The sequence below is a fragment of the Xenopus laevis genome, chromosome 2S (assembly GCF_017654675.1).
Source record: "Xenopus laevis strain J_2021 chromosome 2S, Xenopus_laevis_v10.1, whole genome shotgun sequence".
Taxonomy (NCBI): Eukaryota; Metazoa; Chordata; class Amphibia; order Anura; family Pipidae; genus Xenopus; species Xenopus laevis.
Window position 1 is genome coordinate 28,977,501 of NC_054374.1, and position 115,662 is coordinate 29,093,162.

Below are 115,662 nucleotides of genomic sequence, written 5' to 3' on the forward strand. Positions count from 1 at the left end.
CCAAGTCTGTGGGGGTAATGCATTTGGAAAGTGATGGGAAGGGTGTTGGTTCCTCTGACTGTAGCAAGGTCCTCGCCTTCTACGCATCATATAAGGGGACAAGCTGAGGCACATTTTCTGAATTCCTTCTGAAGGAGCCAAACCAGGGTCCCTGTTCACACTGTGACTTGCACATCTCTGTCTTTTGGGAGACTGGTGGCCACAGGTTGACACTGTCTCAAGTTCTTTGAGAATCTCTTGCAGTTTCTCACTGCTCACATAATTCACTTTCCTGGATAATTGCTCTAAAACTTCATGTGTCCTCTCTGACTGTTCCCCTTGGTGCTGGTAATGGGCTTTAGATACACTGTCAGCAAAACTCACATTTCTGAAGTCTGATGTTGACATGTCCTCTTGTTTTGAGACTGAGTATTCAGTAGGCTTGCTGGTACATTGTGGCCCTTCTTGAGGCTTGTCTTTTAACTCCTGTATATTATGGTTCTTGGGTGACTCGAAAACATCACTCTGTGTGCCATGGTTAGTATCACCCTCCTGAGTGTCCTTAATGACAGCTTCATGATCCACGTTCTCTACAGTATCAAGAGGTGCAGGTTCCTCAATGATCTTCATATGTTCAGGGGCCACATGGTGCTGAATGGCCAACGTTGAAGCAGATAATACAGACAGGCTGGTCACTTCAATGGTTTCAAAGCTGCACTCAGATTTTAATAGCTTCACCAGCTTGTCCTTAGCGTTGCTCACTTGCTCTTGGAGGCTTTCTATGATGGCATTTTGCTGTTAGATATAAATAGATAGGTAATGATAAAATGTTTCTGATCATCATTAAGTACCTTATGTGTCCTTATATAAGAGCCTTGTTTCATGTGATGAGCTTGATTCTTAAATATATATATATAGCTCCAGAAGGTGCCTTGTAGCACGTGGTAGGACAAAATGTTGGGCCATAGTGTAAAAATGGGATTTTAGAGAATAGTATATCCAGTCCCATGTGTAGACATTACAATAGTAGGATATAGACCAGACAGGGTTCTGGTTACTGCTCACCTCTGAAAGGAGCTTTCTCATGGACGTGTTTTCCCCCAGCAGGTGGTAGATCTGCTCCTCACTGTACATGGACCGGAAGCTCTTGCTGGGGCTACTGAAATACTTGGTCATTTGTGTGCTCTGGACCTGCTCCTCCTCAAACTGCCTCGATTGTAGCAACTATGGATATAAATTAAAGTGAGCGGAACTACTTATTGCCCTAGAAATAATCTCACATAAGTTTATAACCAGCCTTCTGCCCACCCCCAATTTATAGGTCCTTCCATAGACACAACACAACCCCTGTAAAATGGAATAGGCCCTGTCATGTACAGATAGGTATCCTAGAAGAAAAATAGGCCCAAGGTTCAATTGTGTCCACAAATCCCAGCCGGCTCCTACTTGTATCCCTTCAAGTCCGCAAATTGTCACTAAAATAAAAAGCCAGCGCCAAAGACACAGGAGACAGACAAACTAAACAAAATATAAGGTAATATTGTTTTACAATGTTGCCACCTCTTGTGTGAAAAGCAAAACAAATGGTTTCACCTTATAAGTGTTACCCTCATTTAGTATTAACCTCCACCAAAGGGTTAAAGAACTTTCCTTATGCACTTGTTTAGGTGGGTACTCACAAACAGGGAATATCAACTTGCACGTAAAGAATTATGAAGTACTTCTCCTGGTATGAACTGTAAATCGACATGCAGCAGCAAATAGTGTAAAAATACCTCTTTAATATTTTAAAAGCAAAGATTAAAATGCACTCACATGGCAAAGATTTATAAAAAGCATATCTATGCACCGTCCACAAGGAAGGTCCCAAAAGAATCAAAGTGGCTTGGGAAGATGAAAAAGCGTTTTCATCTTCCCAAGCCACTTTGATTCTTTTGGGACCTTCCTTGTGCAGACGGTTTTATACAGGGGGAGCTTCCAGGAGGACGGTGCATAGATATGCTTTTTATAAATCTTTGCCATGTGAGTGCATTTTAATCTTTGCTTTTAAAATATTAAAGAGGTATTTTTACACTATTTGCTGCTGCATGTCGATTTACAGTTCATACCAGGAGAAGTACTTCATAATTCTTTAAGTGCAAGTTGATTTATTTGTGAGTACCCACCTAAACAAGTGCATAAGGAAAGTTATTTAACCCTTTGGTGGAGGTTAATACTAAATGAGGGTAACACTTATAAGGTGAAACCATTTGTTTTGCTTTTCACACAAGAGGTGGCAACATTGTAACCCATAACCCACAGCAACCAAGTAGCCAGCTGTACCTGTGGGATGAAGATAAGGCAGTTGATGGAGGTTGTACAGATCAAGATGCTTCCTGATGTTGTTGCATAGACCAGGTTCGGCCAATCAGGGAAGAAACGAGTAACCAAGAAGACCACCCCAGTGGCAGCCATCGCCAGGCCGTTGCCAACCATGATAGCCAGAGACTGGTTGACTGGTGGAGAGCTGATGTTATTGGTCAGTCCAGCCAAGTAACATCCATAAATAAGCAGGGCAGCCTGGGAAAGACAGAAAGGACAAACATAATCAAATGGAAAGCAAGTCCCACTGGTGCAGTACCCAGACGCAATCTTGGTGCTAATGGGTTCCTCAAAGGTTAAATAGGGGAATTCCTACCTTAAAGCCAACAAGGAGGCTGGTCCAGAGGTCGCTATATTTGGAAGCACAGAAATACCGGGTGGTGACTGAGTACAGTGTCTCCCGAGCAGCCGCCTGGGTGGGGAAAGATCAGACACCATAATCATTATTCATAGATAATGGAACCAGCACCACCCTGTTATGTCCTGTTAACCCCCAGTGAGTGCAATGATTCCTCAGTTTAGGGATTATTTTACTAGCAGGGTGAATACTTGTCATGGATATGTAACTGTGTCAGTATTTTATGTTAAGGGTAATAATACCATTGTTACTGGGGAAAGCAGATACCCACCTGAATACTGGCGCTGGCACTCCTAGCACAGACCACCGGGTCGGACAGTACCCACATAAGGAGTAAGAGGGTATCAGTGAACAGAAGTCCAGCCACAAGACTCAGCAGGGTTACATCTTTAATAATCTGTGGGGGCAGAAAGTGATCAGTGGTGCCCCCAGTCTCACCCCAACCCATTCACAACTGCTGTAAGGATTACCTGGACCCCCCACTTACAATGTTTAGCCATGCAGCATATTTCATTAAGCATTATCCAGACTCTTTAACTGCCCACACTCATACTGGGGACGGGAATCAAAGCATTTTATTTACTAGCCCAGTGGGCCCCTCTCAAGGTGGATTCTGTTCAAATGACCCTTCTGCCCATTTGTTATAGAATACAGTACAGGAGATGGCATTTCATAGAAGGATGTGACAATGTGTGTCACTTGCACATGTATTAGCTTTTCCTAGCAATCCTATAGTACAGGAGGTGTCAGTATTACCTTTATCCCCAGCATTCATACAGTACTGGAAAAGGTACTCGCAGTATTATCTGTAACTACAGAATCCATACAGCACAGGTACAGTGACGACTGTTGGGTCCTTTAACTTTGAGGCAAATACATTTTCAGTTTGGAGATTGTTATACAGGCTATATAAGTCGGACTATAAGAAGAAACCTTATTTGCCTTTAACAAGAAATAAAGATATTCCTTGTTCATTGTTCTCTCCAATGTTCATTTCCTGGAAAAAGAAAGGTATCCGTCTACTGACATTATATCACCTTCAACAGGGAAAATCTTCGATTCGGATGAATTTAGACTCAAATTCCATATTTCAGGAAAAGAGAAATTGTTCTATCTCCAATTGGTTCATTGGTTTAACAAACTAGACATGAAGGACATTTTGATGTCTTATAATTCTTTATTATCTTCCTTTTTCAACAAATACATATATTCGAATTTGGATATTAACATCAGATCCATTCAATCAACTTTATGGAACAACATGGATTTTAAGCCTCATCTGATGGAATCAACTGCAAAAAAGTGGTCCATCTATTTACAATAGGAAGTTAAAGCTGTTGCTTTACCTAGTTTTATTAATAGTTTTGATAAGCTAATTCTATCTGAAGTTTAGAGTGAACAAAATTTTATATTAATTCATCTTACATACAAAGGGTTTAATTTTAAATCTAAAAATACTGGTTTCCTCAATATGCCCTTTTTTGGGTTGACTAACGCTACAGATCTGGGATCATTAGTTCGACAATACAAAGACTTCAGTTCTGCCCATATCTCAAAATTTATAAAGTTGGTATTGGCTTAAGCTTGTAGAGTTATATTTAAAAAATGGATTGAAAAAACTTTGCCTTTTTTAAATGAGGTTTTAATGGAGTTAAAAACTCTTTATACTAATGAGGCAATTAGTTATAGAGTGGAGAATATACAGAATTACTTTAGATTTATATCCAAATGGAAAATTTTCTTCCAAACATTAGATTCTGTAGAAAGAGTTAAACGCAACAATATTCTTGACCGTTCCATGGAAACTTAATAATTTGTTATAATACTCTAGCCGATCGGTTATGACTATCTGAATGATTCATCTCAGTGCTATTGATTCATGTTTATGGTATTTCTATTATTATGATTTATAGTTAATTTGATTATTTTATGTTTAAATTTCATCTTATAAAATGCTTGTTTTTCTATAATGAAATATGAATAAAATATATTTGAAAAAAAAAAAACTTTGAGGCAAGACATATGTCTACCCCCAATCACTGTATACATAGTACAGGAGATTATAATGCACATATTGTCTCTAATACCCCCGCACCTACAGTACAGGAGATGGTACTGTAATATCTTTAAACTCCAGCCAGTGTATGAGAATGTTGCTTTGCCAATTATCTGTCCCCTCCATATTCAGGAGGTGATAATATTAGCATTGGGTGTAACTCTGGGCCAAGCAGCCAGGACAGGGGTACACACTCTAATATATGTGCTCTATACGTGTGTGTGTGATTGACTGATGCTCTTGGGTGGGAGGCACCCAGGTATATTGCATCAGGGACTGTTAAGGTGACACTGATTGACAGAGTAGACTTATATATGGGAGTGAGTGTTGCTCACCACACGTTTGTCAGGAACTCTGTGAGTGAACACTCGATGCAGCCTCCAGCTCTTCCCCAGCAGGGGCCCAAACACCAGCGTGACCCCCAGATACAGCAGACTGATCCGCACCTGGGCAAACAGGGAACAAGGAGCAGTATGAATGGGGTTTTTATACAAGAGGGGCCACTGGATAGAAAAGCAGCTCCATCACTAACCTGAAAGATGGTTTCCATGGAGATATTGGGCTCCTGGACCAGGAATAATAAAGCACTGGTATAAGTGAGGGCACTGCCAACCAGGGTCACCAGGTTCAGGTTGGGGCTGGACATCTTCACTATCCTGGGAGAAAGAAGAAGAGATACTAAGTGTCTGTCCTACAGACCCCCCAATATTCTACTTTGTCTGTGAGTGAATTTGGGGGTTATGGTTAGGTTCAGAAGGTTCCGTGCATAGGGTTTGAAGTAAGAATATAATTGATATAGTACTAACTGTGTTACACAGGCTTTATTGGGTCTATTTGTTATATTAAGAGGGAAAGTTGGGACAATGCTCAACTACAGCTCCCCAAATCCATTTGCAGCTTAATATTCCCAAATATTTAATACTCTGGGCTCCACCACAATAAAGCCAAACCTGACACCAGTGGCACTTTTGTAAGGGAAAAACCAGTGACTCACCTGTTGCTGCGAAATCGAAGGGTGAAGATGAAGAAGAAGAGAGTGAGTAACAGCCCCAATGACAGGAGGGCCCCTGAGATTCCCATGAGAGCAGTAGAGATCTGTTTCCTCTGTGGAGCCTGCGAGAGAGACACAATAACCCAATATGTTCCCCACTGCCCCCTGTGATGTGCGCACTCTAGCAGTCAGCGGGGAGTTAATGGGGCCACAAGGAGGCAACACAAATATTCAACTGCATTTAATTTACACATTTATAGCCAAATTCATTAAGGATACAGCGGCTGTCATTTGAAAGGAAAGGGGTTCTTTACTATAAGGGCAGTCAGGGTATGGGATTGACTAGCAAGAGAGGGGGGATGAATGATTCATTGGTGGGGAGGAAAGGAGATCTCAGCATCAGCATAGGAAGGGGTTCTTTACTGTAATGGCAGTCAGGTTATGGGATTCCCTACCAAGAGAGGGGGAATGAGTGATTCATTGGTGGGAGGAAAGGAGATCTCACCATCAGCATAGTATGGGGTTCTTCACTGTAAGGGCAGTCAGGTTATGGGATTCCCTACCAAGAGAGGGTAGGTGAGTGATTCATTGGTGGAGAGGAAAGGAGATCTCACCATCAGCATAGGAAGGGGTTCTTTACTGTAAGGACAGTCAGGTTATGGGATTCCCTACCAAGAGAGGGGGAATGAGTGATTCATAGGTGGAGAGGAAAGGAGATCTCACCATCAGCATAGGAAGGGGTTCTTTACTGTAAGGACAGTCAGGTTATGGGATTCCCTACCAAGAGAGGGGAATGAGCAATTAATTGGTGTGGGGAGGGGGTAAGGAGATTTCACCATCAGCATAGGAAGGGGTTCTTTACTGTAAGGGCAATCAGGTTATGGGATTCCCTACCAAGAGAGGAGGAATAAGTGATTAATTGGTGGGGAGGAAAGGAGATTTCACCATCAGCATAGGAAGGGGTTCTTTACTGTATCGCTACTGATCTGATCTCAGATCTTCCTAGGAGCCCCAGGGACCTGTCAGTGTTGGTATATTAGGAATTGATGACTATGCCATTGTGCTTGTGGTGCACAAGGCAGAATGATTGTTAGTGAATGTGCTGAGTCATGGGTACAGAATGGGCACAAGGTTAATACAAAGATCATTTCTAGGGTTCAGCTCTTTAGGGGATAAGACGCAAGTCCCCTTACCCAGGAGACATTGCACAGCTCCTGCAGAACCTTTACAGCCTCTTCCTTCTCCAGACTGGTATCAATGTGGCTGTTCAACAGTGCAGAGCAGTTCAGGGACGGCTCCATGATCTGAGCCCCTTGTGGGATCCCCCACAGAACAAGGTGCCCCTAATCAGGGGGGGATTGGCACAGAGCACCCACTATTCATAGCTCCAGCCTACAGACACCTGTTGGGGGAACAGAGATAAGAGACAGATACATCACTGGTCCTCTGCTTGGATCCACATGTCATGGGCTGGGGGGGGCCCTAATGCCTTGTGTATTCACTAATTGTGCATTTAGCTGGGCATTGAAGCTCCTGGAAATACCCATGTGCCATCCATCAACCACCTCTTCTGCCTGTAGCATTGGCAATCGCATGGCAATGTGCTCCCAGAAATGTGCAACATGCACATTGCACTTCCCCCAAGAGCAATACTGTCTCTTCCCATAGATGCCTGCTGCCACTGCAGTACCTCTAATATACCACATGGTGGCAGACTTGGAGGTCAGAAAGATTTCTGCAAGCAGTTCATTTGGTAACCGGTAAACATAAAGGGCATGTTTACCTTAAAAAGCTTTTTCCAGTTCAGTTGGTTTCAGATTGTTCCCCAGAAATAACGACTTTTTCCAATTACTTTCTATTTTACATTTTTTTGAGTTTTTCTAATATTGAAGTGTAACATTTCATTTTTCACCTTCTAAATCTAATGCAGCTCTGAGGGGGGTGGGGCGACTCTTTTACTGTTCTAAATTTATACATTTAATTGATACATTTCCTATCTTTGTCCCTGCTGAGCAGAATCCCTGAGTTTTATTAAATGATAACTAAACCCTAAAAATGAATAGGGCTAAAAATACCATGTTTTATATAATGGACTTATTATACCAGCCTAAATTTTTAGCTTCTCAATAGCAGCGATGTTCCAGGACTTCAAACTTGCCACAGGGGGGTCACCATCTTGGAAAAGTGTCTCACTCACATGCTCAGTGCAGCTGTTGAGAAGCTAAGCTTAGGGGTTGTTGCAAATTATCCAGCAGAAAATGAAGGTTGTATAAGATGATGCTACAGGGCCGATTATTAAATTCTTATACTAATTGCACTGGTTTCTGTGCTGCCATGTAGAAATCTGTATTAATTACTAATCAGCCTTATACTGTGACATTTATATTCTATTTTTACTGTATATTTTGAGTCGATCCCTAAGCTCAGTAAGTGACAGCAACACAGAGCATGTGCAGTTAGGGTTGCCACCTGGCCGGTAAAAATTATGGCAGATCCCATTGTTATTAATAGGGAAAAAAGTTAAATATATAGGAAGGCTGGTATTTTTTTCCAGAAAAGGTGGCAACCCTGTGTGCAGTGAATCAACAGAAAAGAAGATGGGGAGCTACTGGGGCATCTTTGGAGACACAGATCTTTACTGCTAAAGGTTTGTGGTTGCCTTGGGCTGGTACAGAAGCCCAAAACATAATGTACAACATTTCTAGCCTACTTCTTTAGTTTAACTTTCCTTGTCCTTTAAAGGCAGCTGTTAGAATTGATACAACAGTTGCCAATATTCCACAGATACTGAAATGTATCAACTAATTGTATCAACTAAATGTAGCAAATTGTTACAGTTCAGATGCTCTCCTGGAGCTGCCACACTGAGACACCAGAGCGAGAGACATTCCACTTTAAACTTAAATTGTGGGACAAAAAGTAAAAAATAAAAGATGGAAAGTATTGAAAAAAGTTTTTGTTTATGGGGAACAATCTGAAAACAACAAAAGTGTTTGGAAGGTGAAATTCCTCTTTAACTGTCATGTTAATGGAATGAGTAATAAACAGCATTGCCCCCCACCCCGGGTCAGTGGCAATATACAGAGAGTGGTGAGAATAAGTACCTGGATACTTGCTTTGGGTGCCTAGTTTGATTCCAGCCAGGGCACTAACTGCAAGGAGTATGTTCTCCACTCTCTCTCTCCCAGTGCAAGGAAGAATAGAATCAATTCTTTAGAATAAGCTCCTACTTCCTTTTTGTCCTGTGATGTGCCCCAAAGGAATAGGTTGGCACCACATCATTTCTTCTGCTCTCTCAGTGAGTGAGTTTGGGGCCCAGAGTTTGGGGCCACTAGGGTGCCCACTACTCTGGCCACTAGTGTGCCCACTTTTACCTTCTGCCCATGCCAGTCTGAGATTGGCTGGGGGTAAAACCCACCTCTTCTGTCCCAGGATGGATCAGAGTATTAGTATTGGAAACCTGTTTAATTAGAGCTGTAGCTGGATGTGTGGTAGGGGGGGCAGGCTGACAATGCAAGAAGTTTGGTGTCTCCATTTGAGCTGCACTTTAAGGGGGGGGGGGGTCACAGGCTGGTCCCTAATATGATGCACATAGAAAATATCTGTTACCCAAGATAACTTGCACTTTGTGCCCCCAACAGCCCTGCACTTAACCAGCCTTGTGTCTAAGGGGTGACCCCAAAAAAAAACCTATAAGGGGTGTAAAAATGAGCAATAAAATAGCAATAATAGTGGCCTATCCTGTGCCCCTGCCTGCCCCTAAAATCGGCTGCTTATGTGAATATTAACCCTTTCCATTCCCCTAAACCCGTCTCTTTTTTCAGAAAAGTTCCCTTAATGAGCCCTGATTAGCCTAAAAATAACTAGTAATGATGATTAAATGAATGAATGAATATGTTTGAGACAGAAGAGTGCGACCCAACTAACTGCACTCACCAGGATCATTGGGTTAAGTTGCCTTTTAAACACTCAGTACATCAGGAAGAGAAACAGAGAAGGGGTCCGGCCATGAGAAAGGTGCAGTGTCCCTTTAACATTGCACCCCTGGCACACATAGCACTCTATAGTGATTGCACAAGCACTGCACCCCTTATTCACCACATCTAGCCCCTCTTGATTGTAAGCTCTTGGTAAAAGGATCCTGTGCTATTGAGTGCCAGACATATTGTACTGCTCTATGGAATATATTAGTGCCACACTTACCTTGCTGGTGCCCATTGCCCAGTACCACTGATGGTCCTGCCTGTGCCCCATTTGTTGGGATCTCGGAGTCGGAGGAGTAAGTGGAGGGTCCGGGCAGTAAGATGTGGGGCAGTGAGTGTGAGGGATAAATGTGCAGAAGGGGGGTCTGTGATTGGCAGGTACCACTGAGCTCATATAACTCTCAGTGTGGCGCCATCACACAGCGTCCCCAGCAGTGCCCGGTCATACAGCTTATACCTACTTATATAACTAAACTACTCCTAGTACAGATATGGGACCTGTTATCCAGAATGCTAGGGACCAGATAATGGATCTTTCTGTAATTTGGATCTTTATGCCTTAGGTCTACTAGAAAATCATGTGAACATTCAATAAACCCAATAGGCTGGTTTTGCTTCCAATAAGAATTAATTTGTATCTTAGTTTGGAACAAGTACAAGCTACTGTTTTATTATTACATAGAAAAAGGAAATCATTTTTAAAAATTTGGATAAAATGCAATCTATGGGAGACGGCCTTTCTATAATTCAGAGCTTTTTGGATAATAGGTTTCTGGATAAAGGATCCCAAACCTGTATATACCTCCCTATGCACCTCATATGCATGCACATATCTATACCCATATACACCAAATATACACTCTCATATGTACCCCCATATACACCCCATATGCAACTTCCATATTCCCCCGATATACACCCCCATATATACTCCCATATACACCCCCATATGCACCTCCCAAATACACCTCTATATGCACCCCACATGCACCTTCCATATTCCCCCATACATACAATATACACTTCATGTACCACCCATATGCCCCCATATGTCCCCTCATATACTCGCCATATACATCCCATAGACCCCCATATCCACTGTGCACACACACACACACACATAACTGCGCATGTAAGTTAAACCCCAAAAAAGCTCATAAAGTCATGTGACACATATTGCTTTCTTTAAAGTAACCATAGCAACCGGGCAGTGGCTGCCATTCTTTTGCAACTGTAGCTGACAGTTTAGTGCTGAATGCTGATTGGTGGCTGTGGGTTATTGGAATGGATCTGCACTGCTCATTAAATAAGCCTGTTACCCAATTCCCTGGGGACCTGGTGCAGAAGTGGGGGGTGGGTGTTGGGCAGGGGCTGTGAGTGGAAGCGAGTCTGAGGCAAGTGTCCCTGGCAACCGCCGGCCAAATTCCTTAGTCCCAAACAATGGCTTTGTGTTCATTGTAACATTGTATCTTATTACTGGCTGTCAGTCACCCAGCCCGCAGCTGCACTCATACCACTGCCTGGGGCCATAGGCTCCTGACTTCTTATAGTGGGGCCCCACAGCAACAAATCACGTTTATTCTTCTTACTTGGGGCTCAAAGTCAGCAACATACAGTAGGATACATTCATTATGTTATTTGTCATCCCAACAGCAGTGCCTCTCCCTCTCTTTCTGCACTGCTGGTTCTGACTTTAGAAACAATGTAGCAGAAACCAGTGCTCCACCACCATAGACTTGAATACACTGCTCTACACAGGTCTGTAGGTCAGGAATCTGCTGCTACATAATAGAGGGGGTTGTAATGCACATTTTGCCTAGAATGGCTGGGAGCTGCTCCCCCCAGCGCTCCAGGAGTGTGACCCTGGCCTTACCTGCTCCTTCCCATCAATAATTAAATCAGATTGTCATAGGGGAGATCAAAGGGCAACAGGACTATCAAAGTCTCCAGCAACCAAAGACTCGTGGAGATTTCTGTTCATTAGGCCCAGGGCAGAATTTAGTGCAATTCCCCTTTAAAATAAACCCTATTCATAGGCCGCATTTCCCAAAAGCCTCTGTGCTTTGCAGGAATATTGGGGGATGTGCTGGGAAGATGGGACTGAGTAGTGATACACCAACCCCAGTGCCCCCTGCATTATTCATTAGCGCCATATGTTGCTGGCTGCAGTAGTAATTTAAGATGGTTGCGCTACCATATGTGGGGAGATGCACAGATACTGACCCATAGCAACAAGGCAAATAGGTAGCTTTAGCCATTGGGTCTTGTGCACCAGCATTTGCACTATAACTGGCCCAAGAGCTTACAATCTAAAGCATCCATAACTGATGCCAGTTAACCTCTTCAGTGCCGGCAATGTCTGAGGCTGTTCAATAAAATAGCAGCTGCCTGGTGCTGTATAAGAATTGCAGGAAGTAACAGTTCAGCTGCTGAGGGCATGACTCCTGTTATACACTCCTGTTATACCCCCAAATGGCCTGTATTGTGCACAGTTACACGTCATCATTTGATCTGAAACCTCCTTATTAATTACTATTTTTATTAATTAACTGACACCGAGGCCCCAATACTCACACTAGGATTATAACTTACATTGTCTGCAGCCTGGGGAGTCTGACCTGCTCCTGCTAGGTGATCCTCCTGCACCCCCTGTAGTAAGTCGGGACTTCTATACCAGTCTCAGTGCCCTGGCTGGATGGATGGTGTCCTAGTGCAAGTGTCCATGTTTCCTATGTGTGCCTACTTCTTATTTGTATGGGCACAGCAGATGGGTTGGACCTCACAAGCACTGAATTAGGTGGCAGTTGGGCACTGGTGTTAGTTTAAAGGGATCATTTCTATCCCTGTGCCCTGTTGGCTGAGCCTATTTCTTTGCAGTCATAGTGTCCTTATAGTTGGGATAGTATTCCAGTGCCACAGCTGGATGAGTGGACGCTTCTCCTGTGCCAAACCCAGTACCACTGTATGTTGTCTCTTAGTGGGGGCCCCTATAGGATGGCTAGATAGATGTTTTCTGATTCACTCAATACCACTGCAGAAGAGTGTTGCTCCTATGTCAGTTATATACCAGTCTCAGTATCCCCATAGGAGGGGTGGGTGTTGCTCCTATGCCAGTCTCAGTGCTCCTGTAACCGATATAGGTGTTACTTCTGTGCCAATCTCAGTGCACCTGAAGGAGAGATGGGTTATGCTCCTGTGTCAGTCTCAGTGCCCCTGTAGGAGAGATGCGTGATGCTCCTGTGCCAGTCTCAATGCCCCTGTAGGAATGGCAGATGGGTGATACGCCTGTGCCAGCCTCAGTGCCCCTGTAGGAGAGATGGATGTTGCTCCGGTTCCTGTCTCAGTGCCCCTGTAAGAATGACAGATGGGTGATGTTCCAGCGCCCTTGTACTCTAGCCCAGAGCCCCTGTGCCATGTGGCTGCTCCTGGTCTGTGTGTAACGTTACCCTCCCAGCAAACAGTCAGCTCCCGGTAACCTGAACCTCTCGGTAAAGCAGGAGACACCTGAGCCGCCCGGCCCACCCACTGTCCTCTTACTGTGCCAGGGCCAAGCCATCCTTTTTGGGACACACCCCACTGAAGCCCAGGTTGTTGATGTTTCCATGGAAACCCATTTTGTTACCCACCTGAAGGAGTTTGGAGTGACCAGAGAAGTCACCTCTAGTTCCAGTTGGACCAGTCCTGTGACTCCTGAGCTTGGGTCACTTACTGTTCCCGGTTGTGCATTGTGCCCCTAAGGAAAGGAGCCCCACATCTGCCCCCCTCTGGGCACAATCAACTGCCCCACCTGTACTTGGCTGTAATATTATACAAGTGAGCTGCTCTAACTGCCCCACTGTAGGGTAACAGAGGAACCCCCAATGCATCCAGACAGAGGAGAGGCACAGAGCAGTTAATACCCCTGGATGAAACAATTATTTGTTACAGAATATAAACTGTGCCAGGCTGTAACCCAATGGCACCCACACAACTACAAGTCCCAGCATGCTTTGTGGACCCTGGAAGAGGTGTTCAGATACAGGTATGTTATTATTCCAGTAAGCACCAGCCCCCTGAGGCCAGCCTGGCCGGATACCTACACATATATACAGGATTGCTTTCCCTGGGGCAGCCATGCTACTTCCCTCAGTAGATGCATCTCTCCATTAACACTCAGCAGCACCATCATGTGGCCATGAAGCAGAAAGAGACCAATACAAGCCACTCCCAAACTTTCAGGGGCTACAATAAACTGGGCAAATATGCACCTGGGCAGTACCCCATGGCAACATTCTTGTACCTGCAGCCTGGGCTTTCAGGGGGAACCTCAGAGCTGCTCTGGACAGACCTACAACTTACCTGGAGAGTATCAGGTTGGGGATTATTATCCTTGTGCAGCAAAGTGAAGCCGGTGCCAGGGTTGGTTCCTCTATATGATTGCCCCTCTGTAGGTGCCCTAAGCAGGAGCTGCTATATGCCTTATCTCTGGTGCCAGACATTGTATCCGGCAGGGCCAAGCATTCAAAGGAGCCACCATTGCACACCCCTCCTGCAGCCTCTGATTGGTGCAACCCAAAATGTACACAACAAAGGGGCCTGGATAGGGAAGTTTAAAGGGCAAGTAATCAGAATTCAGAAGATTTGCAATCTGATTTATTGATTTTATTAAAAGTCGAAGAATTGAAGGCACATAAACGCGGGCACAAGGGCACCTGTAGTGTATGTGGCTGGGGTCAGACTTGCACCAGGACAACTGGATCAGCACCATCAGTAATGCCAAGATAATTAAATGAAACAATTGGTGCCAATACTAAGCAGGAAGCTGGAGGACATTAGGGAGATGTTAGTGTCAGTCTGGGCAAAGTGCTTTGGCTTACTAGAGAGAAAAGTCACAAAGTTCCCCTAATAAAATCACCAAAACGCTGGTGCCAGTGTAACTGCCCACTGCTGTAGGGCTTTGGGTACTGTGGGACACCCTCTGGTTCTGTGGTCCTGCAAAGTGGCACCATAACGTCTCTGTGTAAATCAGGGGTGGATAACCCACAACCCTCTAGATATTGCAGGCATGCAACTCCCAGCAACTCTAGAGTTACAGTCCCAGCACATCTAGGGGGGTGCAGACCCCTTGGCAGTGTATATACACTATGTACAGTGATATAAGGCACACGGGAGAGTGGCCCCCTCTCTGCCTCTGAGGGGAAGGGATCGTATGATTTTGGTGCGTCTGACTTTAACAACAGAACCATAATGGGAGGGGCCATATTGGGCACCAATGGCATCAGTTCAGTTATCTGCCCAATCCCTTCACACAGGGCCCCAGGTGGCCGGAATGGCCAGAAAAAAAAGTCAAATGAAGGATCAGAGTCTCTGTAGAACCTGCAGAACAAACAACATTCCGAATGCAGAGTCTGAATGAATCTCATTGGGTCACACAATCAGGGAAACAAGAAATGAGCCAATTGGAGACTCACAAGAGTCAATCCCACATGTGTCCTCCCAGCACTGACCCAAAAAGAGAAAAGTAACAGAACTGTCCCATCTCTGGCCGCAGGAACTTATCCCAGAAGCACCTTCTGCATTCTGCGGGCAGCCACATTAACCTCATCCTCGGAGTCGGACTCGCTGTGGGAGGTGGAGCCACAGGGGGAGGAGCACTCTGGAGAGCACAGGTAGTGCATGAGAGGCAGGCGGTACTTCCCACAGAAATCCACAAACTTGATCTGCCGCACACAGCAATCAAAATATACACCTGCAGGTGGGAGGGGAGAGACAGTCAGTCGTTGTGTCATCTAATCCATCTCATTGTACACCAGCACCGCAAACATCACAAGATTAGATACGCTTACTCAAGAAGTGGTTCCTGTCTGACCTTGGGAAAGAGAACAGCTCAGAAGGGGAACCTCACTTACCCAGGGGGAGGTTCCTTTCTGACCATAGGAAAGAGAACAGCCCAGGAGTAGAAAGTGCAGAGAATCAGAGCTCTGTATCTGGGTAAGTACTGGGGGAGATTGAATTCGCTTACCCCAGGGAAGGTTCCTGTTTGACTATAGGAAAGAGAACAGCACAGGAGTAGGAAGTACAGAGAATCCAAGCTCTGTACCTTGGTAAGAACTGGGGGAGATTGGATTCACTTACCATGGGGGATATCCCTGTTTCACGAAGGGAAAGAGAGTAGCCCAGGAACATAGTAAGTAGCTAAGTAAGTTAGGTTAAAAAAACCTTTTAACTATATTTTAAGCTGCCTAACAGCTAGTTGATCCAGAGAAAGGCAAACAAACCCATTTGAAGCCTCTCCAATTTGCCTCAGAGGGGGAAAAAAGGATTACAGAGAGTCAGAGTTCTGTACCTGGGTAAGTACTGGGGAAAGACTGGGTTCAGTTACCTACGGGGACTTACTCTTTTATTCCATAACAATCTTACAACAGTGTTATAAATATTGCGGGGTGACTTACCACTACACTTGGGGTTGGGGCACTTGCTGGCCAGGTCCAGGTACCTCAGCAGGTTTTCCGGCAGCTCCCAGGGGCAGTAAGGAATGCCATGACTCTTGATGGTGCGTCCGGCTAGTTCCAATAATGTGGGAGGGGTGTAGGTAAGGTCTCGCACAAAGCGCACCACCAGGGGGTTCCCACGCAAGCTCAGTTCGTGCAGGTGCACCAGGCTGAGAATCTCACGGGGCAGGTAAGTCAGGAGGTTGTTGTGCAAACTGAGGGAGCGCAGGGAGTGAACCCTGAAATACACATACAGGGGAAGAGGGTTAGCACAGAGCTGACTGTATATGAGAGATACACAGGAGGTGGGTACAATAAATACTCACTGGGCCAACTGAGGGGGGATGCTCTGGATCCGGTTGTCACACAGAACCAAGTAGCTGAGATACGGCAGGTTGGCCAGTTCTGAGGGGATGGAGCTGATGAAGTTTCCGCCCAGGTACAGGAATTCCAGGCTGCAAAGCAAAACAGGACAGTTATCAATGAACGAGCCAATCGAAATAAGGTAGAGTTCTGCAAGAGCCCCCTAAATCAATTAAAACTAAGCACAACATTAGTCATAGGCAAGAGCCAATCAATATTCAGATCTACGTTTCAATTTGCATATTATATTGGTCCCATTTATAAACAGCATTCTGTGCCCCCAGCTGCCCCATGTGCAATGCCAGTGATTGGTTGGTGTGCTGACTGCCCTGTATCCAATAGAAAAGGAGCTCGGAGGCTTCAGGCCCAGAGTCTTGCTCATATTAACTTCATTATGTCCCACCTGTACATCTGTCTGGCGCTGCCATGGTGGTGGCGCAGTGGCTGACATGTAAGAAATATATGGATTTTCCTTGAATGAGTAGATCTTTACCTCCCTCGTTAGTGCTTGTCACTGCATGTAACCTAATTACTGGCTCCTAATTAGGCAACTGGCAAACCCCATGGCACATGGACCAGACTGTGACAGGTTAAATAAGCACTACAGGGGGTGAGGGGGCTGCACCATTTCCCACAAGTCTTGTTTTAGGCTCCCCCCCCCCGATTTTGACTGATGTATTGCACTAGCGTGTGTTTTTGTAAGTCCATGTGTGTGTGATATCCGGCTGTGTGTGTCACATCCCTGCGAGTGCACTTATCAGTGTTTGCTGAGTACATACCTGGGGGGTAGAATGGATTCCAGGCATTTGTTTTGCTTCATGGCTGGGGATCGGCCAACGGGGGCAAAGTTCTGTGCGAATAACAAACGGGCCAACAGCTGACTGCACAGTTTTAGCACAACACCCCCCCCCATCTATAAAACCCACCTGCTCACTGTGTGCAAATCATTTCAGCTGTGCCACATACAGAGGGCAGTGTGACCTCACTAACTGGCAGTAGTGCTACCAGAGAGGAGCAGTAGGGGGCACTAGCAGCCAATCCCCAGCGAGGAGAAGTAGGGGGCACAGGTAACCAATCCCAAGAGACAAGCAATAGGGGGCACACAGAGAGGAGCAGTAAGGGGCTCAGGTAACCAATCCCCAGAGAGGAGCACTAAAGGAAAAGACTATCCAATCCTTGGGCAAGGAACGTTCCCCCCCCCATACTGCCGCTATCTGTAGGAATCCCTATGGACAGAGTGTGGGACAGAAGCAGCTGAAGGGGAGCATGTGGGCCCCGGATGGTTTAGGACGGCCTCTATTGGCAACTTTCCCATGAACTTTGTACAGACTTTTACATTGTGGGATCAGCACAGCACCAGGGACTCAGCCCAAACATATAAACATGGAACCCACACGCCCCCCCCCCAGTTAACACCTCTCACTCCAACTGGAATCCCCACACCCCTGTGCAGATTTCTACCCCAAAAGAGAGCCAGGTGGCAATAAAATATGGGAAATAAACGGAAGCGCCATGAAGGAAAATGCTGGCCAAGGAAGAGTTTAGTCATGACCCCTCCTCGTAATAAGGGTCTGTAGCTCACGGGGGGGGGGGGGGGGGGGGCTCGATGGGCCGGAGCTGAGCCAACTGCACTCACACACTGGCCTCACTGTGCTAACCCCCCCCCCTTACCCTGCAGAACAGAGGGGCAATGCCTGGGGCCCCACCATAAATTCTTTACCACTGCAAATAGGTCGGCATAAAAACACAGGACCCTCTTGTCACCGGAAAGTGAGTGATGGCAGAAACATAACTGTGTGGCCCCTTGATTAGCACTGCAGGGGCCAAAGGCTGCAAAGCACTCACTGACAGGCCTTTTCCCTTCTAAGTCCAAGTCAATGGATTCCACATGATTCATAGTGGGTGGGGGCAAAGCCAGTGTGAGTTGCCCCATAGAGACCCTACAGATCCGCTATTGGCTCAGTGCTGCCCCCTGGAAAACAAAGCTGTGGAACCCTATACTCTCAGGCCCTAAGGCTCCACAGGGGCTTCTATAGTCAGAGAATCTGCAAAGCAGTCTGGGAGACAGGAGATATTCCGGCATCTCGATGGTGCCCTATGGCAAAGTGCCCTCCATACAGACCTTGTACCCAGGCACAGGGGCACGTTGGTCGCAGGAGCTGGCAAAGCGCACACAATAAAATGATTCAAAGGGCAGAAGACTCAAGGCCAAGCTAAACCCAATGCTTCTCTGCCAAGATCAGTAGCAGGAGGAGAGACGGGCCCAGGAGCCCATGTGATCACATGACTGCCCTGATAACCGTTTTATCTGGTTCCTCTATCAGATCCTGAACCAACAGAACCCCACACTGGCGACCTCTGTCACCCAAGCTGCCATAAACCCCATCACTCCGAGCACCAACCCAGTGACCCTGGGATCGACCGAGCGGATATCATGGATATTGCTAACTAAGCATCACTACGCATGTGGCATCTCTATGACTAAGCACAGTCACGTTTCCCTAATAAGTAACACAGCGGGGGGTAATGGCATGGAGAGTGATCACCTACCGAGGGACTTCACTATTATAGAACTGGGTTGCTATGGCCTCTAACCACAGCAACCAGACAGCATTTTAATGCCTGAATGTGATGCATTAACTAACATGTGCCAATCCGACCCCCATTTACCCCATGGGACAGAAGAAATAAAATCAGATGAGAAAGAATTTTATATCCAGTCTGGCCCTTGTGGCCCCTGTTATAGGTTATACTGCAAAGTTACTTGGATTTTGGCCCCATGATTGCTGTGGCAGGAGCCTTGCAGTCCCAGTACATGTGTGGCCAACCATCACATACCTGATCAGGTTCTCGATCTCGGCCGGGATGCTCTTCAGGCGGTTCCCCCCCAGTGACAGGCTCTTTAAGGTGGGGATCTGAAGAAACTGGTCCGGTATCTCCTCAAAGCGGTTTCCACTCAGGTTGAGCACCTCCAGTCTCATGCCCCCCATCTCTTTGGGGAAGGAGAACTCATCCAGGCGGTTGTTTTTGGCCAGCAGGGTCTTCAGCTTAGTCAGCCCCAGGATCTCCTCTCCAATGTAGACCATGTTGTTGTTGCTAATGTCCAGGAGGTGCAGGTGGATGAAGGAGGCCACCAGGGGGGGTAAGACCACCAGGCGGTTGTGGGGCAGAAGTATCTGTTGGACATCCTTCCTCTTGTTCTCACTCACCAGCTCCAAGTTAAGGTTCTCAAGACCCAAGTGGGTCAGATTCAGAACATTGTCCCCATCGGTTACCTCGGGGCCCTCCATGGCTGATCAGCACCACTACCCAACGCTAGAAGACAGGAGAGGGCAGAACCCAAGTTTAATATGCCCCGGTACCAAGGAAGGTTAGAACCCAACTCTAATATGCCCCAGTACCAGGGGAGGGCAGAAACCAACGCTAATATGCCCTGGTATCCAGGGAAGGTCAGAACCCAACTCCAATATGCCCCAGTTCCCAGGGAAGGGCAAAACCCAATGCTAATAAATCAGGTACCCAGGGAAGGGCAGAACCCAGTGTAAATATGCCCAGGGACCCATGGAGTGAACTTACCCTGCCAGGTACAGAGCCAGTGACAGAACTTGGCCGGCGGTACAAAGACACGTTATGTCCCAAACAGAACCAAGTCAGAAGTCCCGAATGCCCTGGTGCCAGAGCCAATAACAGGGCAAAGCAGGTGCCAGGGTGTGGGGGGAGAAGTCCCCCTAAAGTCCCAGTTAAAGTGTCTCCCCACCCTTATAAAGGAAGGCCCAGCTGTACCCCCGGCACCCGTGCGTGCGGCCCCAGCGCTTCAGCTATAGCAATAACCCCGCTGTCTTATGCAACACCCACACTGAAACCTGAACGCTGCCCCGGAGCCTGTATTCGTAAGCACAGCCCCGCCCACTCTAACAGCGTCCTGCCCGTGCCCTGGAACCAGCATATGCACAGCTGGGAGGAGATTGGGCGGAGCTAGTGACATCACGGGAGCGGGCCGGCCCACTGATGCTTCATAACAGGTGGGCGGGGCTTGCAGTGTGTGGGCGGAACCGAAGCTTAACGTGACTGAATTCGGATTCAATGTGACGAAAGTTAGGGCCGTACCATTCGGGGCTGGGGAGGCGAGGGGTAAAAAATAAATGCCTGCTGCGTGCCAGAAAAGCCTTCACTTGAAACACACGAGGAGTTGAAGTCGTTGGTCGAGGTCCTCTTTATATTTATATCTGTCCTAGCGGCTCGGTTAGCGGAGATTTTAAAGGCAGATCCCCCCCTCCAGTATCGCAGTATGGGACTTTCTCACTATGTGAATAAGTTCCAACGTGTGTTAGAGGCGCTGCACACAGAACCTTTCCCTGGGGAATCTCAGGCCCGGACTGGCTATAAGGTCCCATAGAAAGTCAGTATTTAGTGGGCTGGTGGGGGCTGTTTGGGCCTCTATGTACCTGAAATGTCAGGGCCAGTTTTTTAATTCTCAGACCTGCTGGGTTGAATGTAAAACTTGGGGGCCCCCAAAATGCACTGGTGCTGCCAACATTATTATTATACTCCGCTCCTGTCCCATAATTACACGAAAATGTCAATTGTGAGATTGTTATCCCCAGACATGCCAGTAACATCACTGCAGAAATGGACAATTAGCTGATTAACCCCAGACATGCCAGTAACATCACTGCAGATATGGACACTAAGTGGATTAACTACAGACATGCCAGTAACATCACTGCAGATATGGACAATAAATGGATTAACCCCAGACATGTCAGTAACATCACTGCAGATATGGACAATTATCAGATTAACCCCAGACATGCGAGTAAAATCACTGCAGAAAAATGCAGAACGGTCAACCCCCCTACTTTGTTGGATTTACCAGATTTTGGGCTTCTCCCCCCCCCATGTCTCCATTCACTATTAAGCTTTCCCCCGATTTTTGGTGATTTTTCACAATGTCAGGCAATTCTCGTAGAAAATCTACTGTGCGCAGAACAATTCAGTGACAATAGAGTGATGTGACATGCACAACACAAAATCTTTAGCTACATGAAAGGTTTGCGCATGTGCATGACGCCACTTCCTGTTAAGAACATTTTTAAGTGGCACGCTGGCATGCCTAGAAACACGCGCCTCAGGTTGCTTAAATTATGAGCACACTTAACACAGACTTGCCAACAAGATCACTGCAGAATGGATAATGAGCATATGAACCCCAGATATACCAATAAGAGGCCAGAAGGAAATGAATTATGAGCAGATTATCCCCATACATGTCAGTAAGACCACTGCAGAAAATAAACACATTAAATCCAGGCATGCTAGTAAGCTTACTGCAGATGGAAAGCATTACCTTTAAGACTTTTTTAACCCCTTCCAGATGTGAGAAACAGTTTAGGTCAGGACAGTCGGGCCACACAGGGTATTGGATAGGCTGGCTGGCTGCTGGGGCCCACCATGGTGGCACAAAGGGCCCAGCATTGTGATGGGAAACAGAATAAAGGTTATTTCCCCTTGAACCAGCCCCCAGGCCACTTTATGGGTGCAGTGGAGGTGTTTCTTGCCTGAAATTGCCCCTTTGTGAAGCTATATTAACAGCTGCTTTCAAGGGGTTCCCTGTGGTTAAACAATCAAGTTCTGTCCAATCAGGCGAGACTGTTGGTCACACGCTTTGCCCCCAGTATTGGCACATTGTCGGGTCCTTCCAACACCCAAGACATAACAATGAGACTGAGTGTGACACTCACACGAGTCTTTTAATTTATTTATTTGGTCGTTATAGAATAAAAAAAAATATACAAATATAAAAACAAATATGGCTGTGAAATATACGCAGGAAAGGAAGCTCTGAATACTGAGAGGGGGGAAATCAGCGGGTCTGATAGGATACAATGTGCACAAGCCCCTCCCTCTGAGAAGGAGGAGCCTGGTGCCACTGTGGCACAGCATCGAATCAATGGATCATACGTGTACTTGTATCACACAGGTGGCCCACTGGGGGGTTCAGTTGCACTGGGAGGGAGGGGCTACATTTTCCTTACACAGGGGGTCACTAATTACTGTCCGAGAGGATATTTCATAATTACAGCTTATCAGCACTCCGCCACACACAGCAATTGGATCTGTATCAGCTACTGGACGCCCCCCCCCCCCGCAACACACCCTGAAATATCTGGCAACATTTATTTCAAGTAATTTCACTGCCTAACCACTAATCTGTACCCCCTGTGGGCACAAACACAGCACCAATCATAAAATTCCCCGTAGGCAGTCCTGCCAAAATGGAAAATGCAAGTTCCTCATGGGCGGAACCTTTAAACTCCTCCCTCTTGGACAGATTTATGTCCCTGTGGGCAGATACTTCTCTTTTAAAGAGGGACAAGTATTCAATGTGTGTGGGAACCATCCCCTGTACATAGTTAGATGGGTCACTGACACCCATGCTATATGGTCCTACAAATAGCCATACCACCCCCCCCCATGTGCAGTAGCCCTTTAAGGACAAGTGGCCTTGGAGTTTAGGAAATAATATAAAAACTACACCTACAATTACACACGTAAATACTACTAGAGACAAAGTATAAAGGGAAAGATACAATATGGGCTTGACTGTGTTCTGGAAAATATAACACCATAACATGTTCCTTGGGGGTGGGGCTTACAAAGTGGGTAACTATGGTCCATTCTGCTCCAAAACAAGTGACCCCCTAAAAGACCTATGCTTCTGGCAGCAACCAGTTCATGGTTCAGCTACAAGCAGATGGTCTGTTAGCAGCCCAGAATTCCCGAAATCCAATGGGGGGCCCTGGGGCATTGGCCAGTGTCCCACAACAAATGCAAGGGAAGGTGCCCAGCAAGTCAACCCTAGGCTAATTGTGTCCCTTATCCCATTTTAGGGGGGGGGGGGTTTAAATGTGAAACTATTTGGGATGGGGACACTATTTGCACTCATCAGTAGAAAGGAGGTGCAATAAGGCACTCAAAATGTGCAGGGTTGGGCCACAAGATAGGGCAGTCCTAGGAAGGCCTTGTATATTTTAATGGTAGAGGTCCCTGAATGGAGAGACCCCCAGTAACACAAGAGATGAGTGCCTTATTGCACAGGAACCGCACACAGGGGGCACCCACAATCCACACAAGGAAGTGACATCGTAATTTTTGGTTCGGGAGCGAAACTCCCCTCAAGTCCCTCCTCCCCTCTTGTTGCACCTATGCCCTAAAATCTGAATAATTTGTCTTTGATGCATATTAATATAAAATCTGCTCTTGACGTGGCCCCTGGGCGGCCCCTGGCAGCAAATGGAATCCGCATCTTGGCTTTAGGCGTCTTTGTCGCTGCTGCTCTTGGAATTTTCAATAGTCTCCTGTGGGGGGGGGGCACAAATCAGTTCAATGTCACAATACAATAGAATTGTATCAGAACACCTACACATGTGACCAGAGAGACTGCGTCTGCTCAGTAGTTCCACTAGCTGGGACTTATTTCACTGAGCCTAGTCTGGGGCCTCTCACCAGGAAGACATGTGCAGCTGCTAAGTGCCACTATGAGCAGGTAACTCACCTGCTGCTTTCTGATCTCCTCCACGTATCTGCCCATGTCTTCTCCATGGTCCCCGTCCTTCCCTGCAAAGCACAGAGCAGCAGTCATTATTGTACAGCCGCAATAGTCAGGTGCTACACAAGGGTATTTTGGGTGGGGGGTAAGTTTAGATGCAATACATCTCCCAGCCCTTCTGGGCACCTGCCTGCATTAATGTCTGAAACCAGGACATGATATAAGTACCAATCTATATCAGCCCATATGGCTACTGTACTGTTTGCATTAGAAAGAGTACTATGTGGTTATAGAATTGTGCGAAAAGAACATTTATTTGGGGGTGACGGTACCTTCACATGCCATGGCGGTGCACACCCAGTTCCCACAGGCGCACACACAGCGATTGCACTGCACTTGGGTCTCAGCTCCATCCTCATATGTCTCATCCTCCAGTGCACACTCTGCCAACGAAAAAAAATTAGAGTACGTGAGTGGAAAGAGGAGAGGGGGATAGAGGTGCAAATAAGGGGATAGAGGGAATTGGGGAGCTAAATGTGCAATTAAATTACTGTAAAGATGGGGGGGTACAGAGTTAAGGGGCACAAAGAGAAACAGCAGAGATAGAGGAGCAGAGAATGGGGAGAGGGAATAAGCTGAAGGTGCAGGTAAGTGTCTGAAAGCAAAGAGAAGGGATGGGGGGCTTTAGAGAAGAGGTGCAGGTCAGCACTGAACAAGAGGGATAGAAGTGCAGGAGGGGAGATAGAGAGAATTAGGGGAGATAGAGGGGAGTAAGGGACTGGAAGGTTGAAGAAAAGACACTAGAGGGGTTATGTAATTAAAGGCACTAAGTTTGCCCAGGGGCAGTAACCTATAGCAACCAATCAGCAGGTAGAATTTCCTGGTCACATGTTTAAAAGCAAACATCTTATTGGCTGCTACTGGTTACTGCTCCTGGGCAAACTTAGTGCCTTTTATTACATGTTGGGGAAAAGGTGCAGATAAAGGGACAGGGGTATTAAATAAGACAATGGTGCAGGCAATGGACAGGTAGGTAGTAAATTGGTACCTACTTTTCTCAGATGGTTGGAAGTCGGGATTCAAGCATTTGAGAAACTCATTTTTGTTCAGTTTCCAGTCTGCATTTTCATCAGACAGTTCAATGAGAGCCTCGACACACAGACTCCTGCCAGACAGAACACAGGACACTGGTTACTACCCCAGGGGGCATATTTACTGTTAGAGACTAGTGGGAGCGGGGTCCCTGTTCCCCATTACAGTAGCCACACACCCAAGTTCGTCACTGCCAGCCAATCACCAGGAAGAGAATTGTAAGCATTTCCTGCTGCCAAGTAAATAATAGATGAATGGGAATATTTTAATGCTGCTATTCAATAAATAAAGGGAAATACATTTAATGCCAGAAAGTGACCGTGGCCTGTATTCTGGAGGCACCAGGGCCGACAGTAAAACCCAGTAGCCTGAGGTACCTGATGTTACTGGCCCTTTAAACAATGGCATTGGGTGGCTGGAGAATTGGTGAGTGCCACCTGCTGTCCGTTCGTGGGAAATGCCTCCCTGCAGCCCCCCTGCCCCTCACTCACTTGAGCATCCGGTTGGTCTCCTCGTCCTTGTAAGTGGTGATGTTGGTGCTCTGGCTCTGCTCCAGGAAGCTCTGCAGCTCAGCGGAATCCAGGTGGGAGTCGCCATCATCAAATTTCTGAGTGTGGGGGAGAGAAACATGAGTATTGGGGGGGGTCACATTTCTCTAAGCTCTGCACATGGAATAACCCAAGCAACTCTGCCATTGTTCTTTTATTCATTTCTCCTCATGCGTCTATTCAGGTAAATGTGGGCATGTAATTGACTCAGTACAGAATGTGAGACTCCCATGAGTCATTGCAACTGTCTCACATCCTGACAATCCACAGGGGCCCGTGGGACACTCCATTAGCAGCAGTTACATTCAGGTGGCAGAACCATCCGTGCATTCTTGTCACCATGGGAACAGCTGCCCTGTAAAACTGAACTGGACTTCCAGCTCATTTATCTTCCTGATGGCGGCTCCTTGTCCCCATATTGTCCCCTCCCCGGGCGACACAAATCAGCCATTAACCCCATCAGGGAAGGGACCTGCCGAGACAGATGCGCCAGTCAAGGGGGAACAAGACAGATGGCACTGAGCCCTCATTTTCACCGACTGCCAGTGCTGCTTTATATCAATGGCAGAGGCAGCAGCGTCTCCGTGAGATCTGGGCCCCCGGGAGGGGAAACACCTGAAACTCATGTGGCCCCTGAATAAATAAACTTGTCATTTCTGAGGGCACAAAACTATCTCTGTATTGCTTAGGTGCTGCTGGTATGGGAGCCACAGTTGGACACAAGGGCCACACTGTACCTGCAATTCAAAGAAGTTGCGCAGCTGCCTCTGTTTTCTGTCGAATAGATTCAACCAAACAGCCTGCTCACACTCACAGCCAATACCCATACACAAGCCCCTTCTGGACCTTGTATGGGCAGAACAGTTGCTTTGTGCCAGATGCATCACCTAAAACACAAGTGCTGCCTCCCTGCATCACACCCCTCCTGCAGCAGCGCTGCCCCTGTTTCTCACAAGTGGAGCACAAGGAACTCCTCCTGATCCGTAACACAGACACCACTGCCCAAATGTGTGTAGTAGCTGCTCTGCCCCTGGAACATCCATCCTACCTCCTTCTCCTTTAAATCATCTCCCCCACCTGCCCCAACACAGGCACCAATTTACACATCCGCCCCCTCCTGTTCATCCGCCTCCCCTCTGAAGCTTCCCCAGTACAATAATTGAATGCCACTTTACCTTGAAGTACCTGTCGAGGATCTCGCTGTAGTCGCTGCCCTTGGAGAACCAGCCGTCGGGAATGATCTCAGTCTGGAGCCAGTGGATCACTCGCCGGCGCATCTCGTCGCGGTCAGATTGGTAACAGGCAACTGCGTGGGGAGGGGGCACATGGAAAGAATCATTATATATATATATATATATATATATATATATATATATATATATATATATATATAAATATATATATATATTATATGTACAGCACAGAGACCCAACCCCAACACAGCACTCAAACTGCCCCAAACCCATCATGCCCAGTTATCCTGGTGCCAGTACTAAGAGGGGACTCTGTGTGTCTCTTCACTGTACCCCATGGGTACTGACACCAGGATAACTGGGCAGGATGTGGCCACTTTTGTTACTGGGAAAAGGAATCTCATGGAATGAATGGAATATTCTCCTACCTGGAACAGCCGCAGGGGTGTCCGATGTCTTCTCTGCACAAGAACAGAACAGAAAGTCTGATTAATCAAACATAATGGACCTTCTGTGGCCCACACTCATCTAACAGGTTCTTGTGGGCAGTGACGCCTTTAGTTCTACCAAGGCCCAATGACAAACAGATTATGTGGGCCAAACTCTCAGTGTCCAACCTCTGGCACTCGGGTTGGCCCCTCAAGCTGGGCCTGAATGGCCAACACAACAGTTTAGCACTGACATAAAGTGTTACTGCTCCCCATCTTACCCTTCTGCCACCATCTTCCTCTACTGTCTCCATCTTGTCCTACTGTCTCCATCTCACCCTACTGTTTCCATCTTGTCCTACTGTCTCTATTTTGTCCTACTGTCTCCATCATGTCCTACTGTCTCCATCTCACCCTACTTTCTCCATCTAGTCCTACTGTCTCCATCTCACCCTACAGTCTCCATCTCACCCTACAGTCTCCATCTTGCCCTACTGTCTCCATCTTGTCCTACGGTCTCCATCTTGCCCTACGGTCTCCATCTTGCCCTACTGTCTCCATCTTGTCCTACTGTCTCCATCTTGTCCTACTGTCCCGATCTTGTCCTACTGACTCCATCTTGCCCTACTGTCTCCATCTTGTCCTACTGTCTCCATCTTGTCCTACTGTCTCCATATTGTCCTACTGTCTCCATCTTGTCCTACTGTTTCTATTTTGCCCTACAGTTTCCATCTTGCCCTACTGTCTCCATCTTGTCCTATTGTCTCCATCTTGCCCTACGGTCTCTATCTTGCCCCACTCTCTCCATCTTGTCCTACTAGCTCTAACTTTACCTACTGTTTCTATCTTGCCTTACTCCCCCCCCCTCACCCTTCACTACCTCCAGTTTCCCCACCCAGGGGCCTTACTTACCCTTTCAGTGTCCATCGTAGTCAACCTTGTCCTACTGTCTTCATCTTACCTTACTGTCTCCATCTTGTCCTACTGTCTCCATCTCTTCCTACTTGCTCTATCTTGCCCTATCTCCATCTTGCCCCGCTGTCTCCATCTTGTCCTTCTCTCTCTAACTTACCCTACTGTTTCTATCTTGCTTTACTTTCCCCATCACCCTTCACTACCTCCAGTTTCCCCACCCAGGGTCAGAAGGCCTTACTTACCCTTGCAGTGTCCATCGTAGTCAACCTGAATCTTAGAGCCAGTTAGACAGGCATCACGGTGCAGCTCACAGTGGTTCAGGTAGGTTTTGCCGTTACTTCCACAAACTGGTCTTTTGTGTGATTTACATTTCTGGGGGGGGGGGGACACATCAGTTAAAACTGCCATGCACCCTGCCCTCACCCCCTGACAGTGGGAGTGTTACCCTTCCATGAGCCCAATATCTTACCTCAATACACAGGCAGGTAGGGTCTCCTTTCTCAGTCACGGCGCACTCCCTTCCTGCACCACAGAACACATTGGCGCACACCTTAGACTTGCTCTTGGGCTCCTCCTGGTACAACAGAGACAGAAACCGGGTCAATAGAAAGGCAGGTCCATTCCATGTTCTCTAAGAATCACTAGGCCTGCTCACTTCTGCTCCACCAAGGGAAGAAAGAAAGCTCTGCAAGCTCAGAATAAAGGGGAATTGACCCAAATAACTCAGTGCTACACGTGTGGCTGAACTGTAATCTGAACTACTGAGGTGGCCTGTGACAGTACCACAAATGACCAGGAGGTGACAGTGTGTGTGGCCTGAGTGACAGTGTGTGTGGCCAGAGTGCTGTGCAAAAGGCCTGTTACAGTACCAGGAATAGCCAGGAGGTGGCAGTGTGTGACAAGACTAAATACCTACCATGGCCTCACATTCTGCCTAATCTGTTCCATATGGGTCAGGAATCCAATGCATGGCCCAGTAATGGACTCGCTATGCCTGCCCCACAGAGCTAGCAATCTGTTATTACTGGATCTCTCTGTACAGGCTATGTACAAACTTAGGGGATTGTTCCTGCTGAATTTTGCTTAGTACAGGGGAATACCTATGCTACCATAGTTTTATGGGCTCTCTCTGTACAGGCTATGAGCAAACTTAGGGGACTGTTCCTGCTGAATTGTGCTTAGTACAGGGGAATACCTATGCTGCCATAGTTTATTCATGAATGCTGTTGTCATAGTAACGACTGGAAAGTAACACCAGAAAAGACAGAAAACAGGTAAAAAAGAAATTATTGTCACTAGTGAAGGTTTCCCTGAGAAATCAGTGGTGAAAGCTTGTGAGTGAGGGGTTAAGGGAGGGGCAATTCCATTTCCTAGACTTGTAATGTATTCCAGATGCAAACTCTCAGCTGGTTACATGGGACGTGGGCCAATCAATGTGCTCAGCCCAGTCTGGAATCGGCCAATCACAAGCTGCCAAGTTACTTCAGCCCCCCCAGACCTTAAAGGGGCAGAAGCAGGGGGGGAGGGTTTCGTTAAGTATCAGGTGACACAATACAAGGAATATCACAATCCCTCGCAGCCCACCCTAATCTTTCTGGTCTTACTCCTGGCTCTCAGCTCTGCCTAAACTTCAACTCCCAGCATCCACAGAGCAACAGATTCCTGCTGTGCCAATAAGTCCAGGCCTTTGGCTTATTTCCCATATTTGACTTAAGCCCTTCTGCCTACACTGAACACTGTGCCCACATATTCCCCACACTCTGTCCCCCCAGTGCTTACAATTCTGAGTGGACCCCGAGATCCCTTCCTCCTTCACATGGACCCCCCCAGGCAGTGTAGGGGTGTATAACTCCGAGCAGGCTTGGCCAGATCTCAATGTTCTTCTACCCTGGGGTCTGCAAAGCTCCCCCCTATTCACTATCACCCTTGTACTGATGTTTGGCTGCAGTGTAGCACCATAAACCCCAAATACCGGCACTATAACCCCCCAGTATCTCCTACAACCCCCAAATACCCCCAGTTACAGTCCTAGGACCCCCAGTATCTCCCACAACCCTACACATAACCCCCAGTCACAGTACTGCAACCCGCAGTATTTCCCATAACCTAAATAAAAGCCAAAGTCACAGTGTAACCCCCAGTAATACAGACAGAGGGGTATTTACTTATTACCCCCAGCCCTGCCAAGAGGGAACAATTAGGCAAAATAAGAAAAAAATTCTTGGCTTTTTCGGGTCCCAGGAGAAACAGGAGGTGTGTCGGGCCCTATTGTTATGGGAGCAGGGGCCCAGCTCTGTCTCTGGATCATGTTGGTACAACTGCTGCCTAATGCCCCCCCCCAAGCCTCAACTCAGAAACCAGCAGCTTGTGCAGGAAAGTGTAACATAAACCATGTGTCACCAAACCCTCTTGCCCTTCTCACAATGCCCCAATATATTCTCCAGTCTGTATGGTAACCAGCTGTCCCCCATATGTTCCCTCCATGTCTTCCCGGGGGCAAGCCAAGAAAAAGGTGGCAACTTTCTATCACTTTCCATATGACCCAGAACCTGTAAGGTGCCAGTTATTGATGTATCACAGGCCCGGCTGATAAGGTCCTGAGTCTTTGCTCATATATCCCACAATCCCTTGCTTATCTGCTCAGGGCCCCGGGGCCTGGGAATTGCACTAATAATGTGGTGTCCCCTGAGCCTGGCTCCTCCAGACACAGAACTGACCCCAGCCTAGACGCCCATTCACTGGGGGCTGATAACAAAGGGGCCCCTGCAAAAGATGGGGGGGAGTAACCTAGGTGCCGGCAGATGATTTTCCACTGAAATGCTGGGAATTACTGAACAGGATGCTGGGAGTTGTAGTTCAGCCTCAGGTTGCAGAAGAAGGTCAGTGCCACTATAGGTTCCAACTAACAGGAAACGAATGAGACTGGGGAGGGGAGAAGTAATAGGGAAGGAAATAAAATTCTTTCTAATTCCAACAGTCCCCGGGGTGGGTAATGAACTCACACTCACAGCCACACTCACTCTCAAAGCCACACTCAAAGTTACTCTTGTACACGCGCTGATGTGCCCAGAACATAGCGGATGTACCCACCAGACAAGAACAGAAGGGACTGTGCATTACGTTTACAGATAATGGGGAGCTTATTATTTGCACCTGGGAAGGGATCTGATTAAACAACCTCCCCCCCAAGTAGCACTGAGGGACTGGTCAGTGGGAACAAGTATCAAATGAAAATGTTCTGTAATTGCACAAATCACTCCAACAATAATAAGATTTTTGGCCCATTCTGCTGTATACGACTGCCCATGAGACTGTGATGGAATCCAGGGGAAAGGGCCTAGATATAAAGGGCAAGTAGGAGAGACAGAGTGATACAGCAGTGGAACTGGGAACCCCAGGGGACACATCGCCTGACCCACCCCCAGCAGGACAGTGATCATTGGTGAGTTGGCACACAGTGGGTTACAGAGGATCCCCCTCCTCAAACTGCAGCCATGGGGGTGTGAGAATGCCAATAATCACAGGCCTGTCCCTACTTGCCTCCCCCCTCCTGTACCTGGAGAAAGATTTAATTAAAGGCAAAGCCAAAACCACTCCCTGACATCTGTTTCCCACGGACCCAACAATAACCTGCTGTGATGAACCCTTGACCCCAACACCTGCACCTCAACTTTCCCTTTAATCTTGTTACTTCCCCAGTCATCCCCTTGCAGCTTCGACTAACCTATCACAGTCGCTGATACTGTTGCCCCAATAATATGATTAACTTGTATTATTGAGCCAGACTTAAGAAGATAAAAATGATGGAAAGACCCCTTATCTGGATAACCCCAGGTTCCATAACTGTACATCCAATTCAGTAGTAAAGGTTACTGATACACGTGAGTTTCTACTTCCTTTCCAGCAGCAGCATCACAGCAGAAATGTCTTACTTTATGGCACAGGCCAGGGCCCATTATATACAGTATGTACAGCACTGCTGGCTGGAGAGGACTATGTCTGACATAGGAGGAGATGAGAAGGAGGAGATATAGATCCAGTAAGAAAATGGGGCCATTTCCTCTAAGTTGTGAGTATATGTGTGTGCCCCGGAATCTTTGGCATTGGGATAACAATCTAGGTCCCCTGTATCTGTACAGAGTATTAGGTTGATGTATGTGGGGTATTGGGGTAACACTGCATGTGACCCTGAATTTGTTCTGGGCACTGGGGGTTCCCAGAGATGTTTGGGAGACTTTTTTGTTCAGCCTATGCTGTTAGTCCAACATGTTACAGTGTAACAATGTTACTGTTACTCCAAATGTTACACACTAAGTGCTGTAGTACTACTATGTTACACACTATGTCCTTTGATACTATGTTACACACTATGTGCTGTGATACTATGTTACACACTATGTCCTGTGATACTACCATGTAACACATTGAGTACCTGCCCTTTGGCCACAGTCACTCCTGTTTTGTTCAGAGATAAATCCCATTCATTTCCCTGCTAATTAGGGAGCTAATGATCAGCACAAACCAGAATTCCACTGGAGCAGATAGATGAGGCAGAGGGACAGATAGACACACAGGCAGGGGCAGTTAATGGAAGGGGCATTACAGGGCAGAACTCATTTAACTCCAGTCCAACCCTGGGCAGAGTTATTGCCCCCAGGACCACTCTGAAGCAATAATTAGGAACAGATCTAATGGAGGGTTCTTAGTTATTTGTCCATGTCTCACACTAATCCCAAATGTGTGCAAAGGTGAGATCTTGTGACCCCCCCCTCCCCACTCATATGGAGGGGAGTGAGGAGCCACATGTGGTCACATGGTACACAGCCCCTGTACAAACAGAGGGGGGGCAGAGCAGCTGTGTTTGCCGGACAGAAGCCCCCAACAAGCCCATCTGGTCACTCTTTACTTGTTACACAAATACAGGCAATAAAACCCCAAACTTTCCCTTGTTGTCTCCTGCCCCACCCCTTCTCAATCCCCCAAATGCCATGTTTACTCCACAAACAGCAGCTGTCCTAGGAAAGTGCCGCATGACAGAACTCACACAGACTTGGGTTCCTGGGGGTTGTATGAAGCCCACTGACTCTCTAAGGAGGCCGGCAGTTGTAACATGACAGTTGCCTCTGCTTCTGAGAACTGAATATTTTTCCTCAGGGTCTATGTGGGTGTAAACCCCCCCCCCCTCCCATAAGCAAACATTCTGGAGCATTCCTGTACAAACAGATTGCTTATATCTTGGCCAGTAGGTGCCAAACTGTGTGCAGAATTTACATCATCTCATTGCTGAAAGACGCTGAGACAGTAGGACAAGATGGAGACAGTAGGACAAGATGGAGACAGTAGGACAAGATGGAGACAGTAGGGCAATACGGAGTCAGTAGGACAAGATGAAGACAGTAGGACAAGATCGAGACAGTAGGAGAAGTCGGAGACAGTAGGACAAGACAGAAATTGTAGGATGAGACTGAGACTGTAGGGCAAGATGGAGACAGTAAAACAAGTTGAAAACATTAGGGAAAGATGAAGTCAGTAGGGCTAGATGGAGAGAGTATGACAAGATGGATACTGTAGGGCAAGAAGGAGACAGTAGGACAAGACGGATACAGTTGGAAGGACAAGATTGAGAAAGTAGGGCAAGACGGAGACAGTAGGACAGGATGGAGACTGTAGGGAAAGATGGAGTCAGTAGGACAAGATGGAGACAGTAGGACAAGATAGAGACTGTAGGGCAAGATGGAGACTGTAGGGCAAGATGGAGACTGTAGGGCAAGATGGAGACTGTAGGGCAAGATGGAGTCAGTAGGACAAGATGGAGACAGTAGGATAAGATGGAGACAGTAAGGCAAGATGGAGACAGTAGGGCAAGATGGAGACAGTAGGACAAGATGGAGACAGTAGGACAAGATGGAGACAGTAGGACAAGTTGAAAACAGTAGGGCAAGATGAAGTCAGTAGGGCAAGATGAAGTCAGTTGGACAAGATAGAGACAGTAGCACAAGATGGAGAGAGTATGACAAGATTGATACTGTAGGGCAAGAAGGAGACAGTAGGACAAGATGGATACAGTAGGAAGGACAAGATGGAGAGAGTAGGGCAAGACGGAGACAGTAGGACAAGATGGAGAGAGTAGGGCAAGATGGAGACTGTAGGGCAAGATGGAGTCAGTAGGACAAGATGGAGTCAGTAGGACAAGATGGAGACTGTAGGGCAAGATGGAGAGAGTAGGGCAAGATGGAGACTGTAGGGCAAGATGGAGTCAGTAGGACAAGATGGAGTCAGTAGGACAAGATGGAGACTGTAGGGCAAGATGGAGACTGTAGGGCAAAATGGAGACTGTAGGGCAAGATGGAGACAGTAGGGCAAGATGGAGACAGTAGGAAAATGTGGAGACAGTAGGACAAGATGGAGACTGTAGGGAAAGATGGAGTCAGTAGGACAAGATGGAGACAGTAGGACAAGATGGAGATAGTAGGGCAAGATGGAGACAGTATGACAAGATGGAGACAGTAGGACAAGATGGAGACACTAGGACAATACAGAGACAGTAGGGAAAGATGGAGTCAGTAGGACAACGGAGACAGTAGGGCAAGATGGAGACTGTAGGGCAAGATGGAGACAGCAGGACAAGATAGAGACTATAGGGCAAGATGGAGACTGTCGGTAACTGAATAGTACTGACCCTCTTAATAAACAAATACAAATTTACTTTTTGGGTGCTACCAGTACGCAGAAGGGGCTCCCAGAATGACATACACAGGGTGCACACCCAGACCTCACCCCTGTAACTGTACCGACTGGGCCAGAGGGTGACTCACTAGGAGGATCCATGTGCTGACGCCCAGAAATATCTGAACACTCCGTTGCTCTGGGAGAAAATATCTTTGTGCAGCCAAAGACCCACAAACACCCTTTCAGCACAAAAACTTCATTACAGTAATGATGAGTCCATGTTGCAGAGCTTGCAGTCTAACAACTATAATTATTGAGCACCTGGTGTAAGTAATATCCTGCTATTCCATTATCTGTAATACCCTTGCTGGGGTCTTCTATCCATGGGATGCCCAAGGGTGGGTACAAAGTCACCAGGGTGAGGTCACTAACCTTAACTGACTCCGACTAACACTATGAATAACTTTATATACCCCTATGGGGTCACTATCTGTTCACTCACCAGAGCACAAAAAATATATTATTATAGGTCAAAGGTCAGGGAACCGAAGTTATACAGGGAACTTTATCACTCATGTATTATAAGGGATAATGCACCCCCTACTGTAAATGATAAGGATATTAGAAGTCACTGAGGGTTCTGTGACCATATAAAGACACAAGGCTGCAGGCTGAGTTATACAGGGAACTCTGAGTATCACTCATGTATTATAAGGGATATTGTACCCCCTACTGTAAATGATAAGGATATTAGAAGTCACTGAGGGGTTCTGTGACCATATAAAGGCACAAGGCTGCAGGCTGAGTTATACAGGGAACTCCGAGTATCACTCATGTATTATAAGGGATAATGTACCCCCCTACTGTAAATGATAAGGATATTAGAAGTCACTGAAGGGTTCTGTGACCATATAAAGGCATAAAGCTGCAGGCTGAGTTATACAGGGAACTCTGAGTATCACTCATTTATTATAAGGGATAATGTACCCCCTACTGTAAATGATAAGGATATTAGAAGTCAATGAAGGGTTCTGTGACCATATAAAGGCATAAGGCTGCAGGCTGAGTTATACAGGGAACTCTGAGTATCGCTCATGTATTATAAGGGATAATGTACCTCCTACTGTAAATGATAAGGATATTAGAAGTCACTGCAGGGTTCTGTGACCATATAAAAACACAAGGCTACAGGCTGAGTTATACAGGGAACTGTTACTGGGGACAACATGATCATTTGTTGTCAGGTAAGGCCCATAGACACACCTGGACCAGAGACACCTATAAAAGATTACAATCAAATTAACTATTTGGGTGACAAAGCTTAACTCAGCCCCACACTAAAAGTAAAATAACAAAAATTGGGGGGGGGGACATCCCAAAATCCTTATGAATCCTGTAAGGAACTAGAGCAATAAACCAAGACTTGACTTCATGGATTAAGTGCTCTGGCTCAACTCATTCCAGGAAAGGGGAGTGGGTCTGTATTGTACGTTTTCTTACTCCCAGACACTTTCCAAACCGTAACCCCCCCATTCTGAGTCTGTGTAATGATCTCACTCTCCTTAACACGGACCTGGGGGGTCTCAGATTTAAGGCCGTACTTTCAAGGGGGTGTTCTTACACTCTGCCTTTATTCTGTCCAAGCAATAGTGCCTCAATCCTTATCAAGGGAACCACTCAACCTCAGGTAGAATCTCCAATTCGATAATTAAGGAGAGCACTTCAAAGCAATGCTGCTGTGATTACATTTATATTGTGTAGACTACCATTCACACGACATGTTTCGGGCCTTGCGTGCCCTTTCTCAACCGAAACATGTTGTGTGAATGGTAGTCTACACAATAAAAATGTAATCACAGCAGTATTTCTTTGAAGTGCTTTCCTTAATTATCGAATTTAAGGCCACACTTCCAAGAAAGGGTCCTGGAGCCTCATCCTGCAGATGAAGGGTTAAAGCAGTATTATTAACATGTATTTTTACCGACATATTGTGCAGCGCTGTATTTAGTTGCCCACATCTCCACCAAAAGGCACCAGAATCTCATTTTTACCCCCAGGCTCAGATTGTAATGTCAGGCAGTGGGACAACACCCAAGGGTGGGCTCGGAGCATCTCATTAAATACAATGTGCTGTATCCCTCCCATACAGTTAATTCCCCTATAAAGATGGAAGGGGCAACCCAGCCCCCCCTGGACAGCAGCAAGCCCCTATATTGGCCACCCCAGCCTGCTATAATGAATAGGGGCCCAAATCTGAACACAGATGATGTTTAGCCAATTGGGGGGCTACAGACTAGTAATTCCTCATGTAAATATGTAAACTAAAATAAAATAAATACTTTGCTCCTTTTTGACATGTCTTTCTTGTAAGGGGCCCCAGCCACATTGTGTTGGCTGAATAACATAACGAGGCCTGGTGCCATCTGGATGGGGGTACAAACCTTGCAAAATCCTTCTCTGCTTCCAAACACCCCCCACCCACTGTCTCCTACTTCAGAGACATAAGGGGTGCCCAGACCTGGGGCAGTTGTGGGGCCACTGAATGGGGGGCAGATGAAGAGTTTCCAGTGCAAAGTGACCATAAAATGTCTGTTCAGAGAAATGAGCTGCTGCCCCCATTCAGCTCTGCCCAGAGGGGGTTATGGCTACAGACGTGGCACAGTGTGGGCATGGGGCAAGAGCCACGATTAAAGTCTCCAGGGACCACAAATCCACTGGCAGATTCAGCTCCTAACAGATTTAGAGGGTCATGGGTGGGGGGAACAGCCTGATAACACATTGATTCTATGAGGACTGGAGGGGAGGTGGTTAATACAGAACTGACGCAGATTCTACATGTACACTCAGTACTGGACAAGGGGTTAAACAAGGAACGGGCAGATCCTGCATGTACAGGAGAGGGGGTTAGATGCCAATATAACACGAAGTAGAGTCGCAGGACAGCAAGGGGTTAAGTGTAAGGAATTCAGAGCCCAGGGAAGGCATCAGAGATTCCCAGTATATCCCAGCAGCAGCCCAGTAACACCCCAGTCCCCCCAGTCCGACCTCCCCAGGCCAATGGCAGAACTCACCAGAGCGGAGCAGAGGACCAGCAGGGCCAGGAGCGGGACACAGCGCAGGTACTGGAGGAGAAGAACAGAACGTTAGTGTCGGGGGCAGGAGGAGAAGGGTCGCACTGGGGGTAGAAGAGACGACGGAGAGCGGGGACTCACCATGTTGTCAGTGCGAGTCGAACAGATCTCTTCTCTTTCCCTTCTGATTCTTCTCCAGATCTGGTGCTGAAACTGGATCCTAAATTCCACTGTCCCTCCCCCTCATCTCCCCCCGTTCCCTCCCTCATCCCCCGCCTCCCTCCACTCTGTCCCTGCCCCCTGCAGCCCCCTCCCACCAGTAATTATCTGCCCTTTCCCTACTGCTACAGCTAATCACCCCCTCTTTCTATTACCCCAAATTAACTGCTGCTCTCCTGCGATTACCAGCCCTTCTCTCTGCGACCTCCTACCACTCCTTTATTCTTCCGCCGCAACTATCTGCCCCTTCACTCTATTCACCAACCCCCAAACTCTCTGCCCCTCTCTTCTATTAACCCTAAATGATCTGCCCCTCTATTCTACAACTATCTGCCCTCTCCATCTTCTCCATCTGCTTATAACCCACCCCACTGCACCCCTCCATCAACCCTCCCCCGCCATTAACTTATGGCCCCTGTCATAAGGCCCTGCGCCCACCTCCCTGAGTCAGACCCCAGTTGCCCCTCTGTTTATCCCAAACTGCCCTTTCCTTGCAAAGTGACATATGCCAGTTAGGTGACCAACCTCTCCTCCCCCAGTTTTACTCCCACACAATATGCACTGTGGATCATGTAACAAATGTGGGTGCACTTTCTTACCAACATGTTACAGGACAACTCTTTTGAAATAAAAAATAACAAAAGTGGTATAAAGGTGATACCTTTATTGGCTAACTAATATAATCACAGCAAGCTTTCTGAACATTTTAGTTCCTTTTGAAGCTGTTTACAATAAAGCTGATGTGTTCTCTGGTATATATACAACATTCAGCTCATAGGTCAAGTGACCAACAAAAAGGAATATCAATCTATGTGTAAGGTGTCAAAAGTCATCTACGAGGGGATTTGCAAGAGACAAGCAGATAAGGGACACAGTGTCCCGTCTGGTAACCCTCCTTTCTCCCGCTCCTCTCCGTGTGCGCACTTGCGCATGCATGTCAGTACATGTACTGTTTAGATGCGGCAAAAAACGATGTGCGCTATTGTGCATGCGCACTTTCGCACACGAACGGCGGCGAGGTTGTGGAAGGGAGGCCCTGAGGCAGTAGCCATCAGGGTTTTGAGGTGGGGGCTCTGAATCCTGAAGAAATCCAGGTTGCGGATCTGGGCTGGCGGGGCCCACTAGAGCCGGGGGCCCACTGGTTTTTTTCCCGGTGTCCCGCAGCCCAGTCTGACCCTGAAGGCACAATATAATGTGGGTCAAAGAGGCTGAATATAAATAGGGCTGAATTATTGGAGTGTAGAATCAAAGGAATTCCATATGCTCTCCATATCCATATCCAGACATGTTTGCATTTCTGACCTGGTGCAGTCCTTTCTTAGTCCAGATAATTAGTCATAAATCCAAGGCCCAGGTTTAGTCCCTTCTCCAGAGAATCGAAAGTTTCCATTAATTTGTATTCCCACACTTTTCTATCATTATCTGTTTGAAAATTGCCCTTAAGAACCAAAATTCTTAAATCCTTTATGGAGTGATGACGGGCCATTGAAATGATTTCCTATAGGTGCAGTGTCGGACTGGCCCACCGGGATACCAGGAAAACTCCCGGTGGGCCCAGGTGTCAGTGGGCCTCTTGCTTCTAATCATTTGGCCTATTTCATGGTCATTCCCTATTTTTTAGGCTTAATAATGGAAGAATAGAGTATAGTAAGTAGATATAAAGACTAGGTGTCAGGGTGCCTATCTGCTCCCAGCGGGAGTAGTCAGGACCAAGGAGGAAGCTTTAGGGGTTCATGTCCAAGTTTGCGGTACATATAGGATCAGGTGTAACCGTAATCAAAGTCCAGGCAAAAGTCCAAAAGGCAGGCGGAATAATATCAAGGTCGAGGTTCAGGCAGGGTCGAAAGTCCAGGAAACAATTTAACAGGAATGTTCCAAACAAAACCTACAATCGAGCATCGCACTGGCATCCTTGGCATTCTTTTATTTTGTGGTTCATGGGTGCCGCCATCTTGGATGCGGCACTGATGGAGACAGGAGCACCATCGGGCCGAGCAAACCAAGCATAGTGATTTTTTAAATTCAAGGTGTGTTTCTGTAGAACATAAGTGTAAAGTAATTAAACACAGTGCTACAATGTAAATGTCTGATTGTACATAATGACAATCCCCTAGATATTTGCTACTCAGCCAGTGCCCCTGTTTTTGTCCAAATACCCTTTAATAAAAGAAGTGACTGGGAAAGGCAAGAGAACCTGGGGGCTCCTATATGTGCCCCCTCATTTCATCCCATGTATTCTTTAGGTTATGACCCCCTTCCCCAGAGAATCTACATATTCTGCATTTTTAGTGTGGGGTAACGTTCTTCTGCTGGTAAGCATGTCTGTCTCTACTTCCTTTAAGACAACACCACAGCAGTCCTGTCTTGCTTTATGGCTTAGCTCACAAATCATAAAGCACATGACAGTAGTGCTAACCCCCCAGTGATTTGGGCCCTATTAGAGTTGCTGAGCCCCTCAGCTTTGCTTTTACATTTATCCAGGGAGAGAATAGCTCAAAGCCAATCAGTTTGGGGCAGAAAGAATGAATTTTATTGAGGCTTTTTCACCAATTCCTCATAAACACATCCTGCTGCCAGTTGCACATCTGTCTGGGGGGGGGGTGCTCTGATGTAACAGCAGAAAAGAAAAAGAATGCGGAGTAGCCCATAGAGGCCCCTCACTCAAGCACAGCACTGGGGCTGCATTTAAAGGGGAACTAGTACATATGTTTGTGAGCTGCAGGATTTCAATGTAGTAACGATCCCCAGCCCCCAGCAGTGCCAGTGTGGGTACAATGGTGTGAGTGTGTATGTGTGTATTTAATTGGCAAAGCAATGACCTCACTCAGCCCCCCACCCAGACCGCCCATTGTGCTGGAGTCGCTGGCTTCCCCTCTGTGTTTATTTCATATTCACAATGCTGTTACTATTAAAGCTGCATCACCTTGATACAGCCAAGGGCACTGCCACATAGCACCCAACTCAGAAATACTTAGTCCTTAAATGTGGCATTTCCCAGCATCCTCAGCCAACCATCCCTGTGCATGCAGTGCTGCTGTTCATGATGCCCCTGATGCTACTACCTGCTCCGTCCCAAGACTGATAGAGTTGCCAATTCTACATGAAACCTATGCCCAGGATGCCCTATTCCCCACTGTTGCCTCTTGGTGATTTTATATGCTGATTTTATATCATGGGATCACATCGTCAGCAAGTCAGCAAGTCAGCCATCTTCATCTGCCAAACCTGCCCCAACTGCCCTGGTCCCCCCCCCCCATAGCCAGTAAATCTCTTCCTGTGTGGCCAGGCAGTAGTACTCATCGTGCCCTGACTCTGAAGTTGGCTTGGCAAAGAACTCATCTGGGTAGCATTGATCAAAATGGCCCCAAATCTACTGACAGCAGAGTCACATTTGGGTGAAATTACCCACATTCAGTCAACTTTGCCCCCAAGGGCATCACATAAATTACAATGTCTCCCAAAAGTGTATACTCTCCCAACAAACACACAGTTACATAGTAATATACAGTAGTTATAATGCAGATCTATAGCACCGCCCGGCAGGTATATTATCAATGTGCCCAATACTGAGGGAAGATCTGTTTCCCTTCAGTAAAGACAGCTCTGGCCACATATCTAGGGGGCTCCTGTCCTCATTTCTCTACATACCCCTCTTCCCTGCCAGTAGAGTTGTTATCACCCCCCTTATCCTTGTTCTCATTGCCCCCTACATGCAGGGGATAGAGGCATGGCAGAGACAGCCCAAAAATTTTCCAGTGTCTAGATTGTCTGGGATTAAAGTAGAAATATTCCTTTCCCAGTGTCCCGGCTGTGCCCCTGATACAGACATGAAAGGGTTAGTGGTGCCCCCCGCCCCTCTTGTCTGCTGAGCCTGGGAGAGGAAAGCGTCTGTGTAATTGTTGGCAAGACCCCAAATTACAATCAGGGCCGATCCAGGTCTGACTCATAGAGGAACAGGCCGCTGGGGAGGGGGGCAGTTAAAGACATGAAATGAATAAAGGCCTCAGTTTGGGGTCCACACCCCTCTGTGCAGTTTAGAGGCAAGTGACGCAGGGTTTGGATAGTCTGGCAGGACAATGGGCCCTGTTGTGTTTTCATTATGGGGCCAAATGGGTATCTCACAGTCCTGGGCAGGTAATGAGTACAGTCAGTACAGTCGCTACAGTCAGTACAATAACTACAGTAAGTACAGTCAGTGCAATAAGTTCAGTAATTACAGTCAGTACACTAAGCTCGTTACAAAAACTGCAGTAAGTACAGTCAGTACAATAAGTACAGTCATAGTAAGTACAGTCAGTACAATAAGTACAGTCATAGTAAGTACAGTCTGTACAATAAGTACAGTAGACATTTCCTTTGAAAGTAGAACCCCCACCGGCACAGCTGGGAATTGGTGTCTCTGCAGGAGGGAAGGTTAGTGGGGCCCCTATCATACTGATCACATGACTGCATTCTGTAATGGTACAATCAGCAGGAAGTGAGGTGTGCATGCAAAATATATTCCCCAGCATATGTTGCTGCTTTGTGCTCTGCAAGTGCATCTCAAGTTCAAGACCCTGGTGCTGCCTTATGCTGCACTATATACGAAGATGGATCAGCACTCCAATTTAATCAAACAATAGTGTTTTTATTCAAACATTACTGTGCAGGCCGAAACGTTGGATGCACAGTGATGTTTGAATAAAAACACTATTGTTTGATTAAATTGGAGTGCTGCTCCATCTTCGACTGTTGTATAATACCCTTTTGACCAAGCACCTGCAAAGATAACGGAGTGGTTAGAGTGCAGGTACTTTTGGACATATTATATATAGTATATATTATATTATATATAATATATCTTGTATAATCTTGTATTTGTCTATATGTTTTTTGTGGTCACACCCTCATTGCACCCCCGCCTAATGATTTTAAAAAATAGTGGTGAGCACAACTTTCCCCTGTTTGTTATAGTTATACAGGAGCAGTGACCAGCTCCATGTTGTAGCTCCCACCCCTCCCAGCTATAGTCAGGTGATCCCACTGGTGTCTAATAAAAGGGCAGCCAAGTTTGGGAGTTTTACTTTGAAAGCAGCTAGTAAGTTGCAGGTAAAACCTAGTCCCTTTGTAAAATGTATAATTAAGCAATTGAATTCTTAATGAATCAGATGAAAATTAAGCGTAGGACTGGCCAGATATGGGATGACTTTGACGTAGTTGGCCAGCTTAAATATATTGCAATATATGGACAAACAATCCCTGTGTTGTTTAAAGGGTAAGGCATTTTTCAGTAGCAGTATGCACAAAATGTCTCTGTCTTAAATATATTGATAATGGGTTGAGTGCAGAGGACCTCTTGTATTTGACTATATGTATTTTGTGGTCACACCCTCATTGCACCCCCGCCTAATGGTTTTAAAAAATAGTGGTGAGCACAACTTTCCCTTGTTTGTTATATATATACCAACAAAATGGAGTGGAGATTAACCCTGGTCTGTGACCTAGTCCAAAGGACAAATTATATATCAATCAAAAAAGTCCAGACAATTTTCTTGTTCATCAAGAAAAAACTTTTATCAAGCAAGTAATAAGTACAACGTTTCGAAGCTCCCGCTTCTTTATCAAGCAATAAAGTTTTAAATGACATCACATCCTTTTAAAGCCATAAGTACAAGCCACACCCATAGGTGGGATGTGGTTTACCATGCAATATGTATAGACCAATAACCATATACTTAAACAATATAACACTTCAGTGTCAATTAGACCATAGTAATAATATCGTACAATTATTAAAGAAACATATTGGTCAAAATTAACAATATGATAAGTAGAACAAAAGTTATAAGGAATGTGTATATATATATCCAACTGCTTTCACCATACATCACAGGGTTTGTGTGTGTGCTCAGTCCATATACGCAGATGTTTAATGGAAATTTGTGCTTTTTAGTTTCAGTATCTGCAAAACCACAAAATGTATTTTGAAAGGTGCAGTACCCATTGTTACCAGCAGGGCTATTCATAACTCTGAGCTCTAGATCTTTTGTATCCTTCACACTGTTCTGCCACCTGCTGGCCATTGTCTGTCCTACACATTTACATTCACAGTGGCTGCACCGGGGGATCAAGGCAAATACCAGTTATAAATGTTACAGTTTTTGCTGTTTTGTACAAAGCAAAGTTTTATACGCAGACTTTTCTGTGAACACAACTTTTTATACAGTAGCAATTATAGCACACTTCCTACTCATACTACTCATATAGGTAATTAAAGGGGTGGTTCACCCTTAAACAACTAGTTGTTTTCAGATAGATCACCAGAAATAATGGCTTTTACCAATGACTTTCTATTTTCTATGTGTGACTGTTTTTCTAATATTGAAGTGTCAAGTGTATTTTTTTCACCTTCTGAAACAGCCCTGGGAAGGGGGGGGGTCACCGACCCTGTAAACTGTTCAAAATTAATACATTTAGTTGATACATTTCTTATCTTTGTCCCTGCTGAGCAGAATCTCTGGGTTTCATTACAGGCAGCTGTTAGAATTGATACAATAGTTGCTAATACTCCAGAGATGCTGCTGAGAAATGGATCAACTAAATGTTGCAAAATTGTTTAGAGTCAGCGCCTGAATTACTGAGCTGACAGACTCAAACACCAGAGACACGAACATTCAACTTTAAACTTAGATTTTGGAAAAACAGTAAAAAATAAATAATGGGAAGTAATTGAAAAAAGTCTTTATTTCTGGGGAACAATCTAAAAACAACTGAATTGAAAAAGTGTTTGGAAGGTGAACAAACCCTTTAATTCCATGACATTGTTATATTTCAATGAACAGCATCAATATCCCAAGCCATTTTCTCTATGGCTTGGATCCAGTTTTGGACTGGCCACCTCCATTGGGCCCAGGTGCCAGAGGGCCCCTCTGCACATAAGCATTTGGCCTATTTCAGGGTCAGACCCCAGTTCTGTCTGGGAAGACAGAGTTGAAATAGATGGAGGGATATATGTTAGTAAAAAAAATAAAAGAGACACAGAGAATAAAGAGGTTGAGTGAGTGAATGGAGTAGGCCGATGGGCTATGGTTTTCGGGTCGGCCCCTGGCATCCCAGTCTGGCACTACTGGCATCTACTGGTTGGCCCTGTCCAACCCTGTGCTCATTCACAGAGTGCAATGGAATGCATACTGAGGCATGGTGGTCTGTGGATAGGGGAGAGGGGATGCTGGCGGCAGCCCAAGGTTTTGGAACTGGGGGGGCATCTACGGAGCACAAACATCTCCTGACATGTCTGGAAGCTTCAATGCTGCTGGTTTTGCCGTTAAAGTTGGATTGGCAGAAACCTTAACTGGCCCCATGCCATGAGGGAGATAATGATCCAGCCCTGTTTTTTTTGTAGGACTGGATTCCACTTAAAATCTTAACGGTACAGATATAAGGTCTCACAAAAGCCAGGACTGGATCATCTTCTCTCCCATGACATGGGGCTGTTTGAGGTCTCTGGATTGGTTGGAGAGAAAACGTTAAAGTGGCCTCCTACCAACAGCTCATCCAGTTCCTTCACAGCTGCACCAGGACTTCAACTTTGAAGGCAAAACCAACAATGTTCATAAATTCATGAGATCAAAGGGTTACAGAGAATGGGGATGAAATTGTGGGTCATTCATAGGCAGAAACAGGGCCACCGGGGGAGTAGGGAAGCCAGTAACAGGCCACATGGCAAAGGGGTCCCTGAGAAGTGCAGAAGAACCAACTCATGGGTTGCAAAGAGGCGGGGCTGATAGAGAATGAGTGTGGTTTGATGGCATGAAATTTTGGTGGAGGTTTTTTTAATTGGGGGGGAGTATGGGGCCCCATGATTAATAACAATGGTCCTGGGCAGAAGTGAGAGTAATGTGATAGGAAAAGAATATCTGGGATGTGAGAGATTGTGTCAGGCCTCTGACTCCTGATACAACTTCCCAATATCCATTCATTCCTCATTCTCACTGGGTTTATAGTTCTTTGTAACTGTTTTGTGTCTGTCCCTTTCTCTGCACTGCTGCCTCCAGGGCCGGGCCAAGGTTGTTTGGCACCTTAGGCAAGGGCTTCAATCAGTGCCCCCCCCCCATCCTGTATTACCATTTCCCACCTTACCATTACATTTTTTTTAATAAACAAACCTTACAACATATTAATAAAAATTGCCTCCAAATCTGTACCTGTGCCAGCAGTCAGTCATAAACATTGCCCCCAAATCTGTACCTTTATTAATACAGTGTACTGCAGGCCCTAAGCCCTCCCCCATCTGTACCACTACCTGTGCCAGCAGCCAACAATGAGCCCAGGCCCAGCCATATTTATTAATACTGTCACTGTGTACTGCAGCAGGCCCCAAGCCACCCCTCACCTGTACCTGTGTGCCCAACACAAGCCACCATGATCTATTCTAGACTGTACCTGTGCCAGCAACAGCAAGCGACAAACTTCAATGTAAGGATAAGGAGGATTAAGAAAGTATTAAAAGGCAGCTGCCCAAAGCACCAAGGGCCCCAGCCAGCAGGAGTCAGGACAGACAGTTATCTCTTCACCCCAAGCCTGGCTCCATTTATTAAAGCCAGACCAGGGTGCATCGGTTTTGGGAGTAGATCTGTTGGCCGGTAGCTATGCAGAGAATTTCACTCAGAAGAGAGGGAAAGATACTGGCCCAGCTGACCTGGGGAAGATTATTACAGAGACTTTCAGTGTCACTGCTGCGAATAATGTTACTAAATATTGTATGTTGGTTACACCAGGAGCCATTATACACCCAGAAGCCATTAATTGTATATTAAAGCAGTTTAACTGTAGCAACGGAGCAGCCGGAGTGGTTCCTGTGACTATGGACAGTAAAACATTAGATTAAGTTCTGGTAGGGATCATGTTTGTAGTGTGATGGGATCGGCTGTGATACAGTCTTTGATGATCCAGTTACAAACAGAATGATACGCATTTATCGGCCTCGACCCTCAGGTCATGTTGGTTATGGAGAAAACAGAGGAGATTCTGTTTGGAACCTCTAATAGTTTATAGATTATTCAGTTTGCTTCATTGGGTTGGAGGCAGGAGAAGCCTTCTAATGAAGAAGTTTGGGTCGCGCTGAGTCTTCACATCAGACGTTTTTTGAAGAATTGTCCTTGTTGAGATGATACTGACCTTCCAGTTGGGGTTTGATCTGATCTAAGAAACCTTATTACAGAACTAGGTTCTGAATTCCTGTAATAAATACCCAGAGTCTTGTGGAACTTCCAGCAACACAAACCAATCACTGCTGTGTGTTAGAAAAATAACTCCAAAGACTCCTCGTTTGTTGCAACTTGAGTAGGCAACTCAATGATTACTGTGAAGGTCCAAGCTTGGAGAAGTCCTATAGGTCAACATTGAACCTCCCAGAGTCTCCCAAGTAGTCACTTTGTACAACCTCTGTTTTACTTGCTAATCAGCAGGAGGGTTAAATACAGTATATGTATATATAACATGTCTGTGTACTCACTGGTTACACCTGTGCAAATAGGAAATGGTTCCATGTGGGGTTTAGTCAGTACCATCATGGCAGCTCCTTGTGCTTTTGTAAGTGGCCTGTTGAACTTATAACATATATTTTCAATGATATATATATATATCTAAAATGTATAGTATATTTATATTCATTTGTTTCCCTCACCTTTTCTCTTTAGAGGGAACACAGGGGGGATTTCAGGGTGTCCCTTTTTACAGAATGTTTACCTAGAGGAGGAAGAAGCTAAATGTGGTGAAGGCAAACAGTCCTTTAAATGTCTTCTGGTGAGGCTGCAGTAGGAAATCGTTACTCAATGAGAAAGGATCCAGAGTATAAAGAGTGATCCCAATGACCGCAGGGAAAGTTCTGTCTGTAGACAAGGGCACCAGGGCACCAGTCTGAAATGAAAAAAGAAGTATAACAATAACCAATGTTTTACAGAAATTAACCCGAGTTAGTTGTTGGCCTATTTGGATGTTTTCACTGAACTGCTGGAGGCTGCCATTGGTGGGCTGAGGGGGTGCAAGTTTTTGTGCATCATTCACTTGTTATTTTAAAAGGGGTGAGACCACATCTGTTTATTGGGTGATCTCATGGTATGAACAGGTCATATGGCAGACGGTCAAAACAACTACTATTTGTAGTAACAATATGCCTGCAAAGTTTGGTCTTTAGGAGACTATTAGTTTGTTCAACAAAACCATTAGATGCTGGACAGTAAGCAAAGATGTGTTGCCATTTTACACATCAGCCTTGTCAGCAAAAGTTTAATGTAACTTAAAGTGGATATTATTGTCTGAAATGATTGAATGGAAAATGCCATATCGTGGAATATTAGAAGAAATATCAGTAAAGTCAATATGCCTTTCCCTAAATGGAGCAGTAGGCCTCAGCATTGAGCTATTTTAGAAAAACATATGTTGCTATTGACAATGGCCTTACAATCATCTGGGCACCAATAAGAACGTCTTATGGTCACAATTACTGCAGTTGCTATATGGGCTCCATAGTGGAATTGGTGTCATAATGTGCCAAGCACTGATTGATAAAGAGGCCAAAAAACTTGCCTCCAGATGGATGAAGAGTCATCATTAGGGTGGCGCCTGTCCAGATGACAGTTATGAAGGACCCATCTGTTTAGTTCTGTACTTGTAACCCTTTATTAGGATTAGAGAACTTTCCACAGTGTATGAGTCTACACTCGTAATTTGTTTTGCCAGTTCATCAGTCAAACCCCATCATGTCCGTAACAGCATGTTGATGAGTTTTCATCAGTTCACCAGATGAGTTTAAACCTTTATTGTTTTCCTCCATGGTGATGGAGATGTTTTAGGGGAACATGTCTACCAGTGATAAAACTCCTGTTGGTTGGCCCTTAGCACAATTGGTATATGACTAGTGGAGGTGACATTTGCAGAATGAGAGTGTAATACCTCATCATGATGACTCGTAAACCTTCCAGCAGCCAGTTCAGCTAATTGTGCAGTGAAGTTGGGGGGTTGATATACATTGGCATTTCTGAATGATCTCACCAGAGTTAGAGTCTATTTGGCAAAGGGCAAAACCAGAATGTGTCTCTATTTGGGAATCATAAGAAAATATGTAAATCAGTGTCATATAGGGGTGTTATCTCTACAGTATCAATTGTTAAGCAATAGTGGTTCTACAATAAGTCTTTTATGTTACCAATGAGTTAGTGAGGTGGTAAACCTTTGAAAGAAATGTGGCTTCGTGGGACCTACAATACACCCTTTTTGTTGGGTTCCAATTGCCGTCCAATAATTGTCATTAGTAAAGACATCAAAACCAATGGGTTCCCAAATGTTAGGAAGGTGGAGCTGTGTAGCAAGCAAGATGTTGCACATAAGGGTAAAGAGTAAATGTCTATATCAGATTCAGATAGCGTGGGAGGACTGGAGTCAAATTGTGAGAATACAAGAGCTAAGCAGGTGTCCAGGGGTGGCAATGAGTAAAGAGGCCTAAAATATTACACAGTTGTATAACAGTAGTAGGTAAATGTAGACGCTAAACATCTGCAAACACCAGGGGTCCCATTAGATTCGCCCTTTTACTTATGGTTATACCAAGAGAAGTGCAGAATGTTGACATAATGGATTACTCTATAGACACAAGAATGTAAGTGTAGGAGGAGAGCATGAGTGGAAGCCGCAAACAGATCAGCAGTGTCAACAAATAGCAGAAGATCATCAACAAATATTAGGAGGAAATATAGGGCACCGAGGCACCTTGGGGTTATTACACCCAGGCCGGAGGTCAATCATGAATTTCTGTACAAATTTAATTTTAGGGAGAATGTGGTGTTGTGCTCACACAGTCTGATACACCTTCAAACTGTAGCAACTTTGGATGCATCTGAGAAAAATCTTGATGTATCTGTAGCTAATATATTGGCAGCTTTGGTTGAAAGGTCTCGTCCAAGCAGATAAACAGGACAATTAAGAGCAGAGGTGAAAGAATGAAAAAAGTAGCACTGCTGACCCTGAACCTTCATGGCTGAGAGCATGAGCCTCCAGTACCGATCCAATCAGTAGCTATTGTGCTACATCAGCTTTCTGTTAGCCTAGGAATGTGCCACCTGGAGCTAAGGTCTCACTCCATTGATTCCTATGTTAGTCTGATTTAGACCCCATTGGCCCAGGGTATCCCAGTCTGGTGCTGCTAATGATTTTGTGAGCCTGTATCTGGCCACCATGAGTTCCAGGCGGAAGATCCATTTGCAGGGAACTCAGTATTTTGTTGGGGCTCATGGGATTGGGCTGTAGTGGGGCCACAGAGAGATTACTGAACAGAGTAACATTTATTGGGAGGATGTGATTTGGTTTTTGCTGCTCTGGTCAAGTTCTTGGGTTGGCTTATTACATTATACTGGGAGTGAGGTGATTCAAACAGGTGCAGGGGAGGTTGTCTCTCTGTTTTGCTACCTCACCCACGACAACAAGGTCAGTGTGAGCACCGAGCTGAGTGAGGGCCATGGCAATATAGGGTACAGCTGTGAGAAAAGGACTGGCCTGGCTGTGGCTACAGCAAGCACCATATTCATAGGTGAGTGATCCCAAGATCCCAAGTCTGCAAATATCTCCCTAAAAACAGAGCAACGCGGTAATAGCTAGGGTGCTCCACTGGGGCAGCAAAAGCATTAAATACACCATTGCCCCCATTGTTTTCAGCCCCCCTGGTGGCCAGTCTGACAGTGTAGGAACCTCTTCCCAATGCCTTAAATCAGTGATCCCCAACCAGTAGCTCGCGAGCAACATGTTGCTCCCCAACCCCTTGGATGTTGCTCTCAGTGGCCTCAAAGCAGGTGCTTATTTTTTAATTCCTGGCTTGGAAGCAAGTTTTGGTTGCATGAAAACCAGATGTACAGCCAACCAGAACCTCATGTAGGCTGCCAGTCCACATAGGGGCTACCAATAGCCAATCACAGCCCTTATTTGGCAGCACCCAGGAACATTTTTCATGCTTGTGTTGCTCCCCAACACTTTTTACATCTGAATGTTGCTCACGGGTGAAAAAGGTTGGGGACCCCTGCCTTAAATGAACAATAGTGTATGTCAGATTCTGCAGTGGGCCCAGAGCCCACTGAGCATGTGCAGTGCCACTGACTGACAAAAGATCCAAGATGGGGATGGATCATTCCTGTTATAGGGGAATGGCACCTCTGTCTGGTAGAGTAAATACAGTATAAAAAATACAGAAGTTTTTTTTAGGACAAAATTCTCTATATTTGTACTCACTGTACAGGATTGTTTTTCTGTTTTTAGATGGTTTGAATATTATGCTGAGACACTGCCTGTTCTGCCCCCACATTGTTTGGATCCTTCAGTTAATACGATAACAGGTTGAGGATTCCAAGTCTTGACCCTACAAGCTTGGGTGGTCCGTGTTCAATGGCTCTGGTTTGGCTGTGCCCTCCTCCTGTGTTTGTCCCTGGTGTCTCTCAGTCATAAAGTGAACAACCTGTGGCCATGTAAGTGTATGAATGAACTTGTATTTTATTCAATTAAAATCATCGTGGATACACTGAGGGACCTTACAAATACATTGGGGTGTAGGCACAGATATTCTGGGGTCCAGCATGTTCAGCACCCATTCCTACATACAGCACAGAGGTAAAACTTGAAAGTAGCACCCATCCAGGCTCCAAATTGCTTATTCGAATTTCCTCACAAAATACAAGTTTCATCAGGAGAATCTCACACTCTGATTGGTCAGCAAAACTGAAAGTGTCATCTCTAATAGGCAAATAGTGTCTCATAAAGAGAAGACCAGAGTGATACAGAGTGGCATATGGCGGTAAATTTAACCATTGGTGTAAGTAAACAAAGTGCAAATTCTCGGTATGGCACATGGGATAAAGTAGTAATGAGCAGGGAATGAAAGGTAAATTGTGGCCCAGGCGCAACAGTTCCAATATGGATGATCTCATCAGGCTCTGCTGGGGTTTAATCCTGGGACCTCATAGTTACTGTATGCTTGCCCTAACCACCGTGCCAGGAGAGCAAACAGCAAGCCCTTCTCTGATCTTCTGCTGGGTCTCCTATAGCCATTTTACTCCAGTCTCCATATTGGTGGGTTGGAGTCAGCCAATAGGGGCTGACCCTGTTCTATAGAAGGCCAGCCCTCCTGACTATCCATGCCTGGGCATTTGCCTACTTTGAGCACCGAGGCACTGTCCCTAGTTCATGTTTTTCTGCTTTGGCCTTGCCTTGTCCTATCTTACCTTGTCTAATTCGTGTTCTGTTCCCAGTTCCTGGTTCTAGCCCTTTCTGTCCTGCTTTGCCTCCTGCTCTGATTCCACTCTTTCCCTGTTCTTGCCTTGTTTTTGTTCAGCTCTATCTGCTTTTGTTCAGTCCTGTTCCACTCCTGTCCTGCTCTGCCTAGTCCTTTCCTCTTCTCTGTCCTGTCCTGTCTTGCTCTGCCTAGTCCTGGTCTTTGTCTGCTCTGTCCTGTCCTGCTCTACCTAGTCCTGGTCTTTTGCCTGTCCCAGTCCTGTCCTGCTCTGCCTAGTCCTTTCCTCTGTCCTGTCCCGCTCTGCCTAGTCCTGGTCTTTTGCCTGTTCCAGTCCTGTCCTGCTCTGCCTGGTCCTGGTCTTCGCCCGATCTGTTTTGTCCTTCACTGTCTAGTCCTGGTCTCCATCCCACTCCAGTCCTCGATCTGCTAGTTCATCGTCCACTCCATCCTTTCTTGGCTACTTATTCCTGACACACATTCTTCCAGTAGTCCATAAAATTGTCCAATGTTCTCTTGAAAAAGACAGATTTCCAGAAACATTAAAGGAAGACATAATCAGCCCTTTACAGAAAAATTCCTCTCTGGACCCAAAAAACCCTACAGACCGGCCTCAAAACTTTCCATCAGGAACAGGGGAGAACAGGATGACCTGGAGGGTGGGAGGTAAGTGACATGAATGGGTTCTGGTTTCTATATAATGTTACCCAGTGGGGAACTGTGGGTGAATCAGTAGACTAGGGATATCCCTGTTCATCCCATAGCACCCAAAAGCCTCAGGTTTGGTGCCAATAGGGAATCTATATTAGACATGTTCTTATAGTATAGAGGTAAGTACTGAGTTGTATTTCCTGATGTGGAACATCTCATTTCCTGCACTAGATTTCAGCACCGTCACTGTGACCCAAGTCTCCAAACAACTCCCTGAATTGTGACTCCCCGAGCTGGTACCCATATGTGCTGGGTCAATACCTCTGGATCCAACCTCATTAACTCACCTGGACCAGCTTCCAGCCTGAACTGCACTGAGGGGGGTCCAGTTAGATGTCCAGTACATGTGTACAGTACATGTGTGTGATAAAGGCCGAGATGGTCCAACCCATAGGGGACTCAAAGTGGGACAGACTGAGTTGGTACAGGGTAAGTTAAGTGATACCCCATATGCAAGTACAAAGAGAGTGAAGTAGTGCAAAGGGAACCACATTGTTGTGCAGGTTGGATTTAGCAGGTTTGACAGTGGGGGTGCAGTAGTCAGACAGAGGAGGGCAGTAGTCAGATAGAGGGGGAGCCAAAGCGTTTGATACAATTCCCCACAATGACCAGGTCCGGATTTGTGGTAAAGGCCCCAATGGCCGATGCCTAGGGCAGCAAGACTGTAGGGTCGGTATGCTGTCCAGCCGCATTCAAAATGAGCGCACCTGTGGAGGCCAAGGGGTTGCACGCAAAGTTGACAGCTGCTAGGACCATGTGGTGCTGAGTGGTTGGCAGGTCCGGACTGAGAATTAAAATAGGCCCTGGCATTTCAGGTACACAGAGGCCCAATCAGCCCACTCAGAGGCCCAAACAGCCCCTACCAGCCCACTAAATGCTGACTTTCTATGGAACCTTATAGCAGCCCCTCTGGCATTTGCCAGAACCCACAGATTGCCAGTCCGGGCCTGGTGGTTGGGAGCTAGGACCCTTACAAGACTGAAATCAGGGCCAGCAAATGACTGTTTTCTAAACTGAGGTCTGTTGGGCTTAATGAAGTCATTTGCACATGGATAGGGAACTGGCTACAGGATCTTGTCCAGAGGATGGTTGTTAATGGTACATTCTCTACTTGGAATAGGGTTCTTAGTGGGGTCCCTTAAGAGCCACTTCTGTTTAATAGATAGTAACAATGGAACCAGGTAATATGACTTACCTGCAGTACCTGTAAGTGGCCATTAGAGGGTGGAAAATCCTAACAATGAGCAGAATCAGTCTCTTCTCCCTTCTTAATAGGTTCCCAGGCACATTGTGCCACTCTCTATATACACCAGGGATGGGCAGGGTAATAACACAGCAGGGGGGTTGCCGTCATTGGCACATGTGACCCGGATTCTTATAGGTGAATTCATACCAGTCAGTTGGAGGTGTGAGAGTATTTTCCCAGTGTGGTATTGGGATAAATCGTGATTTTTTCTGGGTCTCTCAGACCCAGGAGCTGACACTTCTCTCAATATGACAATATTTAGGCTCCATCCCAAGATTAGGGAGATGTTAGATTGGAGCATATTTGCATGTCCCTACGCATGATTCCTCACAATGGTCTTTCCAGGATTATAAGGGGCCCCAGAGGCACTGTGAGGTTAATGCACTTTATGGGTCTGGGAGTTGGGGCCATAGACTGCCCATAGACTGCTATATGAGGAATTGGAAGGGTTAGGATTTTATTCGTTGATGCTCTTTGTATTTCCCTGCAGATTCTGGGCTCCAAACTGCATCCCGGCTGGAAGTGTTTAGTTCTGGGGATCCTCTCCCAGTGCCTAGATTTTTTTCTCTGTTTCTTCTTCTTGTGTCTCTACATGATGAAGTGCTCAGGGGACACATGACATGTCCAGATCAGCATCAAAGTGATAGTATGTACTCTCTGTATTTATACCTATGGGTGGGTGCTGCTATATTGCTTTAGCTATAGGTACAACACTATCTTGTATTATGTTTTTGCAGGGAGAATGCCTGTATATTAGCTGCACAGACGGACTTTATATAAGCAGCAGTGAGAGAAAAATACCAGGGAATATTAGTGCTTTGCTGGGGCCCAGTGGAGTCTCACTTCTCCTGGGGGCTGGATATTGTGTCTGTGCTGGTTCCTTCCCCGAGCAAGTAAGGTAATGTTGGCTTAGCCCTGGCATCTTGAATGGAAATGGATCTGGTTTTGCGATATGAGTTATAACACGTTACATAGAATGTTCTGGCTTGGGAACAAGTAATGGACAAGGATCTATATTGTGTTTGGGGGGCTTGGGGGAATAAGGAAGAGGTATCTGCATAGCACCCCCACACAGTTGCACTATTGATGTGCAGGCTGGCCTGATACCCACGGGCCTGGCGCATTTACCAGTTGATTGGGTAGGGTTCGGATCGACTTCGGCACATCACATCGCATCTGGCTTCAGGTTGAGCTGTTCCTCCTGCTCTTCCTGCCTGCAACCTTACACTGCTGGCTCCCAATTTATGTTGTCCGGTTTTATAGAAGTGCACCTGCCCTGCCCCTCCTCTGTTGTGACATCATCAGTGGGGTGGGCCAGAGCTGGTCTATAAATGGAGGGGTAGAGACTGATGCGGGTGGGCATTGGTCGGGTGGGCGCAGGTTAGGGTCATGTACGGGTTGTCACTATGTTGCACCCTAGACATATACCTCTGTCTATTCCTAGTTCCAGCCTTGTCCCTCCATAAAAAGCTCTCCCTCAGAACTGAACACAGATCCTGCTTTTTACAGCAGTACCATGGTATCAGGTTCATTCTTCACTATTATGTGCCCCTGCCCCAAACATAGCACCATTTATTGCCCTTCTATCTGTCTCTGCGAGTGACCCACCCACTCTGCTTCCTCCTTCCCCCTGTTTATATTGCAATGCTTTGTCTCCCGTTGGAATTATGTCCATTGCTTTATGATTGTTCCTTTATAAATAAACATGTGCATATTGATATAATAAAGATATACTTACACCAGTGAGATTGGAGCAATATAACCTTGATCACCCCTGCGTTACTCACTGAGCCCCCTGCAGCCACACGTGGGCCCCCCAGCATTAGCTACAGGGCCACTGAGGCAGGTGTGCCGGTTACTTTAGTTGCAGCAGTCGTGTCCCACCCTCAGATATGGGAGAGTTCAGTTTTGGCAGCTTCCTCATATCTTGGGCTCACAGGACACTCCTAGTGATAGAGCTCAGGGCAGGGAGAAAGTTCCTCTGTCACCAGCACATGAGGGGAACCCAGAGCCTAAACTGAGCATCTTGCCTGGATCCCAGAGCTGGCGAGCACCATGCCTGGTATTGGCAAAACCATCTTCCGCATGTGAGTATCCCTGGGGCTGTGGGGGGAATATGGGTGTGTAGTAAAGGGGGTGAGTGTGTGAAACACAGACTGAATGAGCTGACAGTTCTCTGCCTGCGACTCGGAGGACTCTCAGTGCCAACATTGGCAGTCAAGTGGGTACCTATTGCGTGGCACAGAACCAGCTGGATGGCGACCTTGAGAATTTGTTACCAAACAGAATTATTTTCATGCACCAACATTCCCTGCTGACAAGGGGAAGACTTAGATGCTTGGTTTGGGGGCTGCCCTTATTTTAATACCCCACCCCCCACATTCATTCCAGCGACCCCCATCCCCCACAGCGATGCTGGCGCTCCAACAAGCTCCACATCAACACTGCAACTTGCACCAAAAAGCCACTTTGTTTGTGAGTTCTGCATCTCGCCCTGCACACAGATTTCAGTAGTTACTATGGAATGTTTGGTCAGTTAAATGCTGCATTAGGGGCAAACAATGGGGAATTGTTTTGAATTTGTGTACTTTTGTGCACTTGCTAGGAAAATGAGTGTCGGCACTACTCCCCAACATGTACCGTGTTTGTGGGCACCATGCACAGGGAATGTCAGGGAAATAGCTCATTCATGATACAGAATACCCACCCAGGGCAGGGATCTGTGTGTGTGTGGGGGGGGGGGATGTGCTGCTTATAGTCCCCTCCAACCATAGTTTTTATATTTTCTCTGTTTTATTCAATACTAAAAGAATCCTAAACCTGTGACCACACTATTGTGAGTTATATTTAGTTCTCATTGAGTCACTTGCGTCCCCCACCCAATCACATTGTTGGAAGGATTAGGCGAGTGACTGACGAGGTTGGTATTTACAGTAACAAAACACAGGTAACCAGTGACTGTAACCAAGGGCCGGGCCAGACTCAGGGCTCAGTGTAAATAAAGAGAAGCCAAAGGATCATTTTATTCTTTTATAGAAGGAGGAGATGTTTTAGAATGTCCTTGGAACCTGCCCCCCCCAGCTGTACATTTATTGGACCCTCCTAAATACTGGACTTTCCTGCTGGCACTAAATGGGTATTTAGACCTGATTATGTTCCCCCTCTACCAGGTGATACATCCCAAATTAGTGGTTGCCAAACTCTGGGGCTGACTTGGATTTATGTGCCAAGGTTCCCCATGCACATAACAGGGGAGCAGACCTGGCCTTGTACTGGAAGAATGACACTTTTCTGGGTGTGGGGCTTCTACTGGCAGTCACCTCTTTTAGAGATTTCCATTCAGCTCGGTACTAAGAAGTCACTGGGCCCCAATTAACATTCCAGTTGCCAAGTGCAGAAAATGGGCATCTATTTTTCATTTTGAACCTTGTCTCTGTCTTAACAGTGTATTGTGCCCAATGCCCAACTCATCTAGCAAAGGTATCTGGTATATTTGCAGTGCATCCCTGTGTGTAATGATCAGTGGGCACAAACTGATTACTCTGGTTAATTGGGCAAAGTATTTGTGCCATCCCTGTGAATCTAATGATCTCTGCCATTTCTCTTTGTAAGGTGGATAAAAATGATTTCATGTGAAAAGTGTAGTGTCTGAAAAATGCCTGTGGAAATGCCTGTTATATGTATCTATGGTTTTGAATATTGAAAATTGTAATGTTTTTAAAGTGTATTTACAGGGTTTGGCCACAAGAGTAGGTTCTTGTTAGTCATGTAATGATTATGTAATAATGTTATGTAATAATGTAATTTCTACCCCGGCCACTAGAGGGAAGAAAAACAGTATAAATAGGGGCAAGAAACCAAGTGTGTGGCAGTTTTATAGGTGGGCGTGATCCAGTGAAGAACACCTGCTGAAGTAAGTAGTAGGCTTAAGGTGGCCATACACGGGCCGATAAAAGCTGCCAACAGACCGTGTCAGCAGCTTATTGGCCCGTGTATGGGGCCCCACGGCGGGCTTCACTGATCAAGATCTGGCCGACTCGATCGGATGGGACAAAAAATCCCGTCGGATCGCGGCCGCATCTATTCGTTGATGCGGTCCCACGATCCGCCCGCCCGTTTAGGCATCGTTAGGATCCAATCGTTGGGCCCTAGGGCCCACGATCGGATCAGCCCGATATTGCCCGATATTGCCCAGGTGGGCATATCGGAGGGAGATCCGCTCGTTTGGCGACATCGCCAAACGAGCGGATCTCTCCATGTATGGCCACCTTTAGCCAGAGTTAGGAAAGTTCTGTTATAGTGTGCACTAGGTGTACAAGACAGTTAGGAAAAGATAGTAAGGGCAGTTAAGAGCCCCAACCAGGAGTAAGTGGAACTAGCCTTCGGTAGATCCTCTACCAGTTAGGGATGAAGTGATAGGAAACAGGATAGTAGAAGAGAGGGCTATGGGTCTGTGGCCATTGTGAAAGTCCTGTCTGGAATAGCGTGGGGCGCCAACGAGGAGCATCGGGTTGCTGAGGACAGGTGCGGATAGTGAGATCCCATCAAGGTTGGTGGAACAGGTGCGGCCCATTGGTATTAGAAAGTAATACCTGAAAATCCTGTAAGTAAGGGAGGCTAGTGTACTGGAAGAGAGGTGGCCAAATGCTAAATGTTTGAAAATTGCCTGTTGGTGTAATTTGGTTTGAGGTATGCGTGGAAGAATAATAAAAGAATTTCCTTTGTTTTTAATAACTGGCAGTCTACTAGTTATTCACGGGACACCTGCCTACATCTTCTCTCTTTCAGCTCAATCTCAATAACTCTCCCCTCTCTTTCAGCATGATCGCTATCATCATTATCCTGTTGCTCCTAATCGCCCTGATTATTGGACTTGGCATCGCAGGTAGGTGGAGTCTGTAGGTAAGGGATGAAATGCCACCTTATACTAAATGAAACTGGCCACACATAAATATCCATTCAATTGAAATGATCTTTGCATAATATAGCCACCCATGTGCTGGTCCATACCTGTATCTGGCTGATTTGATAATCATTACTGGGGTTCAGGCCCAACAGGATTGTCCAACCTTCCCAAGGGAGCGACACAAGAACCAATAAGCTGCTGACTCTGATTTCTTCTTGTGTTTTATTGTTCCAGGGAGCAAACTGACCATCGCTGTGACAGGGGTGTACACAGTGGGGCGCATAGGTGATGATGCAATTTTAGGCTGCACCTTCATCCCAGACACAGCTCAGGCGAATAACATCCAATGGGTGAAGGTGGGGACGAGTGGTGTGGTGTACAAGTACGAGAATGGAAAGAGTGTATTGACTGATCAGAATGCAGTCTTCAGAGGCCGCACCTCCCTCTTCATCAGCCAGATCATAGCGGGTAATGCCTCCCTAAAGCTCACCCAGGTAAAGCTGTCCGACGCCGGCACCTACAAGTGTATCATCTCCAACGCCAAAGGAACCGGCGACGACACCCTGACATTCAAGGTTGGAGGTGAGTGGCACAATGGGGTTGGGAGCTGAAAGCTGGCAGATAATATGGGCAAGAAGAACAGATTCTAGGAGTAGTTGAGAATTTGGTGGCAAGTGTTGCCCAGTCCTTAACCTTTGAGTTGTATGTCCACTCCCATCATTCATCAGCAGTCAAAGACTGCCCATTGGATAATTCTGCTGTTAAAAAATTGTAACAGACTACATAGCTACACCCCCCCCCCCATCTCATAGCAAGCTTAGGCTGATGCACACATCTTGCAATGCCATTGGAAGTAACAAGCCTTGTATCTGCTCCAGGTTATACCACTGTGACTATGACCAGACCCTCCAACGACACCCTCCGTTGTACATCTTCAGACTGGTACCCCAAGCCTAATGTCACTTGGGAAAGTACCTCTGGAGCCAACATGACCAACGCCATCAAAACCAGCTACCCGCCAGCTCTCTTTAACCTCACTGACGTGACTTCAGAACTGAGTGGGGCCCAACTGGGCTTGGAGTATACCTGCAAGATACAGACAGACCTGGCTCGTGCACTAGGGGTCTCAATGCTAACAGGTGAGTGACTGAGTGGAGGAGGGGGGTATTCCTTATTCAGAAGGTCCATGTTACTATGTACTTATTGTCAGTAAGGTCTATGTGCTACTCTGCCTATAGCACACTGTGACGGTCTCACACAGGCATCAGAGACACCCTAGACCTGTGGTTTTTGGACTTTTATGGGTTTCATCACCTGTTAGAAGTGTAACATTTGGTCAGGGTTCCATTTCACTCATAATAAGGTTAAAAATGAAAATATTGATGTTGTCAGTCATTAATCTATAATCAGCTGGACTTCCAGGAATAGAATTCTCAGGCTGGGCTCCATGGCGACTTTTCTAGGCCCCTCCAATCAGGAACAACCCTGTAATTTGGAAACCAGTGCCCCGCACTCATGGAGGAACTTATAATAATGATGGGTGCTCATGTGTGTCATAGTATCAAGTGTTTATACAACAACATGGGTGCAGGGGTCCAAGACTTTGAGTCCCAGGTGCTTCACTACCAACAGCATCAATTTCATGCACTCCCACAGAGCAACTGGCTCATCGCAGGGAATATTCTGGGGACAGAATTGGGTGGAAGAAAACTGTGGGAAGGGGAATAATGTGTACCAGGACTCCTCACCACGGAGCCGGTATGGCATTGCTGCCATCAGATTTTGGGGAAGTCAGGGCAAAAACATGCTGGGGGTTGACGTTGTGACTGTTCCTGAGGCACCTTTTTTTAAAATACTGTAACACGATACAATTATTATAATTGAAAAGCGAGTAATCCAGTGCAGCTCAGTGTCAGACGGCTGCCTCTCAAATAAATAGACAAAGAGATTCAAGAACCAGGACCTGATCTGCATCTTTTTTTTGGTTTGACCTCAGCAAAAGGGTTTAATGAAACTTAAGTTTAGTTGAATTCAGCTTTTTGGTGGTTATAATTACAAGCAAGGGATCACAAGAACTCCTATTACATAGGAAAGTGAAGGGTCATGGACCATGCCTTGTGATGGGGAAAGGAAATTTAAGCACCATTAAAGGAATTGGATCATTACTTCCCTACACCCCAGTAACAGGTGATGTCGGTTTGGTGGGGACTTGTATGTATTTTACTAACCATGATTCCTCAAACAGTCAGGAGTCAGGGGTTCAGTATACTGAGGGCTTGAGCTGCCTCAGTAGGAAATGGAAGGCGCAGAATTATATTTATTGACTCATGTTTTTTTTGTTCACTTTTGCAGATTATGGGCTCCAAACCACATCTCGACTGGATGTATTTAACTCTGCGGCCCCTCTCTCAACCCCTTGCCGCATGATCTGTGTCTTCCTCCTGTCTCTCCTTCAGGGATCTGTCTGTCACTAGATGCTCAGGGGAAACAACTCACTGACAGTATGTCCAGGTTCTAATAACAGGCTTTGTAAAAAAAAAAGTCATTACCGTCTGGGCCCAACCCTATTAGCCTATCATCTCTATGGCTGCTGCTGCTTGAAGTGTTGCTACAGAGAATGTACAAGTTCTTCCAGTCATGAAATCTCCAAGGCCCACAGGGCCAGACAATAAAAAATTGACACCACATGGGTCTCTATGTGCCATGGAGGGGCTCATTTAAGCTGAACCATATAACAAAGACTGGTTCACAGATGGTGGTCTCAGGAGATTGTTTTCAGGGTTATTGTGATATCAAGTTCTGTTGAACCCCTGACTCAGAAGATGGAGGCCTTGCCCATGTTTCCCAGGAGCTTATGGACCCTAACAGGAGTTCAAATCATGGACTAGAGCCTCACAACAAAATGACTTGTACAACATTTCCTAGAACTTCTTATTGTTGGCCTTCTGTGGGAACCTCCGTTTGTAAAGCCCCAATCACTATGGAATTGGGCGTTGAGCTATAATGACAATATCTGAGAGCTTTTCAGATCTCCCTCATGGAGTCCTACTAACAAGCTCTGGAACTAACATAGACTAATACATAATGTTGTTGCACACTGAATTTAATGAAAATGGAATGACCATTTAGAAGGCCAATGGATAGAAACAATGGGAATACTAGGAAGTGAAAGTGTAAATTATTATATGTTGCCTCTTTACTGCCCCTTTACTGCCATATTGTCCTGAGTTATTTCTTTTTAAAAAAGAGCCTATGCCATTCCCAGATGTGTGGGGCTGGAATAACATGTCCTGCTGTAGTTATAATTCTGGATGACATGCCTTATTCTAGTGTTGAACCTGAATGGGGTACAGTGAAAAAAATGCCGGTCAATATGTTGTGGGGAAACACTTGCAATCAAACATTCCAAAAGTGATGTAAACTTAATATATTTATTGGATAGCTAAGACGATTCATAGCCAGATTTCAGAATATTTAAGTTCCTTTATGAAACTAATTACAACATTGTAAAGTGCCTGGATCTTGTTGGCTGGCAAAATGATGAATATACACTTTCGAAAGGCAGGAGGGGAGCAGGTATTGGCACTGGCCTAGCCACACGCCAGCAATGAATCCAATAATGAAAATAGCTGATACCTTCTTATGCATCAAACGGGGTGATCTTGTGAACAGTGTTGAGAGCACCATGGAATAAAGTTTGGGATCACCCCGTTTGATGCATAAGAAGGTATCGGCTATTTTCATTATTAAAATGATGAATATACCCTGGTCCTTGTTGGGTTGCAAAATCATGAAGATAACCTGGTCCCTGTTGAGTTGCAAAATGATGACAATAATCTGGTTCTTGTTGGGTTGCAAAATGATTAAAATAACCTGGTCCTTGTTGTGTTGCAAAATGATGAAGATAACCTGGTCCATTTTGGGTTGCAAAATGATGGAGATAATCTGGTCCTTGTTGGGTTGCAAAATGATGAAGATAACCTGGTCCTTGTTGGGTTGCAAAATTATTAAAATAATCTGGTCCTTGTTAAATTGCAAAATTATGAAGATAATCTGGTCCTTGTTGGGTTAAAAAATGATGTTGCTAGTGATGGAGAATGAACGTTTCCCTTATTGGGTCACAAGTAATGGGGAGTGGCCTGACCCTTTTTGTAATGATTGGTGGAAAATGACCTGCTCCTTGTTGGGTTACTGAGAAGTGTTTGAATGGTATGGATTGTTTTGTCATGCAGTGATTTGGTTTTTTTGTTGAGTAACTAAGACAATATACAGCAAGGGAATGGCCGTGGGTTGTGACAGTCCCAGTATGACTTTAGATAAACAATAGGGTTCTTGCAGAGCCTCGGGCCCCATTACTAATAAAGATGGCCCTTGTGTTATTTCTCTTGTATTTTGGGTTCAACAAGAGATGTTGCTATCACACTCATATAGGTATCATGTTGTGCAGTTGTTTTGCTTCTATGACTGCCCTAGTGGTTGTGCCCTTCCCAAACCTGTTCTTCTGCTGTTTAATGCTCGGGCCAATATTTCCACAGGGTGGGAAATTTCCTTCCTGCACCTTCATTGCTCTATGAACAGAATGCGGTAAAACATGGACATTTGAGATGGAGCTTTCAGTGACTGTGGAAAGACCCTCAGGCTTTGGGGGAGTCTGTTTTAAATTTGGGAAGGAAGAGGAAGTATAAAATCCCTTGAGATTAAAGAAGGTTTCACCTTAGGGAGGTAAAAGGGTTGTTGAAAGCTGGGAAATTGTGGCAGATACATTAGATACAAGGAAGGGCCGGATGCCTTTATAGCAAGGTGGACAAGGCAATGCCATTGTTGACTGCTGTTTCTCATTATAAGGCAGCTATGTGAGAGGTTAATTAATGCTGTGCTAACTCCCGGCCTAAAATTCAGATTCACTCAAATCAAATATCTGCTCCAACTAATTCTCAGTTCAGCCTCTTTAGTGCTCCCTCTGATCCTGATTCACTTCTCTCTGCTAATACACTCCTAAATAATAATCAATGTTTTCCATATTCAACTCACTTCTTCATCCCTCCCCAATTGAATCAGTCACATCTGATCAACCCCCCAGGACTTTGCTGAATTCTTTAAAAACAAAGTAGATTCTATCCACAAACAATGTGCCCCCCTTCAGATGACAGTATTCTCACTTTTCCTTAATCTTCCTAAATCTAACCCGAAATCTTTCCCTATTCTGCTCTTTTGATCCTGTAACAGAGTCTAAAGTTTCTCTTCTTCCCCTGGACCTACAACTTGCTTTCTTGGTAATAATTCTAATAGTCACAACCTATAACAACACTTAACCCCTGAATTACCCTTTCCCTGGTCACCATGGCAGCCTTCACACTAAGGGTTTTACCCCGCCTCCTTAGCCAATAGGACAGGTTCTCTTCAAATCCCTCCAATAAAAAACAGTCCTTTAACCCTATATACCCCTCCTACTCCCTCTTAACTCTGTCTTTTTTCCTGTCCTCGCTGGGATAGGACATGGTTTTTTTTTTTTTTTTGGGAAAGTTTTTTAAGCTTTAATCATTTTTTATTTTATGGCTCACTAGGACCCATTATGGGACCATGATCCTGGGGAGTTCTATTGCCTCTCTCCCTGGAAGGGTCTAGCGTGATGCTGCCTCTCAGAGGAGCAAGCTGACCATAACGCCGTTTTTAGGCAGCAAGGGGTTAAGAGAACACATTTTGCCTATTGCAGAGGTCGATGCAAATCGTACAGCTGAGGCGTTTCTAATGTGAGAGGGATTACCTGTGTGTTACACCAGGTTAGGGCGGCACCAGGGTCTTCTTTCCTTTCCTGCAAGTGAGTATAGCTGGTGTGTGAAGCACATTGACGCGCACCCGTGCGCATAGTGATGACGTCACTTCAGTGCGCAGAGGATTAATACATGCAAGGAAAGCCAGCGTTTGCACCGTGTTGCAGGGAAGCTGATTATAGCGTTTCTTGGACACCAACTTGTAAGTCTGTGAGGCTTTGTCTGAATTTATGGTGCTTTATTTTAAAAGGCATTCATGGGGTTTCTTTTCTGTAATCAATTTAGATCGCTCACTATGGAGCCACAGGTGCCTAGTAGCCCAGAAATTGCTGCCCAAGGTGTTAGGAGGTGAGCCATGGTAAGGTAGGTTTGTTTTGCAAGGGTTAAAAGAGTGCATTTTTAATGGAAGTATTTTCTTTGGCAGTGTGTCTTCACCCAGAAAGAGGAGCAGCAAAGAGAAAAACAAAGTTTGCGTGGCATGTAGTAATACAGCACAGAAGCATTCAAAATTTTGTGATCGCTGTTCCAGAAGGTTAGCTGGAGATGCAGCGGCAGATACTGCGGATATACTAAAGTGGATTAAAGAGGCAGTAGCGGAAGGAGTTCAGGCAGCCACAAAAAGGCCTAGAAGGGAGTTTGAAACAGAAACTGACATACAGGTACAGCGAAATAGCAGTCAATTTTCTGTGGATGAATTGACCGATGAATCTGCAGAGGAAGATTCTGATGAGGAAGAAATTAGGTCTTCATTTAATCTGTCACTTGTGGAACCATTAATAAAGGCGGTGCGAATGCAGTTAGAATTGCCAGAGATGCAGGAGGCTCATTCCTCTTCATTTAATCCTTTTAAGTCCTTGAGGAGGGAAAGAGCTACGTTTCCCGTTCATGAGGTTATTAAATTGTATCTAAAGAATGGGAAAAGACAGAGGGGAAATATCCAATCCCAGCAAAGGTTTTTAAGAAATATCCTTTCCCGGCACAAGAGGAACAAGTGTTAAGCAAGCCTCCCAAAGTAGACGCAGCAGTGGCTCGTTTATCTAGAAGGACAGCATTACCAGTGGAGGATGTAGTAGCATTTCAAAATCCAATGGATAAGAAAATGGAAACATCTCTAAGAAAATCATATGTGGCAATTGGAGCTGCTACAAAGCCATCATTAGCACTAACATCGGTGTCTAGGGCACTTCAATGTTGGGTCCAAAACATAGAAAAGGCTCTTAAGGAAGGAGTAAATAGAGCAAACATATTAAAATCGCTTGCAGAAGTAAAGCTTGCTACAGACTTTATAGCAGAGGCATCTGTGGATTTGGTTAAGGCATCATCAAGAGCCATGGCTTTATCGGTAGCAGCCAGGAGGGCGTTGTGGTTAAGATCATGGACAGCAGACAGAGCGTCTAAAGTAAGTCTTTGTAATTTGCCATTCGAAGGGACAATGTTATTTGGAGAGAAATTGGAGGAAATCATTAAGAAGGTCACTGGGGGGAAGAGCGTTTTTCTCCCACAAGAAAGAGTAACGATGAAAAAGGAAGATAGCCAGAGTAGGCAATTTTTTCAGAACAGAAGATTTTCAAGAGAACAAAGATTTAATAGATCGACAAGACAAAATTTCACCTCGGAGCAGTGGAAAGGAGGTCAAAATTCTCTGTTTTCGCAACCAAGAGGAAGAGGATCTAGAGGTGGAAGTCAAAGCAAGAAATCGTTTTGAAGACGAGGCAGTCCAGCCCTCCTTTATACCCAGAAGATTACAAGATTTCGTAGAGGTCTGGACAAAGTCAATAAAAGATCAATGGGTATTACAGACGATACGAAAAGGGTATTTGCTGGAGTTCGAAAAAATACCAGAGAACAATGTTTTTGTAAGGTCCGAAGTACCACTTCAAAGAGAAAAGAGAGAAGTCATGCACAACTATGTAAAACAGTTGCTCAGAGATGGAGCCATTGTCCCAGTCCCAGAGGAGTTCAAAAGGAAAGGATTTTATTCAGCAATGTTCCTTTTAGAGAAGAAGACAGGAGATTTGAGGCCAGTGTTGGACTTGAGGCCAATAAATGCTTATTTAAGAATAAGAAAATTCAGAATGGAATCGATTCAAACCATTATTGCAGAGATTCAACCAGGGGATTGGATGCTGTCCCTGGATTTGAAAGACGCATATTTCCACATTCCAGTGGCAGTGTCACATCAAAGATTTCTTCGATTTACTGTGCAAGAAGACAAGCATTTCCAATTTACATGCCTACCATTTGGATTAGCAACATCTCCCCGCGTGTTCACAAAAGTGCTGCAAGCCTTAATAGCAGAGATCAGGAAAAGAGGAATTTTGATCTATCATTATTTAGACGACATCCTTTTGAGGGCAAAAGATCCAGACACATTGGAGACACACAGAGGTGTTGTAGTGAGAATGTTGCAAGAACATGGATGGGAGATCAATATGAAGAAGAGTCACCTCGTACCAGCACAAGATTTGATATATCTGGGGGCGAGGTTTCTGACGCAACAGAATCTGGTAACATTGCCGGAAGAGAAGAAGGCCAAGATAAAGAAGGTGATATCACATTTACTACAGACAGAAATAATGACAGCAAGGGAAATAGCCAGTATTCTGGGACTGTTAAATTCATCAGTCCCAATGGTCAAGTGGGCCAGGTGGCATGTCAGGCCGTTACAGCAAAGTTTCATTCAGCAGTGGAGGAAATCGAATCGGTCATGGAATCAGAGTTTAATGATTACAGCTCAAGTTCAGGAAGAGATGAGGTGGTGGCTAGCAGAAGAAAATCTGGCCAAAGGGAGATCTCTGAGCGAAAGTCAGTGGACAATACTGACAACAGACTCCAGCCCGTGGGGTTGGGGAGCGCATGTGGATCATACATACCTCCAGGGGAGATGAAAGAGAGAGGAGCAGGATCTGTCGTCCAACATTTTGGAATTAAGAGCTGTTGGAAGAGCAATTCAACAGTTGTCACACCAAATAGAGGGAACTTCCTTGATGGTGAGAATAGACAATTTGGCGGCGGTCATGTATATAAAGAAACAAGGAGGAACTCGCAGCCAAAATTTGTTGAAAGAACTAAGTCCAATTATGAGTTGGGCGGAAACACATCTACAGGACTTGTCAGCACTATACATTCCAGGGAAGCAGAATCAAGTGGTGGACTTTTTGAGTCGCACAAGTTTCAACAAGCACGAATGGGAATTGAACCAAGAAGTATTTTTTCAGATAGTGCAAAAGTGGGGTCAGCCAGTAGTGGATCTAATGGCGACGGTGAAGAATCGGAAACTGTGTCAGTTTTATTCGAGGACGGAGTGTGGCCAAGCAGTAGCGATGGATGCTCTGTTACAGGACTGGAGTCAGGGTCTGCTGTACATTTTTCCTCCTTACCCCTTAATTTCGAGAGTGCTCAAGAAGATAAAGAGGGAAGGGGCCAATGTTATAGCAATAATTCCAGATTGGCCGAGGAGGGTCTGGTATCCGTTATTGATATCGATGACGAAGGACAAGCCATGGTCTCTTCCGTGGAGGAAGGACCTTCTAATGCAGGGGCCAATAAGGCACCCCTGCCCCCAGGAATTATCTCTGAAGGCTTGGAGATTGAAAGGGGAAGGCTAAGAAAAGAAGGACTTTCAGAAGCAGTGATTATGACAATGTTAGCGGCTAGAAAGCCGTCTACAAATAAGACTTATCAAAGAGTGTGGAAGATATTTTTACCGTGGCTACTTGAAAGAGGAGTTACTCCTGATAAAGTAGCAGTATCTGATGTGTTGGATTTCCTACAAGCAGGGTTTGACAAGAACCTCAGTGCAAGAACTTTGAAGTTACAAACCTCAGCCATTTCAGTACTAACAGAAAAACAATGGGCAAAGGATTCAAAAATAATGAAGTTCTTGACAGGGGTGCTACATTTAAGACCGCCAGTCAAGAAGTTTTCGGCTTCATGGAATTTACCTCTGGTGTTAAAGAGATTAGCTATAGAGCCGTTTGAACCGATGGAAAAGATTTCAGAGATGTTATTAACAATAAAAACAACCTTCTTAATAGCGGTCACTTCAGCAAGAAGGGTGAGTGACTTGCAAGCTTTTTCGTCAGAAGAGCCATACACAGTGGTTCAAGCAGATAAGATATTGATGAGAACAGTACCAGAATTTCTGCCAAAAGTGGTAAACGATCAGCATTTAAATAAGGAAATTGTTTTACCAGCGTTCTTTCCAGAGCCAACCTCAGAGCAAGAAAGAGAGTGGCATAACTTAGACGTAGTGAGATGTCTATCGATTTATTTGGAAAGAACAAAGACTTGGAGAAAGTCTAAAAGATTGTTAATAATCCCGTCTGGAAACAGAAAGGGTCAAGGAGCTTCCACTACAACAATAAGTAGGTGGATAGTGAACTGTATTAACAAGGCATACCAAGAAGCCGGAATTCGGGCTCCAAAAGGGGTAAAGGCACACTCTACCAGGGCAATCAGTGCTTCATGGGCTTTTCAGGCAGAAGTACCGATCAAAGAAGTATGCAAAGCAGCATCTTGGAGTTCTGCAAATACTTTTTTAAAGCACTATCATTTAGATGTGCGGTCTACCCAAAAAGCGAATGTTGCTTTAAAAATTCTAGAATCAGTATGTGAATAAAACATTTATTTCAGCAGTATATAAGTTTGTGTTGTTATGTTGTTTTTATCCCTCCCTTACGAATAGCTCAGGTATATCACCCTTAGTGTGAAGGCTGCCATAGTGACCAGGGAAAAGAGAAAATTTAAATTCATACTTACCGGAATTTTCTTTTCCTGGTTACTATGGGCAGCCTTTACACTAACCCTCCCAAAAACAAAAGGCTCGGACAAAAGACAGAGTTAAGAGGGAGTAGGAGGGGTATATAGGGTTAAAGGACTGTTTTTTATTGGAGGGATTTGAAGAGAACCTGTCCTATTGGCTAAGGAGGCGGGGTAAAACCCTTAGTGTAAAGGCTGCCCATAGTAACCAGGAAAAGAAAATTCCGGTAAGTATGAATTTAAATTTTCTCTTTTATTGCGCAGCGAAACCCCCCCCCCCCCACCTACTTAGAACAGAAGGGAGGAAAGACTCACAAGGTTTGATCCATTTGGGTCTCAGGGGATTAGTCACGCAAGTGCAATGAGGCAGAAAATAGCCCAGCAGCTATTAAGCACTTACCTGAGCAGGAGGAGGGGGGCAGCAGTGGAAGGTAATTGTGGGAAATTATATTAGCATTAGGGGAACAATAAAAATACTTGGAACAAGAAGAATAACACCCCCCACCCTCCCTATAATCCACCTGGTGCCATTCCTTATAATATAATGGGTGCAAAGATTGTGATGGCAAAACTGCATTCCCTTGGCACTGGCATCCATTGGTATTTGATACAATAAGCTCTAAAAGCTGTAGGAGGCACCTGTCAGCACACAGTGAATACTGGGATTTGTAGTCCTTTAAACCGCTGGAATTGGTTAGAAAGCTGAATCTCTCAGGCTTGATCTCCCTTTCATCCAACATGAGGTTCTGCAGTGTCAGAATGAGTGACAGCTCTCTCTCTCCTCTGTAGCTGAGCGTGTCACAATCTAATTGGCTGCTTCCTGCACACATTGGGCCCCAGGGACCCCTAGAAGCAGGTACACAAGGAATAGGTGCAATTATCAACAGATGGGCCAGTCCCTATGGGACAGTAATCAGCTCTGAGAGAGGCAGGTAAAAATCTGTTTCACTCTCACAGAACAAGTCACAAGGTAACAGACCTACTGAGCTTCAGACCCAGAGACTCCAAGCGGACTGTTCCCAAGGAACAAGCTCATTGTTGAACACAGAGACTGTAGATAGTGCCAGAACCAGAGGCAGAAGAAACTGCTGGATCCTGAAGTGAACTGACTGACCCAGAGGAAAGAGGACAGTAGTCTCAGGTAGGAACCTTCACTTATTTCTTCTCTCAAGTGGAGATAAAAAGGGACACTATCTGCAAAAGCTTAATATAAAGGTTAACTTCCCCTTTATGACATTTCACACATCAGTCCCCACCAATATTATTATTATTATTATTATGATCTTGTATAATGTGCCTATACGCCACCCATAGAGGGTTTAGCAGGGCACGACACCAAGTAAAATATATAAACGTGGATAAATAGGGAATCCCTGTTTCACACTAGTAATGGCTCTGCCTAAAATAAACCCCTAAGGGTAAGGCCACACTAAGCGATAGCGCGGCGATTTGACTCGCCGCGACTATTCGCCGCGACTTTTAATCCTCAATCGCTGGCGAACCTGTGGCGCTGGCGTCTATGGGGAATCGCTGCGTAAAAACACACGCGGCGATCTTTTTTCTATTGTCGCTCGAAATCGCCTAGCGAGGCGATTTCGAGCGACAATAGAAAAAAGATCGCCGCGTGTGTTTTTACGCAGCGATTCCCCATAGACGCCAGCGCCACAGGTTCGCCAGCGATTGAGGATTAAAAGTCGCGGCGAATAGTCGCGGCGAGTCAAATCGCCGCGCTATCGCTTAGTGTGGCCTTACCCTAAGAGGTAAGTAAACAGCGAGTGGCCCCAAGGGATATAGGGGATAATTATAAGCAGGATGAAGAACAAGGGGACATGAGAAAAAGGAAACAGAATCACAAAAAAAAATATAGTTAACTTGTAATTAATGTTCACTCACTTGTATTACCCAATTTCAGGCTGTGTAGAGGTATATAAACCAGAATAGGGATACTAAAAACAAGAGAAAGCAGTAAAACCCCACACTACCTTACTAAAATTAATTGAGATCTAATTATATAAGTGCTTAGTGCTATTATAAACATATGCTTAGTTCTCAATCAATTACACATACAATTAATGGTATTTCAATCGATTGTGTTAATACAAATAATTATGATTAAAGTGCTTAAGTGCTATAAATTAGGTGCTGTGACCTTCAACAAAATGTATCTACACACAATTGATGAATAATCTAAAAGTTCATGGTTCTTATAGGAATTAAATAAGGTGCTAGTGCTGTCGTTATAATTTTAAAGTGAGTTCATGGTATCAAACAATTAAAAATAAAGCGTCAGCAATTCATGAATAAAAGTTAGAAATTAGAAAATAGTATAGAGGTGGAGTTGTCCTGAAGAAACAAGCTGCGTTGTTCCAAGCCCTGGGACACCACACGTGGGAAGAAGGCAGAACACTGAGGACTGTGGCCTCGTTACTACGTTTAACTGTCTTGTAAGGAGAGCTAACTTTGCTATAAAACCAACAAATCCTCAGTGCCTTAGAGATAAAAGAGAATAAAAGGAATGAATGCTGCGCTAATAGCGCTACAATTCCATTAAATTTCTCTGGATCCGAGATTCAATTAAAGTTTAAAAAGGTAAGATTTCAATAATGAGTTTTTTTTAAAAAAAAAAGGGGTTTGAAGGCTCGCCGACGTACCTTTCGCTTACGCTTTATCAAGGCAAAAAGGAAACAGAAGTCAGAATATATAATAAGAAACAAACTGGGCCACATGGATTCATGTTCCCATCAGTTACCAGCACAGTCCAACATTTCCAGCAAAAATGGCAGATCCATAAACTGCTTTTTAAATGGGATTCTGTGGAAAATGGCAATGTCTGTGGCATGCTCTTGGCAGCAGGTTTCTGGATAACAGGTTCCACACTTGTATAGCATATACATCACTAAACATAACATGCCTAATCCCTCTTTTCAGAACTGATACTCTTTGTAGCTCTAAAATAAATGTAAAAGAAACAGATGTAATTGGATCGGCCCATTCTGCACCCTGTGTGCATTTACTCTCCCCGGCCTGCAAGTGCTTTTGAAATAGGGCAAAACGAATAAGAAAATAAAGGTGAAGATGGGGCTAGCTGATTCAATGTCTGTCTATTTATTAAATCAGCCCTGGGAGAAACTGATATAAGATATAAGGAACAAAAGAGATGAGATATACCCTGGTGGAAGCAGGAACTTCCCCCCTGGGTAAGTAAATATATCACCCTCCCAATTCTTACTCAGTTACAGAGCTCTGATTCTCTGTACTTCCTGTTCCTGGGTTGCTCTCTTCCCATGGTCAGACAGGAACCTCCTCCTGGTTAAGTGAACCAAATCACCCTCTCAGTACCTACTCAGACACAGAGCTCTAATTCTATGTACTTCCTGCTCCTGGGCTGCTCTCTTCCCATGGTCAGACAGGAACCTCCCCCTGGGTAAGTATATCCAATCTCCCCCAGTACTTACCCAGGTACAGAGCCCGGATTCACTGTACTTCCTGCTCCTGGGCTGTTCTCTTTCCCATAATCAGATAGGGTTGCCACCTTTATTAAAAAATTTTACCGGCCAGTGGGGGGCGGGCACCAAAAGGGGGCAGAGCTATGCGATGTGGCACTTAAAAGGGGCGGAGCTACGTGGGGTGAAGCTAAAAGGGGCGGAGCAACATCGCACAGCGCTGGAAAAAAGGTAAGTTATTTTCGAATTGGGGGCAGGCCAGGGGCTTTTTTTAAAGGGTATTTCAAATTACCGGCAATTGCATTGCCGGTAAATTTTCAATACCGGCCCCGGCCTTGGCAGGTGTTTTACCGGCTAGGCCGGTAAAATACCGGCCGGGTGGCAACTCTATAGTCAGATAGGAACCCCCTCCTGGGTAAGGGATTCTAATCTCCCATAGTTAGGGTTGCCACCTTTTATAAAAAATTTTACCGGCTGCTGGGGGCGGGGCCTCAAAAGGGGCAGGCGTGACATCAAAAGGGGCGGGGCCACGCGACGGAGACCCGCGGACGCTAGAAGAGGCAAAGAAAAAGGTAAGTTGCAGGGGATTGGGGGCAGGCCGAGGGCTCCTTTTGATCGTATTACAAATTTACCGGCATCTAAATTGCCGGTAAATTTGTAATACCGGCCCCGGCCTTGGCAGGTATTTTACTGGCTAGGCCGGTAAAATACTGGCCGGGTGGCAACCCTACCCATAGTACTTACCCAGGAGAGTTATGTTTTAGAGGCAAGGGTAGATGGTGGGGACAGAGGAAATGATGTCACATGAATAGAAAGCAGAAATAAACGATTTCATGGCAGAAGAAAGTGATGTAGTAAACACAGTGCCAATAAAACGGAGTGTTTTTGTCTAAAACATGATGTCATTACACATAGATCCCAAGTCTCCTCGGTGATGATGAAGATTGTGGCTGGGTTTCTGGTGCTGGGCCTTATTCTGTGCCAGGCCGGTGAGTAACTTGATCTCAGTGGTTCTGTTTGATGGGGGTTTGTCCTGATAAAGGTTCCCAAGGAGCTCTGAACAAATTGCCTTGGTTTGTAAAGGTAGGGAGGGGAGGAGGATTTACATTTACTTTAGAATGGCAAAACATAGAAAAATTTAATTTTTTTTTATAAATTAAGAGACAGAAAACATTTTCAACATAATAAACTATGAAATTATTATCAAAGGTGTTTTTAGGTGTATACTGTCCCTTTAAGTTTCCCGCATCTAGTAACCCATAGCAACCAGTGAGAGGTGTGTTTTCAAATGCTGTCTCCTGATTGCTTGCTATGGGTTACTACGCAAGTAACAAACCTTATACCATTTATTTCATTTCGCCCCATGGACTGATAGGGACATTCATGAAACCTTTATAGAAGGAAGGGACAGTCCTGCAGTAGAGACCCATGGCCCATTGTCCGCAAGCTTTGAGTATGTTTTTTTGAAACTGTGTGTTTTTACCCCAGAGGGTGACTATGTGCTGCCCAAGCCCAACTACAATGAGGTGAAAGTGCCCCGCTTCCAGAATGCCACCCTACCCTGCGAGTTCTCCTTCATCGAGGGCACACAGGACATGAGCTTCATCTGGCTCCGGGAGGACATCATCGAGGAGATTGAGGTGGAGGATATCTATGCCTACATCCAGCAGACGTTCGAGTTTAAGGAGCCCCAGGTGGTCTATAGCTTCCATGATAACCACAAGGCGCTGGAGGACCAGAGTTACGCTTACCAGGAACGTGTCTCTGTGGATAAGGAAGAGGTCGGTGATGGAGTCCTGACCCTCTACATGCACCGAGTGGACTACCAGGATGAGGGTCTCTATACCTGCAGAGCCATCGGCCCCCATGGCAAAGGGGAGATTAAGCTCAAAGTGCTCATACAAGGTGGGGAATAAACACAGGGTCTTCACTGCTCATGTGACCCCAGGAAATTGTGTGTTTTGTTTAATGGGTAAGGCATTTTTTAGTAGCAGTATGAACTAAATGTCTCAATGTCTTAAATATATTGATAATGGGTTGAGTGCAGAGAACCTCCTGTATTTGTCTATATGTATTTTATGGTCACAGCCTCATTGCACCTGAATTCTATAAAAGCATCTCTTAACTGCAGTTTTGTCGAGATAAAGAAATGAGGGGTACAAGAGCAAACAGTGGGTGCAGTAGTGTTGGGCACAGATAGGCAGGTAGTAATGCTCTTCTCTTTGGATCCTACAGAGGAGGAGGAGCCGCCCGTGGTGATGGCGACAGAAGACAACGTTACAGTTGCAAAATGTTATTCTGCGGGTTGGTACAAGGTGCCCATAGTAACTTGGTATAACCGCAGGGAGGAAGAGATAAGTGAGAACTCCACCATCATTGTACTGGAGGAGAAGGAAGATGGCAGTCACCGTATCTCCTCCACGCTGAGCAGTGTCAAAAGCCACGAGATTTACCACTGCCACATTCGAGATGCAAAGAAAGCTCGGCGAGCCCGGACGGTGCACAGAAAGCTCAGTAAGATTTGGCCACGGGGTTCTACTCTCATTAACTTAACTGACGACTTTTCCTAGCTTTATAGTAAGGACTGTCTGCAGAGCATTACTCAACAGGCTCCTCCCCCGCAGAGCTTTCTATCTGTTAGTTATTAGGCTCCTCCCCTAGCTGAGCTTGATACTATTTGTTGCCTGCAGAGCACTACACATTTATGACTCTTAACTACATAGCTCATACTTTGTTCTACCTGTAGTTTTACCCATGAAGCTTCTCTCTCCCATATTATGCTCTGTCTGCAAAGCTTTATTTTTTAGGCTCCTCCCCTGCACAGCTTTATTTCACATACTATCTTCAGAGCATACAATTTGGTTCCTTCTCTGCAATTAGGTATTGAGCAATCAGTGTTATACATATGGCTCCTCCCCTGCATATGCCCTGTGCAAAAACTTATTTAGCTCCTCCCCTGCATATCCCCTGCACAGTAGATATTTAGCTCCTTCCCTGCACAGAACATATGAAACTCCTCCCCTGCACATTACATATTCAGCTTCCACCTGCACAGAACACATTAAGTTCCTCCCCTGCATATCCCCTGCACATTACATATTCAGCACTTCCCCTGCACATAACATATTAAGCTCCTCCCCTGCATATCTTCTGCACAGTACATATTCAGCTCCTCCCCTGAAGACTATGTCAGGGATACCTGAGGCTTTACATGAGGATTTTCTTTGTATTTCTTGTAGGTTCCAACACAGTTTTCTAAAACACAGTTCGGCTCTTTCTGTCTCATCTTCCCTATTAATAACATTGGCCCTGTGTATCATTATTGCTTATTATAAGGCGTCATGTCCTGTGTGTAGGAGCTGCCATTAGATAAATGAGTGGCAGGACGTGCTGCTGGATCTCTGCAGATTTCCACTAATCAGCAACTGACATTCTCTGTAATTTCTCTGTTTTCTTCCAGAAAAAGGGGCGCTAAGAGAATATGGCGAATTCTGACATCCCAGCGGGAATTCTGAGACCCTGGAGCCCAAAGGCCAGAAATAATAATGTCTCCTAAAGCAAATTCCAGCCCACTCCTGCCTTACTGTGTGTCACCCTCCCATCAGCCACTTACCCATCAGCACACTGGCCAGGAATGAGTTAATGTAAGAAGGAAACAGTGACACTGCCCAGATTACTTATAAAGGGTCCAACCCCATCACTTTGCCAAGAAATCCCACTATGTTTGAGGGCTCCTCCACTTAAACAGGTAACAGCTGTACCCTGTATAACTGACCCAAACTGATTCCTACTTTCATTACCTGTGCAGTTGAGTCACATTCCTATAACAGACAAGTACTATGCTGAACTGCACCGCGCCGGAACAAATGTTTATATACGGAAACAAGTTCATTCCACAGGTTCATTAGAGATTCCCATCACTAAAAGATGTAAAGTGATAATTAGTGTCACTACAAGGAAACACAATAACTATGTGATCTCTTAATTTGCCCTTAACTTACAGTAAAACATGGTGGGAAAAACATTTTCTTTATATTTATATTTGTGCATATGGGATGGGGCTGCCATATGGTTTCCCCTCAGACCAGGGGTCCCCAACCTATTATAGCCATGAGCCACATTTATATGTTAAAAGAGTTGGGGAGCAACACAAGCATAAAGAAGTCCTGCGGGTGCCAAACAAGGGTTGTGATTGGCTGTTGGTAGCCCCTACATGGACTGGCAGCTCCAAAAGGTTCTGTTTGGCAGTGTAACTGGTTTTCCTTACACCCAAAACTTGTCTCTAAACCAGGAATTCAACAATAAGCAGCTGCTTTTAGGCCACTGGGAGCAACAAGTTGTACCAGAGCCACTGGTTGGGGGTCACTGCATTAAACACTACTATTTGGGGTTATAGCACCTTGTGTTAATGTTATTTCCATTCTGCCTCCGGAGCATATTAAAGGGCATATTAAACAGGTGGTTCAAGTTAACTTTTGATATGTTATAGAATGGCCAGTTCTAAGCAACCTTTCAATCGGTTTCAATCAGTCTTCATTATTTATTTTTTATAGTTTTTGAATCATCTGCCTTCTTCTTTTCACTCATTTCAGCTTTCAAATGGGGGTCACTGACCCCATCTAAAAAAACAAATGCTCTGTAAGGCTACACATGTATTGTTACTTTTTATTACTCATCTTTCTATGCAGGCCTCTCCTATTCATATTCCAGTTCCTTATTCAAATCATTGCATGTTGCTAGGGGAGTTTGGATACTAGCAACTGAAATTGCAAACTGGAGAGCTGCTGAATAAAAAGCTAAATAACTCAAAACCCACAAATAATAAAAAATGAAAACCAATTGCATGCAGGGAAATACTACAGACAGCTCATTCTAGATTTTTATTGTAGAACTGACCCAAGACATAAAAAATCCCTCCCAATTACTGTGTGAGTTGACCCAAAGCATTCAGAGATGGCTCTTTCTATACAGAAGCAAGTGGCAGAATAGTAACCAGTAAAGCAGAGGTAAATACAGTACGTTGAACTCAGGGAATTTGCCACAAGGGGGTGATATACTAATCCATCCAAGCACAAGATACACCGTAGATAAGTTCTGAAGAATCCCATTGTATACTACAGAGCTTATCTGTTATCTGCTGTGTATCCTGTGCTTGAATGGCTGCCCCCATGGCTACACAGCAGCTTGTTTATATAAATTATAGTAGTACTTATCTGTTATCTACTGTGTATCCTGTGCTTGAATGGTTGCCCCCATGGCTACACAGCAGCTTGTTTATATAAACTATAGTAGTACTTATCTGTTATCTACTGTGTATCCTGTGCTTGAATGGTTGCCCCCATGGCTACACAGCAGCTTGTTTATATAAACTATAGTAGTACTTATCTGTTATCTACTGTGTATCCTGTGCTTGAATGGCTGCCCCCATGGCTACACAGCAGCTTGTATTGGGTAAACCTGGGACAGTTCTGGGTTTTCCATTGGCCGTGTTCCCTTTATTGGGGTGCAGATGGGATCGGGGAGTTGATTATGACTGTAACAGTATCAGTAAAGCACAGCGAGGGAAACACCACCAAATGCCCCTCCTATGCCCAATGTCTCCCATATACACCACTAACTGCCAACTGATCCCTCCCCTCAGTCCGGCTTCATGTCACATCCCCAGACACTGATCTCCCGTGTGTGTCCCGATCTCCCCAATCTTTCTAAACTACTTTGTGGGCTGCAAAGCCAATTCTGGAACTTTATTAAAGAGTTGGGTTCAACTTTCAGTTAACTTTTAGTATGTTATAAAATGGCAAACACATTGTGTATATGATTGAGAACTAGGTCACTAGTCATCCCTAGATTTTTTATTTTTTGACTATAAGAGATTGTAGTAGTTAATTAATATCCAGATCTATTAAATGAAGGGTTTGAAATGTGTAAGAGGCCATGTAGTATGGATACAATATAAACAGCTGGATAAGAAGGGATATGACCAGTTTTCATGTGAATTGTTCAATGACTTAAAGGGGAAGTAAAGTCTAAAATAGAATAAGGCTAGAAATGCTGTATTTTTTATACTAAAAATTAACTTACTGCACCACAAGCCTAATCAAACAAATGATTTATGCTTTCCAAGTTGGCCACAGGGATTCACCATCTTGTAACTTTGTTAAACATCTTTGCAAGACCAAGTCTGTGCACATGCTCAGTGTGGTCTGGGCTGCTTAGGGATCGTCATAAATTATCAAAACAGCACAAGTCAAATAATATCTGCCAGATACAACAAGACTGATTAATAATCAGAAATTGCAGACTGCACTGAGTCCTGTGTTGTCATGTAATCTAATGTGTATTTTATAGTTTAATACAAACCTTCTCCAACTCTGCAGAACCAGTGGCTGCAGCAAAACAATCCTCCAAATAGAATCCTAGTTTATCTGTTTAAATCTGGCTCCATGATCTTTGTCCCTGCAGTTGGGGTTGGAAACAGTAAAGGGAATGTAAAGGCAAAAATAAAATCCAATACAAATCTCTACACAGTCGCTGACTGCTCAACAGGGAAACAAACAAAGCTGCTTGAGTTCTGCATGGCTGGGAAGTAAGGTGAGGGCCCTGCAGTTAGGGACCATCTGACAATTTCTATCCACAGCAGTAAATGAAGGGAGAATTTCACTGCATACACTCAGGTTTCTTATAAAAACGGTACACATTTTTTTAATCAAAGTATATTGGAGATAGGTTTCTTTTTCATTAAAGAAAGTAAAAATTGGATTTTACATTTTTGACTTTACATGCCCTTTAATGCTATTTATATTGTTATTGCCGATTTTGCACAAATAAATGTTTCAAGTGAGATACTGTGCAGGTCTTTAAATTTTTAATAGATTGTGTAGGTCCCTGTCTCTGATAGACATGAAGGTGGGATTGGTGCTATAGTCCCAGCACTGCTATTTGATATGTAATTTGCTTAGTTCAGCTGCAACATTCTGATTGGTACAAGTGATATCTTCTTCTCTATTAGTGCAACCCAATGTCCCAGCCTCACTTTCCTTCTTCTTATGGAATAATCCCCATTATACACAATAGGCACATCATTATCTGAAATATTCCTTCAATACATTATCTCATTGTACCTGCTGTCTGACTCATACTTCCATTGTGCCCTATGGATTGGAAAGAAACATACAAAGCCAGAGTTGCCTGTGACTGGCAAGTTAGCCCCTAGATTCCTTCATCAGCCCCATGGTGCAGTCTTGTAGCCACAGGAGCCTCTTATCTTACTACAGGGTGTAGCCTTGGCCCTGCTCTCTGTAACACTAATGTCACACACAATCAAGAGAAGACACAGGAGTTCCTACAAATGTTTATTAGGAAAGGTCCAACAGTTTGGGATGGGGCAGGCGTGTGAGACCCGCCATTAAACAGAACCAGCGTCATTCTTGGAAGTGGAACAACAGAACAAACATTCCCATAGGGAGTTGTATCTTTGCTAATCTGGGAAGAGAATCTTTGTGCCTCTAAATGTCCTTGTGTGGCCGGGGGGTCAGGGAGATGGGCGGGTGCAAAACACTCTACATGTAGGGGTGTCACCTGGCCAGTAAAAAAGATGCTTGATGACAATGTTATTAATAGGAAAAAAACAGCAAGAATATAGGAAGGCCAGTATTTTTTTCCAGAAAAGGTGGCAACCCTATCTAAACAAGACTGATAGGAGAATAATATCTGTCTCTTAAACCAAAGCCTCCTCTCCCCAGTAGTTCCCGCGTGGCCAAGTTCATACACAAACATTGTGATTCATTTCCAGTGGGATAAATAGCGGCAGTCACAGGACACACATCATCACTCTGCTCCAGCAGAACGTTAAATCATGGCCACAACTCCATTTTCAGCCAAACAGTCTGTGCGACAGGGTCATTTGTGGTGCTGTGTGGCCACAACATATGCCTGCAGGTCTCACTGGGCCACCCAAAGTCTCTCTTGGTACAGAACTGGGCCGCTCCAATGCTGCCCTTCTTTACTGCTCCATCTCTGCCTCCTCCAGGCTCCCACTCTCTGCATCGGATTCCTCTGCCCCCCGCTTTATACCCCGCTGCCTGGAGAGACACACGGCAAACTTCATGTTGTAGCGATTCCACTCACAGCTGCAAGGGAAGAGACAGTCAGAGGCAGTCACACAAGATAGACAGACAGACATATATTCAGCATTGGGGTTGGGTCTGACAGTGGAACTTACAGTTTGGAGATCTCAGAGAAATGACCCTGGAGACTCTTCTGTAGGGAATGGACAGCGGGAAGCACAGACACTGATCTGTGGAGATAAAAAGCCAAGGGGTTCAGGGAGACTCCCCCCAGTCACAACTCAGGCCCAGACCCAGGCACCTGTCCCTACCCTGTTGGATTAACCCATTTACCAACCCCTGCCCTGGTATATGAATCCCTTAAACCAACCCTTGACCTGGATTAGCCCTTCTTGCCATCCCTACCCTGGTATATGAAACTCTTATACCCACCCCAACTTTAATCCCTTATACCCACCCCTACCTTAATTCCTTGTACCCACTCGTAGCCTGGATTAATGTACCAGAATAGGGGTGGCTATAAAGGATTAATGTACCAGGGTAGGGATGGCTATAAGGGGTTAACCCTGATAGCCATCTTTGCACTGGTTAGAATGATCCCATTAGCCCTCCCTGCAGCATTGCCTGGTGGTCACTCACCGGATTTTCATGTTCTGCCCGTGCAACATTAGCAGCTGGTGGGCCCAGGTCAGGTAGAACTGGAGGTGTCGGGAGCGCTCAATCTGTGTTGCCAAAAACACCAGAAGCCTCTCAACATACAGCTCCGGGAGTGAGGAGCAAAGCACTGCAACTAGAGGTACACAACATTACACTGGCACGCACTGACGCATAAGCACAGGGTGACACACAAAGACAGGTCTGTGTAATGGGGGTGCATGTAGCAAGGTTGTGTGTGCAGGTGTTAGAGATGGGGCAGTTGGTGGAATAAGTGAATGTTGGGCATCTGTACCCAATGGAATGTGTGCATGAAGTGGCGTTTGGCTGCCAGCACCCAGCATTCTCTCAGTTTGGGCTTGGTATTATTGAGGCGCAATGGTGGGGAGAACGTACATCTGGGTATATAAAGAGCTGGTGGCACTTACTATCAGCACACGGCACACTCTCCAGCGTCTCCCGTAGAAGTGATTCCTCGTTGAGTCTCATTGCCATGACAATAGCGCGAGTCCATTCTCCCCCACGGACCGCTCTCCTCACGCCTCCAGCAGTCACCTCCTCGTCCAGGTCAAATGGATCAAACACAGTGCTGGAGTCCAGGGAGAAGATCAGGAGTCCCTCAGTGGAGGTGGCGGCCCAGCTGCGCCCTGCGGGTAGAGGAGAAAGTAAAGGCTTCGCTGCCTCCAAAACCTGATGCGTCAGCTGCCTGGTACAGCTAATGAGCCCCAATTTACTCACCAGTGGGGGAAAAGTGCAGAGACGTGACGCGGATCTCAGGTTTGAAGTGGCGTGAACTCATGTCCCCTAAACAAAACATGTCAAATCAGCAACAATATGGCCGCCTCAAAATAACAAGTCTCACCCACCTGGCAAGCAAATTCACTACCACCCACAATACTAAAAACTCCCCTACACAAGGGCTGCCATCATGGGAAAGCACAAACCTTGGCGCACCCCTGGAAGGCTCAAACTGACCCCCTCCTCTTCTCCTGTCCCCTCATCAATCAGTGCCAGGCTACCAAATTCCGTCATCTTCCGACGGTCCAGAAATTCCTGGAAATCAGAAAATGAATGAGATGAATGAGTAGGACAAGGAGACACAGGGTAAAATGAACCTCCCCCATCTCCTGCCACCTTCAGTTGATCCCTACAGTGCCCCCACCTCCATGGCATCCAGAGAGTGGTTACACGAGATCTCAAACTTCTTTGCTAGAATCTGCTCCCTGACGTGGTACAGACAGACGTAGCGAGATGCCCCCCCAGCCAGCAAGGCCTGCCCGTCAGCTGTGTAACAAAGTGCAGTGAATGCCCTGGGGAACAAAATAAAAAGGGTCACGGTCTGTTGCGCTCTAATCTAAACACTGGGGGCCACAGATGGTGCCACTTACTTGCCCTTTGAAGAATGTTTGGCTGTGACCTTGTCCAGCTCCTTGCGGCCCAACTTCAGGTCATGCCTCCCCTCAATGGATCCAGTTTGTGTCCCTTTCTCGGATTCCCAAAATGTGATCTGACCGTCCAGAGAGGCCACGGCGATCTCCCTGCCATCCGGGCGGAATGTGACAGCGAGGGCTGTGGGGTGAGAAATCAAGATGAAATGTGGCACTGGGTGAAGGGGAACCAAAGCCAAACAAGTACTGCCCATCTCACCATCTGAGTTCAGGTTCAATGTCTCGGTGGTCCGCCAGCTGTCCACCATGTCCCACAGCCTGACAGTCTTATCCCAGGAAGCTGTAGCCAGTACAGAACGCCAGGGGTTAAATGCCACACTGCTGATTGGCCCTTCATGTCCAGCGAGTACCTGGGAACAATAAAGTAGGTCTCAGTACCAGAGCAATAGCAGGTAAGCCAATGGGGGCAGGGGTGTTCAGAAAAATAATGGGGGTCTGTGCAAAGGGAAGGGGGGCATCAGGGGGTACGTTAGTATAGATCACTCACATCAAGGAGCCTCCCAGTCTGCATGCTCCACACATACACCTCATAGGAATCCTGTGCCCCTGCGCAAACAATCTCTCCACTCCCGTCCACCCCGAGGCACGAGAACTGCGCTGGTTTTGGGGACGTGAATGTCCGAAAGTTGCGGTACCTGCAGAGACAGGGAATTTATCCTCCTCAGTAGCAGGGGGCACTGGGGCCAAAAGGGCATCATGGTATATAGCTTAATTCCTACAGTCTCACCCACTACCTGGCTATTCCCCTGAGGAACCAGTAACCAAGAATAAATCAGTGCCAGAATGGTGGCTCCTCTCCTTGCGCCACAATAGTTCTACAGCTCTCACTGACCCAAACGTCAGTTTTGAGGCCAGAAAGGCAAAGGGTACCTGAGCAAGCTGAACGCTCTCACGGTGCCATCCAAGGAGGCGCTGAGAATGACCTGCCCGCTGCTGGTGAAGGTAACTGCCGTAACGCTGCTTGTGTGATCCGTAAACGTCACATAACAAAATCCGCTGCTTGTGTCCCACACCTTTACCTGTAGGGACAGTAACAAATGGCACTTGTGGTAAATCAGCACTTTGTATATAAGGAGCCTGTGCCTTTCTTTATAGTCACTCACAGGACCCCTTATATACAGTCACCCACGGGATCCCTTATATACAGTCACTCACAGGGCAAGGCAAAGACCCACCCACGAGTGACGGTTCCTTAAACGTCTGGCAGTGTTTGTCTTGTTATTGTCCACTCAATATCCACTCACCTTCCCATCATCTCCCCCGGTGACAATGTGCTGCCCATCTGGGGAGTAACTCAGTGACCCCATGTTGTTGAAATGCCCCTGCTGCTTCAACACGTACGACTCGCTCTGCCACTCCCACACCAGCAACTGCCCCAAACCTACAACAAAAAATTGGCGTCACATCAGGTGGCAGGGAGACTGACTGGCAGGAGTACAAGCAGCTTGAGAGGGGGAATGTCAGAGGGGAATTTATCTCAGGGGAAGGTGCAAGGGGAGCCCATGCCAAGAGCAAAAGGCTGGAGGAAAGGCCAGGGGGTGGAATATGGGGTTCAGGCACAGATAGGTCTAAGGTAACAGTAAGGGGACACTAGAGGGGAGGGGGACTGGCACAAAGATTAGGGAGCTGTTGGACTTACCACTGCAGCCAAACGCAATCCAGTCCCCGGTGCAGTTGATGCTGATGGTGGAAACTCTCTGATCTGAAATACTATGAAAGGAACAAGGGTTACCAGGGGGAGGGGCAACACATGAATGGTACTTTCTCCATCTCAAACCTTACCAGGAAATGTGCTCCCCCAGTAGCACAGAATAGAATTGCCTATTCCCCAAAACCTTTCACAAGTAGCTGGGGCAGGCAGTGCTCCGATTAATCAGAGTTTAACATCAATCAGAATGCGGGGGTGCTGGATGGGGGTGAATGCGATGCCCCAGTACAATAACCTCACACCAGTACCCCCTGGAAAACACGTATGTTATCAGAGACAGCATTTATCTGGAAGGTGAGAGGGCCACCAAAACTGTGCCACCCGCCCTGGGCATTGCCCAGTACCCAGACAGGCCAGATTTCCATGCCATATGGGCCCTGTGAGTTTATAAGCCCTGCTGTGGGTGTACAAGATGCACCCCTCCTTACGGTAAGGTGCCGCCCCCCCCCCCCCAATACCTTAGCGAGTGGATGAGGCTCAGCTCTGGCAGCTCATGAATATGGAACATTCCAGAAGAGAATCCGGTGACCAGGATATTGAGTTTCTTGTGGAACGCGGCCGCCGTGAGTGTTGTAAAATCTCCCTCTTTATTAAAGAAGTGCCTGCAGGGGGGGGTTGAGTGTGAGTTGGGGGGCCCACTCGCAGTGCAGCCCAGTAACATGAGTCATTAATGCCCGGTCACTTACCTGCTGCTCTTGTGGTAGCGCACACGGCCCACACTCTCCTCAGGCGCAGGGTTGGCGGTGCCTCGGATCTCCTCTGCTCTGGGTTCCTCAGTCTCTGCATTCTCGGACTCTCTGGGTTTCTTGTTGGGGTCCCGGGCCTGCAGTTGGGAGAGTTCCGTGTCGCACTGCCACATGCAGAGAGTGGCGTCGGCACTGATGGTGTATAACTGCGGGCACCAGACAGGGCATGTTATACTGCGTCACTGAGGGACCTTGTCAAATCATAGAATGTGTAACAGTGCCCCGCCTACAAGCACAAACCACTCCCCAGTGTATGATGCCAGGAATTGCCATACTCACATCCAGGCTGTCCTCCTGAAAAAAACAAGCCACGATGGCATCCTTGTGTCCCCCTAGGGAGTAATAGATAAGATTCTGCCACCGCTCGGCACCAAACACCCAGGTGGACATGTCCTTACTGCCCACAGCAAAGCATCTTAGGAAAAGAGATAAAGAGATTTAAATCATATCTATAGAGTCCTCTATGCCACTCACTGAGCCTGGGCATCATCTACTCCAATTGGCTGATTCCACTGCTATCAGCTTCCATTGGTTTGAATGAAACCCGGAACAAAGAAGCTACTTTACTGCCATGCTGTGATGTTTATCATCATGATTTCACCATCATCATTTATTTATATATCACAGACAAGATACACAGTGCTTTATAGAGATTCTCCATTACTGCCAGTCAGAGAAGCAATATTAACCTTTATTTCCCCAACCAGAGGCATCAGGATGTTGCACTTTCCCCACTTACTTGGAGTCATCCGTCCAGTCGATACATGTGGTCTCATCGTAGGGTCCATAGAAAGTTTTATCCAGGACAAAGGCATTGAATTCCCGACGCTTCCCTGGTGCGTGATACAACATCGCCACGTTGCCCTTAGTGATCACAAACTTCCTGCCAGGAATAAGGGGGGACATGGTCAGACGAGGGGCAGGTGGGTGGGGCATGGTATGAAAAAACATTGCCTTCTCTCTTACCTGCCATCCGGGGAGAAGCGCACTGACTGCACCGGCTGCTGGAAACTGAACTGGTTCAGCAGCGACTTAGTGGCCAAACTAATGAGCAGAGCAGCCCCTTCTGTAGGGCAAGAAAGTAAAATCATGAGAAGGGGTTGGGGCATAAAGCAAAGGGTGGGGTCTGGAGAAAGAGAAGAAATGGGCAGAAGAGGAAGATATAAATGCAGAGAGAGACATAAATATGCAGGACAGGGAGGGGACACTGGGGCAGATAATAGTATAAGGGGAAATGATACAGGAGCAGATAATATAAGAAGAAATGATACAGGAGCAGATAATATAAGAAGAAATGATACAGGAGCAGATAATATAAGAAGAAATGATACAGGAGCAGATAATATAAGAAGAAATGATACAGGAGCAGATAATATAAGAAGAAATGATACAGGAGCAGATAATATAAGAAGAAATGATACAGGACAGGAGCAGATAATATAAGAAGAAATGATACAGGAGCAGATAATATAAGAAGAAATGATACAGGAGCAGATAATATAAGAAGAAATGATACAGGAGCAGATAATATAAGAAGAAATGATACAGGAGCAGATAACAGTATAAGAAGAAATGATACAGGAGCAGATAACAGTATAAGAAGAAATGATACAGGGACAAATAATAGTATAAGGGGGAATGATAGAGGGGCAGATAATAGTATAAGGGAAAATGATACAGGGGCAGATAACAGTATAAGAAGAAATGATACAGGGACAAATAGTATAAGGGGGAATAATAGAGGGCAGATAACAGTATAAGAAGAAATGATACAGGAGCAGATAACAATATAAGAAGAAATGATACAGGGACAAATAATAGTATAAGGGGGAGTGATAGAGGAGCAGATAATAGTATAAGGGGAAATGATACAGGGGCAGATAACAGTATAAAGGGGAAATGGTATAAGGGCAGGGGCACAAGGGCAGATTCGGGGAGATTTAGTCGCCAGACGAAAGGGGGGCAATTTCCCATAGTGTCCCTAACAGTTACCTTCATCCACCAGTATCCCCAGTGATCCATCTGGTGACAGAGCGACACACGTGATGTTACAGCGAGTGGCCAGTGGTAAGGTCTCTGCATTGTTACTGGGGGAAAGAAGGCAGAGAGTTATGGGGGGACACCAGGCATCCTGAACCCCAAATAATTAGTTACTGTTTGTCAGTGTGACAGGAACAAGAGCCCAGAGCAATGGTCCTAGTGCCCCTGTAATAGACTTGGAGAGTTGGGGGGGGGGGACACACTGTGGGGCCAATCAGCACCTACTTCTTCAGGCTGAAGACACTGAGCCGGTTTCCCACTGGGCTAATGAGGGAATTCCCATCGGGGGTGAAGGTCACGTTCCCACGGCGGTAGAAGGTGCCCAGGAGGTTGCTGAACTGTAATTGGGAGAGAGACACAGCAGGTGAGAAATGGATCAGGTCACGTGCTGAGCAGGATTGTGGCACCAAGTCAGGGGAAGTGTCGGGGGTGGAGAAGAAAAGGCACCACGAGAACTGGGGGCAGAAGTTACTTTGGGAAGAAGATAGATCCGCCCGAGGTCTGAGACACTAGGCACGGGCATTAAGTAGTAGCCCTGAGGTGAGACCCCCGGGAAGGTACCGGGCAGAGTAAACAGTTATGAGTCCAAGGACCGGACGGGCGATCAGGGGCCCCTGACTTACTTTGTACGAATACTTCATGGCTGACGCTTAGGCTTCGGGGTAACACATGCAAACCGCATGGGAATCACTTCCGGAAACACAAGTAACTCGCACTGGCGCTTCCTGCTCTGACCCGGAACTGAATAGCACTTCCGCTCTCACTGGAACGCACAGGAGTGGCTCACCCCCAAATGCTAGTCATTCGCTGCTCTCACTCTCTGGGGCAGCCGGAATTATTTCCTCACATGTGGACCCAGACTCAATCAATGAAGGGCCACACTGGGTCAGTGCAGCATTTCTGTATAGAGAGACAAGATACACACTCTATAAAGAAAGTGTACACTATTATTTGCAGTTGGGGACTCTGTGGAGCTTCCCCTTTTATCTTTGATTCTGTTGGTAGAAAGGCCACTGGGGCCTAGGGCTGCAGGATTTTAGGGGGCGGCTTGCTGCCCAACCACACCCACATTGGTTCAGAAACACTGCAGATAAAATAGTTTTTTGAATTTCTTGTGCGCCAATCCCAATTGCTCGGGTCCAGACAATGGAAATTTCAGTGAATAAAAGGGAGGGGATGGGGGTGGCGAACATCAGATGGCCTAGGGGTGCTTGGTATTTAAATCCGGCCCTGCGTCTGTGTGCGGATCCTGCTGTTGCTAAGGGACCTTGCCCTGTCAACGGAAGATGAACACCACCAATGCTGTAAGAGTGAATTATAGGAGTGCAGTTGATCTATCACTAGGGTTGCCACCTTTTAAAAAAAGATTGCTGGCCAGTGGTGGGGGCGGGAACTAAAGGGGCAGACTGATGCAAAAAGAATCGGAGCCACATGTTACTGCCGCAACAGGGACGGGCCACATCACCAGAAGCCCCAAGAAAATCTAAGTTTTCACCGGCGGGCAAGGGATTTTGTAAATGGTATAACAAATTACCGGCAGCTACATTGCCGGTAAATTTGTAATCCCGGCCCTGGCAGGTGTTTTACCAGCTTGCCAGTAAACCCTATCTATCGCATGAATTTATGAAGGAGGCCCCACCTGTCAGTGCAGGACTCACCTCCCAACATTTGAAAATTGAAAAGATGGACAAAAACTTTAGCTGCATGCAGCACAGTGAAAATGTATAACCACCAGGCCCGGACTGAATCTGTGAGTTGTGGCAAATGCCAGAGGGGCTGCTATAAGGTGTCATGGAAAGTCAGTATTTAGTGGGCTGATTGGACCTCTGTATACCTGAAATTCCAGGGCCTATTTAAATTCTCAGTCCGGACCTGATAACCATGCCCCCTAATTACCATGTCCATTTGACAAAATTTGTCAGGTTATGTAAAGTCTGAACACATTTCTGAGAGTTTGAGGCTTGCTTTATGTGTTATATCAGTCTTGCTAATGAAGGTGAAATCACCCTTTAAGCTGTGAGCCTCAGTTCCCCCCCCCAAGAGACTATTAGTTACATTTGTATCTTTGGTTATATAATTGTTATAAATGTTTCCAAATGCAGCTGCTGACTGTTCCGGTCTCTGCCAAAAGCCAATTAAGTTTCAGGAACTTTGTATCTTTTTCTTAAGTCAGTGCAGGAGATCAAAGAGAGAAGTAGGGACATTTTTTTGCGGGCTGAGATGTCAGAATCAGGCTGTCCCGCACAGTGGGGAGGTATGGTTTAAGGAACAGTAACACCAATAAATAAAAGTGATTCAGAAACTATACTATAGTTTATATAAACAAGCTGCTGTGTAGCCACGAGGGCAGCCATTCAAGCACAGGATACACAGTAGATAACAGATAAGTACTACTATAGTTTATATAAACAAGCTGCTGTGTAGCCATGGGGGCAGCCATTCAAGCACAGGATACACAGTAGATAACAGCTCCTCCCATGAGGAACTTACTGCTCTACACATCAATGGGTGCTGAGAGATCAGCACAAGAATGGACAAGATCACCAAGTCTGAGTCTTTATTTATTGTCTCAGCAGGGAAAAGGGCTTATCAAGAACAGGGCAGAAATAATTTAGGCAGAAGTTTTGGGGACAACTCCACCTTCTTTTTTTCCTTTTCCTACTATTTTTATTTGAACTGAGTCCACTGGAATCAATCGATTCGGAAATACTTAATTGGTCACAATGAATTTTACTATTTAATCACTATTATGTGGGACAATTTATTTAAAAGCACTGCAATTTATTAATTCATAATTATTAGGGAATCGAAAAAATTCATGAATTGTATAAAAGCACTGCATCTTATAAACTATCAATTGTCTGAACTCATTAAAGGATCAAAATCTATTAAATTTAGCACTTTCCTTTAAGGTACTATCAAATATACTCCACTTGTTTTTTATATATTTAATATGATAAATGCACTAGCACTTTAGTATAAAAATGGGCTAATTGCAATATTGAGGTTTAGTTGGGAGTGCCATTATTCTAACCTTTTTCAGTATTCAGATAACATTGTGGCAATTTTAGCTTTGGTGGAAGAGGGGTTTCTTTTTTCTCTGTTTTAATCAAGAACAGGGCAAGTCACTGCCCAGGGGCCCATTCTATGCCAAGTGCCTCTTGGCTAGCAGTGTACACAGAAGGTCCAATCTGGGTCACACCCAATACATTTATTGCTCATCTCTGGCCCAGATTATGGAATTAGTTTTGCATAAAAATCCTCAGAGTTATGTTTGCTTTTCCATCCCGCCCTGTTGGCGATGGCCTGGTACTCACCCATCTACTTCTATTGATCAATTCTGGAACCATGGGGCAGCAACCATGCCATGTGGGCACCTAAGAGTTTATACTTTACCCAAATGGTATAAATGTAGCTGGCCAATCACAATTCTGCCCCCCAGAACCACATTATCTATAAGGTAGGTGTGAAAATACCATTGGGGAGAACCTCATTGGTGGATGGGTCTCCATGGGCCCTCAGCATGATCCGACCATTGGCCACTGAATGCATATTGGAATGTTGCTTAGTATTACATTTTCTTCCATTATGAAAGAACAGTATTTTGATGGAGTTCACCTTTAAGGGGCGTGAGTGGAGTGATTTTTTTTGGGGGTGGAGTCAAAGATTGACAGACACAGATTCTCTGTTAAAATGTGTATTTCTTTTTACTCTGAATTTAGAGTGTCACCTTAATTTAACATTTCTCCCACAGGGTATATTACATAGAAGGGGGTTGGGCTAAGTACATGGGGGGTTACATCAGGGCAGGGTTGGGCCCCCATAGCAGCAGGCAAATATCACAATGGACAGCAAAGTAGTGTTACCATACAGGGGGCCACAGGCCAGTGTGTATAAAGCAAGGGACAGTATGTTGCGGCCTAGAGGTGTGGGTGCAACTCTGTAACCCGGACTCACATGTGTATATAATACATTGGTGCAAAAATAACCCCACAAAATAGGGGCCAACGTAAGACAATCTTTGTTGCGTTTATTCCAGGCACAGAGACAGTGAGCAGTTCCACGGAGGCCAAAAGATTTCACCAGCTGCACCCACATTCTCATTCCCACAGCTGCCACCCATAATCACCCCCTCTTCTGACTGTCCATTGTGTAAATGTAACGGAAACAACTCCATGATTATCTGAGATAAAAATACATTTGTGGCTTCTGTCTATTGGATCCCAAATCTGCAGCACTTCTGCCGCATGCCAATGTACAGCCGGCAGAGCATTTACCAGCTGCCAACTGAGTCTGCAGAACCTCTACCCTCATTCAGGGTAATGGCACCATGTTGAACTTTGTACCATATTCCCACCCCCAGGAGGAGAATCTGCTAAGCTTTCACTGCTATTCCCACTGCACTCCCTCCATATTCTCCCCCAGGGATTGTAACGCTGCATAACTGCCCCACCCTGGCACTGACTATAAGAGAAGCCCCTTGCCCCTGTATATAAAGTCTCTGTAAACACTGAATACTGAAATGCATTAGGTCCAGTTACATATTTCATCCCAAGGACCCCACAAAATATGAGTTGGCAACATGTGGTGCTCCTGCAGCTGGCATACAACTCCCTGCAACTCAACCAGCAGAGTGATGATGGGAGTGCCACATGTTGCCTAGCACGGATTATCTTTGCCCTAAGCATTAGCACATAATAACCCAGATGGGGTCACTTATCTACTTCTCTAAGAACATTATCGCCCTTTCCTCTTGTGCCAATTCATTTGGGCACCCTGAGGCTCTACAGCGCAAGCTAAGGTGCCACAGATCAGCTCTGCAAGGCAAAGAGAGGGCAGAGAGTGGCAGATGGAGCTTAGTGAGAGGGAAATGCAGCCCAGTTAGTCCAGTAGCAGAGCCAATAAGAAGAGTGATAGCCCCCCCCAGTATTCCAGTAATTTCCATTAAGAATCCCACCTGTAAGTCTGCTACGTCGAGTCCGAGGATAATACGCTCCTTAACGAGCTACAGATTGACCCGTCCCCACTCATCACCTGCCCAATCAGGAGCACATGCAGAGCAGAGTCTATGATCTCCATCGGGGCTGCGTTCTGGAAAAATCCACCCCCACCCCCCACATGTCCAAGCCCCGACCCCGGCTGTACATACATAATACAGGTTTGGCTCTGCCCCTGAGGGGCGCAGGGTCATGTGACATTCACCTCCAGCACATGGTCATCTGTGCTGGGCACGACAAGGATTTGCCGGCCTAAACTGCCATTGCTGATCTGCCCGGGGTGAAAGGGCTGCAGCCGAGGCATTGGGAGTCCCTTGTGTTCCATACTGGTGCCTGTGGCTCCCGGAGAGATACACCCTCTATTCTGTGCCCGCCCACTGGCCACCTCACATGGATCCTCCACCGACACAGAGTCATTCTCAATCCAGCTGTCTGTGGGGCAAAGAAAAAGGTAAGTGTATCATTATACAAATGGCCCCCAGGGTGGGGGCAGTAATTATTTTTCATGCAAAGCTCTTCAGTGCAGCATGTGCTCTCTGCCTGGTAGTACATTGGGGTGTAGACATTTAAACTGTGAGTTTGGGCAGATAGGATGATTCCCCCAGAGCAAATCACAGGGTCAGGAAGTCTCCAAGCAACGCACTACAGAACAAAAAGCAAACACTGGAGAACAGGCAGATCCGAGCCAAGCAAAACCAGAACACACGTGTATTAAGGATAAACCCAACCCAGGTTTAGGGTCAGGATTCAGCTTAATCCAAGATCCTGGTATACCGAATCGAAAGTTAAAAGTTGAAAATGTTTCAACCATTCCTGTATCTCTAATTTGTATTGCTAGAATCCTGTGGGCCACTAAGACACCACCACTCCAGTAAGGGAGATTTTGAGCATTGTACAGTGCTGTGTCGCCTTAACATCGCTTCACAAATAAAGTTATACAAACATACTTTACAACAACCAAATATAATGGGTAGGGGCAGATACGTGTGTGTGGGCGTGTCCTACCAAATAGCCGCGGCTCACCTGCATCCAGTTGTTGGGAGTGCGAATGATGAGGGAGGTAACGGAAGAGCCGCACGTCGGGATAAGGAAGGTAACCGGCAAACAGGGGCATGACCTCCATACGGAGAGTGTGACATGCACCCTCCTTCACTGGCATCATCACAACCCCAGAGCTGCGCCCACAAACTGCCCAGTTACTGCCGCCATCTGCAACTGCAAAGTGAGCAATGACAGGTAAGTCTCTGTGTTGCACTAAGTCAACTGCCCTGAGTAGATAGAGGTAAAGAGCACACAAGCTCTGAGAGAGGGGATTAGAGAGAGAGAGAGAGAGACTGCAAACAGCCCTGACAAAGAGAGAGAGGGAGACCTCACCCTGATAGAAGAGCTGGGCACTGCTGTATCCATTGCAGTCAGTGAGCATCTCCTCTTTGTCATTCTCCAGTGAGTCGCACAAGCGCATGATACAGACTTCCAGTGAGCAGAGAGCGCCCGTCTTACAGAACTCTGCATCTGGGGGGGGCGAGATCTCAGCACGCACTGTGTATAAGGTCTGTGGTGAAGAGAAGTTTTATATATATATATATATATATATATATATATATATAATATATATATATATATATATATATATATATATATATATATATATATATATATATATATATATATATATATATATATATATATATAAAAATATATAAATATATATATATATATATATATATATATATATATATATATATATATATATATATATATAAATAAATAAATGACTACATTCTGTATAAAGCACACAACTGGAGGGCAATGCACCAGCAATACAGAAGGGGGCAACTGCTAGAGGTAAGATAACTGCACATGGTTGTAACTCACATAAAAGTGCTCCAGGTGGAAGAGGTAGGTGAAGGGCTGTAGGTAGCTGCAGGGATTTGGTGAGGGGACAGGGTAGAAGCTGACAGAGAAATGACAGGGCAGCGATGCGGGCAGATCCGGGCACCACGTGACTTCCCAGATGAAGAACAGGCACTGCTGGCTCTGGAGGTCCTGGAAGTGGAAGAGACAAACACTGATCATTCACATGAGATGTCCCCACGCTCATGTGCTGCCAACTAATCACCCCCATATCAATATATTGCCAGTATACAAGGATCTCACTATATTACACAGATACAGGTATATTACCTGGATACCTGCTTGGTGCAGGGGCCGGAACTTCAAGTCCCGTGTGGAGGTGAGACTGCTGTCCGACAGTTGGAACTGGAACTCACACGTGTTTTCCACACAAAGCTGAATATATTTCCTGACAAGGGAGAATCGGCGGCACAAACACATAAATAATAAGGATATATTGGAGATATGATACGTCTCATATCATTCATTTGGCCCAAACACTTAAAGTAAATGAAATGCAACTTTCATTAGGGCCACATTCATTAGGGCTACAGTCTCCAAAGCAGGTTCCAGCTCTGTCACCCGGTTGGCACATGTAGAACATAGAGGCCGTGTGCCTAGACAGTCACTGTGGGTTCTGTGCATACAAACAGCACCCAGAGGTCCTACTTACCGGGTCCCGGAGGAGAGCAGAGTGTGCTGAGCTCTCAGGGGCAGCTGGAAGGACAGACTGACGATAGTGGAATAGATGGACCACGGACAGTCAACAGTAACCTGCACACAAACAAAGTTGTCGTCACTTGGGAACATGAAATCTTCTGCTACAGCCACTTGCGCTCTGCCCAGGGGTTATTACAGTTACCCTCACTCACCCTCTGTTCTGTAGTGTTGCTGCTGCTGCTGTGTGAGTCCAGCTGATCCCGCCCTCTGTGGGGCACCTCTCCATTAAGCAGGTGACCGGCCTCTGGCAGCAAACACACCACGTCCAGCTCAAACTCCAGGATGTGATAGGGTGGCGTGGGGGGCAGACAGATACTTGTTACCTTCTCAGAGCGCTGAATACTAAGCGCCTTCTCACTCACTTCCCCTGGAGAAAGAGGCACTCATCAGTTGTGTGTGGCCCTCAGAGTGTGCGTGTGTGTTGGCAGCCTGAGTACACAACATGCAGTTTATAGCAGAGAAGCGGGCACTCACCCTGGCTGTTCCTATAGCTGGCGGCTGTGGTGCCCGCTCCCAGCAGGATGGGCATATTCTCAGCGTTACTCAGCTGTAGGGTGTCTCCGGTCTTTATAGTGTAATGTCCTGTGGTGACAGTGAACTTCACACTCTGTGGGATTCCAGCCAGGAGGCATTCTGGAAATGAGAGGGAGGAGCCACATCACCCAGCTGTTGGGGTAACCCATGTGCATATAGGGACCTGTATGTGCCACTCACCACTCTGGGGTTCCACCTTCAGCTGAGGATCCTGGGTATACACATCATATTGAACAATGGGGTAGATATGGGGCAGCTGCAGTTGCACCTCTCCAATAGATGCCACCAGCTGGCGCAGGGTGTAGGTGCCCGACTCTGATGCCTGAGCAAGGACAGAATATCATTATGCAGCACTTACTGTATTACACACCTAAACTAGTGCACACTTAACCCAAGTGAAATGTAATTCTCCAAAGCGGGTGTCCAGCTCTTTCACCCAGTTGCTCTCCTTGTTTCCAAATATCTCACTCATGGGAAGAGCAGACTACATGCCCTATAGCTACTTCTGTGTCATGTATCTACCACTGGCAGGAGGGTGCCCACTAAAACTGTAACCCTGAAGTGGGAGAAAGACTTTGTGCCACATAGTTTCTTATCAGAGTGACCCTGCAGTGGGAGGAACAAAATCTGTGTTTCCATTTCCTTCTGCCTGTGTCACAGTAAGAGGGGCAATCTCCCTGTTCCAAAACTCCCTGTCATATGTGTTGCCCTATAGTGGGAGGAGCAAACAGCTACAGCTACTGGTACCTGGGTATGAAAGGTCAGGTGGTTGAGGCCAGGTTGCAGTGTGACATTGTGGCACTTCAGAGTGTTGGCTCCTTCCTTCACAGTGAGACTGGACTGTCTGTCCAATGATGAGGATGACTGGGAGTCCTGGGAGCGAAGCAGCACATGGACATTTCTACAGATGACTCCTGCGCTTACTAGTCCTCCTTCTGATGGGCTCTTCTCATGCATCTCAGAGAGTTCTAGAGCAGGTGGTGTTCCTCTGGCCCCTAGGGGCCCATCAGTCTGAAAGAAGATTGTGCCACTGGCTGGTTTGTGCCTCGTTAGCCACTCGGCCGTCTTGCGATAGCTGTTCTTGTCCAGGTTGTAGTGGAAGTGGCCAGAGATATAGTCGAGCTGCAGGGGCTCTGGCATCAAGCTGAGCAGGGTCAGTTCCATGGTCAGGGACCCTCCCACGTGCACAACCGCATTGGGGGGCTCAAAGCTGAGAGAGGTGAGCTGTGCGAATGATCCCAGTGGGAGGCAGACGGGGGACTCTGGGGGGGAGAATTAGGAGAGTACATTTCTTTTTTAGCAAGTGATGGAATACGGGGTTATGGAAGATAGCGCATAGTTCAAGCTGATCCAGGGACTAGTCCCACTGCATCTTGGAGTCAGGAAGGAATTTTTTCCCCCTCTGAGGCAAATTGGAGAGGCTTCAAATGGGGTTTTTTGCCTTCCTCTGGATCAACTAGCAGTTAGGCAGGTTAAAATAAGAGTTAAAAGGTTGAACTTGATGGACAAGTGTCTTTTTTCAACCTAACTTACTATGTTACTATGATGGCAGGGGGAACAATTATGTGTCTATATAAAGAAAAAATACACATAGGAGTAGCTCCTTGCCCTTACCTGTGCTGACACTGTTCTTGGCTGCAAACTTGAGGATTTCTTGGCAGAAAAGCTGTCGCTCTTCCTGAGAGAGATTCACATCAGCCGCCAGCAGACTGCAAGTCCTGAGGTATCTGGGAGAAGGGGGGCTGAGGAATCGACACTGAAATCAGAGAGATCAAAAGGGGCACACACAGGGGAACATTCTGTATACCACACACCAGGCTGAGTCCCATTTGTTCATACTCCATATTTCTACAGACTCACAATGTACATGAGAGGTCATATATCTCTTCCCATAACTCCCTTCTGCCTGTATCACCATGCGACCCCCACCCCTTCCATGTCTTGTAGTTTTCTTTTTATCATTATCCTGTATGTGCAGTTGTGTTCAAAATAATAGCAGTGTGTGCATAAAGCTCCAAATCCTTATAATAGGTTTTATTTCCATCCAGGCAAAAGCATTGGGAACACTGCACATTCTGTTCTAAATCAAAGCATGAAGAAAAATGGATGAAATGTGTGTTATTCCTATAAAGAAAGTGAAGGGAATATTAGGCTGCAGTCCCTGCTTTCTTCTTTCCCAACTCATTGACTGTATCAAGTGAAAGATGTTTTAAGCTGTTGCTTTGAATGAGGGAACTAATATTGAGTTGTATAATCAGTGTTTCTGTGTTGTATGGACTTCACCAACTTCCAACAACCTGTTCCACAATTCTTCTGCATTTCTTGCTTTTGCCTCAACCCCAAGTCACCCCCCCCCCCTACACACAAACATATAAGTTTTGTATTGAACTAGGGGGTTGGACCATAACGTCAATCTTGTTGGTGTGGAACCAAGATGTTGCTCAGTTACTGGTGTGTTTGGGCTCATTCAAGGGCTTTTCCTCTTGGGCATAAGGCAATAGGAGCTCTTCAAGTATTTGGATTGAAACTGATCCATGATCCCTGGTATGGGATAAATAGGCCCAACACCCTAGTATGAGAAACATCCCCATATCATGATGCTTGTGCCACGGCTTCACTCTGTACTGGGGCTTGAATTCAGTATTTGGGGGGCGTCTGACAAACTGTCTGCGGCCCCTACACCCAAAAAGAACAATCTTGCTTTCATCAGTCTGCAAAATGTGGCGCCATTTCTCTTTAGGCCAGTCAATGTGTTCTTTGGCAAATTGTAAGCTCTTCAGCCCATGTCTTTTTTTTCCAACTATGGGACTTTGCAGGGTTTTCTTGCAGATAGCTTGGCTTCACATAGGCACCTTCAAATTGTAACAGTATCACAGGTAACGTTACTCCTTCTTTCATCTTTATGGAGCTGATCATTGGCTGAGACCTTGCCATTTTAGCTATTCTTCTATCCATTCCAATGGTCCTTTTCCCTTTTCTTCCACGGCTTTCAGGTTTTGGTACCATTTAAAAGCATTTTCGATCATTTTAGCTGAGCAGCCTCTCCAATCAACTTCCTTCCTTAAATAATTTCCGGAATTGACTCCTGTTTTTTCCCAGGGTCTGTTGGTTTCTATGACTCTACTACACCTACTAGTAAATTATTTGCCATGTGGAAATAGAATTTTGACCAATTATATCAGGTTAGTGATGTGGGACTGTTGTCATTATGAACACAACTGCATATAACCCTGAGATAGTCTGCAGCCCTGTACTTGGCTTATATATAATTCCCTGCCCCAGTGAGTTTACAATCTATGGTCCCTGTCACTTTTCCATCAGTCCCTGCTCCAATGAGCTTACAATCGAAGGTCCTTATAACATTCACTGACACTAGGGACAACTAACCTGGTTGAATGTATTTGGGGTGTGGAAGGACACTGGGATACTCAGTAGAAACACACACAGACATGGGGACAACATAAATACTCCCTGCAGAAAGGTTGGGATCACACGAAAGAGTGGGGAAGCAGTCATGCTAAGCACAGCACCATGTTCCCTTCTGTGCCACCCTGCAGATGGCGAGACGCTAGCCCCACCTGTGTCACTGTACCATGTGACATTGATAGGCTGCAGATACAAAGCCTAGGGAAGGGGCAAGGGGTTTTACACAGGGAGGATACGGCTCTGTCTGTCCAAGTTGCCTCTGACACTCGGCCAGTTGTTTGCGAGTGTGAGTGAGGGGCAGTTCCCAGCCCTCTGACTGGTACATATTTAGGGCGCTCTGTAGGAAGGGCTCAGCTTTCTGCGGGCAGTTCTTCTTCCTGCATAGACAATGAGAGACAGTTACTAGGGTGCTGGACACAAAGTGGTTTCTCCCACATACAACATTGGCACAGAGTTATGGTATCAACAATTGAGAATGAGCTTGGAGTCCCCTATCTGCCCACAAAGCTGCCATGTCTGATTCCCCAGACCACTAAACCACAGCAACTCCTCCTATAGTGACCAGTGCTTCACCCAACTCTTCTGCTTCTCCTCAGCTCTTACTCAACATTCTGCCCAAAAACACATTGTTATCATGACCTGTGGGTAGACATATGGCACGTGCAAGGGGCAAGAGATATGAGATGCAGATATAAGTGAAACGGTGAAACCAATTACATGTAGAAGTCGGCCAGATCCTTCCCAACCAGCTTGGAAGAGCGACTCCTTCCGATGCTGTTGTACATCTCTATGGTTGCGTGGCACAGCTCCTGGAGGGGCAGAGAACAGGGTCAGAACGGGCAGTGCCATCGGCCCCAAGTTTTAGGTATCCCACTCACCAGATAGTGCTTCTCAAAGGCTTCCTCAGAGGACAGTGCCTCCTGCAGCTTCTTATAAGGACTATGTGCTGTGTTGGCTGGAGGGGGCAAGGGAACATCATCAGGAACAAGCAACACAAATGTTATAAAGAGCATCAGTACTGCACAGCGGCCTTCAGAGGGGCTTCAGGTTGACATGGGCAGACCATAGAGGGGCTTCAGGCTGAAACAGGCAGACTATAGGGGGCTTCAGGCTGACACAGGCAGAATATAGAGGGGGCTTCAGGCTGACACAGGCAGAATATAGAGGGGCTTCAGGCTGACACAGGCAGACTATAGAGGATCTTCAGGCTGGCACAGGCAGACTATAGGGAGGCTTCAGGCTGACACAGGCAGACTATAGGGGGGCTTCAGGCTGACACAGGCAGAGTATAGGGGGGGGGCTTCAGGCTGACACAGGCAGACTATAGGGGGGATTCAGGCTGACACAGGAAGACTATAGGGGGCTTAAGGCTGACACTAGAGCAAATGAACAAGCAGGCTGGATCAATGCCTATCAACACAGCTCCACACATACCTGTCTCTGACCTCTCTGCTCCAAGTCCAGCCAACAAGTCCACAGTTCGCTGAAGATCTTCAGAGCAAGGACCCTTCTCAGACACTAAACCACACAACGAGCCAAGAGACTGGAGCTGTGACATGAGACACAAACACTATGATATGAAACCCAGAGCAGATAAGTTTGGAGATCTGGCAGTAGGAGGGCACAATAGGACTGATGATAGGATTGATGGGGCAATATGAAGTGTGTGAGCAAGTGGCACATCACTATACACAGGTCTGCTTCTTTGTATCCAGTGAAAGGAAGGAGAAGATACTAATAGAATTGATCAGAGAGTTTCGGATACAACGCACCTTTTCAGTGGCATAACTCCACAAGCCCACGGTGTGGGACACGTTGGCCTCTATCTGAGCGCGCTCACAGCATCCTTCAATCCTCTGAAGCACTTCGAGGCAACTGAGGAACACCCAGCAGTCCAGAGCCCCAGGAGGGACAGACACCTACAGGGAAGGAGAACACAGGCGGATTCTGCTTTTAGATCAGCCTTGGGCGAACTGCACTATCTCAGCTGCTGCTGAACTGCAACTCCCATAAAAACATCTGAAGGGTGACTGGGTGCAGAGCACTGAAGCACATTCTTCCTCTTGCACCATGCTTTTAGTATATTAATGAGGTGGAACTAAATCACGGGAGAAACTCAGTCTGTCTTTTGCCTTTCTCTGTTCCATTTGATAACACATATCTGCTGCCTGCTCCATCTGAAATCCCAAGTCTATTTGTCTGGTCTTTTATATGTGCTGCCTGCTCCCACGGATATCTCTCAACTAAAATCTTGAGTCTGCTGCTTGCTCTGAATAATACACACAGCCAAGGGAAAGTGGTGGTCACAGCAAATTGTACCATATTTTGTAGATGGGAGGATATTATAATTGGTGTAGGTCTGAGCCAATTGAGGAAGGGCCCCATGTGTTGGCTGGCACACATATTATGGACATATGTTGAAGGAAAGGAGAGCAGACTGAAGTGCCAGTGACTGGCAGGACTGAAGAGTGTTACTGGGCAATAAAACAAGTGTCTGCATACAAGGTGAGTGCACAATTAGTGCAACAAGAGGTGAGTGATATTAGGTAAAGGGATTCAATTAGAGTCGGGTATCAGATGTCCCATCACTTGCTGTACCCCCTTCCGCTGATGTACCCCCTTAACTTGAAACCCTTTCTGGAGACTTTCACTCCCTTATGACCATGAAACACGAACCAGTATTCCATAAGTGCACCCCCTCACTTACCTCCAGGAGTTTCAGCTCTTGCACACAATTGTGCAGTAACTCCAGGGCTCGATTCGCCACCTCCCACGGGCGCTGCAAGAAGAGAAGCAGGGTGCACTGGCGGGAGAACAGGTAACTGCGCAGCTCCAGCAGGTTGGCCTGGCGTCTCTGGATCAGGTCTCGCTTCTCCATGTCGATGGGCTTGCGCAGGGCCAGGCCATCCCAACTCCTTACTGGTTGGCAAAATGAGCTCAACCAATTGGCCCCATCTGTAACAAAAGGGATGATATGTTGCACCCACCCTGAGCTTGCCTTATACCCCTTACATTAGTACCCACCCTTGGTATTACTTATGGCAGTGCCCACCCTAGACATTGCATACTGTCATACAGTAACAACTGGGGCAGAGGATGTGCTGGGACCTTCCTTTTCTATGCAAGACTGGTGGATTTCAGGGAAGCTACTTACCCCCAGCGCCAAAGTTAAGTACATATTGAGAAAAGAGAGCGTCCAGCTCATCGTACTGAACCAAAGCATCCTCAAACTGCTGCAACATCTCAAACACAAACGCGAGCTCCTCCTGGGGAGAAAAGGGCAGTGAGACACAGAACAGAAACCCACAGCCTGCTCTCTCCCTTGGGACCAAGCTCCACCCCACTACTTGACCATGGAAAAGAGAGCAGCCCAGAATGAGGATGTACAGAGAACTGGGGTTGATTGGATTCATGTATTCAGGGAGAGCTTGCTGCCTGGCCATGGGAAAGAGAGCAGCCCAGAAGCAGGAAGTACAGTGAATCAGAGCTCTGTATATAACCAGGGAGAGTCTATTCACTTAGAGTGAGGTTCCCAGTGAGGACTCACATTTATAGATGGTACGAGCAGGCACTTTACCTGGACCATGAAGTAGTCACAGAAGCTCCAGCCCGGTTCGGTTCTCTTCTCTCTCAGGGTCCTCATATCATCTTCAAAGTGGCCAAGATTTCTGGTGAAGGACGTGAGGAGCAATGTGCGCAGCTTGGCTAGAAACATGGACCAGGACTCCTGGGATCGAGATGTGTCCTTTAGAGGGTCCACCAACACCATGCACCTGTATGTGTCACAGAGATGTGCTGATTATCTGCCCCCCTGCATCCAACATACTGCCCCCCATAACTTCCAAACTCCCATACTTTCCCACTCACCTATCACTCTGCTTGTTACAGAAGTCGCTGCGGATCTTGTCAGCAATGGACGTCCGGGGAAGAATGTTGGTTTTATTCTTCTTCTTTGCTTCGCTTTCCACAACCACAATCAGCCAATCAGTGGTGCTGTGAGTGCGCAGTGCATTTTGCCATTTGGTGATGTCATCTTTTGTTGTGGCTTTATAGACTTCCGTGTCCTGGACAGACAGACGAGAGGACTGTGAGTGACCAATCCCACCACTGAAATCCTTAACTCCACCTGATTGGTCCTTTGTCTTTTCCTTATAAATTCAACTATACTTGCCCACTGACTCCAGTGAATGTGTGGCCTCTAGTAGCCAAATTAAATGAAACTGGTCTGTATTTCCAAGCCATTATTGGTGAGTCCAGTATCCCCTGTGCATGGGAGTAGTCTTGTTTCATTCGGCAATAAAGGCTAATAACATGGTCATTGCTTTCAGGATCCGTTATTGATTAGTGCCGCCCCACTCAGGGGAATGACTCAGCTCTGCTGTGTGACACGTGCAATCCCCTCCCATGCACACACATACCAGATATCAGATACAATTTCAGACAGAATATCAGATAGACAATTGTACACACATGGTTCCATTCTGCTGGACAAACAGGGGCCAAAAGAGGCACAAACTTAGCCCCATAAGAGCAAGCACGCAGCTTATTAGCCCTTGCAATGGGTTCCAGTGGGATGCCCGAGGCTGAGTTGGGCACAAACTGAACGAGTGTGAGCATGGTTGATTTATGTTTTGATTGTAAAATATTGAGTGTAAGCAAAGACTGTGGGTATGTGCAATACAAGAGTGAGTGAGTAGGAGACGGTGCCACAGACAATACACTCACTAGTGTGTTAGTCTTGCAGTATGTGTGTACACACCACAACCCGTGCCCTCAACCCTTTGCACGCTTGGCCCTTTAATCTATAAGGGTAACTCCCCGGGGACACAATAACCAACAGCCACTTTGTTTGCCACTTTCTGTCACAACTTTCTTTTGCGCCAAACAATTTATATATTTATATTTATCCCCCAAATATTCTCATGAATATCAGCGAGCCCCAAATATTCTCATGAATATCAGCGAGTCCCAAATATTCTCATGAATATCAGTGAGCCCCTAATATTCCCATGAATAGCACAGAGAGCCACAAATATTCCCATGAAAATCACAGTGAGCCCCAAATATTCTCATGAAAATCACAGTGAGCCCCAAGTATTCTAATGAATGTCACAGTGAGCCCAAAATGTTCCCATGGACATCACACAACAGAGACAGGTACAGAGAGGAAGAACGGGTGAGACAGAGAGGAAGACACAGTGGAAGAGAAGGAAGGTGACAGTTCATAGAGAGAAAGACATAGGGACAGATACAGATAGATTCTTTTGGACACAGACACACAGATAAACTAAATGGTGAGTAACAAGAGATGTATAGAAGCCACAGTACCTGAAATAGCGTCTCTCAGAACTGCGACCCCTGCCTTCCCCCAAACCCCCATGTGCTCTGCCTTCCCAAAACCCCCATTTGCTATTCCTTTCCAAAACCCGTGTGATGTTCCTTTCCGAAATCCTCTGTGTGCTGTTCCTTTCCCAAACCCCCGTATGCTGTTCCTTTCCCAAACCCCCGTATGCTGTTCCTTTCCCAAACCCCCGTATGCTGTTCCTTTCCCAAACCCCCGTATGCTGTTCCTTTCCCAAACCCCTGTGTGCTATTCCTTTCCCAAACCCCCGTATGCTGTTCCTTCCCCAAAACCCTGTGCGCTGTTCCTTCCCCAAACCCGTGTGCTGTTCATGCCAAGCTGTGACGTGTTGCAGGTCCAGAAGTGCACAGTGTGGGACGTCAGTGAGACACAAACCAGGGAAATCATGGGAATAACAAGACACAAGGGGCCAAGACAGGGCAGAGAGTCAATCAAGGGCGGGAAACCCCAGAGCTAGGGTCAGATCTGGATAAACAAACTCCCCCAGAGGCTTCCCCCAAGGACTGGCAGAGACTCCTCCCACAACAGAACTGGGAATCCTGATCTACTAGAGAAGCAGTCACCCCACCCCCGTCTGTGGGAAATCTACACTAAAGGCACTGACAAGCTACCCCTATCCTATTCCTTTCCCAGTCCTTTTCTCCCACTGCTGTCAGCCTCCAGTTAGCTCCTGCTTACCAACACCTAGCTTTCTCTAACTACCCAACTGTGGACTCCCCCAGCTAGATTCCACTCATCACTGGCCTTTCAGCATCATGGTTCCTTACAGTAGTGGCCGGCTTCTGCCCCTAGGTTCTTCCCGCTGCTGGACTGCTACTGCCCCTAGGTTTGTTCCACTGCTGGCCTGCTACTGTCCGTAGGTTCTTCCCGTTGCTGGCCTACTTCCCCTAGGTTCTGCCCACTGCTGGCCTGCAACTTCCCCTAGGTTCTTCCCACTGCTGTCCTGCCCCTAGGTTCTTCCAACTGCTGGCCTGCTACTGCCCCTAGGTTCTTCCAACTGCTGGCCTGCAACTTCCCCTAGGTTCTTCCCACTGCTGTCCTGCTACTGCCCCTAGGTTCTTCCAACTGCTGGCCTGCTACTGCCCCTAGGTTCTTACCACTGCTGGCCTGCTACTGCCCCTAGGTTCTTCCCACTGCTGGCCTGCTACTGCCCCCAGGTTCTTCCCACTGCTGGCCTGTTACAGTCTGTAGGTTCTTCTCACTGCTGGCCTGATACTGCCCCTATGTTCTTACCACTGCTGGCCTGCTACATCCCTTAGGTTCTTCCCACTGCTGGCCTGCAAATTCCCCTAGGTTCTTCCCACTGCTGGCCTGCTACTGCCCCTAGGTTCTTCCCACTGCTGGCCTGCTACAGCCCGTAGGTTCTTCCCACTGCTGGCCTGCTACTGCCCGTAGATTCTTCCCGCTGATGGATTGCTACTTCCCCTAGGTTCTACCCACTGCTGGCCTGCTACAGCCCCTAGGTTCTTCCCACTGCTGGCCTGTTACAGTCTGTAGGTTCTTCTCGCTGCTGGCCTGCTACTGCCCCTAGGTTCTTACCACTGCTGGCCTGCTATTCCCTTAGTTCTACCCACTGCTGGCCTGAAACTTCCCCTATGTTCTTCCCACTGCTGGCCTGCTAATTCCCCTAGGTTCTTCCGACTGCTGGCCTGCTAGTGCCCCTAAGTTATTCCCACTGCTGGCCTGATATTGCCCCAAGGCTCTTCCCAATGCTGGTCTGCTACTGCTCCAATGTTCTTCCCACTATTGGCCTGCTAATGCACCTAAGTTCTTCCCTCTGCTGGCCTGCTAGTGCCCCTAGGTTCTTCCCACTGCTGGCCTGCTACTGCTCCTAGGTTCTTCCCATTGCTGGTCTGCTACTGCACCTAAGTTCTTCCCACTACTGGCCTGCTAGTGCCCCTAGGTTTTTCCCACTGCTGGCCTGCTACAGTCCGTAGGTTCTTCTCTCTGCTGGCCTGCTACTGCCCATAGGTTCTTACCACTGCTGGCCTGCTACTTTCCCTAGTTACCTACCACTGCTGGCCTGCTAAGTGCCCCTAAGTTATTCCCACTGCTGGCCTGATATTGCCCCAAGGCTCTTCCCAATGCTGGTCTGCTACTGCTTCAATGTTCTTCCCACTGCTGGTCTACAACTGTTGTTAGTTTCTTCCCACTGCTGGCCTGCTATTGCCCCAAGGCTGTTCCCAATGCTGGCCTGCTACTGCTCCAATGTTCTTCCCACTGCTGGTCTACAACTGTTGTTAGTTTCTTCCCACTATTGGCCTGCTAGTGCCCCTAGGTTCTTCCCATTACTGGCCTGCTACTGCCCCTAGGTTCTTCCCACTGCTGGCCTGCTACTGCTCATAGGTTCTTCCTGCTGCTGGCCTGCTACAGTCCGTAGGTTCTTCTCGCTGCTGGCCTGCTACTGCCCCTAGTTTCTTACCATTGCTGGCCTGCTACTTCCCCTAGTTCTACCCACTGCTGGCCTGAAACTTCCCCTATGTTCTTCCCACTGCTGGCCTGATACTTCCCCTAGGTTCTTCAGACTGCTGGCCTGCTAGTGTCCCTAGGTTATTCCCACTGCTGACCTGCTATTGCCCCAAGGTTCTTCCCAATGCTGGCCTGCTACTGCTCTGCTCCAAGGTTCTTCCCACTGCTGGCCTGCTACTGCCCCTAGGTTCTTCCCACTGCTGGCCTGCTACAGCCCGTAGGTTCTTCCCACTGCTGGCCTGCTACTGCCCGTAGATTCTTCCCGCTGATGGATTGCAACTTCCCCTAGGTTCTACCCACTGCTGGCCTGCGACTTCCCATAGGTTCTTCCCACTGCTGGCCTGCTACAGCCCCTAGGTTCTTCCCACTGCTGGCCTGCTACAGTCCGTAGGTTCTTCTCGCTGCTGGCCTGCTACTGCCCCTAGGTTCTTACCACTGCTGGCCTGCTATTCCCTTAGTTCTACCCACTGCTGGCCTGAAACTTCCCCTATGTTCTTCCCACTGCTGGCCTGCTAATTCCCCTAGGTTCTTCCGACTGCTGGCCTGCTAGTGCCCCTAAGTTATTCCCACTGCTGGCCTGATATTGCCCCAAGGCTCTTCCCAATGCTGGTCTGCTACTGCTCCAATGTTCTTCCCACTGCTGGTCTACAACTGTTGTTAGTTTCTTCCCTCTGCTGGCCTGCTAGTGCACCTAAGTTCTTCCCACTGCTGGCCTGCTACTGCTCCTAGGTTCTTCCCATTGCTGGTCTGCTACTGCACCTAAGTTCTTCCCACTACTGGCCTGCTAGTGCCCCTAGGTTTTTCCCACTGCTGGCCTGCTACAGTCCGTAGGTTCTTCTCTCTGCTGGCCTGCTACTGCCCCTAGGTTCTTACCACTGCTGGCCTGCTACTTTCCCTAGTTTCCTACCACTGCTGGCCTGCTAAGTGCCCCTAAGTTATTCCCACTGCTGGCCTGATATTGCCCCAAGGCTCTTCCCAATGCTGGTCTGCTACTGCTTCAATGTTCTTCCCACTGCTGGTCTACAACTGTTGTTAGTTTCTTCCCACTGCTGGCCTGCTATTGCCCCAAGGCTGTTCCCAATGCTGGCCTGCTACTGCTCCAATGTTCTTCCCACTGCTGGTCTACAACTGTTGTTAGTTTCTTCCCACTATTGGCCTGCTGGTGCCCCTAGGTTCTTCCCATTACTGGCCTGCTACTGCCCCTAGGTTCTTCCCACTGCTGGCCTGCTACTGCTCATAGGTTCTTCCTGCTGCTGGCCTGCTACAGTCCATAGGTTGTTCTCGCTGCTGGCCTGCTACTGCCCCTAGTTTCTTACCATTGCTGGCCTGCTACTTCCCCTAGTTCTACCCACTGCTGGCCTGAAACTTCCCCTATGTTCTTCCCACTGCTGGCCTGATACTTCCCCTAGGTTCTTCAGACTGCTGGCCTGCTAGTGTCCCTAGGTTATTCCCACTGCTGACCTGCTATTGCCCCAAGGTTCTTCCCAATGCTGGCCTGCTACTGCTCTGCTCCAAGGTTCTTCCCATTGCTGGCCTGCTACTGCCCCTAGGTTCTTCCCATTGCTGGCCTGCTACTGCCCCTAGGTTCTTCCCATTGCTGGCCTGCTACTGCCCATATGTTCTTCCCACTGCTAGCCTGCTACTGTCCCATGGTTCTTCCCACTGCTGGCCTGCTACTGCCCCAAGGTTTTCCCACTACTGGCCTGCTACTGCCCCAAGGTTCTTCCCACTGCTGGTCTGGTACTTCCCACTGCTGGCCTGCTACTGCCCCTAGGTTTTTCCCAATGCTGGTCTGCTTCTGCCCATAGGTTCTTCCCACTGCTGGCCTGCTACTGCCCCATGGTTCTTCCCACTGCTGGTCTGCTACTGCCCCAAGGTTTTCCCACTGCTGGCCTGCTACTTCCCCAAGGTTCTTCCCACTGCTGGCCTAATACAGACCCTAGGTTCTTCCCAATACTGGCCTGCTACATCCCCTAAGTTCTTCCAACTGCTGGCCTGCTACTGCCCCTAGGTTTTTCCCAATATTGGCCTGCTTTTGCCCATAGGTTCTTCCCACTGCAGGCCTGCTACTGCCCCATGGTTCTTCCCACTGCTGGTCTGCTACTGCCCCAAGGTTTTCCCACTGCTGGCCTGCTACTTCCCCAAGGTTCTTCCCACTGCTGGCCTGCTACAGACCCTAGGTTCTTCCCACTGCTGGCCTGCTACTGCTCCTATGTTCTTCCCACTGCTGGCCTGCAACTGCTCCTAGGTTCTACCCACTGCTGGCCTGCTACTGCTCCTAGGTTCTTCCACTGCTGGTCCTGGCCAGCCCCCACTAATGCTTCTTCCATTTTGTGTGTGGATCCACCATGGCTCTTCCGTGGTTGTTCTACTCCTACCACCCAAAGTTCATCCCACTGAAGATCTGTCCCCTGAAAGGTTATTTATCCTGTAGCTGTGACTCCACATTCTACATTCCTTTGCTGCAGCCCTGACTACATCTCCATTCTTCCTGCTGCTGCATTGTATCCACCTACATTCCTTTTATTGCCATCCTACCTCCCCTGAGGTCCCTGCATCTCTGTATACTTTGCTACCACAGTGGATATTACTTGCTCTGTTCACCCCATGTCCGAGGCACTTTACTTACTGTTTGTCTCAGAGCTGATGCCCCTCTTTATCTTTCTACCCATCAATTTGCTTGTCTCTTATGAGCCGTGGTCTGGTGGTAGGGCCACTATCATTTTTTGATAGTGGCCCTTCACAGATACACATGCAATGCTATACTGTCCTGTTTATGGCTGAGATTCTATCTGTATAACAGATCATTCTGCCCCAGTGGCTGCACAGATCCTATCGGATCCCCATTGGAAGCAGGAGGCATGTCCTGCTTTATGGCAGCTGAGATTCTAGCTATCTTTATAACAGAGCATTATGTCCCAGTGGCTGCACAGATCCTGTCTGATTCCAATTGGAAGGTGCTGTCCTGTCCTGCTTTATGGCAGCCGAGACTCTAGCTATTTGTATAACAGAACATTCAGGCCCAGTGGCTGCACAGGTCCTATCTGATCCCCATTGGAAGCAAGAGTCCTGTCCTGCTTTATGGCAGCTGAGATTCTAGCTATTTATATAACAGAGCATTCTGTGCCAGTGGCTGCACAGATCCTACCTGATTCCCATTGAAAGGAGAAGTCCTGTCCTGTTGAGAATCTAGCTATCTGTATAAGAGAGTATTATGTCCAAGTGGCTGCACAGATCCTATCTGATCCCCATTGGAAGCAGCAATCCTGTCTTGCTTTATGGCAGCTGAGATTCTAGCTATCTGTATAACAGAGCATTCTGTCCCAGTGGCTGCACAGATCCTATCTGACCCCCATTGGAAATAGGAGTCCTGTCCTGCTTTATGGCAGCTTAGATTATAGCTATCTGTATAGGAGAGAATTATATCACGATGCAGTAATTGACTCCTGGAAATATTTAACTACTTCTCTTTCAGATCAGACCCCCACACAATTCACATATAATGGTGCCTCAAACTTAGTATGATAAAATCAGATTACCTAACCAGACAGAGGATGAAAGTGAGGCCAAAAAGCACAGGGAGCACAATTACAGGCAAAACAGCTTCACTCTGTGCTGCACATAAGAACAACGCCCCCCCCAACCCCATATAGGACATACATAGGGATGCCACCCGGCCGGTAAAAATGATGGTTGATCCCGATGTTATTAATAGGAAAAAAAGATAAATATATATTTTTTTCCAGAAAAAGTGGCAACACTAGACACACATCCAAGCAACAGAGAGCAGTCCACAAAGCCTGGAGTATTTGCTGGAATATAGTGGAACTCACACATTTCATTGCATCTCACCACTTGTCCAAAACCAAATGATTGGTTTCATAACACCCCCCCCCCCCCCCGGCAGAGGAATAGCAACCCTGCCCCTTAAAACATTAACCATTAATTACATTAATTATACAGACATACCGTAGCTCACTGCATTGAGTGTTTTCTGCTGCTGCACTGGATACAACTGCATGGTAGAACAGTTTCCTTGTAACAAGGACTAAAAACTTGTGCATCACTTAGGTCTGAATCAGTGGGATAGAATTAGGACATGCCCAGGAAGCAATCAAAACATTGCTTGGACTAATTACGTCTTATAGAAAATGAATGACAATGAAGCAGGTCTTAGTACATTTATAAATTCTGGGAACTCAGTCAGGTCATAAATAAGAAGGAACCAATCACTAGGTCCCAAATGGAACAACTGCCCTTGTGATTTGATTCGATTGGACTGTATAGCTCTGTATCCCAGGATCGCTAGCAAATAATTCAGCTTTGTCCCATGTAGGTACAGCCATACAGGAGACAACTGCAGATATGTGCCCAAACTCATACATGCCACTGGATACGAATGCTTTACTGCACAGAAATTAATGCATACCGCTTCTATCTTTGTTCAGGTATGGCACACTTACACAGCTATAAAATTAGCAAATTGCACTCGCACACCCTGGCCGTGGATAGAAGATAGTGCCTGGTGCACAGCAATGGTAGAATCGGCGTCCCACCTTGAAATGACAAATCAAAGGAAATTCACTGGCACACAGGTAATGCTAGCAGGGTAAACCCTTGCTATTTTATTCAATGGTTTGCAGCATGCAACGTTTCGGGGTAACCCCCTTTATCAAGCTTGATAAAGGGGGTTACCCCGAAACGTTGCATGCTGCAAACCATTGAATAAAATAGCAAGGGTTTACCCTGCTAGCATTACCTGTGTGCCAGTGAATTTCCTTTGATTCGACACTTACACAGCTATGACACAAGCATGTCACACTCACAAAGCTATGGCACACACACACGTCACACAGCTATGGCACACACACACGTCACACAGCTATGGCACACACAGGTATGGCACAGGCATGGCACAAATGTCACACAGCTATGGCACACACGGATATGGCACAGGAATGGCACACTCACACAGCTATGGACACAAAACAAAGCAGCTGCTTGTGTATCGCATTTGAGGCTATGCTTAGAGAGTGGATTAACAGCCCCACAGAGTGTGTTGGTAGTCAGACACACAAAATACCTCATTAGACCAATAAGCAGCAGTGTGGCACTACAGATGCCCAGACTGTGACCAAACACATAGGACCCCCATATTCCATCAACCCCAAATGACTGCCACTATTACTGCTGACAACACGGAGGTGCCCAGAGCCAAGAGCTTTCTTGTCAAGTCAGTGGTACTCACACAGCAGTCTGTCCAGTAAACGTGGAGAAAGGGGAAGGTGAGCAAGGCCTTGTTCCCATCTTTCGGGAGAAGTTCTTCCTTAAATGGTACAAAGTGGGACTCCAAGTGAATCATCTTTGGGGCACGACCATAAGCCCTGAAACAGGGGAAAGGAGAGATAAGTAGAGGGTCCATTCTCTGTGACTCAAGGAAGCATTAAGCTGAGGGCTCTATGATGGTAACTACACTGATGCACATTTCTTTTTAGTTATACGTGTGAGGCGACTAGGGCAATTAAATGAGCCAGTGCAAAATTAAAGGGTATGGAAAGGGTTCTTAGCATAACACTGATAGTAAAGGTACAAAACATATAGAAAAGCCACAGGAGGTGCCCTAGAGCACAAATAGCAAAAAAACAGCAGGGGACTATAAGGGGAGGAACAGGGGCATCAGGAGGATATGTCTCACCTTCTCCATTCCATAGGCTCCCGGGGCAGCTGCTGCGTCAGGATGGGGAAAACTGCATAGAATACATTCTGGTCTCCTGCCCCTGGAACACAACATTGTATTTGGGTAATGAGTACTCACAGTAATAAAATAACATTGTTATCAGTCAGCTAATCGGGTGGCCTGGGCCAGCATGGGGCTTCATAGAACAATGACATGCCTCCAGGGTGCAGCACTCACATGTCTGTATCCCTACTTGTACAGAAGTGAGCCTGCACAGGCCAATCAGGTTGCCCAAGATAGTTTCTGTGTAGCTGCTGTCCCAGAGACAGAGAAATACCCCACACCTTTGCTCCTCACTAGGGGAAAATCCATTTATGACTCTGAAAATGCAGCTGGACCAGTCCCTGGATGAATATGGACCCAAAACTATCAAAACCAGGATCTCTGCATTTTCTGGAAGGCACCCATTCATTTCTGCAAGCTATCTACTGTATCCAGTATCTAGAGTCAAGTCTAAAGCAATTGGACTTTCTGTATTTCTTGAAAATGTTTCCCCCTCATCAAATCAGCTGCTGCAGTTCAGTTAAACATTTTCAAGACAACACAGAGAGTCCAGTTGCTTTAGACTCAATTCTATGGATACTGGACATCATCTGGATGAATGAAAATCTTCCTAGACATATCTACTGTATCCACCGATACAGTCCATCTCCCATCACATCTTTTCAGGCCTTCTTCCATTGCAAACTGCTACCTGGTTGCTAGAATAACTAAGCCCTAGTGACAAGATAGTGAATTAAATGCCTGCTAGATGCAGAACAAAAGTCTCATTATTTCAAAACGACAATTTTTTTGTTTAAAAAAATTTAAGACCATTTGCAAATTGTCTTATAATGCCACTGTCTCCAACCTACCCAGAGTTAATTTTAGGGGGAACGCCCACCTTATTCTGGATAGATCCCCTTGGGGCAATGCCAATAATAAAGGCAAAGTGCAAAGAGTGATTTCCGTCCTTCAGAAAGAAGTAAGGGAATCAATAGGGTTGCAATATAAACCTAGAGGGGGTGTTGCAAGGAAGGTACAGCCAGACTGCCCATAACAATGAGCAGGGGAGCAGCAAGTTATTCAGGGAATCCCTTAAGAAAAATAATATTGTGGAAATATCAGAGCCTGCCATCAGTAGCAGAAAAGAAAACTTTATATTTACTGTAACTTATGTGCCATTGCTATACTTGGGGCACACACGCTTCAGTGCAAGTTTAGCTTATAAAGTTGGCTGGGGATTTTCATCCTGCTATGGTGTAACTTCCCCTTTAAAGGCGACATATAGGATAAGTAACCCCCAATCTTGTAGGCAATAATGAATAATATATGTCGCTGGTTTTACTTTGGGCTAAAAATATTAGTTTTACAAATGGCCCCTTTATTAGAGCCCCCTATAGATCTGCTATGATCCCTGTCGCTGTTGCAAAGCTCTGCAGTCACACAAGCAAAGACAGGTTAACTATCAGGTAATCCTGCTGCTGATTCCTGTGCTACAATGTAGTGAGCTGCTGACCCCTGCACAGCCTGGGAAAGGAGGCAGTGCCAAGTGGGACAGATGAGCAGGACAATAGGGTTTTTGCAAAAAATGTCAATAAAGTAACAGAAAATGGGGGCAGGAGGGGTATGTGAGATGGGACAGTATATACAACCCATGGGGAAACAGAAGGTAGGAGAAGATGGAAGTAAAGCACAGAAGCAATGGTCGCAGGAGGGGTACAAGGGAGGGGCCATAGTGGGGGTGGGTCATGTGGGAGGAGTCACATGTAGGACAGGGGTTACAGGGACATTGACTGAGCAGCCCAGGGGAATAAGCAGCTTTTCATGCGCTACAGATGGGAGAATGGAGCCCACGAGGTTCTCTGTCAGTGACACGGGTGGGGAGAGGGGCACTGGGAGCAGCAGGGTCACAACACGCAGCGCAGAACGCACTGACAGGCGCTGAAGCTTACACGTGACTATGGGCTTGTTCTCCATGGTGCACACCACCGGCTCCCCGTCTCCGTTCCCGGTGTCTCCAGGCCCCGCCCCTTCCATGGGCACCGGTCACCACTCCATTCCGGGTTACCCACAGGCAGCTCACTTCCGCCTTCCTACCCACCTGACACCGCCACTTCCGGATAAGCTCCCCTACAGCCATTGGGTAGAACCTGACGAGCTGGGGGAGGGGGGCGGGATGTCACGTTGAGCCGCAATAGGTGAGATAGAAAAGGGCAATGACTTAGTCATCTGATTGGCCTTCTGTAAAACTACGTCATCGCCAGCCAGGCCATATTTCTATTGGGCAATTGCTTGCCAGAATCGTCGTTCCTACGCAGAGATCACTGATAGGGCGGATCCAATTGGTGACACATTGCGAACGGGAAAGGAAAACCGTGCTCTGACAAGTTTACTCCTCCCTCGATATAGGCGGAGCTAGTCAGTGACAGTAATGAGAGCAGTGGCAATTGGAAACACTGCCCCCCATGGCAGGTGCGGGTGTTGCTGTTATTAGTATAGTGCTGAAAAGGAGATTTTCTTACCTGATAAATCCCTTTTGCGTAGGCCCG

At 46.3% G+C, this 115,662-nt stretch overlaps 7 protein-coding genes across 10 annotated transcripts in view; 2 read left to right on the forward strand and 5 right to left on the reverse strand.

Annotated features, from left to right (window-relative positions):
- gpr156.S (G protein-coupled receptor 156 S homeolog) overlaps positions 1–7,770 on the reverse strand; it is a 9,081-nt gene extending 1,311 nt beyond the window's left edge. The window contains exons 1-9 of the mRNA XM_018249010.2: positions 6,939–7,770; positions 5,749–5,867; positions 5,287–5,410; positions 5,090–5,200; positions 2,970–3,095; positions 2,657–2,752; positions 2,302–2,538; positions 1,045–1,203; positions 1–774 (exon numbers count right to left, since the gene is read on the reverse strand). The exon at positions 1–774 is cut by the window's left edge and continues 1,311 nt beyond it. Coding sequence (XP_018104499.1) covers positions 1–774; positions 1,045–1,203; positions 2,302–2,538; positions 2,657–2,752; positions 2,970–3,095; positions 5,090–5,200; positions 5,287–5,410; positions 5,749–5,867; positions 6,939–7,046 — 1,854 coding nt within the window. The 5' untranslated portion in view covers positions 7,047–7,770. The remainder of the gene's footprint in view (positions 775–1,044; positions 1,204–2,301; positions 2,539–2,656; positions 2,753–2,969; positions 3,096–5,089; positions 5,201–5,286; positions 5,411–5,748; positions 5,868–6,938) is intronic.
- Positions 7,771–14,354: 6,584 nt separating this feature from the next.
- Positions 14,355–20,328, reverse strand: lrrc58.S (leucine rich repeat containing 58 S homeolog). The gene is given in 5 exon segments (NM_001088959.1): positions 14,355–15,456; positions 16,160–16,437; positions 16,525–16,653; positions 19,400–19,876; positions 20,138–20,328. Coding segments are annotated over 4 exon segments (1,053 nt in total). The 5' UTR covers positions 19,852–19,876; positions 20,138–20,328; the 3' UTR covers positions 14,355–15,262.
- Positions 20,329–22,307: 1,979 nt separating this feature from the next.
- xfrp (follistatin-related protein) lies at positions 22,308–38,205 on the reverse strand. The gene is given in 11 exon segments (NM_001087963.1): positions 22,308–23,919; positions 24,117–24,178; positions 24,443–24,553; positions 25,163–25,275; positions 25,694–25,809; positions 26,926–27,056; positions 27,372–27,404; positions 28,529–28,658; positions 28,756–28,860; positions 38,027–38,077; positions 38,168–38,205. Coding segments are annotated over 11 exon segments (900 nt in total). The 5' UTR covers positions 38,171–38,205; the 3' UTR covers positions 22,308–23,874.
- Positions 38,206–54,248: 16,043 nt separating this feature from the next.
- Positions 54,249–62,771, forward strand: LOC108709297 (V-set domain-containing T-cell activation inhibitor 1). Of its 2 annotated transcripts, none has more exons than XM_041583531.1 (5): positions 54,249–55,348; positions 59,271–59,335; positions 59,591–59,938; positions 60,235–60,495; positions 61,709–62,771. In XM_041583531.1, exons 1-5 carry the CDS (start codon positions 55,122–55,124, stop codon positions 61,828–61,830), a joined length of 1,023 nt encoding a protein of 340 aa, XP_041439465.1. In that variant the 5' UTR covers positions 54,249–55,121; the 3' UTR covers positions 61,831–62,771. The 2 variants fall into 2 exon arrangements, with proteins under 2 accessions (XP_041439465.1, XP_018104501.1); XM_018249012.2 differs by lacking the exon at positions 54,249–55,348 and adding an exon at positions 55,875–56,537.
- Positions 62,772–70,616: 7,845 nt separating this feature from the next.
- On the forward strand, positions 70,617–77,857 carry LOC108709298 (CD276 antigen homolog). 2 transcript variants are annotated; one of them, XM_018249013.2, is made up of 5 exons: positions 70,617–71,029; positions 74,247–74,320; positions 74,820–75,236; positions 75,567–75,845; positions 76,792–77,857. In XM_018249013.2, the coding sequence occupies exons 2-5, from the start codon at positions 74,266–74,268 to the stop codon at positions 76,824–76,826; spliced, it is 786 nt and encodes a 261-aa protein (XP_018104502.1). In that variant the 5' UTR covers positions 70,617–71,029; positions 74,247–74,265; the 3' UTR covers positions 76,827–77,857. The 2 variants fall into 2 exon arrangements, with proteins under 2 accessions (XP_018104502.1, XP_041439466.1); XM_041583532.1 differs by lacking the exon at positions 70,617–71,029 and adding an exon at positions 72,918–73,312.
- Positions 77,858–80,670: 2,813 nt separating this feature from the next.
- pwp2.S (PWP2, small subunit processome component S homeolog) lies at positions 80,671–88,844 on the reverse strand. Of its 2 annotated transcripts, NM_001096112.1 has the most exon segments (21): positions 80,671–81,460; positions 81,553–81,627; positions 82,037–82,187; positions 82,480–82,698; positions 82,790–82,855; positions 82,996–83,104; positions 83,214–83,361; positions 83,440–83,620; positions 83,699–83,849; positions 83,987–84,134; positions 84,370–84,518; positions 84,744–84,880; positions 85,139–85,209; positions 85,666–85,809; positions 85,894–86,099; positions 86,233–86,368; positions 86,693–86,836; positions 86,920–87,019; positions 87,946–88,040; positions 88,219–88,331; positions 88,617–88,680. In NM_001096112.1, coding segments are annotated over 21 exon segments (2,688 nt in total). In that variant the 5' UTR covers positions 88,635–88,680; the 3' UTR covers positions 80,671–81,333.
- Positions 88,845–91,674: 2,830 nt separating this feature from the next.
- Positions 91,675–115,263, reverse strand: trappc10.S (trafficking protein particle complex subunit 10 S homeolog). Its single transcript, XM_018249014.2, has 23 exons — positions 115,066–115,263; positions 113,090–113,171; positions 112,643–112,778; positions 103,431–103,627; positions 103,141–103,336; positions 102,718–102,829; positions 102,271–102,518; positions 101,336–101,482; positions 100,998–101,112; positions 100,442–100,518; positions 100,281–100,372; positions 99,800–99,940; positions 97,752–97,864; positions 96,885–97,399; positions 96,318–96,459; positions 96,078–96,236; positions 95,756–95,970; positions 95,557–95,657; positions 95,175–95,292; positions 94,866–95,036; positions 94,365–94,542; positions 94,014–94,205; positions 91,675–93,422 (listed from the first exon to the last, which is right to left on the reverse strand). The coding sequence occupies exons 1-23, from the start codon at positions 115,148–115,150 to the stop codon at positions 93,181–93,183; spliced, it is 3,774 nt and encodes a 1,257-aa protein (XP_018104503.1). The 5' UTR covers positions 115,151–115,263; the 3' UTR covers positions 91,675–93,180.
- Positions 115,264–115,662: the final 399 nt, after the last annotated feature.

Coding starts and splice junctions, on each gene's coding strand:
- LOC108709297 (XM_041583531.1), top strand. CDS start 55,122: ATGGGTGGGTGCTGCTATATTGCTTTAGCTATAGGTACAACACTATCT. Junction 59,336..59,590: donor TATTGGACTTGGCATCGCAG/GTAGGTGGAGTC, acceptor TTATTGTTCCAG/GGAGCAAACTGACCATCGCT. Junction 60,496..61,708: donor AGGGGTCTCAATGCTAACAG/GTGAGTGACTGA, acceptor TCACTTTTGCAG/ATTATGGGCTCCAAACCACA.
- pwp2.S (XM_018248456.2), bottom strand. Junction 84,519..84,743: donor CCGGGGGAGATGATGGGAAG/GTGAGTGGATAT, acceptor CTGTCCCTACAG/GTAAAGGTGTGGGACACAAG. Junction 83,621..83,698: donor ATTGAACCTGAACTCAGATG/GTGAGATGGGCA, acceptor CTCACCCCACAG/CCCTCGCTGTCACATTCCGC.
- LOC108709298 (XM_041583532.1), top strand. CDS start 73,254: ATGTACTTCCTGCTCCTGGGCTGCTCTCTTCCCATGGTCAGACAGGAA. Junction 75,237..75,566: donor GCTCAAAGTGCTCATACAAG/GTGGGGAATAAA, acceptor TGGATCCTACAG/AGGAGGAGGAGCCGCCCGTG. Junction 75,846..76,791: donor GACGGTGCACAGAAAGCTCA/GTAAGATTTGGC, acceptor GTTTTCTTCCAG/AAAAAGGGGCGCTAAGAGAA.
- trappc10.S (XM_018249014.2), bottom strand. CDS start 115,150: ATGGAAGGGGCGGGGCCTGGAGACACCGGGAACGGAGACGGGGAGCCG. Junction 103,628..112,642: donor TTTACTGGACAGACTGCTGT/GTGAGTACCACT, acceptor CTGTCTGTCCAG/GACACGGAAGTCTATAAAGC. Junction 100,519..100,997: donor AGCAGAGAGGTCAGAGACAG/GTATGTGTGGAG, acceptor TGCCCCCTCCAG/CCAACACAGCACATAGTCCT.